At 41.9% G+C, this 123,816-nt stretch overlaps 1 protein-coding gene and 1 long non-coding RNA gene across 10 annotated transcripts; both read right to left on the reverse strand.

Annotated features, from left to right (window-relative positions):
• Positions 1–824: 824 nt before the first annotated feature.
• LOC118216006 lies at positions 825–2,306 on the reverse strand. The gene is made up of 3 exons (XR_004762949.1): positions 1,935–2,306; positions 1,417–1,477; positions 825–956 (listed from the first exon to the last, which is right to left on the reverse strand). It is a non-coding gene; the product is annotated as an uncharacterized LOC118216006 (long non-coding RNA).
• Positions 2,307–19,930: 17,624 nt separating this feature from the next.
• On the reverse strand, positions 19,931–105,460 carry LOC118216546 (fas-binding factor 1 homolog). Of its 9 annotated transcripts, XM_035397815.1 has the most exons (26): positions 105,257–105,459; positions 95,409–95,544; positions 93,941–94,015; positions 93,091–93,151; positions 87,858–87,908; positions 82,015–82,147; positions 76,140–76,272; positions 74,514–74,635; positions 67,334–67,430; positions 66,627–67,082; positions 65,234–65,305; positions 64,183–64,286; positions 56,070–56,119; positions 55,750–55,881; positions 54,809–54,909; positions 45,178–45,384; positions 40,028–40,135; positions 39,385–39,524; positions 38,912–39,030; positions 38,330–38,452; positions 35,744–35,929; positions 34,833–35,009; positions 33,420–33,557; positions 33,151–33,250; positions 24,374–24,495; positions 19,931–20,367 (listed from the first exon to the last, which is right to left on the reverse strand). In XM_035397815.1, exons 3-26 carry the CDS (start codon positions 93,997–93,999, stop codon positions 20,284–20,286), a joined length of 3,075 nt encoding a protein of 1,024 aa, XP_035253706.1. In that variant the 5' UTR covers positions 94,000–94,015; positions 95,409–95,544; positions 105,257–105,459; the 3' UTR covers positions 19,931–20,283. The 9 variants fall into 9 exon arrangements, with proteins under 9 accessions (XP_035253706.1, XP_035253709.1, XP_035253710.1 ...); XM_035397818.1 differs by lacking the exon at positions 95,409–95,544 and having other exon boundaries at positions 74,514–74,632; XM_035397819.1 differs by lacking the exon at positions 95,409–95,544 and having other exon boundaries at positions 65,240–65,305.
• Between the last annotated feature and the right edge of the window lie 18,356 nt (positions 105,461–123,816).

Raw genomic sequence — 123,816 nt, forward strand, 5'->3', positions numbered from 1 at the left:
TATTATGTAATATATATTAATATATTATAGATATATCGGTCGGACTCTAGTACATAATCTGCAGAAATGGGTGCTTTTACTGAAGTTTTCACTAAAGCCACTCTGTGATCCCAGATTATCTCCAGCTATGGCACACAATGTTCCTCGGTACACATGTCCATCAGGTTAGACTATACCATTTAAATCAAAGTAGCGGATTTACCACTTCAAAAGCATCCTGGTACAGTACCAGACCAAGAGATTCCTCCTACTTCTTAAACAATACATTTGCTGCCACATCGCTACCATCCCAGATGTCTTCCAAGACATCTCTTGATCTAGACAAAGACTGTATCTCTTGTTTGTAGCTATGTGTTTGCTGCTTGACCGACTGACACCGAAAGAGTGATCGAAGTGTATCTTTTAACGGAATGTATTGAGCAAAACATTCCTTCCCTGAATCATTCTTTCCAAGATAAAGTGGGACTGGCTCAACGTATCTAAACTGATTTTTAAAAACCGTTTTTTGTCTTTGATCAGTTTTCAAGGTACCAGTGTTGCATGCCCGAAACAAATCCTCGGATTTAAGAACCTCTATGACATTCTCTCTCTCACGGTCAGAGATATCCAATGATACCAGCTTTTCGTCCAACTTATGAAGTAAATGAGACTGACTGATATCATGCACTGCTTGAAAATCCTCAATAATAGACTGTATGACTGATGCTGGCAGTAAAAGTTTTGCCTGCAACTTTAAATAAAAGAAAGCCAAATTGTTCAAGAAAAGGGATTCATCTGCTCTCTCTGGCAGCACCGCTGCTTGGTCTCCCTCGTTATCATCACTTACGTTACGTCGTCAGTCAAATCCCCCTCCAACACTGAAACATCCTCAACTTGTTCATTGGTTGCCGTTAGTCTCGTCTCTGTTCCTACTGTTACATGGCCCAGAAGACTGGATACTGTACAAGACTTGTGTACTGTGGAAAAATTAGAAATAAAGGAAGAGACGACTGAAAACGTTCTCCCACACTGACGAAATGGACAAGAAACGGCCCTGCCCTCTCCGATATGAGATTTCAAATGAGAGTTTAAACTGGATAAATCATTGCATCTAACATTGCAAAATTCTACATGACAAGATACACACTCGATTGCAGTTACCTGTGCTCTCCTCTTATCTTTATGCTCTCGATATACATGACATTCCAACTGCGTCATGTTTCTGAACGAACGGGAGCAATCAAAAAAGGCGCATTTAAACAACGCGGTTGGAAGACTCGCATGTACTTTCATATGCCTAACAAACGCATACTTCGTTAAGCATTGGTGACCACAATACTGACATGTAAACATGCTTTCATACTAAGCTATCGCTGGCGAATGATTGGCCGTTATGATACTAACTAGTTTGATGAATTCGAAACGCACGTAGCCTACCTGCACAATCCGGCGACACTCTAGCCAGCTGCAACAAAAAATACTCGAAATACAGGGTTGCCTTGGAAAAGAACAAGAAAATTAATGTGAAATACAGATCAACGTATTCTGTTGGAAATCAAAAACGAACAAATTGTGATATAATTACTTTTAAATTCGCGTAGCCTATTAGGTGTGACACTCGAAACTTGGCATTGCTTTGTTAGCAAATTCCCTGCCGCCACTACTAACCAACGGCTTCCCAATATCCATTGCAATTTCCAGTTAATTATTGAAAATTCAAACGGTGTAATGCAGTTAAGAGCAAAACGCCCACAATGCTGTTCTGTCTTCAGCAATGTGCCGTATGTCAGTAAAACAGCAGGTTACTGTAGGAATTTCCCTGTAATTTCACATCAATTTCATGCCGTGTACCAGCAATGACAATATGAGTTTGCTTTTATATTTATTGATTTTTATAGATTTAATCAGCTAGAAGTGAAATGTTCTTCTGCGGGCGTTTGAGCATATTATCTTACCGTTGTCAAGCAAAACTCTGCTTCGTAGTTCTAATTGGACCGTCCTTATGCAGACACTCTGGTTTGTAGTTCTATTTGCACCGTTGTTAAGCAAAAATCTCTGGTCGTAAGTTCTATGAAAACAATGATTTTATCAAGAAAAAATAGTTCCTTCCCGTTTCATACCATGCAATTTGTTGTGTTCAATAATAGATGTTACAGGTTGAGTGTATTCTGACCACTAGAAGGCACTGTATTACTTTCCCGAGAGTAGTTGGAAGACTACCCTAGTAAGGATGTGACGTGGGGGGAAAGTGTGTTGACGAGGAGGGATTGGGTTAAGATGCATACAGTCCTGCTCTTGAGTAGCCTAAAGCTAATTCTGATGCTCCCTGCTTGCCAGAATAGCCTCCTGATTCTGCAACCCAACAACATAATTTAATAAAAACACCATATGTAAACCATATGACAGTAAAATTCATCTGCCTAGCTCTGTCACCCTTTTAAAACGGTGTGTTCGTAGACATAGCGTCTTTCTAAAACGGATTTTGAATCCAGCTAGCTTAATGAATAATGAGGCCTTTTAAATGCCTGGGGCGAATAAAAGGGGCGATTGGGCTCCACAGTGAACGAAGAAGCACCTGCGTGGGCACCGGAATGCGCTGCCGCAGTTCGTTAGGCGAATAGTGATCTCATAAATCTGAATTCCCGACACAGAAATAATTAACCAGTTCTTCTATAACGAAGGCTGTGGCATTGGATACAATTTAAACAAAATAATTGATCAAATACTAACCTGTAATCGGCAGCAGTTGTGTGCGTCACCCGTTTTAAATACAATTGATAACGCTATTAGCGATCTCATAAATCCAAATTCCCGAGACAGATATAATTAGCCAGTACATCTAAAACGAACTTGGTGCAATTGGAGACACTTTACAAGTGGCACACGTCCTCCAGATAGATCGCGTGGGCACCAGATTGCACTGCCACAGCCCTGTTCGGGACATGCAGTAGGCGTACATATCGCCAGTAAAGACACCTAGACTATTCCTGCAGAAATTGTGAAGTGTGGTTGCCGCCAACGCAAATTGGACTTTGTGCTGAACGGAGCGAACAGTTTCTGTAGTATAAGCAGAGACAGAGAATGATATACATGCTATAACATCAGGGCAACGAGTTTATTTGCAACACACATATTCAGAGCTAAATTTACCCTTCATCAATACTTGAGATCAGTGATTTACTCACGGTATGCTGTGACCAGTGACGGCGAATCTTAAAGCTAGCTGGCCAGTTCAGAGGGTCTTGGAAAAATCTTATATCTACACTGCGCGACCGCACCATTTTAAAAAGCAAGACAGGGCTAGGGAGATTAATTTGATTGATTTATGGTTTTACGTTAAGTTCAGCTCATTTTTACCATTCAAGTAAAAACATTTAAGTGGGCTGCAATTCAGTCTAATCTGTTATCTCTGAGACCAACTCATAGACAGAGTAGCCTATTACGTGTTAGCCGAGCCGAATTTCCAAGAACGAAAACGAGGCGAGAAATATGTGTTAAAATAGTTGCATTTCATTTTAAATACAGCTTCTGTGAATAAGTATCGGCTGGTAGCCAGTGGTAGTCAGCTAGCTTCTGTAGCAGCAAGGGGTGAATCAACAACATGCAAGTGGAGTTGTGTACTTTAGCAAACGCGTTGGGGTGAAAAAGCGTTGCTTTCCCTGCTACAACAGACTGAATGGTCTCATTAGAGCTGCATTAAGCAAAGTTGCCAGTGCGCTGGGATATTAAATGGTGTTACAAAATTAAATTCTATTCATTTTAAATACAGCTTCTGTGAATAAGTATCGGCTGGTAGCCAGTAGTACTAGCTTCTGTTGTAACCAGGTGTACATCAACAGACAAGCGGAGAAGTGTACTGTAGCGTTGGGGTGAGAAAATGTTGCTGTCACTGTTACAAAGAATGCGCAATGCATCTATAATGAGACAAACCTTCCGAATACAATGGGATATAGAACGGCATTACAAAAGTAAAATGTGACATATTATACATAGTTAGAAAGCTTATTCTATCACCTGTTGGATCGATGAAGTGTAGATCAAGCCAGTTTGTACTACAAAGTTACAGAACACTGAAAGCAACATGTGTGGTATTACAAGCTGACGTCTTTTTCTGGAGTAAGACCGGACCAGAAGCTGCTGCACACGTTTTGTTGATGGCGTTGTTGCACTTTTTAGTACAGTCTGGCTTGTTTGAGAATTTGTTTATTCAGTAGGTGAGAGCATAAGCTTTCTAACCAGGTATAACAGCACATCTACTTTTGGTTCTGGAATATCGTTTTTTTAGGTCAGCCGAAAGTGTTTTCGTCATCGCATTGAATACATTCACTCTGTTAGCGCTAGCATTCAAAGACGCTGGACCTGACGAAACGTCGTCAACGAATTTGCGTAATATCTTGTGAAATACTATTATTATTGAGGACGTCTGGGTATGCCTAAGCCATATGTTTTTTGATATACCTAGCTGACAGTGTTTTCATTTGTAATTTTTCATTTGGAATACCGTTTTATCGAGTTCACTTCCGCATTCAGCTATATCATTTCTGGTGATTAAGTTGCCAGGAAACCTCGTTTGAACAACACAATCCCTGCATGTACATCTTCGTCAAGGTCTTATCTAAATTGTGGTATAAAGCATTTGAGGTTTACGAATGTGTGTTTTCTGTAATTACGACAAAAGAGAGATATGCACCGCATCTGGATTCTACATTTCCTGTAGATGCTTCTTCTTCTTCTTCTTCTTCGGTGTTGTTTACCGGCAGCTTGCATCCTTGAAAGTTGCATTACTGCCATCTTTCGGAGTAAGTTAACTCCTACAACTTATTGCCTGTCACACTTTTATTAAAAGTCCCGTTCCCCGAAGGTAGTTGATAAAACATCTCCTCCCCTGCCCACTATCACCACACTCCAGTACATCCCTCAATCCTGCTCCTGTTATCCCCAATCTTCCCATCTCCTCCATCATATCCTTCCTTTCCGACCTATATTTATTGCAGTTAATGATAACGTGTTCTGAGGTTTCTGGTACCTGACAGATTTCATAAAGACCGGTTGGATATTTACCTATAAGATGAAGCGTGCTGCGTAAATTGCTGTGTCCTATTCTTAATCTTGATATTACAACCTCCTCTCTTCTGTTTCCTCCCCTCTTTCTTACACTGCCTACTCTATTTTGTATCAGATGTAAATGTCTCCCCCTTCTCTCCTGATCCCAGTGCTGCTGCCATTCTTTATTGATATTTCCCCACACAATGCCCTTTCCCTCTGACTTTGATAACTTGATATTGATTTCAACACTTCCCTTTTTGACTGCTTCTTTTGCCAACATATCTGCTCTCTCGTTTCCCGGGATATCTGAATGTGCTGGGACCCACATGAATGTAACATTTTTCCCTTGCCTAACCACTCTTGAATTGGCGAACAAGATTTCATACAGCAGATCCTGGTGATTTCTGGCTGTACCCGTCTTAATACTTGCAATGGCCGACACAGAATCACTACATATTACTATTTTGTTAACCCTACCCCGTTCAGCCCATTCTAATGCCATCAATATGGCAAACAATTCAACAGCATACACACTTAAACAATCCGATGTTCTCTTGCTAATTCCCACTTGGCAACTAGGCACAGCAACTGCAGCCCCTGTCGCATCTATCTGCGGATCCTTTGATCCATCTGTAAAAATCTGAACACTGCCTTTATACTTACAGTCCCTATGGTTATAATATTCACTAAGTCAGCATTCTTATTACTATGCTTAATCTTAAGTAATTCTAGATCTACCCCCACACTTTCTAATTCCCAGACAGGTCTAATAGGCCACACCACAGTTTCGCCAAATCTCATATACTCCCATATCTCTTGCCACTTGATCTCCTGCCCATCCAAAACTTGATTTTTCCATCCTGTCCTTCTTTCTGCAGTACCCTTTTTGTTGGATGACTATCTCCATGCCCCCTTAGATTAACCCAGTAGTTAGCCACCAGCTGCTTCCGACGCAACCACAGTGGCATTTCACCTGCTTCCACTTGGAGTGCACACACTGGGGAAGTTTTAACTGCTCCTAAACACACTCGTAAAGCCCAAGCTTGTATAACATCTAGGTCCGCCAGCACAGATTTTGCTGCTGATCCATATACGATACTTCCATAGTCTAATCTTGATCTAATTAAGGCTACATAAATATATTTCAGAGATGCTATATCAGCTCCCCACTCCAATCCTGCAAGACACCTCATGACATTTATCACTTTCTTACATCTACTAACAACGTATCTAATATGCTCCCTCCATGTTAACCTCATATCAAAATACACTCCCAAAAAACGAAAACTCACAACTTTCTCTAAATTATTTCCATACAATTTCAAATTGCATTCCCTGAGTTTCTTTCTTGTAAAGAGCATAGATTTTGTTTTTTCAACCGAAAATTTAACTCCCCACTTTGTTCCCCACTTTTCAACTTGATTGATTCCATCTTGCACTTTCTTCACTATGTGTTCAACATTTCTCCCTCTTTTCCACAAAGCCCCGTCATCTGCAAACAATGACTTCCCCATATCCATAGGGATATTCATAAATATGTCGTTTATCATGATGGAAAATAAAGTTGGACTTACTACACTTCCCTGAGGTGTCCCGTTTTCCACAACATATTTGGTTGATAAATCTGACCCTATCTTCACCTGAATAGTCCTTCCATCTAAAAAGTCCATAACCCAATTAAACATTTTCCCTCCGACTCCCATTACGTGCAGTTTGATTAGAAGTCCCTCTCTTCATAGCATATCATACGCTTTCTCAACATCAAAAAACATTGCAGCCACTGTCTCTTTATTTACTTTCACTTTCCTTATTTCATTCTCCAGACACAACATTGGATCCATAGTATTCCTTCCTCTCCTGAATCCACTTTGATAGGATGCCACCATACCTCCTTTTTCCAAAAAATGCATTAACCTCTCATTTATCATACAAATGTGAGATGTCAAGGCAATTGGTCTATAGTTTCCAGGCCTGCTGCCATCTTTTCCAGGTTTCCTTTTTGGAATAATTATCGCCTCCTTCCAGCTCCTTGGCATTCTCCCCTCTTCTCACACTTTATTATACAGAGACAACAATTTCCCCAGACTTCCTACACTCAGATGTTTTAACATGCTATAACATATCTCATCTTTACCCGGTGCTGTCTTTCCCGTTTTATCTAGTGCCCTTTTTAATTCTCCCATGCTGAAAGGTACATTTTGTCCATCATCATTACTATCCTTTCTGCATAAAGCCTCCATATTTTCAGACTTTGTTTTCTCTTTGCCTCTTCTTCCTTCTACTGATAAATTATTGGAGCTATGTACCCTAACAAACGTATTTGCCAACAACTCTTCCTTTTCCTTATTTGTTACTGCAGTCCCATCTCCATCGGTCAGAGCCGGATAACTCCACTCCCTCCTGTCCCCTCCCATCTTTTTTATCATCCCCCATACTTCTCCCACCTGAGTTGTGTTTCCAATTGTACTACAGTACTTTCTCCAATGGGTCCTTTTTGTCTGTCTTATTACCCTCCTTACTACTGCCTGGGCCTGCTTGTACTGAATCATATGTTGAAAATTATGAGTTCTTTTGACTAGTTTAAATGCCTTATTTCTATTTCTCACTGCTTCCTTACACTTATCATCCCACCATGGTAGCACTTTCTTCTTCATACTACCTTTACTTTTAGGAATGGATTCGAATGCAGTCATTATGCCCTGTTTTATTTTGCTGTCAAGTGACTCTATGTCCATTCTATCATTAACCTGACTTAAATATCTATCACTTCCTTCCAGAAATTTCTCCCAATCAGCTTTCCCAAGGATCCATTTCCCACCTGTGTTCTCTATGGTCAATGAGACAGCAATATTTATCTTACACCAGACTGGGTAATGATCACTCCCTATAGTACCTTCTTGGTACACTGTCCAATCACACACTGTTGCTATGTTGTTCGACACAAGTGTAAGATCAAGCACAGACTCTCTCCCCCCCCGAACATCTATTCTTGTACTACTGCCATCATTTAAACAGTTATTTTCATCTAACAACTCTTCTATCACCTGACCATTAGCATCTGTTCTGTCACTCCCCCATAATGTGTTATGTCCATTAAAATCACCACACCAAACCGTGCTACTACCATTCTGCCCTTCTATCTCTTCAAGCTTACTGAACTCTAGCCTTTTGCATGGATTATAGTAATTCACAATCACCAACTCTTTCCTTTCTGCCCACACTTTTACTACCACATACTCTTGCTCATTACCTATACCTATTACTCTGTAAGGGATACCTTGCTTTACAAAAGTGACACATCCTCCTCCTCCCCCCTCTGTCCTATCTCGTCTCACTGCCACATAACCATATAAAACAAAATCCAAGTTAGACTTTAACCAGGACTCTTGAATACACACAATGTCTGGTTTTTCTCTCCTACTAGCTACAAACTGCTTGAAATCTTGCCCATTAGCAACCAGGCTTCTCGCATTCCACTGAAGAATTAACATTATTAGTACAATCAACCCACACATGCAGTTTCTTGACTTGACTGTACACTGAGTTCATCCCTTACTTCTTCCCATTTTAAACCTATCATATCCAAGTGGTGTACTGCTGCTTTGACGATAACCTGAATCTTTTCTGTTTTAGATTTTATCTCAGCCGTTGCATTTATCACTCCTGCTATGAAAGTCACCAATTTCATCTTCTCTATCCATCCAGTCTTCTTATCTTGCTTTTCTTTTGCTACCGCTTGTTCTTTTCTACATCCTCCCTCCTTATTCTGTTTTTCCTGTCCTGCCATCTTAACTGCCTCAGCAAATGAGACTTTTTCCTTCCTCCTTATCTCCTGCACCTCCACCTCTCTTCTCAACACTTCACAACCCCAATAAGCCACACTATGATTCCCTCCACAGTTACAACATTTTGGTCTCACTCCCTCTCCACACTTCCCATACTCATGTTCCCCACCACATCTAGCACACCTTCTCTTCCCTTTGCACACCTTAGCCACATGCCCAAATTCCTGGCAGTTAAAACACCTCATTGGCTTTGGCATGAACTCTCTAACTCTGTATCTCACAAATCCAAAGTATAATTCCTTTGGGAGAACCTTTGTTTCAAACTCAATCAAAACGGTCTCAGTCTCTTCTTTCTCCACCCCCCTTGTCATTCTTTTAGCACTTTTAACTAACCTATTCCGCACCCTTAAGTTCTCTACCAGTTGCTTCATGCTAACTACAAGAGGTAATCCAGAAATTACCCCCTTGCACCCACCACCCCTCTGCTCCCCCACTCTTACTACTTTGGCTACTTTAGCTTTTCCAACACTACTCATTTTCTTTGCCTTCTCCATCTGACCTTCATTGTCACATCCTATAAGCAAATTTCCATCTCCCAAAACTCTTGCATACTTCACTTCTCCAATTTGTCCTCTAATAGTTTTAGTTAGCTTCAGCGGATCAACATTCTTTACTCCCCCCTCTCCCTCAAATCTCACCACTATATTTATCACTCGTGCCTTCGGGTCCTCCTCCTCCTCTCGCTCCCCTCACTATCCGTTCCACCTGAGCTAGCTCCGTCCTCTTTTCTCTCTCTTTTACTTCTACTTCCCTTCATGCCTCTATTCCCTCTCACCACCTGCCACTCACTCGCCCCCCTCTCACCTTCCTCCATGCTGTCACCATCCGTCTCCCTCCCCGCCATTTTGTCAAGGATTGTAAGAAGGAGCAGTGCAGGAATACCGTTCCGGACCTATGCAGACCGTCGGTCGATATTCCTACAAAAAGCTCTCCCCGACACCAAAACCAATTGCCACCACGTCCCGACGTCCGCAAAACAAAGTCAATATCGTTTAATCACTCAAAATAAAGCCAAACTACGTAAAAAAAAAAAACAAACAAAACAAAACCAGCATAACACAATTCACCCTTCCAGAGACAAGTTTTATTTTAAACTGTTGCCCGTCGACTCCGCATTAACGTTGACTTGCAGCTATCCAGCTAAAAGAAATCACTGGCGCTTTCCCTATTTTAAACCTTTTAAAGTATTTCTACACGGCTAACCCCGGCCGGAAATCCCAAGCCGGGATGTGCTCGTGCTTCTCTAAATCCTAATCCTTTCAGAAGTGTCCGCGCCTAACAGTCAAAAGAAAAAACAAAACAGAAGCCATAAACTGTTTGAACTTCACTCCACCAAAACACCACACCGCTCAACAGATCACAGCACCCGGATGTCGTCCCAGAATGCAATCTCCCGCTCATGCCACTCGCCCGAGCAGCCACAAACTGTTGGTAGCAGTTGTTAGCGTCCTGTAGATGCTAAGCCGACCAATGCTGTAACTTCACCGTTCGCATATGCATGACGTCACGTTCTCCATTCATCTCTACGGGAAAAAATTGGGCATAAAAAGTCATATTTCTCAAAAACCATGCAGCCATGCTGGCAAATAAAAGGGGCGATTGGGCTCCACAGTGAACGAAGAAGCACCTGCATTCGGTAGCAGGTGTGTGTGTCATCCCTTTTAAAAACAGTTGATTAGGCTATTAGCGATCTCATGAATCCAAGTTCCCGAGACAGAAATCATTAACCAGTCCTTCTAAAACAAACTTTCTGCAATTGGAGACAATTATGAAGTGGTATTATGAGAGTGCGAATGAGAAAAGCGAAGTGACCCTGTAAGAAACGATTGTGGATTATGGCTATCCTGTGTGAATTTGTACAGTCTGATGAGCGTGTACTGTAGGAGCCATTATGTTGGTGTATAGTAATTATAATAAGAACCCCAAAAAACTATTGTGGCATTTATTTATTCTGTTCTACATTTAAGTTATAAAGGAATTTATTATGCATTTGTTATTTATTGTTTAGTGTGCATTAATTATTTTATGAGTGTGTCCCTCTATAGGTGAAGGGGGAATAAATTATATTTAAGATGGTGTGATGACGCAGGCCGGCGGGAGTAGACGGGTGCGAGCGGAAACGGTCATTGACCGTGTTTGCACAAACCAAAGTGGACCTGTGGAAGCTGGAAAAGTTTAAATGGACTTTTATATTGTTTTTGTTTATTATTGCAGTTTATGTTCATTTCATTTGTAAATAAATTCAACAAGAGCAACAACAATAATACGTTTTTATTTCAATTGCAACATGCGTCAGACAACTGCACCCAACTCCCAGTGAAGTGGATAAAAGTGGGAAAACGTTTCTGGAACATAGGAAACAAAAGGACAGAAACTGAACCTATTTTTACCACTACGTGTACTGTTTAGCAGTTTTGGTTTGCTATATATGTAAAACAGTGGCTGTGACAAAGGGTGCGGTGGCGTATAAGTGTAAAACGTATCAGAGATGCATATGAAATATGGCCAGTGTATGTACTCACGGATTTGACGTCCATCCAACGTGCCTTGACTGACAAAAGAATCAGCAAGCCCGTAGAATTATAACTGTCTAGGTCGCAACTTATGTAGCCTGTGGAGATGCACTTTTAGTGTTTGTAAGGTTTATAAGGCATTTTGATAGGCTTAGGAATCCTCTTCGCTGTTTTGCTAAACTAGAACTGGAAAACATGATGGTGGAGAATAGGAGCAGATGCATATGTCCCAGCAGGCTTTGCAAATGAGAAAATAACAACAGTGTGAGAGAAATTAGGATGAAATTATAAAATACATACGTAGTAATTGTTTGTATGTGGCTAGATAGAGAACAGGGCGAGGTAACATGAATGTAGAAACGTGGCGTTTGCTGATAAGAAGGTTTTGTACAGTAGCCAAGTGAAGAAATGTAGTTAGTAGAATTGGCACAGCTGTGAACTGCTGTAACTTTTTGATAAATCATGAAATGCATATGGGTGGCCATGAGTGAGTTTTGGTAAAGCAAATATAAGCGTAAGAGAACGTTAGTGTAAAAGAGGACATTATCTGCCTGAGAACGAGGCGGGATTCAATCGTTCAACCGGAGGTTTACCAGTTTGTCACTTTGTTAGGGGAGCACCATGACATAGCTATGCAATGCGTGAAATATCATTAGCAAACCTGTCCGTGGTTTTAAAGAACATTACATTACAGGCATTTAGCAGACGCTCTTATCCAGAGCGACTTACACAACTTTCACATAGCATTTTACATTGTATCCATTTATACAGCTGGATATATACTGAAGCAATTCCGGTTAAGTACCTTGCTCAAGGGTACAACGGCAGTGTCCTTACCCGGGAATCAAACCTGCGACCTTTTGGTTACAAGCCCAGTTCCTTACCCACTGTGCTACACTCCGTCCGAACACATGCGAGTTAGCACAGAAGAGCTACCGTTGAATCCATATGGCTTTGCAATATTGTAGCCGGTTAACAAAAGTGCAGACGGTACGTCATAATGCAGTTCGGGGAACGGCTGGTAGATATGGTGCAAAAGCAGTAATTGAGAAGTAGTAGACAATTATAAGTGATGGTAAAAGTAGGCTAAAGAAACACGTTCCTACCTGGGCTTGAACCACCAACGCTGTGTTCTCAAACCTGTAACCTTACCCACTAGGCCACAGGCAGGCCAGCTGTTTGTACTGAAAATGTTTCAGAGTAAAAAGGTATGGGTATTTTACGTGTGTATGCAAGTTTTTCATTGGGTCGTGTAGGTGAAGGTTTGGCGGGTGTCGGTAAAATGTCCAGTGGGGAGACATGTTATTCGTGGGATAGGCAGCAGGAAAAATAAGAATGAGAAGATGAAGAAGAAGAAGAAAGAGAAGAAGAAGAAGGAGAAAATGCAAAATCCCCTTAGTTTTGGGCTTTATTGTGTGGACATGTGAAGGTGTTTATGAAATCTGTCTGTTGAAATGGGGTCAGAATGTACAGAATTTAATGTTTTTAAGGGCTGAGTGTCTGTGGCTGTTGTGGTTATTTCTGTGGGGAACCCTGAAAAGCGCCAAACTCTCGGTGCTGTATAGGTATGGGGCATGCCCCCGCCAAGGCGTAACTTGGCGGGATGGCATACCTGCCCTCCCAATACCTGTTTTCTGTTTTGTGATGGTCATAATTTAGAAGCAGAAACACATTTTGCTCAGAGGGGGTGTTTGCAACATGGCTTTTTATAATGTTGGTTTAAAAAAAACATGCTTTCCTGTTTAGCATTGCGGTATTGCAGTGTTGCTGAAACACTACATAATATCTTTTTTATTTGTAAAGCGATAAAGCTGGATTTCCATTTTTCAGAGAGGGTGTACACATTACTGTGTCCCAAGCATGGTGCCCTAAAATTGGGAGGATTGTGTATAAAAAGGGCTGTAATTCATACACTGTTCACCCGATATGGATGTAAATACCCTTTTTTATTACAAATCTCAAATTGTGGAGTACAGAGGCAAATCAATAAATGATGGGTCTTTGTCCCAAACATTATGGAGGGCACTGTATTCCTAATAATATTTAAATGTTTTTAATTTCATATCGTTTGTTCTCTGCAGGTTTCTGCCTCTGCTGCTGACGTTGAGAGGTCCTTAACTTTGCCTGACAGTCCTCGATTGATTGTTCTCGGTATGCATGTGTATGTTTAATTTAACTTTTCCTTGACAATGTGGCCACACCACAGGCCTTCCCTGTCCTCACTGCTATGCTATGTGTCAACCCCATCCCAACCTGTTCCCTCCCCTACAGAACTCGCTTTCGCAGGCGAGGCACCCCGCGACAACGGAACCTCTCCAACCTTCGCTATCCCTCACTGACCCCCCTGTGATGACGTCACGGTCGCAGGAGGGCTATGGAACTGCCAGTCTGCTACGCGGAAGGCTGACTTCATTTCAGCCTACGCGTCCCTCTTCTCTCTACATTTCGTTGCCCTCACTGAGACCTGGATCACACCAGGCAACACTGCAACCCCTACATCCCTCTCCTCCTCCTTCTCCTTCTCTCACGCCCTCCGCCTGTCTGGCCGTGGTGGGGGCACAGGTTTGCTGATCTCGCCCTCCCGGAAATTCTCTGTTCTCCCCCTTTCTCACCTCTCCATCTCTACTTTTGAATACCACTCTGTCTCAATCACCTATCCTGTTAACTTGTACATTGTTGTTATCTATCGCCCTCCAGGGCCCCTGGGAAGCTTCCTCAATGAGCTTGACACCCTGCTCAGCTCCTTCCCAGAGGATGGTGTAGAGGGGAGTCAAACTGAGACCCAGAAAAGGCTGGCATTTGAACGGGCCTGCAGGCTGGGACTCATCCTGTACTTCAAAGAACCCAGAGCCGTGTGATAAAACAATAAGTTACTCGGACTTCCTCGGGATGAGCAGGCCATTTGGCTCTCTGGAATGTTGTCATCTGGACACAACTAAGGGGAACTAGTCTCTTTGTTTATGGTTGTGGGGGTGTGTGTGTTGGGGCCATTATGGGTAAAAAGATCATCAGACCTCTGGCAAAATGATGGGGCAACTACGCTTGACAGTACCACAGTGCCCTTATGTGGGCCCCTCTATCATTACACTTTTTATTTATTTTCTGGATCTGGACTCTAAACCATCTGTTTATCATATTTACAAACCCCGGAAAACCTTACAAACCATGCACATGTTTTCATTATATTACTGTATTATGCCTTATGTAATAATAACATGGATTGCATGTAAAATGGTTCAACAAAAGGGTATTTTCATGACAATTGCACCATAATATTACATCCCCTGGACATGTTTGTTATGGACGTATTCAGGACAATTCAAGAAATTGACTGAAATATGTTTCATACCAAATAAAATTTAATAAAACATAGTTTAAATTGTATCCAATGCCACGGCGTTCGTTATAGAAGAACTGGTTAATTATTTCTGTGTCGGGAATTCAGATTTATGAGATTGCTATTCGGGCAGCGAACTGTGGTAGTGCATTCCGGTGCCCATGCGATCTATTCGGAGGACCTGTACCACTTGTAAAGTGTCTCCAATTGCAAAAAGTTTGTTTTAGATGGACTGGCTAATTATATCTGTTTCGAGAATTTGGATTTATGATATCGCTAATGGCGTAATCAACTGTATTTAAAACGGATGATGCACACACCTGCTCCCGATTACAGGTTTGTATTTGATCAATTGTTTTGTTTAAAGTGTATCCAATGCCACAGCGTTTCTTATAGAAGTAAATAATTTTTTTTTATAGGTTAATTATTTCTGGGTCGGGAATTCAGATTCATGAGATCGCTATTCGCGTTTGATGTAGTGTTGCACAGTACGCCGACACTTCAGCACTTTTTCGGTACTTAAAAAAAAAAGAAACAAACGGTTCGGTATTAGAATTTTCCTAAGTTCGGTAGTTTTGCGTCAAATGTAAAAGCCAGGGACATGTGTCTCCCGCATTACCGATTGAGAGGATGAAAAGTGTAATTTGTCAGATTCTTCGCTAGATGGCAGTAGCAACTAAGTTTGCCAAGTGAGGTGGCCTGCGCTTGTGCATTTTCGTTGTTGATACAGCGCAAGCTTAGACTCAGTTCACTTCAGTAGCAATAGCTGTTCTAATTTGTAAATATTTTATTATAGGAAGATGCTGTATTGTTATTGAAATATGCTGTTTTTAGATATATTTTAAAGCGAAAGACCTGTTTAAAGAATTTACTTTACAATTGTTTAATTTTTGAAATATATTTAATATAGTTTTCTATGGTTTAGTGTTGTAACACTATAGTCCTATGCTTATTGATATGTTGAACAGGCTTCAACATAAAGGTTGTTAATAAACCAGGTTTTTACAGTTTTTCTCAAATGTTTACACACTAAAACTGGAACTATGCACATGATGGTGAAAACGTGACGCTCATGTGTCAACAACAAAGACTATTTCCGCAAAACTCCAAGCACAATTCCTTTGTTTTCACTCAAATAGCAATTCTAAATCATGTATTTGCACAACTCTACACACAAAATCTCATTATTTAGCACAATTTTGATAATCAAGCCTTGTTTGTTCACATGGAAAACACTGGCCTTCAAATGCCAAACTTTAAGTACCAATTGGTCTCACTCATGCCACACCTGCTCAAACTCAATTGACTAAACTTTTCAATTATCTGTCAGAGCATAAAAGAGACCTCAGGTGACTTCTATTGTGTTGGAAAACAATGGAGCAACACGCAGCACGGCAAGGTAGAGATAGAGGAGAAGGAGGAGGAGGAGGAGGAAGAGGAAGAGGAAGAGGAGGTGTACGTGTATGAGGTGGATGAGGCGCTCTGAACGTTGCCTATCGGTTTTGTGAATCAACTGTTATAACCCATTAGTCAGAGCCGTATGCCAGTGACTTCATGTTGTCAGCAGTCAACCAATCATCTTTACGGCGTATGCGGGCACTGGTTACTAACTACGCGCTTTTAATTTCTTGAGGAGGTATGCGTCTTCAGCGCGGCCATGGTCTGCAACCGTCGCACATGCCGCACATTGCGCACAACCCCTACACAGACCCACTTTTACGTGTACTATGCAGAAGTGTAAAACAGCCTTTAGTGTTACGACATAGTAAAGGCCTTTACGCCTAGCGGCTAGGAGACATCCATGGCAATGCAGTAGATATGTTGGGTGAAGGTATATGATCATGAGTACAAAACCATTTAAAAATCACTCCATAGGGGGCGCACTTGTGCCAATGCTTGGACCCCTCCCAACGCCGCTTGCGGCTTTAATTTATATTAATTTAGTATAAGCTGAATGATATTATGATTTGGTTAAGATAGTACGGTGGCCCTGAGGGTCAACACACAATGACATTTCAGAATGCACGACAACATTTCACAAAACACAACGACATTTCATAAAATACAACGACATTTCACAAAACATCATTTCAGAAAACACAACCGCATTTCATAAAACACAACATTTCAGAAAACACAACGACATTTCAGATTACGGAAAAGGTGGGACAACACTTTTTGTTTGTGATTGGACAGAACCCAAGTCAACATATCATGACATTAAAATGTTCTGTGGAATCCTGAAAGCACACTTGAAGAATTAGGACTGAGGAGACAGGGCGGCTACTCTTCAACAAGTGACATCAGAAGGGCCATCTTATCAGAGCTGCGCAGACCTGGACAGATGTTTGGATACAGAACTACTATGTGGTTGACTTTAAAGCAGAAACATGGCCTCTGTGTTAGAAGGGAGACGGTAATGCAAATGCTTTGTGAACGGGACCCACGCGAAACCTTAGGGTGCCGACTGGTGACTACCAAGTGTCTCAGCTTCATAACAGCCCACTTGACATATCAGATGTGTATTTACAGCCTATTACCAAGTGCTCCTTAAATTTGATGAGTACCGAGTCCTGCTGGCTTTTGTGGCAGTACTAGTATTCCCCAGCCCGATGAGCAGTCCAGATAACCGCATATGACTTCATTAACTCCATGATTAAACTGTGCACTGGTTTTTAATACAGCCACAATTTAAAACCAAATCAAATCAAATTTTATTTGAATAGCGTATTTTACAGCGGTTGTCATAATACGCTTTATAGACAACCCTAGCCTAAACCTCCCACAGGAGCAAGACTAAGGCAACAGTGGCAAGGAAAAACTCCCTGTGGCAGATGGGAAGAAACTGGAAGGAACCAGGCTCAAGAGGGAAATCCATCTTCCTGTGGTCGGCTTAGGGTGCCGACTGGTGACTAATATGTCAGTCAATTTTACAGAGTTTATGATGGATAAAAGCACTATATAAATTCAGTCCATGATGTGGCTCAGATGACGTGGACACTGGAGTAATGTGCTCAAACTTCTTAGTTCTGGTCAAGATTGTGCACAATCCGGAAACTCTTAACTCTTTTAAGGGCAGTCAGATAGCAGGGCATTACAGTAATCTAGCCTAGATGTAACACAAGCATGGATCAATTTTTCTGCATCCCCAACTAAAAGGAAATTTCTGATTTTAGCTATGTTGCTTAACTGAAAGAAGGCAATTCTGTATGTTTTTTATATGCGTTTGAAAGGATAGATCAGCATCAATGGTGACACTATTAGGTGACCATATTAGGTTCAGCCAAACAACCATCACAGTTTAATTTAAGGTGAGAGTAGACATTTTCTCCCTTAATATTTTGGGACCTAAAACCAACATTTCAGTCTTATCCGAATTCAGGAGCAGAAAATTTGGAAGCATTCAAACCTTGATATCTACAATAAATGTGAAAGCGGCAGTGCTTCTTCAGGTTTCATTGAAAAATAAATCTGTGCGTCCACGTAACAGTGGAACTCTGCGCCATGTGCCCGGTTAATACTGCCAAGTGGTAGCATATATTGTGAGAAGAGTACTAATCGTTGTGGAATACCGTACTTAATTTTTGAGGAGCTGGGCTCTTCTTCTTTTAATAACCAACTGTTTCCTGTCAAGTAAGTATGATCCAAACCACGCGAGTGCCTGTCCATGAAGTCCAATACAGGCCTGGAGTTTTTCCAGTTGAATTCTATCATCATTTGTCTCAAAAGCTGCACAGGTGGAGGAGTACAAGAACCGACAAGGAGTTATGGTCGGCTGACTATTAGATTATTGGTAACTTTGATAAGTGCGGTTTCTTTGCTGCGGTGGTGTCTAAACCCTGATTGGAATATTTCAAGGATACCGTTAGAGCTAAGGCGTGTACTAAGTTGCTTAGCAACAGTTTTCTCCAATTATTTTGCCAGAAATGGAGGTTTTGATGAAGGTCTATAATTTTCCATTTTATCAGGTTCTAGGTTTGGTTTCTTCAATGGCTTCTTTCTTCTAGGTTTTTAGTGACTCTGATCCATATCCTGTAACTAGGGATATGTTAATGATTTTTAGTATGTGCTCACCTAGTAGTTCTTTAACCCAATTTGAAGGAATGGGATCGAGCAGACAGGTAGTCAGTTTTGAGGACATAACTAGTTTCGATAGCACATCCATGCTAATGGCCGTAAACAGTTCAGTGCTGCTGTCTGTAAATCTTCCTGTTGTAACCAGCTATTTATTTATATGAACAAGAATAGTGCATGATGGAGACAGTTTGGAGATCTGGTAGAGATCTAGAAGATCTCTGGTTCTCTGATCTCTGGTTAGAAAATAGCCTCAATCTTTTGACGAAAATGTGAATAAAATCATTGCTGCTAAGATTGGAAGGATAAGTTGAAAATTCTGATGATTGTTTTTAGTTAATTTTTCCACAATACTAAATAGAAATTTTGGCTTATATATGTGTTGAGAAAAAGGCAGATCTAGCAGAAGCAAGAGTTTGCTAAACTATAAACTGTAATCAGTTCTTAATTTTGAAACTGTGCCGGGGATGTAAGGATTTAGTAAAATTTTACTAAAATTAAAAAAAAAATTGTATTAACCAATTTTTAAGGTACAGTATTCTATGAATATGAGGACAGCCAAAATGCGGTTTCCCTGTTGACATACAAACACACACACCCTCACTTTCTCTCTCACACACATGCACACCCGCACTCTCACACGCACTCAAATTCACATACACACACCCGCACTCTCTCACACGCACGAACACATTCACACCCCAAATGGCTACCCCACAGTTCCTACTCTCTGTGCATCTAATCTCTTGTCTTTAAAGTTTCCAAGGGCCCAGAATGATAGGTTCCTGATGACTGTAATTGTTATTAATGAGACATTTGCAGTGCCTATTCTATGTTAATTACACTCTTTTTGGCAAGTTTATACCAGAGATATTTATGTGTATCATGAATATATTTTCCATATTCACATAAGCAAGACCAATAGTGAATGGCAACAAGCCAAACCTCTGCATTTTCAGATGGTGGCATGCAGAGAGGCAGAGATTTTGACAGGCTAACATAGCAAATATTAATATAAACCTCTCCTTACCTTCCAAGATAATTTAACATGCGTTCTAATAAGTTTCTAATAAAACCAGGCAGATAGATAATTTGGTATAGATATGGTTGTAGTTGCAGATATACTCTAAAATGACTAATTTTTCATCAAGTTATTTGATTTTATTATATTGTGTATTTTCAAGAAATAAACAGAATCTTCCTCATTCTTAGAATTCCATTCATTTTTTTAAACCAGGTAAAATATCAGTCTCGAATTTCATACTAGCGATACTTCCTTAAGGAATTGGAGTGAGCTAATTCAAGTTAGACTAACAAAGCTTCTGTTCAAATGAATAAAAAAAAGACTGCTTGGAAACACATATTTTGAAACATAGCTCAATTCCAGTCCAAAAGTGGAAACCCAGGAGCACCACTGCAGCCTGCCAGGCCACAGCTGGAACATGCAGCTGGAAGACTATGGAAAAGGTGCTTCAAGGTGCCTGTGGCATCAGGCAGTGTGGAGGGGAGAATTGTAAGGTTCCTTCTTCAGTGTTTCCAGAAAGAACTGCTCGTCCTGCAGAAAATCCCGGTCCTAAATGGGCCAGATAAGTAGGTGGTTAGTCAAATTTGACTGCAATGGGCATCTAAATTCCTTTATAAAAACCTGTTCCCAAGCATGACATATTCACTGCATGACTTGACTGTTCCCAAGAATCACATATTCACTGGACCACCTGTAGGATTTGTGTTTTGTATGAATTTTGCCATACTCACTGCTTGCATAATGATTTATAATTTGTACCTGCAGAATTGCACATACAGCCTTCAACAAGGAGGAGTGAACAATGGAACTGTCACATACAGTGAGTAGGGACTGATTTCATAGTGTGTTCTCTCATAAGAACATAAGAAAATATAATAATTAGAGTAGGTCATTCATTCAGTGCACCTATACTCACCATTTAACTACAAACTAGAGAGAATCTAAGCCTAGACTGAAAAACCCTTAGCATCTCTACTACATGACCTAGCAAGCTATGTGCGTAAAGAAATAAATCCCAAGAAGACTGTAGCCACGTTTCCATTAACTGGTTTGGAGCGAATGAACCAGGCTACGCAAAGCGCAGTTACGTCAGAAGTTGGCGGTATAGGCTACTGTGGCAAACAAGCCTTCCACAGGCCATGGAAGCGGCTTTCCAAGGGGCCCTCCAGCACAGAGACACAGGGAGATGATGTTCCAGCAGTCCACATTTATTTACAAGGGTTTGGCAAGATGTTACAGCCAAGTGAGCAGATCTAAAACACTGTCATGACAGAGAGGCTCCCTTGTGTAGGTGGGGATGGCAGATTTAACCTGTGCGCACTGATTACCTCACTACGCACAGGTGCAGCCACCCCTGTTCCCAGGTCCAATTAGCCTGGCCAATTATCTCATTAATAACCAATTATCCAACTAGCCAGGTCTAATTAGCTTGACCCAGGGCAGGTGTGGCTGCTTAAACCAGCCATCCCCACACCACAGCTACGTTACGCATGGCTGTAATAAACAGAGTAGAAGAAGAGGTTGCAAACCGGAAACAAAACAAGTCTACGAGTGAAAAAATTTAGCGAAAAAAGGAGAGAGGTCTTCAGGAATTACTTTCAGTTGGGCAAGTTGTAATTGTTCTTTCACATCAGCTAGTAGCCTATTTGCCATGTTTCATGCTGTCCGGAGACGAAGAGAAGGAAATGCAACGATTCTAATGCATGCAGCAAGGGCCATACAGAAACAGCGGATCAGTCATGTGACTTAAATGTTCGCTACGTCAAAAAAACTGTTTCCATTTCTCATTTTGCGCAAAAGGCACATAACTCTTGCTTTAGTATTCGTTTTATTTAATGCTAAGCATTCGTGCTAAGACATCATATTACGTACCAAAACATTCAAACGGATAAATTCGATTGCTGGATATTTTCTTCCGGATTTTCTTTGTTAGCCCGTTGTAATTGACTCAAAACGTTTGATACAGTTATGTGAGGTATGCGATAGTTCTGCGTAATTCACATTGGTGATAGCCTACAGTATAAGCAAATTGGATATCACCTTCCGCACTTTTTGTCAGGGTAAAATAACATGTTAATTCTAGTAACCCTTTAGCTTTTTCAGACTGCCGTAATTTTACTCTGCCATTCTTCAATTCCACAAAAAGACCAGGAAGACTATGGACTAATTTATGGTGCATGGTTCGCATCTGGAGGGCACACTTCGCTGCTCGGCTAGCAGTAACTTCGAAGGAAAGCAAACGGTGGCTGTACCACTGCTAATTTAAATTTTCACGCAAGTCCAAGTTTTCGTTCTATTCTTGTCATTTTGCGATTAGCCTATATGGAATTGACGATGAGAAAGTAATCAAACAGCAAATTGTTTACAACATGTGCATGTTTTCTGCTGTTGTTGCCAGTTATACATATAAATGTGAATGCATTCTCTCGCCTCGGATGTCAAGACATGAAAGTGAATGTTCGCATAAAAACATAATGAATGTGTTTGAGAGGATATATAAAACAGTTACAATCTGACTATTGGCCTGTTATATCCTATTTGTTGCATAACAACGGTCCAAGTTCAACTACCAACGACAGTTTTGCTTGACAACGGTAAAATAAGCCCAAACGGCTGCAGAAGAATATTTCAATTCCAGGTGATTAAATCGATAAAAATCAATAAATACAAAAGTAGCCATATACAGTCATTGTTGGTAGCCCGTTGTATATAAGTGGAATAAACCCCTCCGGACTGTCCAGGTTATTAGAAATAATGTAGGCTACTTCGGTGGTAGTATGGGGTTACAGAAGAAATCATATGACAGATGGACCGACGACAACGTCGCTTTTTCATACGTCAGTGGGCTAATTTGCCTAATCTTCGCGGGACTTTAGACCGCGGTGGAAACGCAGACAACCATGGGCTGAAGGAACATTTTAGTTCCTGGTAAAGTAGTTCCGGGTACTTTTGGTGGAAACGTGGCTTAAGATCTCCTTGTCGTGCTTTTGGGTTCAAACCTGCCAGTACTAGTGAACTTTACAGGCCTACCTTTAGAGTCACTGCCTTTTAGCCCTAGATACCATGGGAAAATTCATGCAACTCAGCCAAGACCTCAGAAAAGAATTATGGACCTCCAAGTCTGGTTCCTCCTTAGGAGCAATTTCCAAACAACTGAAGGTACCACGAGCATCTGTACAAACAACTGTATAAAATATAACAAGGCCACCCACCGCAGAGCGTGGCATATGCCCCCGACCGTAGGATCCTCTAGAGTTATTTTAAGCATTCAGAAAAGTTTTCAGTGTTAATATGTTTATTTTGGGTTCCAAACTGAATTTTTGCACTACAAATCGCAAAAACATTTTTAACAGCACACTCAAACCATGACGCATGCATTTTAATCAGATCACAAGCCCTCTAATGCCAGCCCCCCTATTTTACATGGGCAACACCTTGGAGGAGTAATATCATTTTTATATGGACTGTTGTTCTCCACCATGAGGGTGGTGATGCCCAACTTCAAACTGACATCGGAAACGGGGCTTGCAAGTTGATATGAGGTGAATCGTCCCCTCTCTTGGAGACGCATCAACAGTGTGTAATATCTTATTTTCACATCAAAATAACAAAGTAAACATATTCTGTAAAAATAGTGCATTGAAACCAGCCTTTGTTGTGGTCAAATCCAATTCACCACCAAAAAAATCTGCCTGATCAACAAAGGCGTTTTCATTTGCCGTCACCGATCGAAACCAGCCTTTGTGTGGTCAAGTCCAATTCACCACCAAAAAATCAGCCTGATCGACAAAGGCATTTTCTGTTAAATAAGCGGAAACCAAATTCAAGATGGCGGCCGTGGCAGCCATATTGAATGAGCGGTGGCGTCACCGTTCGAAACCAGCCTTTGTGTGGTCAAGTCCAATTCACCACCAAAAAGCCCGATCGACACAGGCATTTTTGAACGGAAACTGACGGACGACGGACGGACGAATGACGGACACACGACGGACGGACGGGGCGTCGACTTAATGCCCCTCCTGCCTCCTACGGAGGCCGGGGGCATAAAAAACATTGTTCCGGAAGGAGACACAAATTAACTCCCAGGGCTGAACAAACTTTAGTCCGAAAGGTTCAACTGAACCCCAAGACAACAACAAAAGAACTGGTGAAGGAGCCAGTGCATCAGAGGCATCAGGTACCAAAGTATCTACATCCACTATTAAGAGAATGCTACATCACCATGGCCTGAAAAGCTGTTGCGCAAGGAAGAAGTCCCTACTTCAAGACTGGCATAAAAAAGCCAGAATGAAGTTTGCAGGTGATCTCCTTTAGGAAAAGGGAGAGGCTTTTTATCTGAAGAACACCATCCCAAATGTGAAACATTTCCAACACTGACTGGAACACATCTGGACATGTGTCTAGACTTTCACCTAGCCGGTGCCACCACAAGAAAGGGCTCAAAACTGGAAAATGGTCAATAGCTCATCATCATATTATTATATATAAGTTTGGCTGTTATTTAAAAATCAGATGAGGGGGGTGGGGGGGGGGGTTAGAGAAAGCAACTAGTTACCTTCTGTGCAGTGCTCCTGATCACAGCAAGTCTGGCCTGCATCTCTGTGAGTCCTGAGCTGGGGGGAGGAGCTCTAATGGGGGGTGCCAGCTGCATGCCGCCAAACCCTGAAGCAAAGTCTGCTGGAAAAAAATGTTTTTTCTTTAAAGAAATTACCAGCCCTGTGATTCATGTGTAAATATATCAATGTTAACTGCTACTAGGTTTCTACAAAAAAAAAAAAAAACAATGGCTAAAATAGGTAGGTTATAGAGATGTATCCGAATCCGAATACTGTATTTGGGAAAGCATGAATAATGCGATGGAAACATATTTCTTCTACCCGAAGTTGCTCGTGATTATTCGGATTCAGAAAAAAAAAGTCAGCTCCATGTCGAGTTCTCATAGTTCTCATAGGGGGGGTGGGGGGGGGGGCGTTACGCATGGCTGCTAGCTGTATTTGGAAATCCGGCACACACACCAACAAACTCTGAGCCACTGTGCTGCAAAACGCTTAATAAACAAGATCTGTGTGTCAGCCATTATGTGTCTACAAATCGACTCATATTGTGGATGGCCACAAGATAAAAATGCCCATTCTGTTTGCAACATAGGACTTTGATTTCACTAACTATTCGTTTCATTTACTACACATTATTGAAAAGTGATCGCTGTATTCTGTAGTCGCCCCCACCGAGGCAGCGCACAGCAGGCAGTGGGCTGAGAGCTGACCATTCCTGGCTAACACTCAGGTGCGGAAGCTAGCGAGACAAAAGCCTGGTGTGGCAGCTGGATTTCTTTCAAACCCCCGCAACCTATACATCAAAATGAAGCTTAGAACCTGTAGTTTTAGCTTTTCCTCCATTTAAAAAAATCCAGTCGAAATATTTAACAAAACATTTAACTTTGTATTTCAGTCACTATTCATCTGTTTAAGATGTAACATGCTGTATGTATCAGCCATAGGTCTTGGCTATCAAATGCATACAAAATCCAGTCCAGATTTTCATGGTAGGCTGACAGTTGCCACCAAGGGAACATGAGGACATCAGATGGTTTGCAGTCTATCCAAACTTAGTTCAGTAGGGGGAAAAAATAAAAAAATAAAACAGGCAAAAAAAGTTCACGTATTCCTGTTATGTAATTACTGTTGTAAAGTAGTAATTCACGTTTCCCTAGCGAACTGCAGTAACGTTAACACATCAAGAAATGCGAATGCAGCATCATTGGAATTCAAGATTATTACCTTCAACTGAAGGACATTTTTCTATATATCTTTACTGTAAATAGTTTCTATTTCCAATGCAAAACAGAATCTTTCGATTTATGTATGTCCCCCCCAGTTAAAGGGGAGGTTCAGACAGTTCATAAAACTTAGTTTAGTTAAAAATAAAAATATTAAAAAAGAGAGAAATTAAATGGTACAGTATGAGGATGTGGAAATATATTTCATAATTATATGCCAATATTAAATCAATTTGATGCTTTGAAGGCACAACAATTGCATTGCCAATGAATATTAGGTTCGAAAATAAAGCATTTGCCCGATTTAACTTGACTTCCGATATAAACCACACCCACTTCCTTTTGTTGGTTGAACAGATACAGATAATGACATCTCTGCACACCCCTAGTAGGTTAAAAAGTTATTTTATTAAAAATTATTGTCACTTTATACAAGTTTTTTCAGTAAAAGGTACAAAGGTCAGGTTCTTCGTACTGGAGAATTATGCTGACCAAAGCCACAGTATGTTTCCCTGACTTGTTTTAATACTTTTTTGGATAACAATGGAGTTCTACGAATTCTGGTATATTGGCATTAGCTCAATGCACAATAATTGTTTGTAGAATAAATTCATTAAGAGTTGGACAGAAACATTATCAGCTGTCTTTTCACAGGATATGCTGATGATACTGAAAAAATGAAAATGACCAATGTTATCCTTCAAGCTAGATCACAATTTGGATAGCAACCAGCTATATCCAGCTTGGTGTCTGTAAATATTGAATAAGAAAGTTAATTTGAATAACCATTCATACTCATAAGCCTCTTTTGTGACTGCAATGCCCTCCATCATAGAGCGCAGACAAGCCCATTTACTCTCGCAAAGAGAGCCAGCCACTGCTTTTCAATCTGCAGTTCAGTAGCGTTGTGCAGTCTAGTGACTGATTACATGATCCTGATTACACATGATTACCAAAGTTGGCACAATAATACTGTGTTTGGCATATGATTGGCCCTGGCATCTGAAACCTCCCTCCACTCAGTTATGTGACAGTCTCAAAGCAGGTACAAGTACACATATTAAACCAGTGCTACATTTCGAATTAGGTAAAACACAGCACAGCATCCCCCAAGTTTATACTACTTGAAATAATTATCTTTCAAAAGAATTGGGCTGGCAGGTATGCCATCCCGCCAAGTTACGCCTTGGCGGGGGCATGCCCCATACCTATACAGCACCGAGAGTTTGGCACTTTTCAGGATTCTCCCCAGAAATAAGCCCTTAAAAACATTAAATTCTGTACATTCTGACCCCATTTCAACAGACAGATTTCATAAACATCTTTACATGTCCACACAATAAAGCCGCAAACTAAGGGGATTTTGCGTTTTCTCCTTCTTCTTCTTCTTCTTCTTCTCATTCTTATTTTTCCTGCCGCCTATCCCACTAATAACATGTCTCCCCATTGGACATTTTACCGACACCCGCCAAAACTTCACCTACAGGACCCAATGAAAAACTCGCATACACACGCAAAATACCCATACCTTTTTACTCTGAAACATTCTCAGTACAAACAGCTAGCCCGCCTGTGGCCTAGTGGGTAAGGTTACAGGTTTGGTAACACAGGGTTGGAAGTTCAAGCCCAGCTAAGAACGTGTTTCTTTAACCTGCTTTTACCCTCCCTAATAATTGTCTACTACTTCTCAATTATTGCTTTTGCACCATATCTACCAGCCGTTCCCCGAACGTATACACTGTATTATGACGTACCGTCTGCACGTTCAATTGTTAACCGGCTACAATATTGCAAAGCCATATGGATTCAACGGGAGCTCTTCTGTGCTAACTCGCCTGTGTTCTTCTTTAAAACCACGGACAGGTTTGCTAATGATATTTCACGCATTGCATAGCTATGTCATGGTGCTGCCCTAACAAAGTGACAGACTGGTAAACTTCTGGTTGAACGACTGAATCTCGCCTCGTCCTCAGGCAGATAATTTCCTCTTTTACACTAACGTTCTCTTATGCTTATATTTGCTTTACCAAAACTCACTCACGGCCACCCATATGCATTTCATAACGGCAAATGTATTCCTTTTATTAAAAAGTTACACCAGTTCACCACCCAATCAAAAACTCGCATACACAGGCAAAATACCCATACCTTCTTACTCTGAAACATTTTCAGTTTAAATAGCTAATCTGCTTGTGGCCTAGTGGGTAAGGTTACAGTCTTGGGAACACGGAGTCTTAGGTTCAAGCCCAGCTAGGGACACATTTCTTTAACCTGCTTTTACCCTCACTAATAATTGTCTACTACTTCTCAATTATTGCTTTTGCACCATATCTACCCGCCGTTCACCGAACGTATACACTGAATTATGACGTACCGTCTGCACATTCGGTTATTAACCGGCTACAATATTGAAAAGCCATATGGATTCAACGGGAGCTCTTCTGTGCATACTGGCCTGTGTTCTTTAAAACCACGGACAGGTTTGCTAATGATATTTCACCCATTGCATAGCTATGTCATGGTGCTGCACTAACAAAGTCACAGACTGAAGGATTGAATCCCGCCTCGCCCTCAGGCAGATAATTTCCTCTTTTACGCTAATGTTTTCTTACGCTTTTATATTTTCTTTACCAAAACTCACTCACGGCCACCCATATGCATTTCATGACGGCAAATGTATTCCTTTCATTAAAAACCGCTGTGCCATTTCTACTAACTATATTTCTTCACTTGGCTACTGTACAAAACCTTCTTATCAGCAAACGCCACGTTTCTACATTCATGTTACCTCGCCCTGTTCTATATCTAGCCACATACAAACAATTAGCCTACTACGTATGTACGTTCTGCAACTCCCCATTAAAACATATTTAAATCATGACTCACCAATAAGTATAATTACTAGTACTGAACATGAGAAAAGCACAACAGTGCAATAGATTTCACTCGTTACTTAACCCTCCACTTTAACAATTAACATTTAATACAGACTGTTATATATACCATTTGATAAGGAAACTAAGCTCACTCATGGTCACTTCATTTACTTTGCATTATAGTCTGTGATCATGTCAACCTTCACCTACATGCCCATTCTGCTAAAAACATATTGTTTCAACAACGCAATTTCATCATTTCGCCTAATTTATCTCACCACTGTTGTTATTTTCTCATCTGCAAAGCCTGCTGGGACATCGTCTGCTCCTATTCTCCACTATCAACTTTTCTGGTTCTAGCTTAACAAAACAGCAAAGAGGATTCCTACCTGCAGATAAGCCCATCAAAATGCCTTATAAACCTTACAAACACGAAAAGTGCATCTTCACGAAATAACAGACAACGGAGCAGGACAGAAGGGTACACAAGTTCTGACCTAGGCAGCTCTAATTCTACAGGCTTGCTGATTCTTTTGTCAATCAAGGCTCGTTGGATGCCCGTCAAATCCGTGAGTAGCCTACATACACTGCCCATATTTCACCTTTTCTGATGCGTTTACATTTACGTCACCGCACCCTTTGTCACAGCCACTGTTTTACATATATAGCAAACTGAAACTGCTAAACGGTACACGCTCATCAGACTGTACAAATTCACACAAGGATAGCCATAATCCACAACCGTTTCTTACAGGGTCACTTCACATTTCTCACTCTCGTAATAAAACTCTTTGCAAAAAGAAATGATATCTCATAAAAAACACGTTTACAACGTACAAAAATGCCAAGTTACTCAAAAGTATTGATATCAAAATGACGCCAAGTTACGGTACTACAAACAATATAGGCTATCTTGCCTCACCGAAATTACATAAGATGTATTTCAAAGCAAAGCTACCAAATATTTCCTCAATTCTTTCAAGTCACTTGGCCCTGTGTTTTGTAATCTTACCATTTTACAATGTCATGCAAACTTTGTGTCAGATCAAAGAGTCAAATATTTCGAATTGCCTCATGGAACACATAGAAATTCATGTAGAAAACTGCTGCTGAGTAACTACAGGAAGCATATTTCTCCAGAAAACATGTTTATGCTTGCTTCTGAACTGAATTTGAGTACATGTACAAGTTATTGTATATTTGCTACGTACAATAAATACTGCATGTAAAACACATATTGTACATACATACAGAGAACTTCTTTATCCACATGGGGACATTTCCCTGGCAGCATCTTGCATTCACATTCACGAACACACACTTATACCAAGAAACATTCTATCATTCACGCAACAGAAAGGCTGGGCAGCGAAATACATACATACCAATACAAATTGGACATATACACGCCTATTCAATCAATCTTGACTGTGAGAGAGCCATTCACACATATGTTTGGCCTGTCCATGTAGTGCATGCTTATACACACAGGGCCAAGTGACTTGAAATAACTGAGGAAATATTGGGTAGCTTTGCTTTGAAATACATCTTATGTAATTTCGGTGAGGCAAGACAGCCTATATAGTTTGTAGTACCGTAAATTGGCGTCATTTTGATATCAATACTTTTGAGTAACTTGGCGTTTTTGTACGTTGAAAACGTGTTTTTTATGAGATACATTTTTCCACTTTTACTGAAATAGTGATTTCCTTAATGGTTTATCACCATATAATTCAACTATTCCAAACAATTCCCAAGAATCTTTCATCGTAAAGCACCAAAGTTAACTTATGTCAATTATGAATCATAATACAAATCAGATTCATATAGCTAATATCCACCATGAAGCATGTTATTCATCCATACCTTCATCCATCATCTACACCTGCTTATACTGTAAAGGGTCGCAGGGGGTGCTGGAGCCTATCCCAGCGTGTATTGAGCAAGAGGCAGCAATACACCCTGGTAAAAGGGATAATAAAAGCAAATATTAAGAGAATGTGGTGATGAAGTGGAGATTATAAAATAAATCAGAAATGATGTTGATTAGCCCTTTTGTGCAAGCCCCCTAGTGGTCGACACGCCGGTGTGCCCACATTGCTCAACTCAGACATTCATTGCTCCTGCAACCAAACCAGTAGTCAGTATGCCTTATCAGGTATTGAAACAGAGGACAAAGAAGTACTGGCAAATTGCTTAAACTAAAGACAGATAAGGCAGCAGGCCCTGGTGGCATATACCCAAGAGTACTCTAAAGCCGGACACCCACCGCACACGTATCGACCGCGAGCGTGCGCATAACTGAAGCGTAGTTGAAGTACTGTTATTACAACGGCAGCGGGCGACGTCGTCTCCACCAGATGCGAACGCGTCGCGAACCGGCTGCGAAGCTCGCGCGACACAAGCGAACTGAAGCGTAGTTTTTCGTTTCTGTTCTATTTTTCCGGCTTGTCGCGCATCACGATGGCCTGTTTATACACAGAAATATGCTCTAAAATGCTAGGTATAAATGCTCTGATTTATATTTCATCCTTATATTACTGGGGGTGTGTCCCTAGTTCCCTCTTGCAGTAGTGGAGAACAAGATAAAGCCAGATAAACACCAGATATTTTATAAGCAGCTAAAAAATACACGCCTTTTCGTTTGTCTATTGTCCTGGCAGGAAAAAATTTTTAAACTGGAACCTGGGAAAAAGGCAAACTTAGGTTCGCTATCTTATTTTGCGGAGGGGGTGGGGTAAATTTGAAAATACACCACAGAAAGACGTAGCCTATTGAATGATGTAGAAGTGAATGCACCGAGCAGCGGTTTGTTAGCTCAAGTGTTGGAAGGTAGTTTTTAACCAACCATTGCTCAGCCTATTTGACTTTTCGGATGTCACCGTGCTTTCAAAAAGGGCCTGTTAATAAAAATCAGATAATCCACAGTGCTTTAAAAAATCAGATTTAGTGGTCTTGCCGATGAAAATGCACCTATTTTATAAATGAAGTTGTAAGCAAGCCTTTATTGCACTTGTACTTCAAAGCTTCCGGTGTTCATGACGTTGTGGTGTTCATATCCCTTCAAGTTTAAACTGTTACGCTATCTTTTTGATGATTAACTTATTTTTTTTTCCTAAATCTGATCATATAAATGTTTTGACGTGAATAACAAGACGAATCCCCAATGGTTGATTATGGATTATTTATTATTATTATTATTATTATTATCATTACATATTCTTCATAAAGTTGGCACGCTTGTTAACCAAGCAAATAAATTAATACAGTTTGAGATTGATTATTATGCAGGCTACGTTGCGATTTAAGCTTATGGTAATTATTGAAAGCGTTTACATGACGTATTTACATGAGTTAACGAAATAGGCCTATTACCAAATTAACAAACTGAAAAAGGTCTCTCACCAAGTATTCACTTACCCATAATCAACAGTCCTGAACAAACGTGAAATACACGATGTAATCCCACTGCAGACTGCGAAAGCTACTAGGAATATATAGCTTTTACCAAGCCTTTGCGCGACACAAACGGAACCAGTGTAGATATGCTACGCGCCGCGCCGCTTCGCCGTGCTGCTTACGCGATGCGTGCGGTGGGTGCCCGGCGTAAGAGTTAGGTGTGATCATTTTTAAACCACCGGCAGTTACTTTTTAGTTAGTCCTTAGACGCTGGAGAAATACCTGAGGACTGGAAGCGAGGTAATATAATACCAATATATAGGAAAGAAGACTGTACTGATCCAGGAAACTCATCACATGTAAAACACTGGAATCTATCATTAGAGACAAGTTGGAAGTATTTCTTGAAAACAGTAACATCCTAAGGGATAGCCAGTATGGTTTTTGCAAGGGAAGGTCAAGACAAACCTTCTGGCACTCTTTGAAGAAGCTACCATGTGTTTTGATTATAACAAGGCTTATGATATTATATACTTAGATTTCCAAAAGGCATTTGATAAGGTACCACATGAGAGACTTGTTAGTAAAATGAAGACGTAGGAATTAAGAGACGTATTTCAGAGTGGATACAGAACTGGCTACAGGGTAAGAACACAAAGAGTAGTAGTAGGGATATTATCTGAGCAGGGAACTGTTGGAAGTGGAGTGGTGCTGGGACCACTGCTCTTCCTCTTGTGTATTAATGTCCTTGACATTGAAAGTACATTAGTCCAATTTTCCTGTGGTTTGTCTGCACTCGGTGTTCTGTTGTAGTAGAAGGCTCTGGGTGTTAGCTCTCAGTAATCTGCCGAATCGTTTTTATCGATTCTATAAATGTTTAACTCTGGAAATGTTTCTGATCATTCAAGGAATTTAATGATTTTTGGTTCTCCATAGTTCTGATGTTTGACCACAAAAATATTGGAGTAGATAATGGAAACTTATGCATATGACCTTCTTCAGCTGATTTATCATGGCCTGTGGCTAAAGCTTTATAACTCCAGACTTGGAAAATGGCTTAAATAAAGCAACACATTTGCACTATTTACAATACTAACTCATTTTTTATTCATATTTTAGGAAGAAATGCCACAAAGTGCCACAAATAAAATTATCTTGGCAAAAAAGCAAAAATGAAATCTATCTCATAAGTTGCCTCCACCAACTTACCACTCCAGAATATAGGCACAGGGGTGGTTACCTAGGAAAAGTGGGACAGAAGGTAAGGGGTATATTTACCTGAGATAAAAGGGGTGGAAGATAGAGGGAGGGTTGTGGAGGGGATGCTCTGCCTTAGACCCTCCACCTCTCTGTGATGATCAGTTATTTTCATCTGCTCCTTGAGGGAAAGGGGACAAAATAACACAATATGTACTATGAGGTTGTCCACAATATGTACTATGAGGATGCCCTGATGCAGTGGGGACGTGTCCTCTGTAATGGTTTTTCTGTACTGTCCTGCAGTTTTCCAGGTTTAGTTGAATGTATGATCTGTCAGTCGCCTGTACCTGGTGCAAGTGCTGCTCCTGCAGTCGCAGACGCTCCATCTGAGCATGGATGGTGCCCAGCCGCACAGAGTGCTCAGACTCCACCCTCCTGGCCTCTTGCAGAGCTTGCTCCCCTTCCTCATACTTCTCTGAGGCCAGCTGAAACAGCAAACAGCAATATTCAATACACAGAACACAGCAAGGTGGGAATGGCATAGAATAAATGGGGGGAAATAGAAAACCGAAGTCCCTGTGCTATAGTTACAATAGAGCTGTGTCCCTGAGCTACAGTGATAATAGAGCTGTGTCCCTGTATCCCTGTGCTATCATGATAATAGAGTTTTGTGCCTGTGCTATAGTGATAATTGAGCTGTGTGCCTGTGCTATAGTGATAATTGAGCTGTGTACCTGTGCTATAGTGATAATGGAGATGTGTACCTGTGCTATAGTGATAATGGAGATGTGTACCTGTGCTATAGTGATAATTGAGCTGTGTACCTGTGCTATAGTGATAATGGAGATGTGTACCTGTGCTATAGTGATAATGGAGATGTGTACCTGTGCTATAGTGATAATTGAGCTGTGTACCTGTGCTATAGTGATAATGGAGATGTGTACCTGTGCTATAGTGATAATTGAGCTGTGTGCCTGTGCTATAGTGATAATTGAGCTGTGTGCCTGTGCTATAGTGATAATAGAGCTTTGTGCCTGTGCTATAGTGATAATTGAGCTGTGTACCTGTGCTATAGTGATAATAGAGCTTTGTGCCTGTGCTATAGTGATAATTGAGCTGTGTGCCTGTGCTATAGTGATAATAGAGCTTTGTGCCTGTGCTATAGTGATAATTGAGCTGTGTACCTGTGCTATAGTGATAATGGAGATGTGTACCTGTGCTATAGTGATAATGGAGATGTGTACCTGTGCTATAGTGATAATTGAGCTGTGTACCTGTGCTATAGTGATAATGGAGATGTGTACCTGTGCTATAGTGATAATGGAGATGTGTACCTGTGCTATAGTGATAATTGAGCTGTGTACCTGTGCTATAGTGATAATGGAGATGTGTACCTGTGCTATAGTGATAATTGAGCTGTGTGCCTGTGCTATAGTGATAATTTAGCTGTGTGCCTGTGCTATAGTGATAATAGAGCTTTGTGCATGTGCTATAGTAATAATAGAGCTGTGTCCCTGTGTGCCTGTGCTATAGTGATAATAGAGCGGTGTACCTGTGCTATAATGATAACAGAGTTGTGTACGTGTGTTCTACTGATAATGGAGCTATATCCCTGTGCCCTCGCTGTTTGTTTGGTTTCTCTAATGAAACAGCGTGAACCTCTTGTAGAATACCGGAAATGGATATGCATGAACCATCCACAGGAAGTAAATAAATGTGTTTTATTTGTGAGGTGCATCAGAGGAATGATGGGGCTCAACCTTGCTGAATCTCTCAAGCTCCAGAGCTCGAGTCTTCAGGCGCACTGCAGCCACGCCTAGCCGCTCCCTCTCCTGCTCCATCTCCTCTCTCTGCCTCTGCAGCACCTCCTTCTCCCGGGTCAAGGCTTCCTCGTGCTGCCTCAGCTCGCCCGCACGCAGCCGCAGATCCGCCTGCTCCTGTGCACCCATGGCATGATGGGGCATTTACACTGCATTGCACCTTTATGGGTCACGTGTGAGGGCACTGGCCCTGTACAGCCCCTTAAGGCTGTGTGGAACACTGACATCCTTTAAACTGAGTACTTACAGAGGGTAAACCCTAAGCACTGCACAGTGTAAAGAACATTAGCTACAATATCTTACATTTAAACTGTATTCCCTTTCCACTAGGCAGTTAAAGCACATATTTATTCATTTGTCCTGAAAGATACTCAAAGATCTTTTTTTTCATCCATTGGTCAGTCTAGCAAATCCCACAAATATCAAAATATCATATATATTTAAATTATTGATAACAAGGGGTTACTGATAATTATTGTTCTTTTTGTCCAGAAAATAAAGTCTCCAAATCTACCATCAAATGCCTCCTCCATGCCAATAGGCTTTTTGGAAGGGTTGCAAAAAAAAAGCCTCCATTGAGGGATATCAACATAGGTACAACATAGGAGCTTATTAATGAACATGATAATGGAGTTGGGTCCCTGTGCTATAGTGATAATGGAGTTGTGTCCCTGCGCTTTAGCGATAATGGAGATGTGTACCTGTGCTATAGTGATAATAGAGATGTGTACCTGTGTTATAGTAATAATAGAGCTGTGTACCAGTGCTATAGTGATAATGGAGCTGTGTACCTGTGCTGCAGCAATAATAGAGCTGCGTAAATGTACTGCAGTAATAATAGATCTGAGTACCTGTGCTATGGTGATGATGGAGCCCTCCCTGCTGGACTCCCTCTCCAGCACCCGCCTGCTCTCCCGCTCTGCCCACTCCTGCCTCAGCTTCTCCTGGGCGTGGAACTGTGCCCACTCCACCGCCAACTTCCTGCGCTCCTCTGAACAATGCTGCATCACTGACTGCTGTTCCTCTAACAAAGCACTCTGCACAAGCTCACACGCACGTACACACACACACGCACGTACACACCCACGCATGCACACACACACACACACACACCCACGCATGCACAAACACACGCACACCCACGCATGCATACACACACACACACACACGCACAAACACACGCACACCCACGCATGCATACACACACACCCACGCATGCACACACACCCACACACACATGCACACACACCCAGGCATGCACCCACACACACAGTGTCAGACACACATGCACAAACACGCACACAGCATCTCACACACACACACACAGTGTCAGACACACAATGCACAAACACACACAGCATCATATATACGTGCGCACGCACAGCACCAGACACACACACACAGACATCGAGTCACACACACACACACACACAGGGTCAGATGTCAGATTTATTTAACAACAATTTATTTCATAACACCCTAGAGAAACTAAAATCTAATCTGCGCACACACACACACGCACATACACAGTGTCAGACGCATGAGCGCCCACACACACACACACACACACACACACGCACACACACACACACACGCACACAGTGTCAGATGCATGTGCACCCACACACACACGTGCGCGCGTGCATACACAGTGTCAGATGCATGTACGCTTACACACACACACACACGGACACACACAGTGTCAGACGCATGTGTGCTTACACACACACACACACACACGCGCGCTTACACACACACACACACACATACACAGTGTCAGACGTATGTGCGCACACACACACGCACATACACAGTGTCAGACGCATGTGCGCACACACACATGCACACACAGTGTCAGACGCATGTGTACTTACACACACACACACGCATACAGTGTCAGATGCATGTGCGCTTAAACAAACACACACACGCACACACATAAGCCGCGTTTCCACCGCAGGAACTATACCCCGGAACTAGGAACCTTTTGAGGAACTCAGTGCGTTTCCACCGCAGGAACTAGGGTCTAAATTTAGTTCTGGGGGCTTTGTTTTACCCCCCAAAACGTTCCTGCTCGGGGGGTAGTACTTTCCGAAAGTACAGGAACCTTTTGGGTGGAGCTTGCAGCGCTGAACATTTCTGATTGGTCGAGTACTCGTAGCATTTGTGTTGTATTTATTTTCCGCCATTACCCGCCATGTTTGAAAATATGCAGCGGCAAACCAATTTATTTTCATAATAACTTCAAATCAAACTTGTATGTTATGCGGCGCAGTAGCCTACTTTTGGTTATAGCCTGTCAACGTCTTGGAATTATAACGTGTGCTCTTCTGTTCTTTTCTTGCTTTAGTATTCGTTTTATAAAATGCTAAGCATTCGTGCTGGGACAGCATATTACGTAGGCTACCAAAACATTCAAACGGATTAATTCGGTTGCTGAATATTTTCTTCCGGATTTTCTTTGTTAGCCCGTTGTAATTGACTCAAAATGTTTGATACAGTTATGTGAGGTATGCGGTAGTTCTGCATAATTAACATTGGTGATACAGTACAAGCAAACTGGAAATCACCTTCCGCACTTTTTATCCGGGTAAAATAACAGGTTAATTCTAGTAATCTTCCCTTTAGCTTTTTCAGACTGCCGTAATTTTACTCAATTTTACTGCCATTTTTCAATTCCACGAAAAGACCAGGAAGACTATGGACTCATTTATGGTGCATGGTTCGCATCTGGAGGGCACACTTCGCTGCTCGGCTAGCAGTAGCCTAACTTCGAAGGAAAGCAAACGGTGGCTGTACCACTACTAATTTACATTTTCACGCAAGTCCGAGTTTTCGTTCTATTCTTGTCATTTTGCGATTAGCCTATATGGAATTGACGACGAGAAAGTAATAAAACAGCAAATTGTTTACAACGTGTGCATGTTTTCTGCTGTTAATGAATGTGTTTGAGAGGATATATGAAAATCAATAAATACAAAAGTAACCATATATAGTCATTGTTGGTAACCCGTTGTATATAAGTGGAATAAACCCCTCCGGGCTGTCCCGGTTATTAGAAAATAATGTAGGCTACTTCGGTGGTAGTATGGGGTTACAGAAGAAATCATATGACAGATGGACCGACGACAACGTCAGTGTCATTTGCCTAATCTTCGCGGTACTTTAGACCCCGGTGGAAACGCAGACAACCATTGGCTGAAGGAACCTTTTAGTTCCTGGTAAAGTAGTTCCTGGGACTGAAAGTTCCGGGTAATTTTGGTGGAAACGCGGCTATAGTGTCAGATGTGTGCACACACACACACACGCACACACAGTGTCAGACGCATGTGCGCACACACACACACACACACACAGTATCAGATGTGTGCGCAGACACACATGCGCACACACAGTGTCAGATACTTAATACCCAGTTCAGAGTTGTTCACTCTAACCTTCGCCCTCTCCAGCTCCTCCCTCTCAATAGTGATGTGCTGGGTGAGGCTCCGCCTCTGTTCCTCCAGGGCTCTCTGGGCTGACTCCGCCTTGGCTTGGTCTGCTGTCGCTCTCCAACGCTCCTGCCGGACACAGTTTCCACGGTTACCACACTAGGGGGGCAATAGCAAAACCTGACTGAATCAGTTAAATGTATAACTGACTTATAAAAGGGCAGTCTACCCATTTCTGTATGAGGTTTCTGTTTATGGTGTTTGTGTAGCTTCCAGAGATTTGTTTCCTTCATCAATTAATTTTATATGCATTTCACTCTGCAAATGCGCGCACACACAGTACATACATGCACACCACACAAACACACAACCACACAAACACACTGCACCACACACACACACACACTGCACCACACATACGATCACACACACACTACAGACACACAAACACATACTACAGACACAAAACCCACATACACACACCCAGGCACATCTCACACACACAACCAGGCACACACACACACGCACACAGCCCACACACACACCACACACACACACACACACACACACAACTGCCCAGCCCCTCACCTTCTCCAGCTGTCTCTGCTGCTCAGTTAGCTGTGCCTCCATCTTTGTGATCACCTCCTTCAGGCGTAACCGCTCCTCCACCATCGCCCTTTCCTGCTGGCTCAGATGCTCCTGCAGGACTGTGGAAACAACAACATTCAGCTCACCATATCATCATCACCATCACCATACGACAGCATGCACCTGCAGTGCTGTACCACCATTAAAACAAGTACTTCTGAGCTGTTTGTTTATTTGTTTGACTGATCACAGCAGCACCTCTGAGTTGTTAGTTTGTTTGTTTGACTGATCATAGCAGTACCTCTAAGCTGTTAGTTTGTTTGACTGATCATAGCAGTACCTCTGAGCTGTTAGTTTGTTCGTTCGTTTGACTGATCACAGCAGTAACTCTGAGCTGTTTGTTTGTTAGTTTGACTGATCACAGCAGTACCTCTGAGTTGTCGGTTTGTTTGTATGACTGATCATAGCAGTACCTCTAAGCTGCTCTTTCCTCTGTAGTGCACCCTGCTCCAGGCCCTGGGCGCTGTGCTCCTGGGAGCTCTCCATGCGGGATGACAGATCACCGAGTCTGCGCGAGATGTGGTCCATCTGCTCCATCACCACGGTTACAGACCTATGGAAAAAAGCACATGAAAATGAGCTCCAATGGAAATTCATACTGTCACAAAACAAAAAAAAAGCTGTTTTGTTCAAAGAGTGAGGACTATGGTACCTGTTCTAAGATGTAGTACTGGTTTGATGTGCGTGTGTGTGTACTATGGTACCTGTTCTAAGATGTAGTGCTGGTTTGATGTGTGTGTGTGTAGTACAAGACCTGTTCTAAGATGTAGTGCTGGTTTGATGTGCGTGTACTATGGTACCTGGTCTAAGATGTAGTACTGGTTTGATGTGCGTGTGTGTGTACTATGGTACCTATTCTAAGATGTAGTACTGGTCTGATGTGCGTGTGTATAGTACAGTACCTGTTCTAAGATGTAGTACTGGTTTGATCTGCGTGTGTGTGTAGTACAAGACCTGTTCTAAGATGTAGTACTGGTTTGATGTGCGTGTGTGTAGTACAAGACCTGTTCTAAGATGTAGTGCTGGTTTGATGTGCGTGTGTGTGTAGTACAGGACCTGGTCTGAGATGTAGCGCTGGTCAAAGCATCTATCTCCTCATCCTTCAGCCTCTTCAGTCTCTGAACCTGCTCTTCGTGATCCCGCTTCATCTCTAATATGGATTTCCTGCAGGGTAGAACACATACATTTTATTTCAATCTTGGATTGCTGTCTGTGCTGGTGAATATGAGTAAGTGAATATGGTTCTATGTTTGCATTTGTGCATGACTGCTTATTTTTATGTTATTATTATTAGCCTTTATTTACCCAGGGGAACCCGTTGAGACCAAGGTCTTATTTGTGATGGTGCACTGGTTACAAACATTCATACAGTGATAAAAAACAATACAAATCATTAAAACAATACAATCATAAGAACAATACAATCATAAAAACAATGAAAATCGTAAAAAACAATACAATCAAAAACAATACAAGAACATTTTACATCAATACATTCAAGCTGATAAACATTATGGCAACATTATTTAAAAAATGCACAGGTCTCGACTCCAAATTCATTTATCGCATGTTTGAATTTACCTATTGAGACTAAGGGATCCAATTTGAAAATCTCTTGAAGTTAATTCCATTCTTTAGGAGCACAATAACTGAAAGCAGTTTTTCCTAGCTCAGTTTTGACTCGAGGGACCTCAGGAACTAACCAATCCTGAGACCTTGTCTGGTAATGACTACAACGCCACGTGATGAGGGATGTCAGGTAAATAGGTAGTTTTCGTAAGATTGCTTTGGAAACATACAGGAGCAAGTGCTGCGTTCTCCTAGCGGCACTTGCTCCTGTATGTTTACAATACAGATTACAATGATGCGTTTTAAAATGATCACCAGTAATAAAACGACGAGCTGAGTGATAAACAGCATCAAGCTGCTTCAAAGTGGTAGAGGCAGCATGCATATAGATAATGTCACCATAGTCAAGTATTGACAGGAAAGTAGACTGTACTAAAAGCTTCCTATTATCACGCGAAAAACATGATCTATTTCTATAAAAGTACCCAAGTTTTAGTTAGTTCGTCAACATGTATTTTGAAAGACAACTTTTCATCAATAAAAATCCCAAGGTACTTGTAGGAGGGCACTCTCTCCATTGCAGAACCATCCAAAGTGCAAACATTAGAGTCAATTTCCTTATGTGTGTCAATGTGTGTGAGTGCGTTTATGTGTATGTATACTGCACATGTGACTGAAAGCGTATAGGTATGTACTGGTATTACGTATGTATGTATGTGGAGGAAACATATATTTGTGCATAGAGAATGCAAACTGTTAGTGGAAAATTAATGTAGGCATTTTGTAAAATAACATCTGAAGAAAAACACTCACACTTACAAAGCACATCTTGAATGAAATGCATGAATTAAATAGTTTTGCTTAGAAAGACTGACAAACCCCCCTGCTCAGCTGCCCCATAAATTTCTCTCTGCCAGTAAATCTGATGAGCTTGCAACTTTTTTTATTAATAAAATGACCATCATTAGAGCGGCTATTTGTTCTTCCACATCAAATAGCACACCTGTAGCACTTACACCCCCTGCCAGGAAAGGTACCCCAGCTGAAATGTCTAATTTCAGTGAAATTGATAATGAAACACCATTAGAAATAGTCCAGCACCTTAAGCCATGCACCTGCGCATTAGACAGTATTCCCTCTAGAGTTTTCAAAGACAACCTCAGCTGCTTAGCCTCTCAACTACTACAAATAGTAAACTGCTCGCTCTTTCCTCCCTAAATCTTTGAAAACTGCAGTCGTAAAGCCTCTTATAAAAAAGAAAAATCTAGACCCTTTCCTATTAAACAACTATCGCCCTATTTCCAATCTCCCCTTCATTAGCAAGATCCTTGAGAAAATAGTTTTTAATCAACTTAACAACTTCTTAAATCTCTATGGCCTCTTTGATTCTTTTCAGTCAGGTTTTCGAATCAATCACAGAACAGAGACAGCCATTATCAAAGGCCTAAACGACACGCGCTTAAATATTGACTCAGGAAAAATATCAGTTCTTCTTCTGTTAGACCACACTGCAGCTTTTGATACCATTGATCATCAAATACTTTTTGACAGACTAGAGCATTGGGTCGGTCTCTCCGGCTCAACCCCCAAACGACTATAGCCCCATCAACTACCTGTATCTTTGCATTGAACAAAAGGTACACCTTTATGCAGATGACACAATTATTTATACTATAGCGCCATCTTTAAAAGTGGCAATGGATTCCCTACAGACTGCTTTTAATTTATTGCAGATGTCACTTGTTAATTTAAAATTGGTTGTAAATTCTAAAAAGACTAAATTTATGATTTTTTTCACATTCCCGTTCATCACCCACTGTACGGTTTTAACACTAGATGGCATGCAGCCAGAGAGGGTTACCTCTTACAAACATCTCGGCATCTGGATTGATGACAAGATGACCTTTGCCGTCCATATTGATAGCCTAAAAAAAACTTAGACCAAAGTTAGGTTTCTATTTTCGTTTTAAAAAAATGTTTTCCTTTTACTGGTAGAAAAAGATTAGTTCAAACTAAAGTACTTTTTTGTCAGTATTAGACTATGGTGATGACATTTATATGCATGCATCTTCATCTCTGTTGAAAAAACTGGATGTAGTCTGTCATGCTGCCCTGCGGTTTGTAACTTGTGCAAGTGTACATACACACTGTTGTAATTTATATAAATTGGTTCAATGGACTTCATTGTATTCAAGCAGAAAAACCCATATGTTAATTATTATTTTTAAAGCTTTACTGGGTAAACTACCACAGTACATATCCGGCTTACTGAAATATTACTCCAGTAGCCATAACACTAGCTCCTCAGAGAAAATTCTCCTCATGGTCCCAAGTACTTGAACAGAACTGGGTAAATCTGCCTTTTCCTTTCATGCCCCGCATGTCTGGAATGAGTTACAAGGCATACTTAATCTGAAATCCTTACCCTCTCTGGACATGTTTAAAAATATGTTAAAATCAGTTTTACGTTATTTTTACGTTATTTTATGTTATTGCTTCTAACAACAATTGCCTTTTAGTTCCTGATCGTTGTATGTTCTGTTCTGTTTTGTTTTTGATATGTTTATGAAACTTCTATTTTTCTGCTGCCATCTTGACCAGGACTCCCTGGCAGAAGAGATATTGTATCTCAATGGGACCTTTCTGGTTAAATAAAGGATAAATAAAAATAAATAAATAAAAACAAGTAAATAGTTGGATGCGCCACAACTTTCTACAGCTAAATAAAGACAAAACCGAGATTATTGTTTTCAGGAGCAAAGTAGCGAGACAAAAACTTGCTTCCTATCTTGATTCATGAGGCTTACAAACAAAAACACAAGTCAGAAACCTAGATGTACTAATTGACTCAGATCTCAACTTTGACAAGCACATTAAATCAATAAATAACCAAATCCGCCTTTTACCATCTCAAAAACATACCTAGAGTCAGAGGCCTTATGTCCAAAAAAGACCTAGAAACTCTCATTAATGCTTTTATTTCAAGTAGAATCGATTATTGCAATGCTCTCTTTACCGGTCTCTCCAAAAAGTCCATCAAATGGCTTCAACTTAACCAAAACGCGGCTGCCAGGCTTTTAACTAGGTCAAACAGAAATGAACATATCACCCCAATCCTCAGGCCCCTACACTGGCTTCCGGCTTGTCAAAGAAAAGTGCTGCTACTCGTTTACAAATCACTAAATGACTAAAGGACCAAAATACATTTCTGAAATGCTTCAACATTATGAACCAACCAGAACACTTAGATCTGTAGGGTCTGGCCTAAACTTAGAAATGCCTCCACTGTTCTGTCTTTCAAAGCCGGATTGAAAAATCTGCTCTTCTCAAGGGCCTTTGACTGAGCTCCACTATAACTGTATTGCACTTTATTTTTAATTTTCTGCCCTCTTGATCTTATTTTGTTTTTCATTCTACGTGTGTTATTTTACATGTGTTATTTTATTTCTACCCTATTTTATCATTGCACTATTTTTAATCTATTTATACTATCTAATTGCTTTCTATCTTGCACTATTTTTAATCTACTTATACTGTTGAATTATTTTTATTGTCTTGTTGACCACTGTTTATTGATGTAAAGCACTGAACTGCATTCAATTGTATGAATTGTGCTATATAAATAAACTTGACTTGACTTGACTTAATCTTTTCTGCTAACTCCACAAATTTGTCCTGCAGAACCTCAAACCTACCTTTACCTATGTCATTGATTTCTATGTGAACCATGACCGCTGGATCCCTCACGACTCTGGCCACGTGCTTGTCTGCACACTCCAGGAGATCTACCTGGGCACCAGATTCCTTTTCGTGCTAACTTTTTCTTCTTTGCCATATTTCTGGCTACCTGTGGTTTAACTACCCCAGTCAATTTAACTACCCTCCACCTCCCTCCAACCCCCACCTCCCTAATGACTGGACATACTTCCAACAAGCCAAAGGAGGCAATAAACAAATAAAAAAGAATGAGTTACCGATACCAGTGGCATGAATAATCCATACTCCGAAGTGAAATTGTCACCTGGTAAATGTTTGTCTAACAGAGACTGAGCTACACTTGTGTGATGGACAGTTCTAAGACATAATGGGTTCCTTGTCACCTTGTGGCAGACACATAACACTACAGTGCGACAAACAAACAAACTGATGAAGATCGATAAATAGTCCCCCCCCAATCCCCGATTTCATTATGAACGTGCGTATCACTTGCCGAAGAGAAGGCTGAAGATTAAAAGCACTCAAAAAACAAACTGAAGATGGTTGCAGTACAGGACTAGCACAGGTTCACCAGGGAAGATCCAGACCAAGCAACTGGTAACATTTATGGTTCACAGACTTCAGGCAATCATTGAAAGCAAAGGATTTGATACCAAGTACTAAATATGGTTACTTTATTCATGATCATTTTAATTTGTCCAATTACATCTGATCTCCTAAAATGGGGGAACTATGTATAAGAGGCTCTGTAATTCCTACACGGATCACCCAATATAGACGACAGTCTGAACTTTAACCTCACATTAACTTTTACATTTCAAATCTAGTGCGCTGGAGTACAGAGCCAAAATAAATTGTACCATGGTCCAAAATACGTACGGACTGCACTGTATAAATGAGTGAATGCAATAGATGAGTACCTCTGCAGCTCCTGCAGGCGTTTGACCTCCGCATCTCTATCCTGCTGGATCTGGGTGAGGCGGCGCTGGTACTGGGCCTGTAGCTCCACCCGCTCCTGCTCCATCTGCCGCGTGACAGTGGCCAGGCGCTCCATGAGCTCCTCATTCTCCTGCTGCCTCCTTGCTTCCCGCTCTGCCAGTGCATCCTCCAGTAGCTTCACACTAGCCCTGAGAGGAGCATACTGGTCAAACACTGGCCCTGAGAGGAGCATACTGGTCAAACACTGGCCCTGAGAGGAAAATACTGGTCAAACACTGGCCCTGAGAGGAACATACTGGTCAAACACTGGCCCCAAAGGGAACATACTGGTAAAACACTGGCCCTGAGTGCTATATACAGGTCAGAAACACTGGCACTGAGGGGTATATGCAGGTCAGAAACACTGGCCCTGAGGGCTATATGCAGGTCAGAAACACTGGCCCTGAGGGCAAAATGCAGGTCAGAAACACTGGCCCTGAGGGCTATATACAGGTCTGAAACACTGGCCCTGAGGGCTATATACAGGTCAGAAACACTGGCCCTGAGGGCTATATACAGGTCTGAAACACTGGCCCTGAGGGCTTATATACAGGTCTGAAACACTGGCCCTGAGGGCTATATGCAGGTAAGGAACACTGGCTCTAAGGACTATATGCAGGTCAGAAACCCTGGCCCTGAGGGCTATATACAGGTCTGAAACACTGGCCCTGAGGGCTATATACAGGTCTGAAACACTGGCCCTGAGGGCTATATACAGGTCAGAAACACTGGCCCTGAGGGCTATATACAGGTCTGAAACACTGGCCCTGAGGGCTATATACAGGTCAGAAATACTGGCCCTGAGGGCTATATACAGGTCTGAAACACTGGCCCTGAGGGCTATATGCAGGTCTGAAACACTGGCCCTGAGGGCTATATACAGGTAAGGAACACTGGCTCTACGGGCTACATACAGGTCTGAAACACTGGCCCTGAGGGCTATATACAGGTCAGAAACACTGGCCCTGAGGGCTATATACAGGTCTGAAACACTGGCCCTGAGGGCTATATACAGGTCAGAAATACTGGCCCTGAGGGCTATATACAGGTCTGAAACACTGGCCCTGAGGGCTATATGCAGGTCTGAAACACTGGCCCTGAGGGCTATATACAGATAAGGAACACTGGCTCTACGGGCTATATACAGGTCTGAAACACTGGCCCTGAGTGCTATATACAGATAAGGAACACTGGCTCTAAGGGCTATATACAGGTCAGAAACACTGGCTCTGAGGGCTATATACAGGTAAGGAACACTGGCTCTACGGGCTATATACAGGTCTGAAACACTGGCCCTGAGTGCTATATACAGATAAGGAACACTGGCTCTAAGGGCTATATACAGGTAAGGAACACTGGCTCTAAGGGCTATATACAGGTCTGAAACACTGGCCCTGAGTGCTATATACAGATAAGGAACACTGGCTCTAAGGGCTATATACAGGTCAGAAACACTGGCTCTGAGGGCTATATACAGGTCTGAAACACTGGCCCTGAGGGCTATATACAGGTAAGGAACACTGGCTCTAAGGGATATATACAGGTCTGAAACACTGGCCCTGAGGGCTATATACAGGTAAGGAACACTGGCTCTGAGGGCTATATACAGGTCTGAAACACTGGCCCTGAGGGCTATATACAGGTAAGGAACACTGGCTCTAAGGGCTATATACAGGTCAGAAACACTGGCTCTGAGGGCTATATACAGGTCTGAAACACTGGCCCTGAGGGCTATATACAGATAAGGAACACTGGCTCTAAGGGCTATATACAGGTCAGAAACACTGGCTCTGAGGGCTATATACAGGTCTGAAACACTGGCCCTGAGGGCTATATACAGGTAAGGAACACTGGCTCTGAGGGCTATATACAGGTCTGAAACACTGGCCCTGAGTGCTATATACAGATAAGGAACACTGGCTCTAAGGGCTATATATCAGTAACACTAGCCACACGAGGCAATCCAGATCCATTGGGTGCCTGTAACCACTCGTAAAATTTAAAATCTTGGTGAAGGAGATGGCCCCTTCAAATCTGCAGATAAATGATCAGAACGCACACACCTCCCAGACCCCTCCATTATATCTTGGTCACGGCTACAGTCTGTTCTGTCTGCTCAGTGCTGGAATGAGTTTCCTACAGTAATAAGAACAGCAGAGATGGCCATCTTCCGACGCAGTCTGACTTAATTTAACAAGTAAATTTTTCTTCTTCATGTCACAAAGAATACAAGTACTATATTCACATTGTAGTATATTGCAAACAATTTACATAAGAAAAGTGTTTTAACTCAGCGGTCCCCAACCCCCGGGCCACGGACCGGTCATTTGGTACCGGGCCGCACAAGAAAGAATAAATAACTTACATTATTTCCGTTTTATTTATTATCTGAGTCTGAATGATGTTTTATTTTGAAAAATGACCGGATTCTCTCTTACATCTCGGTCACGTGATACGTTAACGCTAAAATTTAACCCACAAGCAAGCAAAATGAGTAAAAAACAGACGTCTTTGGAAAGTTTCTTTGCGAAGGGGAAAAGGCCCAGTGAGGAGACAGAAGAAGAGCCTACGACTTCCAAGAAAAAGAAAGCTGCATTTAACAGACAATACCAGGAGTCCTACTTAAAATATGGATTTATCGCGACAAAATTACGGAGTAGACTGGACATAAGCAACACACTTCGGGTGTCATTGTCTTCCATTACCCCTAGATGGGACCGTCTCGTTGAAGAGAAACAAGCTCAGGGCTCCCATTGATTTAGCGTTATAGTGAGTTAAAATTTTCATGCACTTTATATTCGTTTTTGTGGTGTATCTGTATCTTATTTTTAAGGCATGTTTAAACGTTACCATAGCGACCAAATAAAGTTGCATACGAGTACACAGTGGATTCACGTTTATTATTATATTTACAATATACCACAGTTTTTATGCCGGTCGTATCATTTTATTTTGTTGTATTTATCCGCCACACCTTAAAGGCCGGTCCGTGAAAATATTGTCTGACATTAAACCGGTCCTTGGTGCTAAAAAGGTTGGGGACCGCTGTTTTAACTGATCAAATTAAAGACTGCCTTTGAATCAATAGGCTCCTAATTGGAGAAAGCATGGACACATGGGCACTAAACTAACCATTTGTAGATAATGAAGAATTAAAAAGACAAACCAAATGACAACAAGCCAAACCTCCAAAGTGTGAATACATTTCAAGAAAAAAACTTACCCAGCCTTAGCTCAGAGATTGTGGACATGTAACATTTCTACACTGCAATGCTGTGGAACCACACTACGTTCATAGTCCAGCATTGGCCTCTTGGAGTTGGTGTCCTTCATTCTGTGTAGCCGTTGGAGGGGATATCTTTTATATATATATATATATATATATATATATATATATATAAAGATATGCGCAGATGTTTAATAGCATACATTTGCATGTTTTTGTCTCATAACTTTCATCTTCTGAGTGATATTCATTTTTTTTATATTGCCTGAAACAAAAGTAAACATTCTGCAAACCAATCAGGAAAAATAAATAATTTTTTTTTAAATAGCCAGATTAATTGATTATATATTGTTTGCTACCCTAGTTTGTACAATCAAAAATCACAAGAAGGGAGCTTACGACATTACTATTCATTCTGTACTACAGGCCTACTATTTATAATATTTCTGTGTTGTTACCTTTCTATAATGTTGTTCTCAGATTATGATGGGGGCATATTTCTACACATATTTATACTCTCTACATTTGTATTTTTACTAACGTTAGCTAGGTAGATTCAGCCCAACTTGCCCCGTATTTATTTTTTTGTTAAACAAGTGTTAAGAGAAGCTGGAAATATAAAAACTACCAACAAACAATAAAAATAATCAAACCATAAATAAAAAAACAACAAACAGTAAAGACGGGGGGAGGGGGTCACGTGACCCAGACCAAAATGGCAGCTTAGCGAGGAGGCTCCAAACAACCGTGCACGATTTAATTAAAGATCCCTAATATATACTGCTAACTTTTTAAATAGAACCTCGACGTTGATATGTCAAAAACTCCTGCAACCAAGCAGTGTGATATTTTCACTTGTGGACGTAAGACTAGTCCTAAATCAACTCCGCCAGATCCATCGAGTGACACAGAAGCTAACCACATGGCTAATACAGCTGAAGTTCTAAGAAAGCTGAAATCGCTCCGGGAAGACTTCGGAATAAAAGTTGGATAATGTCGACACCCGTCTGACTGGCATGGCAAACTCAATGGCTGCGTTGGAATGCAAAGTGACGGACATAAAACGAGATGTGTCCTCCAATGCAACGCGTATTGAAGAAGCTGAACGCTGCATACACGAAGCAGAAAAAACACTTGAAAAAACAGATGCCGCAATAATCTCGGCCACCAAGCAAATCGCTTACCTTGAATCCAAAACAGACGACCTGGAGAACCGGGGCAGGAGAAAGAACCTTCGGATCTTTGTTATACGAGAGGGGGCCGAGGGCAAACAATCACTTTTCGACTTCGTCAATGACAAGTTACCATGATGGCTGGGGCTGAATCCTAATGATAGATCATTCACCCTGGAGCAGGTTCATCGTACGCTGGCGTCGGGGAAGCCCAACCAGAATAGAGCGGTCCTCATTCGCTTCTTAAATTTCCAGGAGAAGGAGTTTGTCTATCGTGAATCAAGGCGGCGAGACATCACACACGAAGGGGTCAAAATATAATTTGCGCAGGATCTTTCGGCAGAAACTGTTTGGATCCGACAGGGATTTAACCGGGTCACGAAAATGTTTGTTGACACCAACGCCTTCCACGGATTCCAAACAGAACCCCTGCAGGCTTAGAGTGCTACACAGCGGCAGGATCCACCTTTTCTCAACGCCGCAGAAAGCTGAAAAGTTCTACAAAAGCATCCCAAAGTCGATGTCCACTGGTATGTGATCCGTAGATTTAAAACAACGCGCTTCTGAGAGTAGGCTACACTTTTTTTTAAATACGCCTATTGAAATATAATTTTGTTCAGCGCGTAGACCTATCAGGGTTGATTTTATTTGCATATTTAGCAGTTGATGTTTATTAGACCAGTGGATATTGTTTTAACATAGTCAAATCGTATTGTCTTATATTTCAAAAGGAAAAAAATTACTATACTAAGTTGAAAGTGTATGGTTGACAGGCACTGAATGTTTGCTTAAGACAAAGTTTTAAAAAATGATACCATGTTATTATACAGTCAATATCTGGGAATAAATATTGAATAAATATACAACCTTCCCATTGGTTTTACGCGTAGAGATGTCCGTTTTGAGACTGAGTGGTCATATATTGTCTTCCGTTTGTGAAATACACACGCATTTGTAATGCCTGGGTACATTCCAAAATAGCTGTGCATAATACCACACCTGTTGTTTACGGCGTTGTCACCCTTTTTAGTACAGTCTGTCTTGATTGACAATACATTTATTCAGTAGGTGAGAGTATAAGCTTTCTAACGATGTATAGCATGTCTGATTTTGCTTTTGGAGTAGCGTTTTATAGGTCAGCATAACCGAAAATTTTCTTATCATCGCATTCATGTACGCATTCACTCTGAGGTAATGGAACTGGAATGGAGTGTATATCAGGAAATAGAGACTATATTACTAGCGTGTCCAAGCCTATAAAAAGATTGGATCAGGCCGGCTCTAACTGAGTCGCGAGACATTTCACACTAAACCAGACCTGCCAACCTTAGGAAAATATTCTGAGTAACACAATAGTTAGTGTAACGCTTAGTTCACGTTTTCGCACCACTTCGCTTTGCACGCACACACAGGCCTTTCTTCATAATCCTAGTTTTGACTGTTAAAGTGATCAGGCAAAATTGTATAATTTGACCTGATTCTAAAATATCACTTGCACTGCACTGGGCTATATTATGATATACTTTCAAGTCAAAAGTTTGAGTACACCTGCTTAAAACAATTTTTTCATGATTAATATTTCATTATATGATGTGTGTGCTTATACAAACTGATAACCATAATGAATTGCATTCACTTATTTAATAAAAATGGAAATTATTTTGTATATTGTAACATGTTTTCATTTTCAAGTATTTACAGAAACTTATGTTGTAATGAAAAAAAAAAGCTTACCTTGCGATGTAAAGCACTGTCAATTATGAATAAAACCAAGTTTCTAAAGTTCATGATTTCCATTTTTATTTAATAAATAATTGAATCAGCTTATATAGGCACACATCATATAGGCCTAATGAAAAAAATAGTATTCAATTGAAAAATTATCTAGGAATGTAGGCTTTTGTAGCTAGAGGTTTAGTCAAATTATTACCTGAAGCTCCTTGGTGGCTAATGTCAAAATCATAATGGCACAATGTGCAAAATGCATGGTGCGAAAGTTTTGAGAGGTGGAGGCACGGCCATTGCTCCTGATATTTTGCGAAGAACGTCTGGGCGGCATGGAATTTTTAGTAGGTCTGCTCTCTCTCTCTCTCCTTGTTAGATAGATAGATAGATAGATAGAAACTTTATTGATCCCGTAGGGAAGTTCCCTTAGGGAAATTCAGGTTTCCAGTGAGTACAGCACCATAAGTTAAAAAGTTAACAAGTTAAACATCACACATCAAACATAGAGATAGTAACGATGTACATAAAATAAATAAAGAAAAGAAATAAAGAATAAAGTAGCAGCGGTTATATAAAATAGCAGCGGTTGTTCCAGTTTAATTAAATAGGTAGTAAACAATAAATAATGAGACTGTTCAGTGTGATGATGATGATGTTCAGGTGATCAGGCCTAACTCTACTTCCTCAGACCTCAGACCTAACCTATCCTCCCCCACCCCCTCCTCTCCCTTCCAACTTTGGAGTTGTACAGTCTGATGGCACGGGGAACAAAGGAATTTTTCAGTCTGTTCGTGTTGATCCTCGGGAGCAGCAGCCTGTCGCTGAACATACTTCTCTGGTTGCTGATGACAGTGTGCAGGGGATGGCTGGTATTGTCCAGAATTGCCAGCAGTTTTTCTAGTGTCCTCTTTTCCGCCACTGTCACCAGGGAGTCCAGCTTCACGCCAACCACAGAGCCGGCCCGCCTGATCAGCTTGTCCAGCCTGGAGGAGTCCCTCTTTGATGTGCTGCCCCCCCAGCACACTACAGCATAGAACAGGACGCTGGCTATTACCGACTGGTAAAACATCCACAGGACTTTCCTGCAGATGTTAAACGATCGCAGCCTCCTCAGGAAGTACAGTCTGCTTTGGCCCTTCTTATAGAGATTGTCAGTGTTGTTGGACCAGTCCAACTTGTCATCCAGCACCAGCCCTAGGTACCTGTAGCTGCCCACAGCCTCAACTTCAACCCCCTCAATTTGGACTGGTTGGGGGCGTGGTCTGGACTTTCCAAAGTCTATGACCAGTTCTTTTGTTTTTGAGGTGTTGAGCTGCAGGTAATTAGTGTGGCACCAGATGACAAAGTCCCTCACCAGACTCCTATACTCCTCCTCCCGTTCCCCCCAATACACCCCATGATGGCCGTGTCATCAGCAAACTTCTGAATGTGACACAACTCAGAGTTATAGCTGAAGTCCGAAGTGTATAGGGTGAAGAGTAGAGGAGCCAGCACAGTCCCTTGGGGTGCTCCTGTGCTGCTGACCACAGTGTCAGATGTGATGTCCTTCAACCTGACATACTGTGACCGGTCTGTGAGGTAGTTGGTAATCCATGACACCAAGCGGGGGTCCACTCGTATCCTAGCCAGTTTGTCTTGAAGCAAAAGGGGCTGGATGGTATTGAAGGCACTCGAGAAGTCCAGAAACAAAATCCTGACCGTGCCACTTCCCTTGTCCAGATGCGAGTGGGCCCGATGCAGGAGGTAGAGGATAGCATCCTCCACCCCAACTTCTGTCCGGTATGCAAACTGTAGCGGGTCTTGAGCATGCTGCACCTGAGGCCTGAGGAGGTTGAGGAGGAGCCTCTCCAGTGTCTTCATGATGTGTGATGTGAGTGCCACCGGTCTGTAGTCATTCATCTCACTTGGCCGGTTCTTTTTCGGAACCGGAACGATGCAGGATGTCTTCCACAGGGTGGGCACTCTCCCTAGTTGTAAACTGAGGTTGAAGACGTACTGTAGAGGCTCCCCCAGTTCAGCGGCGCAGGTCTTTAACAGCCTGGGACACACCTTGTCCGGGCCAGCTGCTTTCCTGGGGCGAACCTTCCTCAGTTCACTCCTGACCTGGTCCGCAGTGATGCAGGGAGGGGGATGGGAGGGGGGCAGGGAAGAGGGGTCAGCTCTGGAGTTGGTTAGAGGGGGGTGGGGGATGGGTGGAGGGGACCGGTCGAACCGGTTGAAAAAATTGTTGAGCTCGTTCGCCTTCTCCACTGTCCCCCCCTCTACACTGCTCACTGTTAGTATCCTCATCATCCGACGTCATGATTATTTTCTAACTGCAAGGCTGGTCGGGTGACTGGCTGCAATAATAGGAATTATTTACTACGTTAACAGTCTATAGTCAAACACCTTTGCAATGGTCACTTTGTTCCAACAGAGCGTGCGCGATTCAAAGTTTGAACAGTGAGTCTCCGTAGCATTTGAGTTACTGCAGCTAAATGAGTCAGTTATTCACACGTCTCATAACGAGGCTAAATCGTATGCGAGCTACTACTACGGCTAACTATATACACAAATTTATCTCATTAGGATATACCCCTTGAAATGTATCATCTCGTAAAGTTACCGAACACGTTTTACCGTTTTATATGTTAACATTACGGTCACATTTTTGTGCTTGATTATTACTCCCCACTTCCCTTTTTACCTCAGCAATGCAGCGTTACGCCTCGGTGGATAATAAAGTACCGCTGCATATCAGGGGATGTTGAGTGGGTAGAGGAGGGGTTACAGAACCACAAGCACAAGGTCGTAGCATCTGGTTCAATCCGAGGGATGTAGTTTAAATACCGAATACATGTACGGTATTGTTTTGTATTAATTGGCTGTTTTCCGTAATTAAATTACAAATATATATATATATATATATATATATTTTTTTTTTTTTTGCGTAGTTTCAGCTGGCATTTCGTACCTGCGTATTTTGACCAAGAATTGCGTGGTTGGTACACAGGTCTGCTAAACAAGCAATGGTGATGGGGGCATGCTCCAGTCAAGCTAAAACTGTTTTCTCTCCAATAAGGAAAATTTGTCTGCAACAGAAAAATTACAGCTAATATCGTCCGGTGTTCGGTAAGTATAGAAAATCTTTCCAATAAAAGTACAAGCAATTCCTGCCCCAAAACTACATTTGTAATCATTAAAAAAATTCTGCTATTTTATCCACTAAAAGGCATTTCACTTTTCCTTTAACTACAATTTATTTTCCTGAAGTACATGAGTCTCTCTCAGTCTTGTATTCTTGTGTGTTCTCCGCACATTTTCCCTATAGAGTGCATCTTAAGGACAGGAAATTGCTGAAAAGCACCTTTTAAACCAAGGACAAAGGGTTTCATGTTCTTATTAAAACACCAGTGCATATGCTGCTTTGAAACTTGGCATATGATAAGGTGAATAACCCAGTTGCCATACCTGTGCTTGCTCTCTAGGAGCTCCATGTCCTGTGTGTGCCGGCGCTGGAGAGTCTGCAGGACAGCTTCAGCCTGATCCCGCTCCAGCTGCAGGCTGTGCATCTGCAGGAAGGAGCAAAAGAAAACAGCTTGCCTTACAGTAACTGTGCTGTGGCTCTGCCTTACAATAACTGTGCTGTGGCTCTGCCTTACAGTAAGTATGCCGTGGCTCTCCCTTACAGTAACTGTGCTGTGGCTCGGCCTCACAGTAAGTGTGCTGTGGCTCTCCCTTACAGTAACTGTGCTGTGGCTCTCCCTTACAATAACTGTGCTGGGGCTCTGCCTTACAGTAACTGTGCTGTGGCTCTGCCTTACAGTAACTGTGCTGTGGCTCTCCATTACAGTAACTGTGCTGTGGCTCTCCCTTACAGTACGTATGCTGTGGCTCTCCCTTACAGTAACTGTGCTGTGGCTCTCCCTTACAGTAACTGTGCTGTCGCTCTGCATTACAGTAAGTATGCTGTGGCTCTCCCTTACAGTAACTGTGCTGTGGCTGTCTGTGGCTCTCCCTTACAGTAACTGCGCTGTGGCTGTCTGTGGCTCTCCCTCACAATAACTGCGCTGTGGCTGTCTGCGGCTCTCTGTTACAGTAACTGTGCTGTGGCTCTGCCTTACAGTAACTGTACTGTGGCTCTCCATTACAGGAACTGTGCTGTGGCTCTCCCTTACAGTAACTGTGCTGTGGCTCTCCCTTACAGTAACTGTGCTGTCGCTCTGCATTACAGTAAGTATGCTGTGGCTCTCCCTTACAGTAACTGTGCTGTGGCTGTCTGTGGCTCTCCCTTACAGTAACTGTGCTGTGGCTCTCCCTTACAGTAAGTGCGCTGTGGCTCTTGTTACAGTACATGCGCTTGCTGTGGCCATCTATTAGAGTAAGTGTGCTGAGCGTAATCCTTACAGTACCTGTGTTTCCAGCTGGATGAGGTGAGCTTGAGAGGCCAGTTCTCCAGACCTGTGCTGAATGCCCCCTCTTTGAGCCCACAGAGTGCCCCTCTCCACAGCATAGTCTGTGCCACTGAGACCTGGCTGTGTCAGCTGTACACAATCACACAGAAAATCTTCAACTTCAACAACTGAAAGCACATACAGTACACCAATCCATGTGCACTTACTAGCAAACATGTCTGAGATACCAAATGAACAGTTATGTGGCAAGCATATCACACGAGGGTTAAGGAAATCACAACCTGTCATTAGTTAGTCATGCAGGTATGCGTGCATACCTGAGATTGGACAGCAGTTGAAATATTCTCCATGTATGTCTGTTGTGGAACTAAAAATCAAGAACATTATGAACATTGTAGACCAGCATGCATTTCATACATTGTGCATTTGAGTTCACAAACAGTAAACTCAAGTGTAATTTTACAGTGAATGTGCTGAAAAAGCAGATTTATAAGATAAATAGTTAAACATCCGCCTCTACATAAAAGTACCTACACTGCATGGAGTCGGGCAGCATATCTGGAATACCACTGCTGGGCTGCTTATGCCATAGTGGGACAAGACAGGAAGTTGAGGTCACTCTGACCGGCCAATCCCAGAGCTCTCAAAGTATCTGAAGATGGCTGCTTTGGAGGGAAGCTAACAGAAGCACCTTATGCTAGAGGGAGAGAGACTCTGCGACCTGAGCAGCAGCGGTCTGTGGGGACTGAATTCATTAACTGGCATAGTTTTGAACAGAAGATGAGAGGCTGGCAGAGTGGGAGTGTCTGATGAAGGCAATACGCAGGTTGGCAGATCTATGCCATGTGTTCGCAACAGTCAATGCTAGTGTGTGAGTTAGTTAAAAAAGACACAGCTCCGGCGCTCAGGGGGAACACAAAATACTGACAGACCTGTGGACAGCAGCTGCAAGCTTTTGGTAGACATTATGAGTTGTGTTTGGGGAAGACACCCGGTTCTGTACAGGTTCTTTAGCTTTAAATTGAGCAGGTGTATCTAGTGCTCTGATTACCTACAGACTAGATAGTATCTAACACTGTATCAAGCGTGGTCTTACAAACCCCCAGAGTTTCTGCCTCTACTACCTGACCTGGTAGGCTGTTCGACACATTGACTACACTCTCCATGAAAAAAATTCTTCCTAATGTCTGTATGCAATTTACCTTTTGCTAATTTCCATTTATGTTCCCTTACTCTACAAACAGAACTCAACCTGAAGAATCTCTTGTAGTTCACTTTGTTAACCCCCTTTATGAATTTAAAAGCCTCAATTAAACCACCTATTACTAATTTGCAGAGGTTAAGAATCTTAAGTCTTTCCTCATGGCTTTTATATTTCATACCAGGAATCAATTTGGTTGCCCTTCTTTGAATCTTTTACAGAGCCTCTATATCTTTTTTGTAGTACGGCCCCCAGAATTGCACGCAATACTCCAAATGTGGTCTAACAAATGTGAGAACTTTCTTGGATTTTATAATCAATATTTTTGGCTATATATACCATTTTTTGATTTGATCCGGATGGCCTTTTTAACTGCTAAAGCACAGTAACTAAAACCTGAAAGGCTTTGATCAACCATTACTCCCAAGTCTTTTTCTAATTGAGCACATTCCATTTTTGTTCCTTCCATGAAGTAATCCTGCCTAATGTTTTATTTCCCACATGCAGAACCTTACATTTGGCTATACTGAATTTAATTTGCCAGGTTTCTTCCCACTTCTGGATTTTGTTCAAATCTTCTTGGATTACTTTTGTAGATTTCAAACCATTATCTGGGCCTCCCAGCTTTGTATCCTCTGTGAATTTGACTAATGTACTTTCTACGTCAAGGTAATTGATATAAATGAGGAAGAGCAGTGGTCCCAGCACTGATCCTTGTGGGACTCCACATCCTACAGTTCCCTGCTCAGATAATATCCCTCCTATGATCACTCTTTGTGTTCTACCCTGTAGCCAGTTATGAATCCACTTTGAAATACCTCCTGTAATTCTTCACTCCAAACAATCTCTCATATGGTGCCTTATCAAATGCTTTTAGGAAATTTAAGTATATAGCAGCATAAGCCTTTTTATAATCAAAACACTTGGTAGCTTCTGAAAAGAGTACCAGAAGGTACCATGCTGGCTATCCCTTAGGATGTTATTATTTCCAAGAAACACTCGTAATTTGTCTCCCCAGTCTTATATATTGATATTATATTATGTTGCTTCCAGTCCTTAGGTATTTCTGCAGTTACTAAAGACTAAAAATACCTGCCAGTGGTTAAAAGATGATCTCACCTAACTTTTTGAGTACCACTGGGTATATGCTAGTTCATGCAATTTATCCAGTACTTCTTCTCAATATCTTCCAAGACATTCTGAGTACTGAACATGCCTTCCAGTCTATTATTAACCTCTTTTCTAGTAAAACTCTCAACAAAATAACTATATTTAAGGCATCAGCAATGTTACATCCCCAGCCCCTGCTGGTCTGGGTAATAATAATAATAATAATAATAATAATAATAATAATAATACATTTATTTAATATAGCGCTTTTCATGAACTCAAAGATGCTTTACAATAAGTGGTACAAGTGGGTAGTGCAGGTGGAGGTATTTGCCTGATTGTCAATGCGTCTATAGCATCTGGACACATACCACAGACTCTTAAACTTGCATCAAACCCCTTCTTAAGAAGCCAAACTTGGATTTGAATGACCTGTCTAACTACAGGCCTATCTCAAATCTCCTGTTCCTTTCTAAAATACTAGAAAAGGCCATGTCAAAATAACTTGATTAATTTTTGCACTCCAATCATATATTATATAGTTTTTCAATCTGGTTTTAGACCCTCTCACAGCACTGAAACAGCCCTGGTCAAAGTACTCAATGACCTACTCCTCGCTACCGACAATGGCTGCATCTCTGTACTTGTGCTTTTAGACTTAAGTCCAGCATTTGACACAGTTGATCACCTCATCCTTCTGGATAGGCTTGAAAATCTTGTAGGCCTCCGTGGACAGGCACTCTCTTGGTTCAGATCTTACCTATCAGACCAATATCAATTTGTGCATTTTAATAATGATTCCTCTTATACATCCAGGGTTAGATATGGAGTACCACAAGGATCTGTGCTTGGGCCTTTGCTCTTCTCTCTTTACATGCTCCCCCTGGGACAAGTTATTCACAAACATGGCATTAATTTCCACTGCTATGCAGATGACACCCAGTTGTATCTATCAGTTAAACTTGATGAAGTTGTCCAGCTGTCAAAGATCAAAGCCTGCTAAACTCCGATAAGACCGAGATAATGGCCCAAGTCCATCAGATGCAAACTATCTGACTATATGTTTAACATTGATGGAATCTCCATTACTTCAAGTGCTGTAATCAAAGATCTTGGTTTTACCTTTGATCCAGATCTTGCATTTGATATACATATTAAAAACATCTCTAGGGGTGCCTTTTATCACTTGAGAAATATCTCAAAAATTCAGAAAATACTGTGATGAATACTTACATGATGCAGAAATGCTAGTTCATGCTTTTGTTACTTCAAGATTAGATTACTGCAATGCTCTTTTGTCTGGATGTGCAAATTCCTCTCTGAATGGGCTCCAGCTAATTCAAAATGCAGCAGCTCCTATTCTCACTAGAACAAGGAGATTCGAACACATCAGCCCAGTGCTAGCATCGTTCACTGGCTGCCAATTAAATTCCGAATAGACTATAAGATACTACTTCTTACTTTTAAAGCCTTACATGGGCTTGCCCCTTTGTACTTAAATGATTTACTTCTTCCTTATATTCCCTCACGAATGCTCCGTTCACAGGGTGCAGGCCTCCTTGTTATTCCTAGAATAGCTAAAAATACCATAGGTGGTAGAGCCTTCTCCTAACGTGCTCCCCTCCTGTGGAACAAGTTGCCTGCCCATGTTCGGGGCACAGACACTATCACCCTATTTAAAGCTAGGCTCAAAACATATCTTTTTAGTCTCTCCTATATTTGAGGGGCAGGAGTGGGTGGCGGGCATAGCTATAGAGTCTCTGGTGGACTGAGCGGTTAGTGCTGTCACTGGAGCATCATTGGTAGTGCTGTGTTAAGCTGAACCGGTCATGGTTGGTGATGACTGTCTCAAGCCTGCCCTCATGGCTGCGCTGGCCCCTGCCTCTGTTTCCCTTAGCTATGCTGCTATAGCCTTATTCTGCCGGGGTTTTCCTTATTGCACGCAGGCACCTCTGTCTCTTCTGCTCTGCTTGCTAATATACCCTTTGAACCCCCTAAAATGTTTTTGTTTTGTTTCTCGTTTTCCTCGGCTCTGGGCACCTGCCCGGAGCTCTAGCCCAAGCTTGCTGAGCACCCCCCCCGGCCCGGAGCTCCAGTCCTAGACCAGCTAGACAGCTGGGCACCCCTGCCTCCTGCCACTATTGACTTTCCATAACAAACCAGTGCCTGCCTGCGGCAGATGGGTTCCCCCTCTGAGTCCGGTTCTGCTCAAGGTTTCTTCCTGCTATCAGTCAGGGAGTTTTTCCTTGCCACTGTTGCCCTAGGCCTACTCTTTGGGAGCTGGTTCTATGTAAAGCTTCTTTGTGACAAAGTTCCTTTGTTAAAAGCGCTATACAAATAAAATTGATTGATTGATTGATTGCCTAATTGCTTGATTGCCTCCACCTGCCTGTGAGCCAACATAAGTCCAGCAGTATGAGGCAGGGGAGATCTTCTTTGGGGTTTGTTTTGTGTGGTTTGTGTTTGGTAGGTTTTTGTGAAGACTCTTTTATTTTGTGAACTTTGTGAGTTTTTGTTTGTTTTAGATTAATTAGTCTGAGTTTGTGTTTTTAGATCAGTTTTTGTCTTGTTTTTGGTGCTTTGGACTCTGTTGTTGCGGCCCTGCGAGCTGGCCGTAACAAGCAATGTCTTCAGTCTTATAAATCAATGCTTCTTCTTCATTCCTGGTGCACTTGACATACTCCTTCACATTCCTTTTACATTACATTACATTTATTTGGCAGACGCTTTTATCCAAAGCGACGTACAAAAAGTGCATTTCATGGTCATAGACAACTACTAAACACAGGTTCAGTAAGATACAATACTTATTTTGTACAGCCATTTCTAGCCAAGAACACAGTTTAGTTCACACAGTGAACACTATTCAGACCTAACCTCTGCAAAGCCAACTAGGCAGAAGAATAAGCTACAGTATTAGGACAAATACAAATTACCAGAAAAGTGCTGGGATAGGGCAACATGTAACAAGTGTCATGAAAAAGGGGGGTATTGAAAGTACTGAAAGAAATGTTTATGATTACTATGATTACTTTTTGCACCTTCACAATTTGCCTTTCAAAGAGCCTCGCTTCCCGTAGTTCTTTTTAACCTTTGCATGCATATTACGATATTCAGCCTCATTACTCTAAGTGCTGTCGTTTTTATATATCTTATACGGTTAATTTTTTTCTCAAACTCTCTCGTATGGCTTAGTTCACCCACTGGGGAGACTGCTTCTTCAACTTACTTTTCCTTATCTTTGAAATAAATTTACAATGTGCCTCAAGAATAACCAATTTGAACCTGCCCCACTTTTCATTCACAATCCAAAATTTAACATTCTGGCTGTAGGGGAGACCTTGCTAGTTTGTCAAAATATACAGTGCCTTCAGAAAATATTCAGACCCCTTCACTTTTTCCACACTTTTTACGTTATAGCCTTATTCTAAAATTATTAAGATTATTCTCATCAATCTACACACAATACCCTATAATGACAAAGCAAAAACAGGTTTTTAGAAATTTTAGTGAATTTGTGAAAATTTATTAAAAATAAAAAACTGAAATAACACATTTAGATAAGACCCTTTACACACTAAATTGAGCTCAGGTGCATCCTGTTCTCATTGATCATACTTGAAGTGTTTCAACAACTTGATTGGAGTCCACCTGCGGTAAATTCAATTGATTGGACAAGATTTTGAAAGGCATACACCTGTCTATATAAGGTCCCTCAGTTGACAGTGCATGACAGAGCAAAAACCAAGCCATGAAGTCAAAGGAATTGTCCGTAGACCTCCGAGACAGGATTGTGATGAGGTACAGATCTGGGAAAGGGTACAGAAACGTTTCTGCAGCATTGAAGGTCCTGAAGAACACAGTGGCCTTCATTCTTAAATGGAAGAAGTTTGGACTCTTCCTAGAGCTGACCACGTGGCCAAACTGAGCAATCAAGGGAAAAGGGCCTTGGTCAGGGAGGTGACCAAGAACGCAATGGCCACTCTAACAGAGCTCCAGAGTTCCTCTGCGGAGATGGAAGAAACTTCCAGAAGGACAATCATCTCTGCAGCACTTCACCAATCAGGCCTTTGTGGTAGAGTGGCTAGGTGGAAGCCACTCCTCAGTAAAACGCACATGGCAGCCCGCTTGGAGTTTGTCAAAAGGCACCTAAAGAACTCTCAGACCATGAAAAACAAGATTCTCTGGTCTGATGAAACCAAGATTTAACTCTTTGGCCACAATGCCAAGCGTCACATCTGGAGGAAACCAGGCACCGCCCATCACCTGGCCAATACCATACCTATGGTGAAGCATGATGTTTTTCAACAGTGTAGGAGCCATTAATTTATGTTGGTTTATAATAAGAACCCCAAAAAGGTATTATGAAGTTTATTTATTCTGTTCTACACTTTAAATTATTATGGAATTTAACCCTCATATAATTATATATTCAATAAATAATATATTAATTTCATTTGTTATTTTCATTGTTTAGTGTGCATTCATTATTGCATGAGTGTGTCCCTCTATAGGAGAAGGGGGAATAAATTATATTTTAGATGGTGCAGTGACGCGGGTCAGGAGGAGTAGACGGGTGCGAGCGGAACCAGTCATTGACCGTATTTTGCACAACCAAACTGGACCTGTGGAATCTGGGAAACTTTGAATGGACTTTAACTTTACGTTTATTATGGCAGTTTTATGTTTATTTATTTTGTAAATAAATACAAGAAGAAGAACAACAATAATGCATTTTTATTTTCATTACAACACGCCTCAGACAATTGCACCCAATGAAGTGGATAAAAGTTGGTCAAGTTTAATGGAACATAGGAAACAAAAGGACAGAAACTTAACCTGTTTTTACCACTACAAACAGCATAGGATGTTTTTCAGAAGCAGGAATGGGAGACTAGTCAGGATTGAGGGAAAGATGAATGGAGCACAGTACAGAGAGATCCTTGATGAAAACCTGCACCAGAGAGCTCAGGACCTCAGACTGGGGCGAGGATTCACCTTCCAACAGGACAACAACCCTAAGCACACAGCCAAGACAACGTGGGAGTGGCTTCGGTACAAGTCTGTGAATGTCCTTGTGTGGGCCAGCCAGAGCCTGGACTTGAACCCGATCAAATATCTCTGGAGAGACCTGACAATAGCTGTGCAGCAATGCTCCCCATCCAACCTGACAGAGCTTGAGAGGATCTGCAGAGAAGAATGAGAGAAATACCCGAAATACAGGTGTGCCAAGCTTGTAGTGTCATAACCAAGAAGACTCGAGGCTGTAATCGCTGTCAAAGGTGCCTCAACAAAGTACTGAGTAAAGGGTCTGAATACTTATGTAAATGTGATATTTCAGTTTTTATTTTTAATAAATTCACGAACATCTCTAAAAACCTGTTTTCGCTTTGTCACTATGGGATATTGTGTGTAGATTGATGAGAATAATATTAAAAATGAATTTAATCTGTTTTATGAGAAGGCTGTAATGTAACAAAATGTGGGAAAAGTGAAGAGGTCTGAATACTTTCCGAAGGCACTGTATCAAAACCAACTGCAAAACGATCACTAGTCCCAAGTGGCTCGATTACCTCTATGTTGCGAATTCTGTCAGGATCATTACATAGCACTAATGGGCAAGGATTGGTCAGATCTGGCATCCACATGAAGGGGTTAAAATAAGTTGTCAGTCTAGCAGCATGACTTTTCTACTGAGGGTGAAATCAGGGGTGTTAACTATTTCAATTAAGTTCAGACTGTGCCAAAAAGCAGCCGATACAATTAACCTAAGTCCGGATACAGTACCATACTGTACATTAGACATTTCCATTCCATTTCCAAAAGAATTAGTAGTACCGAATGTATTATTCAAAGTACTGTAAATATTGCATTTCAGTTAACGCTGCTTAACAAACCAGCATAGCATTGTCCTCTATTGCATTAATATAACATGCCAATAATTTATTAATACATTTTCTTGGTCTATTCAGTTGCACTCAGCTCCAATTCTAAGACTGTTTTAGAAGTATAAAATCGGGACAAATTGTATTCTTAAAAGTGATTTGCACTGTATTTACAAAAGAATTTCAATGATGGCAAAAAAATAAATAAATAAAATAATGACTTAATATGCTTACGTGGAAATGACATTGCAGGTGTGGGCTGGTCCTCTTTCAATGGGTCTGAATGATGAGGAGGTTTGGCCATCCCACGCTGCTTCTCTCGGGGCAACGGGGATGCTCTGGCAGAGCAAAAGAAAAAGAGCTTCAGTGATCCTGGGTCCTTAATCTGCTTGGTCAGAACCCCTAAACCTGCCCTCTCAGGTTAACTATCACACATGTAAGGAAAAATGCTCTACCTGTTTCAGTGTTCTAGGATGGTCACTGTTATGGTTCCCTGACCTTGTGCCCTAGTGGCTGCTTGTGGTGTTGCAACATTTGTTTTGATTGTCTTCCTAATAGGAAATTGGTGTCACCTGGAAGGGGTCCTACTTAAGGGGCCCTCTGGCTGATGCTCTCTCTCTCTCTCCATTCAGAGGACAACCTGCAGTCTGGCTACACTGCACATTTATTTTCTTTTGTAGCATTCTGTAATTTAAAATATTTTTGAATTGTGACTATCTTGTGTGATCTTGTTTATGTTGCGACTGGCCAGGGGCTGATCATAACAGTCACGTAATACAATCAAACCTAATATAATCAACGTAACTCAATTATCAAGAGGGGGTTTGACACAAAGCCTCATGGAGACAGCACCACCAGGGTGGGGCCAAAGTGATTAATGGGTTGATAAGCATACTTTGGTGACAATGACCATCCACACCACATACATCTGTAACAATGTCCATTTTTTTTTACCAGCCACCCACTCAGGTACAGGAACCTGCAGTTTAATTCAGGTGTGTACCCACACAAAACTATTTTGTAATTGACCTGATCTGCTTGTACCCGGTATGTTTCATACTGTAAATAGATACTATATTCTGCTTTGTTATTAAATTGCTATTAATCTATACTTTGGAACGAGTCTTACGTACAAGAAGGAAAAACTTCCCACACACAACAGCCACTAGTCATGCTAATAAAAACATTTTAAATACCATTATGTATTACAGACTGCATATTAATATATCAACATATACTGTATGTAGCTCTTATAAACGTCATAAATATTTTTAAATATCGTAACTCATACTGGGGCTCCTTGCTTGAAGCTGGGTGGTCCTCTGATTTTCTTCTTGAGGCAGGTGGGTTATGTTTACTGTAAACAAACATTAGGATAAGCTAGTCACCATTATTTGGTTGGGTATACAGCACCGCTGAAATTATTAACTAAGTAGAGTTAACTAACTACCAAATGTTACCATTTTAGGAGTAAATTCCGACATCCTACATCATACATACATGTTCAAAACTATAGTTTGATGAATAATGGTTTTGTTGCCAGGAAGCAAATTTAGTTTTACAGTTTCATTCCTCAGAAGGCAATAAGTAAAAAAAATTTTGTTTATTTTACAGAAGAGACGTGGACAGTTTACCCTCCTTAAGCATTTTTAACTGTATTCAGACATTGAGAAAGCAGAGAGGGTTACAGATAGAGATGGGATCACAGAACAGAGGCGGTTACAGATAGAGATGGGATCACAGTACAGAGAGGGTTACAGATAGAAATGGGATCACCGTACAGAGAGGGTTACAGATAGAGATGGGATCACAGTACAGAGAGGGTTAGAGATGGAGATGGGCTCACAGTATAGAGAGGGTTACAGATAGAGATGGGATCACAGCACAGAGAGGGTTACAGATAGAGATGGGATCACAGTACAGAGAGGGTTATAGATAGAGATGGGATCACAGTACAGAGAGGGTTACAGATAGAGATGGGCTCACAGTATAGAGAGGGTTACAGATAGAGATGGGCTCACAGTACAGAGAGGGTTACAGATAGAGATGGGATCACAGTACAGAGAGCGTTACAGATAGAGATGGGATCACAGTACAGAGAGGGTTATAGATAGAGATGGGATCACAGTACAGAGAGGGTTACAGATAGAGATGGGATCACAGTACAGAGAGGGTTACAGATAGAGATGGGATCACAGTACAGAGAGGGTTACAGATAAGAGATGGGATCACAGTACAGAGAGGGTTACAGATAGAGATGGGATCACAGTGCAGAGAGGGTTAAAGATAGAGATGGGATCACAGTGCAGAGAGGGTTACAGATAGAGATGGGATCACAGTACAGACAGGGTTACAGATAGAGATGGGATCGCAGTACAGAGTACCACAGAAGGGAACTGAACCCCCAGCCACAGAAGGATTTGTGTAGGGATTCAGCTGCCCTGTGGCCTACTCCCCAGGTTCCATTTGAAAATGAAATGAGAAAGTTGACATGATCATATGATCTCATAAGAGGGTCATCCTTGCTGCCTGACCAAGCCCTCAAAGATGAAATGTTGCAGGAGAAAATCTACAACCTGTCAGAGACACATTCCCATGGTACCCACTGCTTTCATGGGCTCATATTTTTTGATGACCATCAGGACTGTTCAATAAGAAAAATGTCTCCCCAGGAGTACCTGGCAGAAGAGTCTAAGTGCGCTTCCTCTCCACACCCCAGCAGTTCTGGCTGCACTGCTTGCTTCTCCTCGGGCTTCGGTGCCGCTCTGCTTCTTTTCCGAGTCAGAGCCCCTGCTAGCCAATCATCTTCTCCTGCCTGGGCAGGGCCTGCTGGACCTGCTGCTGAATGGAGAGTTTTAGGACTGGCAGGGATCTCAGGCGGCTTTGCGCCAGTCAGAGTAGAGGAGCCAGAGGACAGGCGCTTGCTTCCTGCCGAGCAGCCAGGCGAAGAGGGGCGGCACTTTGGGCTGTCCATTGCTGGCAAGAGCTCTTCCTTCTTCACCTCTGGGTCTTCCTGCTTCAGCCCCAGCCAATCAGCTGCAGACCTACTGGGGCGCGCTGCAGTGGGCGGAGCTGCGGGGGCAGACATCCCTTTCTTTTCTGGAGATGGGCTGCTAATATCCTCAGCTGACAACCTGAAAAGGAGGAAGAGGATGCTAAAGCAAAGTGTCCGGTGGAGTGAAAGTGAAGAAGGAATGTACCTAATTTGAAATCTTGACTGTCCATTTTGGTTAGAAATCAATGAAAGATGAATTACACAACAAAATAAAATAGAAAGCTTCATGGTAAATGACAATGTTCACAAACAATAAAACAAAAAAGCGATGTGAGAGCTGAGCAGTGGATTGCCAGTCACACACAGGACACCCCTTCTTTCTCATCTTACCTAACAGGCTGCCGGCGAGACTGCCTGCCTTCCAGGGAGGAGGCCAGTGTGGGTTGGTACGAGCCAAACATCAAGTCATCTTCTGCAGCAACTGGGTCTGAGTAGAGAGGACAATCGAAAAATGTATTTCTGGAAATTAACAGAAGTATTGTGATTAAAATACCAGTTTAGCCTTAAATTAACGTACTGTGAACAGCGATTGTACATATATGGAATATTAATGTGATATATTCGCTGTTTTTGTGGCCTTTTAGCTCGCACTTTCCCAAAATTCCATCAATGATAAGATCGGGACTCCGACGGCACCGAAAACCGATAGATTTCACTGAACATTCGACTGTTTACATGGGGTTCTGAACCAGTGACATCATAATAACTCTTACTGGTTGATTTTACACAGTCATTTATGGCAGTTGGTTCTCTCAGAATTCTGGCTGATAGCCAGGTCAGTATTTTCACTGGACACTTGATACATCCTGCTTAATAACTTCAAAGAATGGTTTAAATGGATTTTGAAAGTAGACACTTCATGCTACAATCATGGTAACGGAAATGAGTGTGCTGTGAAGTTTAGGTAGCAAATAACAAGGCTGAATCCTTCTGACGTAATTTACATAGCGACTGTATGCTCAGATCGCCTAGTTTCACTCACTATGGCCAAGCGGAATCGATAAGGTTTCAGAAAATATATAACTTTTAAAGATTTAATTCAATCTTCTACTGGGACCTTTTCAGTTTATTGAGGGTGTGACAGAAAATTTCGGTGACGCTGACTATAATCAAATGTTTTTCACACTTACCGTTCGATTGACCAAGTACCATTCAAAATATATTTTTAAGGGGTAGTAGTGTCAGATTGTGCTAGCTACTTCACATTAACCTTGTACGGTGATCAATAAAGGCTAACAGCACAGTACCACTTAATTCTATTCACTTCTATCACCACTGTAATGAACTAAAAAAGGCAACAAACGACCCTTTCTGTGAGAAATGTATTGTCAAGCTCACGCGCATACACTGCTGGCGATATTCTAAAGCTCCGTTTTGCCCTCCCTATTCTGAGTGCAAAAACCCCAAAATAATCATATATCAATAATCATGTCATCATCAATGTAATGTAATCATAACCACCATATTTCAGGAATAAAAGCCATTTCAAGCTGATTACAGCTGTAACTATGGAATCCAGAGAAGCTAATACCATTTTGACCATAATTACTTAAAATCTCATAATTAGTTGGTATAACATAAATGCTTTGGCGTGTAGAAGTACAATAGCAGTAGAATTAGCCATATAGTGCTTATACAGACATTTGTATAGGCAAGAAAGTACATTATATGTACATTATATGTACATATAAATCCACCCATGTAGTGATAATGGGCCATATTTACTAAGAATTTGTGGGGCTGCTATAGACACTAATGAGACAAATAGCATTGATCCCATATTTACGGTACCATGCTAGAAAAACAAGGGAAATGCAGCATCCCTAAAATTAGCATGTTTGGGTTAATGCGTATGAAGTTTAGGGCCTTCTGTCGTTTGACTGCAAGAAGAGAGAAGAGGATATGTGTGCATATCGCCCACAAGTGGTGATTTATCCTGGCTGATGGCCGCTGCAGCAAAGGGGGCGTTACCTTCTCCCCGGCACAGGTTCAGTGTGGCCATTTATAAGAGAAGATATTGTCAGCTTTGTAGAGTAGAGCAGAGTCACCATAAATGCAAATGTTTTTGGATTTAATCTTTTATTCAGTATATTAAAAAAACCAACTTAAAAAGCCAAACACGTTGATTAGTAAAATTAATTTCTTTAGTAAATATTAACCCGTTTAGACCTAAGGCACCCTCTAAAAAAACATTCTAAAACCTAAGGCATTGTTGTAAACAACCTCCTAAAACCTGAGGGTTTTCAGAAAACCTTGACAGAATTGTCAACGTTCACTAAAACCTTTATTTCCCTGCCTCTGTAGCAGATAGAGACATGAAATAAAAACCATTTGAGAGCTTAAACCTTTGGCTTTAGTTGGAAATTATTGCCTTTTCCCTAATGTTCATTAACATTTTTTTAAATCAATAAAACTGAAAATGTTGACAAATGTCCTTGTTGTTTCCAGCCATATTTTCAATAAAACAAACAAACTGGCAGTGGTAGTACAATAACTATATCACAGTTTGTTCACACTTTTGTAACAGAAACGGGCTCACTGTTGTGTTCACTGTTAACTTCGGGCACACTGCATTTTCTGTCTGTAGTGTCAGTACTTGGATGATTCCATTCTTCACAACCAGAGGGCGTACGCTTTTAAAAAATACTCCACGCTCTCGCTGCATTGATGTATAATCGCCTTCCCAACGTGTATTTGCGAATCACAATGAATTTCATCGATCATGTGTCTTTAAAATGATGACAGTATCTAAAACGCGCTCAGGTCGCATCCGGCTCTGAAGGGAGAAGCATGCAATGTCGCACCCGGTCTTAAACGGATATACACGCAAATGTCGCACCCGGTCTTAAACGGATATACACGCAAATGTCGCACCCGGTCTTAAACGGATATACACGCAAATGTTGCATCCAGTCTTAAACGGATATACACGCAAATGTTGCATCCGGTCTTAAACGGATATACACGCAAATGTTGCATCCGGTCTTAAACAGATATACACGCAAATGTTGCATCCGGTCTTAAACGGATATACACGCAAATGTTGCATCCAGTCTTAATGGGTTAAACAACATTTTGGGTTCCAACCCTTTCATTTTCTCTTTTGATTGAATTCTGTAAACATACAACAGCAAAAAAGCACATTGTTTGTTATAGTAACTCAAAAGAGGGCATAACTGTAACAGTTGTTACATTTATACAGACAGGGACATCATTTTTTTGGTACCAAGCATCCAACTGCCACTAAAATACACTTCAAAAATAATAAAAATTTTTCAAGGACTAACTATTAATAACTATTTCAATGATACTTCAATTGATTTATTGCAAATAAAAAGAAAGCCTTATTTCCCGCAAAAAATGCCATTGCTCCGTACCTTCAGGAGGTGCTAGAGGACGGAACTACACATGTACCAGCCTGAAATTGCCACAGAACCGCATTGTACATAAGGTCATTTACCGTGTTACATTAATGAACAATTCAATGTATGGCGACTCTCCCTGCGATTGCAAAATGAGACAATCTTTTAAAATCTTTTTAAAACACATAACTACTTCATCTTTAGGATGCCTGTTAGAGAAGTTAAGAGATGATGGCTCCAGGGATGGTTGGCTATTGGGTACGGAATTAAACGACTTGAAATATTAAAACTGTGTTCTGAAGTTTTCACAAATGACACGTGTTAACATTTAAAGGTGACAATACTTGCGCCTATCCACTACATCCACGGATCCTGACACCTGTCCAAAACCCGAATTCACCTGAGATAGAGCAGTACGAAAATGATACTTTCCTGCCATGCACAAGACGCATTATAAATACCAGTATTGCATTTAAATGAACTCGCTGCGGCTGTGCTCATCTACATAACGTCTTAGTAAATGATACTTTCCTGCCATGCACAAGACACATTATAAATACCAGTATTGCATTTAAATGAACTCGCTGCGGCTGTGCTCATCTACATAACGTCTTAGTAAATGCACAGCTAAATTGAAAACATCGATGCAGAATTTTGTGGCACTGACTTATGACGTACTAAATATGGCCCAATATGTCAAAAGAATGTGCCAGACAGAAGGACCATGTTTCAGAATGGCTAATATTTTATCTGCCCCAGAGGGACAGATTCTTCACCCCTTGCTCTTCTTTTTGTACATGCTTCCCCTTGAATTGTCTTAGTAAGGTGATGGGCCACCACAAGCCACCAGAACAACTTGCATGCGCCTTGGCATAGATTCTACATGTCTCTGGAACTCTGGAGGTACTGTAGGGATGGAACACAGTTCTTCCAAAAGATATGCCCTCATTTGGTAGGATTCACATTTTCATGCTCATCAAACCATTCAGTGACCCCTCGTTCCCTGCGGATGGGGGCATTGTCATCCTGGAAGAGACCACTCCCAACAGGATTGAAATGTTTCATCATAGGATAAAGGTCATCACTCACAATAACTTTGTATAGATTTGCAGTGACCCTGCCCTCTAAGGGGAAAGGTGGACTCAAACCATGCCAGGAAAATGCCCCCCACAGCATAACAGAGCCACCGAACCCCCACACTGCAGGGGTCAAACATTCAGGCCCGTACCGTTCACTTGGTGTATGCAACACATGCACTCACCCACTTGAAGAGAATATGGTGAAGGATGACCATATCACTTTTTTCCACATCTCTGTAGACCAGTGCCTATGGTTTTTGCACCACTGAGCTCTTAAATGTGCATTCGTCTTTGTAATGAGGAGTTTATGCACTGCAACTCCGCTATCTCTCCAATCCCTCTCTAAGTAGTTGCTGACGGGCTGTTCTTGCTGACACAGCCAATTTATTCCTCCGTACTTTTGTAGGTATAAAAATAAATGCAGGAACGTCTTCCTTTTTGAAATAAGTAGTCTGTTCCCCAAGTACAGATGAACAAAAAAACAAAAAATGAGAAAGAATGTCAATACTTATACCCTGTCCCTCAAAGGAAACACAGAGCCAAATGGCCATTGCCTCGAATGATTACACATCTCAGGACAAAAAGGGGGGAGGGGGTTGATCAGACAAGCTGGGGGGCGGGGGGGGGGGGACAAGGTGTGGGAGAATTGCACTGAGGTAGGGGGTAGACGTACTCAACTCATATCAAAGTTACTGCATATAAAAGAGAGATAATTTGACTGAATTAGGTGGTAGACAAGGTTATCTGCAATTGGCCCACTACAAGGTGAGACACCACAGGGGGGCAAACTACTTGACTCCCATGTTTGATCACCTTTGTCCTATGATAAAACATTTCTATCCTGATGGGAGTGGTCTCTTCCAGGATGCCAATTCCCTCATCCACAGGGCACAAGAGGATTTCTTTTGTAAGAATGGTGTTCCATCCCTCCAGCAGAGTCGAAGAGACTTGTACAATCTATGCCATGGCGCATAACAGTCGCGGACCAACACCTTACTAAGACACCTGAACCACAAACTACACCAGAACCACACACTACAACTGAACTACAAACTACAGCTGAACCACACATTTCAGCTGGACCACACATTACACCTGTACTACAAACTACAACTGAACCACACACTACAGCTGGACCACACACACCGCCTGAACTACAAACTACAACTGAACCACAAACTACAACTGAACCACACACTACAGCTGAACCACACACACCGCCTGAACTACAAACTACAACTGAACCACAAACTACAGCTGGACCACACACTACACCTGAACTACATACTACAGCTGAACCACACACTACACATACATACATATAAGTATGGCAATATGAATGTAATAGACACACTCCAATTTAGATTTATTAAAACGTTTTTTTTTTCTCCCTCAGACGCAGAGTGATACTGAATTGTGCAAAGGAATTAGACGTCATACGTGGTATGGTTAATATACCACGGCTATGAACCAATCAGATTGCTTGAATTGAGCTACCCGTTTTATAATGCTTAATTATTACGTCTGATAAACGCCAACGGGCAACTGTGTTTATAAAGTGCAGCTCAGAAAAGATAACTGCGTCGCACGTGAACATGCATTCATACACGCATGCACGAAATTAAACTTGCGCTTTCCAGCAGCAACCTCTGTGGGGTCCAGTCCAGACAATATATGGGCGTGATAGCACTCCTCATAGGCACACATAATTTTAAAACAAGACAATGATTATCTAGTCTCTCAGTCAAGGTTTAGTTACAACTCTGGACTAATGCAAGATGGAAAGCAATGGATTGACATTGACTACTGATTAAATATTTGTATTCTTAGACTGACAGACAGAGCAAACTGTTTTAAAGGAGGGAGGACTGTAGTGGGAGCACTGGGGTGTCAGGTGGGACTGTGTGGCAATGGAAAATGGTTTACATGGCTCATGGGTCAGGTAGGAGGACCCCTTAGCAGAATTTTGCTTAGGGCCCCAGGGAGGTCAGGACCGGCTCTGGCTGAACCACAAACTACAGCTGAACCACATACTATACCTGAACTACAAACTACAGCTGAACCACACACTACGGCTGAACTACAAACTATAGTGGAACCACACACTAGAGCTGAACTACAAACTACACCTGAACCACACACTACAGCTGAACCACACACACCACCTGAACTACAAACTACACCTGAACCACACACTACATCTGAACCACACACACTGCCTGAACCACACATTACAGCTGAACCACACACACTGCCTGAACTGCAAACTACAGCTGAACCACACATTACACATGAACAATCAACTACAGCTGACCCACACATTACAGCTGAGTCACACACTATACCTGAATCGCATACTACAGCTGAACCACGCACCTCCTGAATCGCACACTACACCCGAACTACATACTTCAACTGAGCCACACACTACAGCTATGCCATACATTACACCAGAACCACACACCTCCTGAATCACACTACACATGAACCACACACTACAGCTGAACCACACACTACAACTTAACTACAAACTACAGCTGAACCACACACTACAGCTGAACTACAAACTACAGCTAAACTACACCTGAACCACACACTACATCTGAACCACACACACTGCCTGAACCACACATTACAGCTGAATCACACACACTGCCTGAACTACAAACTACAGCTGAACCACACATTACACATGAACAATCAACTACAGCTGACCCACACATTACAGCTGAGTCACACACTATACCTGAATCGCATACTACAGCTGAACCACGCACCTCCTGAATCGCACACTACACCCGAACTACATACTTCAACTGAGCCACACACTACAGCTATGCCATACACTACACCAGAACCACACACCTCCTGAATCACACACTACACATGAACCACACACTACAGCTGAACCACACACCTGAAACACACACTACAGTTGAACCACACACTACACCTGAAACACACACTACAGCTAAACCACACACTTATACCTGAAACACACACTACAGCTGAACCACACGCTACACCAGAACCTCACACACACCTGAAAAACACACACAACTCCAGTACCTTTAGTGAGGGGGTTCTTCTCTGGCAGGTGGTTCTCCCGGGTGGGTGGCCGCTCAGGACGGGGAGTCTTCCCTGGGAACAGGATCTCATCCAGCCTACTCTGCGCTTTCTGTGCAGGGCTGCTACATGAGAGTGTGGGACACGCACAAATTAATTAAGAACATGTTTATTTTCTGAATCCAGCGGTTCCAACAGTCAATGCCCTTATTAAAATGTTCAGCACTGTGAATACTGAACACAAGTGATATTGCGTGCAAGAACCCCTTACTTAACCTACATGTAAAATATATATTATGTAATTAATAATTTTGTTTAAAATGAGAATTATCAATTAAATTGCCAAATTTATTAATAGGTACGTCAACAGTGGACTGGTGGAATCAACAACAAGTCAAAACAAGCTCTATATCATGTTTTAAGATTAAATAACTACAAAGCAGTCAATTAGATTAATTAATTGAAATCATACATTCTATATTGAATCCAGGCTCACTACGTCTAAATTACAAAAGAGAAGGCATTATACAAAACACTGAACAATTAATTTGGAAATACCAGGAGAGAGAGAGATGGATAAGGCAGACCTTGCCAAAGTGTTAGACACTTCCAGTTTAAGCGCCACAGGATGAAAAGAAACCAGCTAAAAACACACAACCAAGGAACCACCACCAAAATAAAAAGAGAGAAACTCTTCTTCTCCAAGGCTCCGAAACCAACCGCAACACAACACAACTTTTTCCTGTGGCCATCTAAACTACCTTACCCAGCATGGCTTGGGGACGTTTGCCCTGATTGGGTGGTGCCGAGTTAAGGTTTCGGAGAGAAGGGGGGTCAGACTCATTTATGACAAGGACTGGCCTACCTAAAGATTGCATTCAAACTTAAATGGAAATGTTTGGCATGTAGCCATGCAGGGTCTCTCACTCCTGGTATGGTGTCCTGTGTCTTCTGGTTTGTCTCTTCTGAGACAAACTCTGCAGGAGGTGAGACCTATTGATCGCCTGCCTAGATTAGGGAATCAGTGGATTTTAAATTGCCCCAATCACATTTGCTTTGATGCTTGTGACAGGGAGGCCAGGCCACATTCTTAGAAACAATATAATATTGTATCAAATTCACGGTTTCCCTCTCTAAGGCCCTAATCTAAGCACTACATATCTTACAAGAGAGAACAGCCAATTTGGAGGGGGAGAAAATTAGTGCTGACGTGGGTGAAGAGCAGATTTGGAGAAAAGTAGTGCTGATGTGGGTGAAGAGTAGAATTAGAGCGGGAGAAAAGTAGTACAGATGTGGATGAAGAGCAGATTTAGAGCAGGAGAAAAGTAGTACAGATGAGGGTGAAGAGCAGATTTAGAGCAGGAGAAAAGTAGTGCTGATCTGGGTGAAGAACAGATCTGGAGAAAAGTAGTGCAGATGTGGGTAAAGAGCAGATTTGGAGCGGATGAAAAGTAGTGCTGATGTGGGTGAAGAGCAGATTTGGAGCAGGAGAAAAGTAGTACAGATGTGGGTGAAGAGCAGATTTGGAGTGGGAGAAAAGTAGTGCTGATGTGGGTGAAGAGCAGATTCACTTTCAGCACTGAAAGAAACGATAAGTAATCTGCCTAAATAAGGAAGTAGAGCCTCTACCTCTCTCTCTGTCCTGAAGATGTTCCTCCCTTCTTCTTAGGACTCTCTCCAAAGCCCAGAGTGTCCATTAGATCATCCTCTTCATCATCGAATGTCAGTTCATCTCGCTTTGGGGTTTGTACAGGGGGCACTGCTGAAGAATTATATCTACTCAAGCACACATTGAACCCACTCACAAACATTGACTGAACCCACTCACAAACATTAAACCCACTCAAAAACATTGAACCCACTCACAAACATTAAACCCACTCACAAACATTAAAACCACTTACGAACATTAAACCCACTCACACACATAAAACCCACTGAACAATAGAAAACCCACTAACAAACATTAAACCCATGCAATCAAACATTACACCCACTCAAAAACATTAAACCCAATCACACACACAAAACCCACTCACACACATTAAACCCACTCAACAACATTATCCCAAATCACACATATTAAACCCTTTCATACACATTAAATCTACTCAACAACATGAAACTCACTCAGACATTAAAGGTCCAGGAAACTGAAATCTGTGAATATTTGCTGACATGTCGTTTTGATTTTTTTCATTCATAAATGGCCAAGAAATATTTTTAAATTATTCTAGAAACATAAAATAAAAATAAAAACCATAAAAGCCTGTGCAGAAATTGGTTAACTTTCCCCCTTGAATAAACACCAGGTTTTCAGTGGGCGGGGTCGGCTGGGTTGGCTGGGTGTTAGGTACGTAACAAAACCCTTAAGTCCAGTGAAATTCTTTTTATGTGTAGCCTAATAGTTAAATGGCGCACTTGCCACTTTTGTGTGGGTGAGGCACGCCAAGTTGAAAATACCGATGCATTGCGCCTTTTCTGGATGCGGAGAAAGCAATACACTTTTTTTCCTCACAGAAATGAAGTGGCCTACAAGAAATACGTTTTATATCCAGGGGCACTGCAATATTACAATAATCTGTACAGTTAGTATTTGCAGTGCCCATTTTCACCTGGAACTTGTCGCAGAACGTGGTGGATCGGTAAAGTAGGCCTACCAATAGCCTGCGACAATTAAATAGCTTTCAACCTTAGACATGTGGAATCAAAGACTTTCTTTATTCGGGTATAATGTCTGGCATTTGAGACCGCTATAGAGTATAATGTTAGTGTGTACAGTAGCTCAGTGTTACAATGCTATTGCACAACTTGAATGTTCTTCAAGTTATCTACACAATGGTAAAGCCAAGTTTATGTTGCTTCTTTTGATTTTTACGGCAATGGACTGCTCTACCCGGCTCTAACCTAGCTATGGATGAGGAATGCCTATGACGTGTCTCACGAATATGAATGTTAATGAGTGCAGGACACACAGCCAATCTGTCCTTGTCTGCTGAACAGGTCACAATAATCCAATAGTGTTTCTTACAATTTAATGGTTATAATTGGGTTAAAAACTTGAAATAAATATTAAGAAGACAATCAATGATCACTTCTGGGGAATATAACCACAATGTGTATCCAGTTTCCTGGACTTTTAAGCCCACTCAACAACATTATAACTCAACTGTAAAACCATGACTTTTTCAGTATACATGCTGAAAATGTAGCACACGAGTGTCTCAGACTTTACAAAGGCTGTTTTACAACAAAAATGTATTTTTCCATGCCTAAGTCTAAACCGAATGCTCAGTATTTGGAAGCCTTACACAAAATCACTAGTTTGAGTGAATATTTCTGAGGAGAACCGTGAAAACTGCTTTGAATCCACAACAGAGGGCATGGTCAATGAAGAACATGATCCCATTCTATATCAATGAGCAGGTAAATACAGTCTCAAAATATTTGTATTAATTATTCAGCACTCTTATAAATATAGCTTACCTCTGAGAAAATGTAGTTAGCTGTCTATGTCTGTGGTTATGACCTCTGTCGTAAGTTTGTATGTACATTGTCTCAGGGCGTGCGTTTCATCTTTCCGGTTCATAATCTAATTGGTCGTTTCCAATTACCCGGCTTTAAAAAGCCGCCGTTTGCCACCTACCAGTGGAGACTAGCTCTTCGAACCCCTGGTTCATGTGTAATGTATAGTGAATGCTTTGTTTGACCCTGTCTTTGTTTGACTCCGATTCCTGTCCAGCCCTTCTGGTTTGTTTGCCGATTAGCCTAAATGTTGTGTATGACCATTGACTCGTTTCCTTCGGCTACGATTCATGCCTTAGCCCTTCTAGTTTGTTTGCCTGCGATTTTGTGTTTCTGACCATTCCCTCTCGTATTGGATTCTGATTCTCGCCTAGCCCCTCTGCTTTGTTTGCTGATTGGATTTCATGTTCTCGAACTCGACTCATGTTTTGCCCTCTGCTCGCTGTATAGTGCTCTAGTAGTCTGGTTAGCATTCCCAAGTTTGTTATTTTGTTTGTTATTTTTCCTTTATTATTTTTGAAGCTACCGTGGGTGGAGATTTAATGCTCTGTTGGGGGTAAACTATTCAGGCTTTTAGTTTCCGACTATCCGCTAACTGTCCGAAGTTCAGTGTTCAAAGCCTGCCCGTGCCCGGTACCCTTCAAAGACTAGCCAGCATTCAGCTAGATTTGGATAGGCGGATACGGCCCGGGGTTACTGGTAGGTTTTCTGTACGTTTCCCTACCCGTCTCCCTTATCATTCACCCTGTTACGGTCTGACCCTAGTCCAGGTCATAACAGTGGTATTGACTGCAAGTGTCACAAAGTTGTATCTACAACAGACTCATTTTACACATTCACCAACAGCAGCTTTTAACCACCTATAGAAGGTTTGTAACTTGTAGCTAGCCAAAAAATGTTTCCACTGTCAGCTAGACTATACTGTTGCATACAGTGTCGAAAATAAATGTTGAAGGAAGTTGTACATAGCAACCGTTTCTAAGCAGGGATTGGTGGACTGCAGTGTGCATCATTCATTTGCTAAAGGTCAATCGACTGGCTTCAGGTAGAATACCAACCAAGGAAAAGGGAGAGGAGGAACAAACTGCACCAACGAATGTAGTTGAAAGAGGAAGCTAAACCCCCCCCAATATAACAAATAATAGCCTAAATTATGACAAATCACCCAAAGGCACTTAGCTTAGCTCCCAACAAATAATAGCATAAATTATGACAAATCACCCAAAGGCACTTAGCTTAGCTCCCAACACGCCCTGCACCACTTAACTCCCAACACACCCTGCACCACTTAACACCCAACACGCCCTGCACCACTTAACTCCCAACACGCCCAGCACCACTTAACACCCAACACGCCCTGCCCCACGCCCTCCGACACTTAACTCCCGACACGCCCTGCGCCACTTAGCTCCCAACACGCCCCGCACCACTTAACACCCAACACGCCCTGCCCCACGCCCCGCGCCACTTAACTCCCAACACGCCCTGCACCACGTAACTCCCAGCACGCCCTGCGCCACGCCCTCCGCCACTTAATTCCCGACACGCCTTGCGCAACTTAACTCCCGACACGCTGTCGGCCACTTAACTCCCAACATGCCCTGCGACACTTAACTCCCAACACACCCTGCGCCACTTAACTCCCAACACGCCCTGCGCCATGCCCTGCACCGCTTAACTCCCAACACGCCCTGCGTCACGCCCTGTGCCACTTAACTCCCAACACACCCTGCGCCACTTAACTCCCAACACGCCCTGCGCCATGCCCTACACCAGTTAACTCCAACCATGCCCTGCGCCACGCCATGCGCCACTTAACTCCCAACACGCCCTGTGCCACGCCCTGCACGGCTTAACTCCCAACACGCCCTGCGTCACGCCCTGTGCCACTTAACTCCCAACACGCCCTGCACCATGCCCTGCGCCAATTAACTCCCAACACTCCCTGCACCACGCCCTGCGCCAGTTAACTCCCAACACGCCCTGTGCCACTTAACTCCCAACACGCCTTGTGCCACACCTTGTGCCACGCCCTGCGCCACTTAACTCCCAACACGCCCAGCGCCGCGCCCAGCGCCGCGCCCTGCGCCACTTAACTCCGAACAAGCCCTGCGCCACTTAACTCCCAACACGCCCTGCACCACTTAACTCCCGACACACCCTGCACCACTTAACTCCCGACACACCCTGCACCACTTAACTCCCGACACACCCTGCGCCATGCCCTGCGCCACTTAACTCCCAACATGCTTCTCACCACTGATATTGTCCTTCTAATTAATGTTTCACCATTCATTTTTCGATTAGTTATTTCATTATGTTAATATTTTACGCTGTCTTGTTGTTTTCAAATGCAGGAAGTAGACTCAGGCAGTTTAGTGTCGAACTTCAGGACGCATATCATTGCGCAACTTCTGACGTGAGCATACCTGCAGACAATAACATTAGGTTGGTCGTAGAAATAGTGTTGTACTACTACTAGCTAGCAAAACAGAAAAAGGTTGAGGACGAAATAAATGGATGGTGGCAACCTTATAACAACAGCCAGCAAGCTGTCTAACTGTTACCGTAGACATCCTACATATCACAGACAGACGTTATAGCGTTAGCCAGCCCGCTTAGTAGGCTACCTACCTCGAGCGGCTCGACCAACGATGGGAAAACGGTGGGTACAGCTCCAGGCTTCAGACGGTCGCCTTGATAGTCGGTGGCTTCAAGTGGTCGCTACATTTTAGTCCTCGTTTGCGAACTTCTTCGGCTGTTATATTGGGGTGTCTGATTACATCCAGCCATGTTTGGCACAAATTTACATCGTGTGGAAAACGATGAAAATGTGCTTTCAAGGCAAGTTTAACGGGGACATTATAACAACTGGGTAGGCCTACAATGCACCTCATTATTACACGGATATCGCATCAAACAAAAGAACGTTCGTTAGTTCAATTTCAAAGCTAAGTTAACGGAATGTTTTGCTTCGCCTCTTCTTGATTTTGCCGTGAGACGAAATTGAAGAAAAAAACGGAAACTGTAGTACTATGTGGACTTGCGCTAAAAAAATAGGTCTTTCTTTCTAATGTTAGACATTTAAAATGAAATAACTAATCGAAAAATGAAGGGTGACACATTCATTAGAAGGACAATATCAGTCATGAGAAGCAGAAGTGTTATAAAGTGCAATTCCCCTTTATGTTGAAGCCTGTTCAACATACTAATAAGCGCAGGCTTATTAGAACACTAAACAATAGAAAAATATATTAAATATATTTTAAAAATTAAACAATTGTAAACTAAAGAATCTTTAAACAGGTCTTTCAATTTAAAATAGATCTAAAAACACCATACTTTAATAACATCTTCCTTTCAGACAAATTACACCTTTCATCCTCTCAATCAGTAATCCGGGAGACACATGTCCCTGGCTTTTAAATTTGACCTAAAAGTAAAAAATTAGAAAAGTAGAAAATTCTAATACTGAACCGTTTCTTTAAGTACCGAAAAAGTACCGGTTCAACACTACTTGACAACCACTGCAGATGTGGGCAGGGTCTATAACAGCGTTATGAAATGACGTACTATAGTTAACATGATGAGCTACCTACATCTAGCTGAGCAAGTCATCAGCTAAAAAGGTAAACTGTTAGGTGTGGAGTAGAAAAGTGGAAAATAAATTAAGCTCTTCAGAAAATTAGTGGGGCATATTTTAAGCCGAAGGTTGACTGATGGTAAATAGCTAGCCTACATTCAAGTTAGTTAGGAAGCAGGGTAAAACTATTTTCGGTTAGTTTTAGCTGGCTATGCAAGCTGTAACTTAACTTGTTAAGCAAATTAATTATGGAACATCAAGTAGGCAAAGCAATTCAGACAAACTTAATGACAGCCTAGTAGCTATGTAGGCTATGAAATATAGGGAAAAAATGCACATACAGAGGTACCAGCATATGCTTTCGAGAAATTTCAAGAAATAAATGTTTGGAAGTACCTGTTTCTGGGGATGTAGGCTTTTGTTCTGTTTTTAAATCTCCATCTCCAGTGCTCGTAGCCCCTGTTGGAGCTACTGTGCTGTTCATTGCCTTCTTGGAACCAAAGAGGTCAGCATCCATGTCATCTGTATCCTGCTCAGGAACAAAAGGGCAGAGTCATCAGCTCCCACATTGCTAAGAGTACAGCATGTGACCAAAAAAATGGAAAGCCCAGTGTAAAGTCACTTGAATACAGTGCTTCCCATACATTTGACTTCATTTGGCAGCCCACCCAAATAGATTTTCTCCTACCCCAAATTTTTTGTTTGTGAGCAGCCGCCCACTGAGCGCTGACCCTCCCATGAACAGTTTCTAGTTTATCACAATGCAAATGCAGTTTAAAATGAAAGCACAAAAGTTAGGTTTTCAAGAGAATAATCAGTAGCTCTCGGATTATTATTTTGTCTACAAAATGGGTCAAAACATGATATCAAGTCCATCTAGGAGATTGTTTTTGCTTTTGATAGCTTAAATGTCACATCTGTTTATGGTACTCCCTGGACCACTGTGGACAGCAGAACATTTTGTTTTAAATTCAGTATTCTTGTTCACTTCTGTTGACTGAAGACTACGTTACATTCAATGCAAATTAATAACAAGTTCAGACTAAAGATTTGTAAGGAGCTGCAACTAGCGTCTCCTGACAAACGAATGGTTCGCAACATTATAAAACTGACCCATTCACATCAAAGCGAGGATGAGTCATTGCTGATGGTTACCATAGCAAAGATTCTATCCACTCCCTCAGTGGCAGGCCGTGTATTTTACACCTAGGCCTTCAGTGCCATCCTCCCGCAACTAAACCGCCTTTGAATAACCTCACCATGACACTAGGCCTATAGGCTAATGTCATTTGACGGAAGAACTCCATATTCACAGTGACAGTAACCTTTATCGAGTGAAATAAAGTGATTTAACACGAGGCTCAACACCTATGAGACTTACAATACACTATTTGCAGAGACATGAATACATCGTGACTGAAACCATCAAGGATGTACCCAGAGACTGTAAAAAAATATGGACAAAGATACTGTGATGTCACAAACTCGAGGCTAGCTGACTGTCTGCCGTTATGTTTCAAAATATATTATCAAATGTTTACGGAGCTTAATTTCCATTCGTGACTGTACTGTGTCATGTAATCACATTATATGTATGACATTAATAATAAAATTATGTTCAGTTATCTTCAATTTATGTTTCTCAGCAAAACGAATATGCTAGCATTGCCAGTGAGCTAGGTAGGCTACCCGTAGTTAGCTCACGCATTAGCAATATGAACCACAGGGGAAGAACATCGACTACACTGATGGTCAATCAATCAGAGATGTGTACTGGTGATTTTTGACTAGGCTGATTTTCATACAACTGTCTGGTAGACCTGCTGTTAACCGAGCAAGTTATCACCGTAGGTTTTCGCCACAGTCAGTTATGAGCCAGTAACTGCTACTCCATCGCCGTATTCAGTATTCACTTGCTGGGTGACGCTAGCTGACTGATTGTTCGTCAAACAAATAACAATTAACACTGTCAGCGGCGATGAACAAATCTACCAAGTATTTTAATAACTGATCTGCAGGCGTGTAAATATGACAACGCACTTTGTAGAGCAAGTTTTACACCTGTTGCATAAGGACAAAAATAATGTACATTGAATTTCTAATTATCATTATTTTCTTGTTAGTCAAATGGCTTGGTAGCCGGAGTTGTGAACTGTTTTAGCATAGGCAACTGGACTACCAAATATAGCAAATAGGCATTAGCTGATTATGCTTTCTGCCAACTAATTATTTGGTTAAGTAGGCTAAAGGAAATAGTGAAAATGACTTGGTTACCGAAAAAACTTCAGAGGAGGATTATTTTGTGGTCGTCTAGTGCAGCTGTAAATAGCACACGCCATAATGAAATCACTACAAAATGCGATGCCTGCATTTTCTTACTTCGCACAGGTGGACCGTGGACGATGAGTCGGAGCCGCAATGTCAAGGCCAAGAGGCGCCACCTCCCACCCCAGTGACCATAGACTTTAGCCCCTACTGTAGCTTAGTCCTTTGCAGTAATCAGGAAGTGACGCAAACGGTACCTCATTGGTCCACAACAAATATTATAACAGTGCCCAAATGACACAATAAATCATGAAATCGACCCATGGACAGTCATAAGACGAATAAAATACACCTATTATGACTATTTGTTCTTGTGAGAAAAAATTATTGACTTTGTATTTTGACCGGATTTGTACCGTAGACTTACATGGAAACCAGATATGAAAACACCTATACTGGAGCCAACCGCTGTGGCGCTAGTGAACAACCATGAACAACAAGACCAAGAAATGAGCTTCAAAAATGAAGTCTGGTTTTGGCCGCTTGGAAGTACCACTATTAGGCAGTATGACAGGATGCTGCATCACAAATAAACATTGCATACCAAGAAACAAGTGGTGTGAAAAACTTTCATTTAAACTAATAATGATTATTATTATTATTATTATTATTATTATTAATAATTACATTTATATAGCACTTTTCCAGATGCTCAAAGTGCTTTACAGTGAAGGGGAACTCACCTCACCCACTACCAATGTGTAGCACCCACCTGGGTGATGCACGGCAGCCATTTTGCGCCAGAACGCTCACCACACATTAGCGAAGGTGGAGAGGGAGAGAACATTTATTTAGCCAATTAAATCTGGGGATGATTTTTTTTTTTTTTTAGTGGCAAGTTTTTTTTGCGAGAGCCAGATCTGGGCTTTGGCCAGGACCCCGGGGAACCCCCGACTCTTAGCGATAAGTGTCATGGGATCTTTAATGACCACAGAGAGTCAGGACCTCGGTTTAACGTCTCATCCGAAAGACGGCATCTCCTACAGCACAGTGTCCCCGTCACTGCACTGGGGCATTGGGGTTTTATTTGTACCAGAGGGAAGATTGCCCCCTGCTGGCCCACGAACACCACTTCCAGCAGCAACTCAGTATTCCCTGGTGGTCTCCCATCCAAGTACTAACCAAGCCCACACCTGCTTAGCTTCAGCCATTTGGCAGGAGCAGAGTGCATGGAGGTATGGCTGCTGACTGATCTGAAACTGTTTTAATTAATTTTCAGTGATTAACAAGCATGCAAACGATCTGACTAATCAATTGGAAAGTGACACACAGCTTCTTCGCTTTGTGTTAGGGAGGTTAAATGATAAATGCGATTTAGAAAAATCAGTTTTAATCACTAAGCAGTGGTGGAAACTTCCCCTGATTTTCCTTGAGTATCAATACAATTAATCCACACGGTAGATAACAGACTGGTGAATCTTGTTTGTTAAGTGTAGACTACTTGGTGATTAAAACAAATTTTTAACGGATAAATTTAATTTAATTTAATCCCCCTAACACGGTATGAAGACGCTGAGTGTTAGGCTATTTGCCACTTGATTAGTCCGATCATTGGCACGCTTGATAATAAAGGAAAATTAATGAAAACAGGTAGAGATCAATGATTAGTTTAAAGGAAAGTTTTGCGCCCCACCAATTTTCAGCTCACCGTTCGCTGGTAAGTTGCAAGGAGTCCAACTGCCTTTAATTTCGTTTCGTTTTCGTTTTACTCCCGGTTTCGCAGTTTTCCCTAGCCATGTTGCAGCAGCATGTTTTGCCACTCAGTCCGACTGAGGGGTTCGTATTCCGGTGGGAAAGTGACGTCAGCGCATACCATCTAACTGGCCCTTCGACCACACCACACGAAAATGCTGACGTAGGCGGCTAGGCAACCTAAGTGGAAGGCCAGCTAGAAGGCCAAAGTGTCAAAGAATACGCCCAACATGGCAAACTCGAAATATGATTGGTTAAAGAATATGACAATCAACAACATCGTCTCTATTTGCTTCAACAGCAGAGGGGATTCACTCAAAATTCTGAAGGCCTCAGGGTAGATTTTTTCACCCAGAGACAGCACAGGTGGAAAATCTGATTGGATAAAAGCTCAAATTTATATGAGCTGCACTGGAAGCAGCGAAACTGAGGGGGAGAGTAGCAATGAAAGATGTTAATAGACTGATGGGAACGAACTTTGTAAAATACATATAGCATTAATGAAAATATATTAAATTCTAAAAATGTAATTTTCTGATTCTGACAATCTCTAGGCCAGCAGAGAAGGCCTTGCTGGCCCTAACGGCCCACCACTGCACTCCCTTGTTCACAGTTACTTCCCTGTTGGTTACAATTCTCATTTGGGAAACATCAAAAATAGCTTTCTGTAGCAGCAGTACTGCTAATAAAAGCAAGGCTTAGTGAGAGCCGAACGGCCAGTCCTTGGAGGCAGGACTGGATGCTTCAGCACCTGGGACATAACACAGGGCCTAAATTTAGCATTGTTTCTTAATTTCACCCATCTTTTCCCTGAGTAGTATGCACACAAATGAGCTGGTGTCACCACTGATCTGGAACAAGACTACTCGTAGCGCGCTCTTTGGTTAACCCCTTCACACAAGCCCCCTAGTGGCCTGCACACCTCCGTGCCCAGATTGCTCAGCTCAAACAATCATTGCTCTTGCAACAATCGATGAGTGGAACAAACAAACTCTGTTTTCTAGCTTTATTAGCAGAAAATACACTATATGCTAAATACGTCATTTTCTAAGTACCACCATCGTTCCACAGGTTATCCATTTAACAAGCACCATGTCCCTACAGTCTCTTCTGCAACTACACCACCACAACACAATGAACAATAGTGTCCATCTGGGAGTTCATAAAAATATTTCACCATCAAAAATTAATATCGTCACACAGTAGCAACTAGGTAAAGCCAACAATAGCCCAAAGATATGCCAATACAGGTCAAAAATGCTGCTCACTGAGAAGCAAAATAAACAAGAGGAATTTCTGTAGAATTTTGTGGCAAGATGTCCCATTCAAAATTCAGTGGTTTATTTTCTTGAACGATCCGTTTGATAAATAGACATGTAAACGGAAAGCAGGGGTAAGTATTTCCAACGGCCATGTGCAAATCCCCCTTGCATTTTACACCATTTTAAGTTCTTTCTGATTTGATTACTCTTATCATGTAGAGGACACTACACACTTTCCAACGGTATATGGAATGTGTCATTTGAATTTTATTACAGTGTTAGAGCCCCACATATCTGTCTGAGTGGTTGCTTTAGCAAAGCATTGTGCATTCAACCACTACATTACACAATAATATACAAGCACTCATTGAGACATAATTAACATAAAATAACATAACGATGAGAACAGGCCATACAGTCCAACAATGCTCGCTTTTTTTCTGACTAAATTAGTCTCCCTCTCCCATCGAAGCTCTCCGTGCTCTGTGGTTCACCCTTGGTGACTGGCCCCCCACATCGTTGCTTGCAGCTATATTTTGTATTGGGTTAGTTCCTATGTGGGGTCTTCTGGCATGATTGCACTGCTGTCCTGGATACATTAAAGACTTTACATCGCATTAACAATTACATTATTTCATTCAATTTTGCCCAAGATAGTGATCCATTATATTATTTTCTCCACTGCCTTGTTTTCCCAGAATGAAATGTGTGGATTTTCATTGTTGTAGACAAGTAATATAATTATCAAACTTAAGAAAAAGACTTTCATACACTCATACCATCATCACACACTATCGGCATTCACTACTTTAGAAAATATGAATAAATTACATTAGATTTCATGTGACAGTAATACTGTAGGTTTTAGCTATAACTGAGGGTGTGTTCTAACTTGACTTATTTTTGGTGTCACCTTTAATATTAATGTGTAATCATTTCAAAGAAACAAAGTGCCCTCACCTTCATACTCTCTAGCAATGCCATAGGATCAGCCTCAGAAACATCAGACCCCTGCAAGAAAAAACAACCCAAACCCAGTGTCAGCAAAGTGAGGATTAAGTAAAATGTTTAATTTTCCAAATACAGTCTCTGCATACCAAACACAAGTGCATCAATAGTTAAAACCCCTTACTTATCCAACATGCAAAATGTATTTATTTGATTTAATTTGGTAATTATTATAAAAGATATCAATTCACAGTTACATCACCAAACTCATTCATAGGTAAAGCAAACTGTAGGATCAACCTTTACCAAAATGTACAACTCAAAACCAGATTAAAATTAAAACTTTAAGTTACAACAAATATTCATATCTAATCTAAAACAGGGGTTCAACTACCTTAATAAAAATAACAAATGTTACAGGCATGGCCAGGTTACAGACACACAAGGGAATGAAAGAAAATAACCAAACCACAGCATTTTGGTCATGAAGTAATCCAAGGTGTGCCAAGACTGAAATTCAAAAACCAAATGACAGCAGGATATTCCAAAAGACCAGAGATGAAATGTAGAACGCCAGACCTAGATGCAAGACTCAGATGACCACTCCCAACTAACAGCTGGTGAATGGTGAATTTAGAGGTTCCTGGCACCAGGGGAACAAGTCACATTACCACAGCCCCAACCCAGTTATAATAACCAAAATCCCATTACAGTGGAACCCATTTATTGAGATATAACAGGATCACAACATGTCTCCTGTAGTTGAAGGTTCTAAATCTCTTAATCCACAGATGTGACCTCTGTGAGATTAAAACGTGTGTGGGTCTGCCTTTGCAGAGGCGGAGATTAAAGCCCAGATCAGTAAATATTAATCATTTTATTTGATGCTGATGACAACTGAGGTGAAACGAAAAAAGATGCTATGACTTCAATTCGAGCATCACCATCTTTATATAAAAAAGGCCATTCAGATAAATCGCAGTCACATGGCTTCTTAATCCCGGTCTCTACTGATGTTTAAGCCGTCTTTACACTGCCGAGCCGGGTTAAAAGGCTGTAGTAGACCCGGGGTAGAATCTGACCCTGCTTACACTCAGTTTTAAAATGCGTCTTGGGCGATCGGATCACAAGTGGACAGCACTAAATACAAGTGTAAACGACCACCAAGACGCATTGTGATCTGATCACTCAAAGCACTTGGCGAGGTGGTCTGGGATGCATTTGACCACATATCTTTTGCAGTGTAAATGCTAATGCATCCTGATGCGTCCCCGACAAGGACGTAACAGGAAAATACATCATCATTGCAATTTTTAATCTTGTCCTGCGCTCTTTTGCAAGTCGCAAATGACTTTGTCCTTTCAATCTCAACAGTTGGAATAGCCCATACATGTATATTATATAGGTCTTGAAACATTTTTGTTTGCTTAGCTAGCCTGTGCGAAACAAATCTGGTGCTTGTAAAGGTACATGGTAAATGGACTGCATTTATATAGCGCTTTTATCCAAAGTGCTTTACAATTGATGCCTGTCATTCACCCATAAACACACACACTCAGACACCAATGGTGAAAGGCTGCCATGCAAGGTACCAATCAGCTTGTTGGGAGCAATTAGGGGTTAGGTGTCTTGCTCAGGAACACTTTGACACACCCAGGGCGGGGTAGTGTGTTGTTTCATATTGCAATGTACCATATGAATGATATATTGTTGTTCGGCCCTTGCAGAAGCTTGTGTGCATGTATTATTCATCCTGAATAGAGATTCAAATTGTTTTCCCATGGTCTGTGAATTTATTTTAAAACTGCATGCTGACATTAACAAACAAACATGTTTAAAGTTTACAAGTTACATTTTCTTGTTATATTAAAGCACCAAAACAAACAGAACAATGTCTATTTTTTATGCATTTTAAGTGTGTTCTGTTACATCAAAATGTCAACAGCAAGAAAGGGGGGGGGGGGGGGGTGCGTGGAAAAACCGAGCAAACATGTTCCCGATCTGGTTAAATGTTTCTTGCTGCTGTGACCACATCTCTCTGCTCATGGAGAGCATGAGATTCCGATTGTGCTGCTCCTGCTCAGATTCCCACTGTCCTTGCTGCTGCAGTAGCACCTCCTCCCTGGCAAAAAATTTCTCATCAGCTTCCCTCAACTGTTCGGCCAGTGCACTGCTCATCATTTTGACGGACTGTTTGCTTGGTGGTGGCCTGCTTTCATGCCCTTTTCCTTGGTGGACTATCCCCTAAAAACACAGTAAAATTCAAGAATAAAAATCAACATTTTGGGAATCTAGTTTCAAAACAACTAAACCAACCAGTGAGCGCAACACTAGACTGCGATTGAACTTCACAAAGACCAACTCGATAGCCTAATGATTCTGACGTGCGTGTACAAATGGGCAGTAGGCCTGCTTTGCAGCCTAGACTTAAGACTACTACCCTATACTGTGGTGATGAGGTTTTGTTTTGTTAATGTGTTGAAAGTCTCATCCAATGAACTGACATAACCGCTTGGTCTACCTCGGTCATCTGGCGCAAGCCAAGGGCACATGTGCTTAGTGTTGTGCCAAGAGGAGAGCGCAAAGCATTTCACCTCACATTCCTTTGAAAATCTACCTGTCAGTGTGGAAATAACAGTGAAGTGAAACCTATGATCAGCATAGTCGGGATAGTATTATACATTATCATTGTGGTAGCCTAAATTTATAGAGAATGAAATATAGGTCTACTAAGCTAAAAGCATTTGTCCTTGTAGGCTTTTATCTCACCTCCCGCTGCTGACTGGGCATCAGAGGGAACTCGGTGTAAGCCTAACAGCTGTGTGTCCTCCTCATCCTTGTCTTCATCATTGCCTTCCTCTTCATTGTGGTCGTCATCATTTTCCTCCATCCCAGAATTGTCGGTAATGGCGTGCGTTAGGCTTCCAAATCCTGCTAGACCTCCAATGTTGTTTACTGGACTTGAACAGGCTCTGTGCCCCCAGATGGCGTCACACAGGTTGTATAGTGGGAATATTTTTCTACCCATTCTGCTGGTATTTTTGTGGTCTTCAACCTCCCCAGACCTCCCCAGACACTTCCACATCACTCTCCTGCTCACTACCCTCCACTGGCTGCCTGTTATAGCTCACATCAAATTTAAAACATTGGTCCTACCATACCAGGCAGTCAAGGGATCAGCCCCAGCATACCTCCATAAGATATTCAAACCCTACATGCCAGCCAGATCCCTCCATTCTGCTACCTCAGGACGCCTGGCACCTCCCCCTCTTTGCACCTGCGCTTCCAGAACACGTCTCCTGTCTGTTCTGGCCCCACGATGGTGGAATGACCTCCCCGTGGAGGTCAGAACAGCTGAGACACTGACCCATTTCAAGCGACGACTGAAGACTCATCTCTTCAGGCTGCACCTCTCCCCATCCCTCCCTACCTCCCTGTAATCTCTTAAATGACTGTAAGCTTAGGGTTTTAACTAGGTAGCGGTTTCGTAGGTGACTTAGTTAATGCACCTGTCTTAACTATTGCTTGTATTTTTCCATAGACTGTGTTGTTGCTGTTCTCGTTTGTGTTAGTGTTAATCAGTTTAACCTTTATGGTCCAAGTTGAACTATGCGGTTGTTCCCTGCACTTGGACCGGTACTTCTCTCTAGGGTTTTCGTCATACTTGTTCCTGGTTATGGTTATACACTGCCAAATGCCTGTAATGCAATGTAATGGTCCCAGACTTTTAAATGGGTTTTCTTTAAAGCTTCATGTTTCGTAATTACCTGGTTTTTATTCTTTTGAAAGCCCTTGGTATGGAGACGATCAGCAATAGCTTGGTACACATTTAAGTCTCTCACTGGCTTGTCAATTTGCTTTTTTATTTCGTTTTTGTTTCTAATTATCAACAGCTCCCTCACCTCGCTGTCCCCCCAGTTGTTGCCCCTCTCGCTGCTGGCCATCGAAGCCTATTAAATTAACAATTTTATTAGCAAGCTACCTCCAATTTGTTATGGTTCTCCATCACTTGAATTAATGCCAAGTGACTGTTTTGCCAGTTTTCTGCTGACAGCCCAACTTCCAGGCGCTGTTATGGAACGCTTGAGTGGCGCGCGAGATGGTTACCATGGCACTTGCTCCGGCTATTCTCCGGCTCTACTTTACACAGAACAAACATCGGGTCAGCTCTGGCTTTTCTCCTATGTGGTGAGGTGGGTCAGACCCTGCTTATTTTAATCCACCTTTTCTCCGGCTTGACATCTTTACACAGAAATCAGACCCCGGCTCTGCTCCACCTATTCTCCGGGGTTAATGCTCTGTGTAAAGACGGCTTTAGTTTCACTTCTAGTGTCAGCCTTCTTAGCTATACTGTCGACCAATTACAGTGAATTTAAAAAATTGATTACCCACAATTCAGTGAAATATTGGATTGTTACCAATTTTGTTTTCTTGAGAATGCCAGCAAAAGCTGGGAGAAAACAGAAAAACCTTTAGTGTAAAAGACAAAATGAATGCAATTGATCAGCTAAAACAGTATGTAATGAATGTAGTTGGCTTATGATTTAGACATAACAGAGTCCACCTCTGAGGTTGTAAAAAAGAACTGAAACTTATTTGACTGCCTTCAATAGAAGAGGCCAGTTTACAATAGAACAGGTGAGGGTGACTGGGCACAGAGCTGTTCCAGCAATTTGTGTAAGCATGATCCAAACAAATACGGACAGGACGTTTCTGTGGCAGTTGAAACATTGGACACAGTGATTTTAATGACCCTGCTATAACACGATCCCGCTTTTAACAATATGGCAATTTATGGATCCCGACTCTCGTGTTACTAACAGGCTTCCACTACATAGCAGCCCCAGCCCAGTTATAATAGCTTAAATCCCTGTTCTAACAGCCCCTGCTCAAATATGACAACCTAATGGCTCAAGTCAACCTGGCTTGGCTTTACAATGCCTAAAACCATGTTTAAACAACCTAAAGCTTAGTTATAACAGCTCAAACCGATATAACAGTCATAACCCACATAAGAGCTCAGACTGAGTTATAAAAGTCTAAATCTACATTTAACAGCCACAGTGCTTTTATAACAGCCTAATCCAAGCTAAAAAAACCTTTAGTGTAAACCAAGCCAAAATCCTGTTAAAACATAACCTCACTTACAACTGCACAAACCCAACGTATATTGCCCAGAACAAAGTAGGCCCCAACACAGTTTTAACAGTCTGAACCCAGTTACAACATCCCAATTTCAACAAACCTCTTCCTCTTTGTCAGCCTCTTGTGCCAGCTTGCTGAAGAAGTTATCATCCAATAAAGACCTGGTAAAATATACAGCACAATATGTGTAACTCTAAAATGCGGTTACAGAATATTTTGAGCAGTTGATTTTATGCATGTTATGACTAAGATATGGTTAGTAAAGAACCTAGCCACCAACCACACCCAGATTCAAATCACTCAACTCCACCCACCCTCCACCCCTTCCACCCGACCCAGCCTCCACCCCTTCCTTTCCGTCCACCCGACCCAGCCTCCACCCCTTCCATCCCCTCAACCCCACCCAGGCTTCATCCCTTCCATTCCGTCCAGCCGACCCCGCCTCCACTCCTTCCATCCCCTCAACCCCACCCAGCCTCCACCCCTTCCATCCCCTCAACCTCACCCAGCCACCACCCCTTCCATTCTGTCCACCCGACCCAGCCTCCACTCCTTCCATCCCCTCAACCCCATCCAGCCTCCACCCCTTCCATCCCATCAACTCCACCCACCCTCCACTCCTTCCATCCCCTCAACCCCATCCAGCCTCCACCCCTTCCATCCCATCAACTCAACCCACCCTCCACCCCTTCCATCCCCTCAACCCCACCCAGCCTCCTCCTCTTCCATTCCTTCCACCCGACCCACCCTCCACCCCTTCCATCCCCTCAACCTCACCCAGCCTCCACCCCTTCTATTCCCTCAACCCCACCCAGCCTCCACTCCTTCCATCCCCTCAACCCCACCCAGCTTTCACCCCTTCCATCCCCTAAACCACATCCAGCCTCCACCTTTCCATCATTTAGACCCCACCCTGCCTACACCCTTCCTACACAGCAGTCATTGCTCACCTTTTTCCGCTGCGAGACAGCATGTCTGTCCTCCTGTCTGAGACACGAGTAGAAAGCATGTTTTTCACGCTCACCCTGCCAAAAACAAAACAAAAAAACAGTCATGTCATGACACCAAAATAGACAGTATGATACAACTTTCCATTGTCTGTTAGGACACGGATACATACAACACTCTTCTCTGTCAATGTGCCAAGCAGGCCCGAGATCCTCCCTGCGAGTCAAATGAGTTCTAATTGCAAATACATCTTTCCGAAATAAAAATGCAGGCTATTTACATTGGAGTCTTACACCTTAATGACATACAGAATGCAATTTCATCTTAAAATATTACATTACATTCATTTGGCAGACGCTTTTATCCAAAGCGACGTACAAAAAAGTACATAATATGCCTTGTGTTGACCTGCTCTTCTGCCTCCTCTTAGGTTGCTGCAATTTGCCCTAGTGGCATACAGAAAGAGTAGAAAACTCTGAGCTGCCTATAGACATTTACTTTCAGTTCAATCTGGCACTTTCCTTTGCAGCTACACAAGAGCACACAGACAAACACAACCTCACAAGAACAGAGACAAACACAGCCTCACAGGAGCACAGAGACAAACACAGCCTCACAAGAGCAGCAACAAACACAGCCTCACAAGAGCACAGGGACAAACACAGCCTCACAAGAACAGAGACAAACACAGCCTCACAAGAGCACAGAGACAAACACAGACTCACAACAGCATAAAGACAAACACAGCCTGACAAGAGCACAGAGACAAACACAGCTACACAAGAACAGAGACAAACACAGCCTCACAAGAGCACAGAGACAAACACAGCCTCACAACAGCATAAAGACAAACACAGCCTGACAAGAGCACAGAGACAAACACAGCTACACAAGAGCAGAGACAAACACAGCCTCACAACAGCATAAAGACAAACACAGCCTGACAAGAGCACAGAGACAAACACAGCTACACAAGAGCAGAGACAAACACAGCCTCACAAAAGCAGAGACAAACACAGCTACACAAGAGCAGAGACAAACACAGCCTCACAAGAGCACATAGACAAACACAGCCTAACAAGAGCACAGATACAAGCACAGCCACTGCTGTCCAAAACTCATTTAGGCAGCAGGCAGGTGCCATACGGAAATTCTATGCGAATTTGAAATCAAAATAAGGAAGAAATTTGACGCATTTGTGTGACAAATTCTTTCTGTGAAATATTCAATCAAAGTGTCTGATTTGGGCTCTCTGGTGCCCTTTTAAGACCCCAAGTTCTTCAAGATGGTGCGGCGGATGGCTGCCTCGGTGTGTTAGTGTGCATTGTTTTGCCTTGTTTTGTTTGTAAATTCAGTGTTTTGCGATAGCATCCGGAACTCTTTCACCAGAGAAACTCCTGTGGATTTATTTCCCAACTTTCTCATCCCATCTGCGGAATTTCTGGTCATTTTGGTCAAAGGTATGCTCACCCTTGTTCATGCAGTGAAATGCCGGAGGAGAGGTGCGCTCGTGCGTCTCCGCAGACATGGTCTACGCACTCCGTTACCAGGAATATTTCTCTCTAACGTGCGATCACTGTGCAATAAACTGGACGAACTTCAGCTACTGGTGGAGAAAAACAGAGACTTTTCTTCATCTTCCGTTTTGTGCTTCACGGAAACTTGGCTGTGTGGATCGATACCGGACTCTGCGCTGCAGCTGGCAGGCTTTCAGCTATTCAGAGCAGATCGCGACACAGAGCGCTCCGGCAAAATGAAAGGTGGAGGTATTTGTTTTTATACTAACAGTGGCTGGTGTAAAGATGTTACAGTGATTATGCAGCACTGTTCTCCTGTTCTGGAAACTTTTTTCATTAACTGTAAACCCTTCTACTCCCCCCGCGAGTTCGCTTCATTCATTCTGGTCGGTGTTTACATTCCACCGCAAGCCCTCGTACAGGAGGCACAGCGTATGCTCGCCGACCAGATACTGTGTGTGGAGCAGACAAACCTGGACTCTTTCGTTATTGTCTCGGCGACTTTAACAAAGGGAATCTCAGCCACGAACTGCCTAAATACCTCCAGCTGATTAAATGCCCGACCAGAGAGGAGAACACTTTAGATCACTGTTACACTACAATCAACCGTGCCTATCACACCATCCCCCGCGCTGCACTGGGACACTCTGACCACGTCATAGTCCACCTGATTCCTGCATACAGGCAGAAATTAAAAATCTGCAAACCTGTTGTGAGGACATCTAAGAAGAGGACCAGTGAAGCTATGGAGGGTCTTCGCGCGGGCTTGCACTGTACTGACAGGGATGTTTTCAGGATGCTACCAACAGTCTGGATGAGTACACAGAGGCTGTGACATCATACATCAGCTTCTGTGAGGACAGCTGTGTACCATCACGCACCAGGGTTAGTTACAACAACGACAAACCCTGGTTTACAGCTAAACTCAGAGAGCTAAGGCTGGCAAAGGAGGAAGCATTTAGGAGTGGGGACAAGGACCGGTTTAAAGAGTCTAAATACAGGTTTAGCAAGGCGGTGAGAGATGCTAAACAACTGTACTCTGAGAAACTCCGACAGTAGTTCTCAGAAAACAACTCAGCCTCTGTCTGGAAGGGCCTCAGACAGATCACCAACTACAAACGGAAAGCCCCCCACTCCACTAATGACTTGCACCAGGCCAACGACGTGAATGAGTTCTACTGTCGATTTGAAAGACAATGGGACAGTCCTGACACCATCCCCCGTGACCCCATTCACCAGCTCCAGACCACCAGCTCCTCCTCCCCCATCTCAGCAGGGGCCTGGGCCTCTCCACAATCACCCACCTCAGAGGCCCCCTCCCCCTCCCCTATCACAATGATGACTCTCTCCCTCCAGGAGAGGGACGTTAATAAGCTGCGTTTCCACCAAAAGTACCCGGAACTTTTAGTCCCAGGACCTACTTTTCAAGGAACTAAAGCCGCGTTTCCACCAAAATTACCCGGAACTTTCAGTCCCAGGAACGACTTTACCAGGAACTAAAAGGTTCCTTCAGCCAATGGTTGTCTGCGTTTCCACCGGGGTCTAAAGTACCGCGAAGATTAGGCAAATTAGCCCACTGACGTTGTCGTCGGTCCATCTGTCATATGATTTCTTCTGTAACCCCATACTACCACCGAAGTAGCCTACATTATTTTCTAATAACCGGGACAGCCCGGAGGGGGTTATTCCACTTATATACAACGGGTTACCAACAATGACTATATATGGTTACTTTTGTATTTATTGATTTTCATATATATCCTCTCAAACACATTCATTAACAGCAGAAAACATGCACACGTTGTAAACAATTTGCTGTTTTATTACTTTCTCGTCGTCAATTCCATATAGGCTAATCGCAAAATGACAAGAATAGAACGAAAACTCGGACTTGCGTGAAAATGTAAATTAGTAGTGGTACAGCCACCGTTTGTTTTCCTTCGAAGTTACTGCTAGCCGAGCAGCGAAGTGTGCCCTCCAGATGCGAACCATGCACCATAAATGAGTCCATAGTCTTCCTGGTCTTTTCGTGGAATTGAAAAATGGCAGTAAAATTGAGTAAAATTACGGCAGTCTGAAAAAGCTAAAGGGAAGATTACTAGAATTAACCTGTTATTTTACCCGGATAAAAAGTGCGGAAGGTGATTTCCAGTTTGCTTGTACTGTATCACCAATGTTAATTATGCAGAACTACCGCATAAATCACATAACTGTATCACACGTTTTGAGTCAATTACAACGGGCTAACAAAGAAAATCCGGAAGAAAACATTCAGCAACCGAATGAATCCGTTTGAATGTTTTGGTAGCCTACGTAATATGCTGTCCCAGCACGAATGCTTAGCATTTTATAAAACGAATACTAAAGCAAGAAAAGAACAGAGGAGCACACGTTATAATTCCAAGACGTTGACAGGCTATAACCAAAAGTAGGCTACTGCGCCGCATAACATACAAGTTTGATTTGAAGTTATTATGAAAATAAATTGGTTTGCCGCTGCATATTTTCAAACATGGCGGGTAATGGCGGAAAATAAATACAACACAAATGCTACGAGTACTCGACCAATCAGAAATGTTCAGCGCTGCAAGCTCCACCCAAAAGGTTCCTGTACTTTCGGAAAGTACTACCCCCGAGCAGGAACGTTTTGGGGGGTAAAACAAAGCCCCCAGAACTAAATTTAGACCCTAGTTCCTGCGGTGGAAACGCACTGAGTTCCTCAAAAGGTTCCTAGTTCCGGGGTATAGTTCCTGCGGTGGAAACGCGGCTTAAAAGGCTCCTTCAGCCCATGGTTGTCTGCGTTTCCACCGCGGTCTAAAGTCCCACGAAGATTAGGCAAATTAGCCCACTGACGTATGAAAAAGCGACGTTGTCGTCGGTCCATCTGTCCTATGATTTCTTCTGTAACCCCATACGACCACCGAAGTAGCCTACATTATTTTCTAATAACCAGGACAGCCCAGAGGGGTTTATTACACTTATACAACGGGCTACCAACAATGACTGTATATGGTTACTTTTGTATTTATTGATTTTTATCGATTTAATCACCTGGAATTGAAATATTCTTCTGCAGCCGTTTGGGCTTATTTTACCATTGTCAAGTAAAACTGTCGTTGGTAGTTGAACTTGGACCGTTGTTATGCAACAAATATGATATAACAGGCCAATAGTCAGATTGTAACTGTTTTATATATCCTCTCAAACACATTCATTATGTTTTTATGCGAACATTCACTTTCATGTCTTGACATCCGAAGCGACCGAATGCATTCACATTTATATGTATAACTGGCAACAACAGCAGAAAACATGCACACGTTGTAAACAATTTGCTGTTTGATTACTTTCTCATCGTCAATTCCATATCGCAAATCGCAAAATGACAAGAATAGAACGAAAACTCGGACTTGCGTGAAAATTTAAATTAGTAGTGGTACAGCCACCGTTTGCTTTCCTTCGAAGTTACTGCTAGCCGAGCAGCGAAGTGTGCCCTCCAGATGCGAACCATGCACCATAAATTAGTCCATAGTCTTCCTGGTCTTTTTGTGGAATTGAAGAATGGCAGAGTAAAATTACGGCAGTCTGAAAAAGCTAGCGGGACGATTACTAGAATTAACCTGTTATTTTACCCTGACAAGATGTGCGGAAGGTGATTTCCAGTTTGCTTTTACTGTATCACCAATGTAAATTACACAGAACTACCGCATACCTCACATAACTGTATCAAACGTTTTGAGTCTATTACAACGGGCTAACAAAGAAAATCCGGAAGAAAATATTCAGCAACCGAATTAATCTGTTTGAATGTTTTGGTACGTAATATGCTGTCCCAGCACGAATGCTTTTTATAAAAAAAATTTATAAAACGAATACTAAAGCAAGAAAAGAACAGAAGAGCACACGTTATAATTCCAAGACGTTGGCAGGCTATAACCAAAACTAGGCTACTGCGCCGCATAACATACAAGTTTGATTTGAAGTTATTATGAAAATAAATTGGTTTGCGGCTGCATATTTTTAAACATGGCGCTTGAAAATAAACACAAAAAAATGCTGCGAGTACTCGACTAATCAGAAATGTTCAGCGCTGCAAGCACCACCCAAAAGGTTCCTGTACCTTCGGAAAGTACTACCCCCCGAGCAGGAACTTTTTGGGGGGTAAAATAAAGCCCCCGGAACTAGACCCTAGTTCCTGCGGTGGAAATGCACTGAGTTCCTCAAAAGGTTCCTAGTTCCAGGGTAAACTTCCTGCGGTGGAAACGCGGCTATAGACTATTCAAGAGACAGAACCCCCGCAAAGCAGCTGGACCAGACTCTGTCTCTCCCTCCACCATGAAGCACTGTGCCAATCAGCTGTCTCCGGTGTTCACAGACATTTTTAACACCTCACTGGAGACATGCCACGTACCAGCCTGCTTCAAGACCTCTACCATTATCCCCGTCCCCAAAAAAACAAGGACCACAGGACTCAATGACTACAGACCCGTCGCCCTGACCTCTGTGGTAATGAAGTCTTTTGAGCGCCTTGTCCTGTCTCACCATAAAACCATCACGGACCCACTACTGGACCCCCTGCAGTTTGCATACAGAGCCAACAGGTCTGTGGACGATGCTGTAAACATGGCCCTCCACTTCATCCTCCAGCACCTGAACACTGCAGGAACCTACGCCAGGAACCTGTTTGTGGACTTCAGCTCCGCCTTCAATACCATCATCCCGGCTCTACTACAGGACAAGCTCTCCCAGCTGCACGTGCCTGACTGCACCTGCAGGTGGACCACCGACTTCCTGTCTGACAGGAAGCAGCACGTGAAGCTGGGGAAAAATGTCTCTGACTCCCAGATCATCAGCACCGGCTCCCCTCAAGGCTACGTCCTTTCCCCTCTACTCTTCTCCCTGTATGCAAACAGCTGCACCTCCAGTCATCAGTCAGTCAAGCTCCTGAAGTTTGCAGACGACACCACTCTCATTGGACTCATATCTGGTGGGGATGAGTTTGCCTACACGAGAGAGATTGAACATCTGGTGTCCTGGTGCAGCCAAAACAATCTGGAGCTCAATGCCCTAAAGACAGTGGAGATGGTTGTGGACTTCAGAAGGAATGCAGCCCCACCCTGTGTGACTCCCCAGTCGACACTGTGGAGTCCTTCCGCTTCCTGGGCACCATCATCACCCCGGACCTCAAGTGGGAGCTGAACATCAGCTCCCTCACCAAGAAGGTTCAGCACAGGATGTACTTCCTGCGGCAGCTGAAGAAGTTCAACCTGGTAAATGGACTGCATTTATATAGCGCTTTTATCCAAAGCGCTTTACAATTGATGCCTCTCATTCGCCAGAGCAGTTAGGGGTTAGGTGTCTTGCTCAAGGACACTTCGACACGCCCAGGGCGGGGTTTGAACCAGCAACCCTCCGACTGCCAAACAATTGGTCTTACCTCCTGAGCTACGTCGCCCCAACCTGCCAATGACAATGATGGTGCACTTCTACACTGCCATCATTGAGTCCATCCTCACCTCCTCCATCACCACCTGGTACGCTGCTGCCACTGCCAAGGACAAGGGCAGACTGCAGCGTATCATTTGCGCTGCTGAGAGGGTGACTGGCAGCAAACTGCCATCCCTCCAGGACCTGCACACCTCCAGGGCCCTGAGGTGGGCAGAAAAGATTGTGGCCGACCCCTCCCACCCTGGACACAAACTCTTTCAAACACTCCCCTCCGACAGGAGGCTGCGGTCCATCAGGACCAAAACCTCACGACAAGAACAGTTTTTTCCCGACTGCAGCTGGCCTCATCAACAAGGCCCGGGACCCCCACTGACACTGTCTGTTATCCTGACCCCCACGGACACCAAACAGACAGCACCTGTAGTTATAACACTTTATCCCCTTGCACTATTGTTTATTGTTTACTGTTTACCGTTTGCACTATGTTTATGTTATGTTTATGGGCGACATAGCTCAGGAGGTAAGACCGATTGTCTGGCAGTCGGAGGGTTGCTGGTTCAAACCCCGCCCTGGGCATGTCGAAATGTCCTTGAGCAAGACACCTAACCCCTAACTGCTCTGGCGAATGAGAGGCATCAATTGTAAAGCGCTTTGGATAAAAGCGCTATATAAATGCAGTCCATTTACCATTTAACATGTTTATTTTATTTTATTTATCTTATTTTATGTTCACTGTTATGCACCACCTGACAAAAACAAATTCCTCGTATGTGTAAACCCACTTGGCAATAAAACCTGATTCTGATTCTGATTCTGATTTAAATCATACATATCGACAGCTTCTTGGTACTGTTATAATCATAAGATCGGCTAAATTATATGGGTACTAACAATGACATTATTTTTATTGTAAATATGACCATCTCAAAAGTAACATTTCTGAATTTGCTTATGTTTTGAAACTGTATTAAACACAAAGTGGGGTATTTGAGCTGCAGCTTGTTTTATGCGGAGAGGGGTTGTATCAGATAACGAAACTACAAACTATTCTAAGTGAAACAAACATTCTTAATGCAAAATGATGAAACAGTTGTGGCTATGATAGGCAGTTATAGCCTAGTTATAGGGCCACATGTGCCCCCAAGTGGAAAACATTAGCACACAAATGCATTCCAATTTGAGGATTGGCTCCTAAATTATTTTTCCAGTCAGTACACATCAATTTTCCAGAGCAAATGCACCTAAAATGGGAACACTGTAGAGCCCTGCATAGTCCCAGTTGAATTCACCTGAATGGGTGATGCATTTTCTTTTTCAACCTAGAGGTTGTAGTCATTTTAATTAAAAAGCCTTTATTTCTGTTCCAAAACCAATTAGTGTCACCCCAATGTATATTTTAGTTGCATACTGGGATCAGTCAATATTTTCAGAAAAGACTCAGTATAAACAAATATTTGAGGAACTTTTTTGTGTAATAATTTTTTGTGTAATTTCACCCACAGTATTTCACCCACAGACAGGAAGGAAGGAAGCAGCGAGCAGGACAAACCCCTCACAAATCAAAATTTGTAACTTTAAATTGTGCACCCATTAACAAGTAACATTAGTTTACATTCCTTTTTGTGCTAAAATATGCACTAGATAAAGGGGCTTAAAGGGATGTTTCACTTGGGTATAAGAAGTCATTCTGAGGAGTTAACCAATTGTGTTTGCATCATGTGACTACTAACAACATCAGCTGTCCCTGTTGACTGTTAACAGCAGTGCCGTTTCTCCCAGTCGTCCGGCTCCCAGTTCACTCCCATTCATTTTTGCGACCTTGCCTACCACTGCAAGACTGCCTACCCCTAGCACCTCCCCCTCTTCGCACCTGCACTTCCAGAACACGTCTCCTGTCTGTTCTGATCCCACGATGGTGGAATGAACTCCCTGTGGAGGTCAGAACAGCTGAGTGTGAGAACAATTTAAAACGACGACTGAAGACCCACCTCTTCAGGCTGCACCTCTCTCCATCCCTCCCTTCCCCCCTGTAAATGACTAAAATTAGGGTTGTAACTAGGCAGCTGTTTCATAGGTTACTTAGTTGATGCGCCTGTCTTAACGACTACTTGTATTTTTATTTTTCCATAGATTGCGTTGTTGCCGTTCTCGTTGTTAGTGTTAATCAGTTTAACCATCAGGGTCCAAGTTGAACTATGCGGTTGTTCCCTGTACTTGGACCGGTACTTCTCTCTAGGGGTTTCGTCATACTTGTTCCTGGTTATGGTTATACACTTTGTTGTACGTCGCTCTGGATAAGAGCGTCTGCCAAATGCCTGTAATGTAATGTAATGTAAGACATACATGAAACTGGACCAATCAGATCGCCCACTGAAGGCATGCATGAAGCTGGACCACTGAGATCACTCACTGGAAGACATAGCTACATGAAGCTGGACCACTGAGATCAATCACTGAAAGACATACATGAAGCTGGACCACTGAGATCTCACACTGCAAGACATACATAATGGAAGCCACGCATGTATGGCAGGCCCTTTTAACATTTAATAGCTTCGCTTGACTAACCATAATTACATTTTAGATACTACAAATACATTTTGACCAGTCACATTTAGCCTACAACGTGACTAATCAGAATGATAATTCAAGATATATGCAATCATAAACTGAGAAGAACGATAATTAGAGATATCTGTAATTCCGTTTTGACTAGTCAAATTGATATTTTCAGATATCTGAATTTGAATTATTCCTAGTCAAATCTGCTGTGCCTGACGTGACTCTGATGCAAGCCTTCGCAATGGATAAAAGTCTTTATGCTTACTGGTCCAGGTTGATCTGACATGGCAGTCGCTGCGTTAGTAAGAATTAGGACCGTCTTACAACAATGATAACATGTTTGATATCTACTACTGCATTTTGACTAGTGAGAACGATAACTAAAAATATCTATAACTGTATTCCGACTATTCAGAATGATAATTGAAGATATCTCCATAATAAGCTTGGCCTCCTTTCAAGAAATGCATAACCTCTTTGTAGATATCTTAAAAGGACTTGTGACAAGTAATAACTCAAATTCAAGATATCTACAATTGTATTTTGGCTGAAAATTTGTATTTTCTTCAGCCAAGGTGTATGTAAACTTTTGGCCTCAACTGAATACGGTCACACTATTAAATGCTAAAAGGATCTGCCACAGGCATGAACTCTACAGTGACATTAGCAACATACAAAAAGTACATAAACCACACAAAAACTGAATAAATCTCATGTCCTTACAAAACTGGACAACTTTGCTTAAACAAATTATGACAGGCTGAATAAAAAAAAGTTATAGGGATACATTTACAACCTGGTACATTGTTGCTACTGTCCAACAACTGTTAACAGCGGGGTGAAGTGAGTTAAACGTCACAACTGGTAAACTCTGGGTATCATATAGATTTTGTGCCGAGTTCAAATGCCACCTCCCGGAGTTAAACTCCGACTTCACGAGTTGACGAGGACCGGCCGAACACACCAGTAGTTAGGTTTTTTTAATACGTGCGCCCTTGTGATTATGTAATGAATCGAGCTCAAGGGTACATCGCTTAGGTAAAATAACTTTTTTCCGGATCTTACTTTTCTAGTAGACAATAAAACTCATAAAATAATACAACTCCGATAAAAAAAACATTTAAAAAATAAAATAAACTAAATAAACCTGGGACCATTTAACGCTAGCACTCTCTTTTATCGACCCATTACACTCCACAAAATTACTTGTTATACCAAAGTGAAAAATCCCTTTAACGTTAGCTAGTTTCAATGTTCAGCGATATGCCCAGCTACGGTTCGAGATAGAGCTATATAGCTAGTGTTGGTCAATTCCTTCGACAGTCTCAATTTACTCGCAAAACAAATAATGCTATTACCAGCCTCTTAGAGTTAGATATCTGCAACACACAATTCGCTGAACACAACTAAGTTTACAAGAACTAGGTGAACTGCTAGCTTTTCTGTAACTTAGTCTAACTAATATATAGCAAGACTAGTTGGCTAGCTAACGTGAGCAGTTTCTTTGGAATAGTCTTACAGATACATGTCACTTAAACAATTAATTCGCTTACCATACATTTTGATTGGATCTATAGCCAAAATAATCTTACTTCCAGAGCTATCTAGCTAGCTGGCTGATTTGAATAAATCACGTTAGAGCATAATTTTTTCACCATTGGAAGCAGACAAGATTGTGCAAAAAATCCGTACTGTACAATTATTAGCTAGCTACCATCTTACAAACTTCACGAAATAGCCTGTCCACTTCATCCCGTTAATTATATAATGTGAATATATATCAACATTTACCCATCCAGTTTAATTCATTGTTCTCCAAATGGTTTCAATGAAAAATAGTCCAGGTAAATTCAGTGAGAAGCCCACACAACCGTTAAGCGCCCGACCAGGGGCTAGCACCGTGAAGCTGTTGCTGACAACAATTGGAGACTTCCGGTTGTGGTATTTCAAAACAAAAGCTTGGTAAATGCTTCGTCGTTTTTCTTCTTGTAACAAATACAGTTGGATATAATTAGGGGTCCAAGCAGCGAAGCTGGTGGAACCCTATTGTATCTGTTAGGATTATTATTAGGGGTCCAAGCAGCGAAGCTGCTGGAACCCTAATGTATTTGTTAGGATTATTAGGGGTTCAAGCTAGGGGTGTGCAGAGACATCATTATCATTATCATTATCTGTATATGTATCTGTATCTGTTCAACCAACAAAATGATCTGTATCTGTATCTGTATTCGGATAGAAGACAGGAAGTGGGCGTGGTTTATACTGGAAGGCGCGTTAAATCAGGCAAATGTTGTATTTTCTAACTTAATATTCATTGGCAATGCAATGGCATACAATTAATTATGAAATATATTTCCGCATCCTCATGCTGTACTTTTCATGTCTCTCTCTCTTTTTAGTTTTAACCAAATTAAGTTTTATGAACTGATCTGAAATCAGATTCCGAGTACTCGACCAATCAGAAATGTTCAGCGCTGCAAGCTCCACCCAAAAGGTTCCTGTACTTTCGGAAAGTACTACCCCCCGAGCAGGAACTTTTTGGGGGGTAAAATAAAGCCCCAGGAACTAAATTTAGACCCTAGTTCCTGCGGTGGAAACGCACTGAGTTCCTCAAAAGGTTCCTAGTTCCGGGGTAAAGTTCCTGCGGTGGAAACGCGGCTATAACTTCAAATCAAACTTGTAGAGCCGCGTTTCCACCGCAGGAACTTTACCCCGGAACTAGGAACCTTTTGAGGAACTCAGTGCGTTTCCACCGCAGGAACTAGGGTCTAAATTTAGTTCCGGGGGCTTTATTTTACCTCCCAAAAAGTTCCTGCTCGGGGGGTAGTACTTTCCGAAAGTACAGGAACCTTTTGGGTGGAGCTTGCAGCGCTGAACATTTCTGATTGGTCGAGTACTCGCAGCATTTTTTTGTGTTTATTTTCAGCCGCCGTGTTTAAAAATATGCAGCCGCAAACCAATTTATTTTCATAATAACTTCAAATCAAGCTTGTATGTTATGCGGCGCAGTAGCCTAGTTTTGGTTATAGCCTGCCAACATCTTGGAATTATAACGTGTGCTCTTCTGTTCTTTTCTTGCTTTAGTATTCGTTTTCTAAATTTCTTTTTAAATAAAAAGCATTCGTGCTGGGACAGCATATTACGTACCAAAACATTTGGTTTAAAACGGATTAATTCGGTTGCTGAATATTTTCTTCCGGATTTTCTTTGTTAGCCTGTTGTGATTGACTCAAAACGTTTGATACAGTTATGTGAGGTATGCGGTAGTTTTGCATAATTCACATTGGTGATACAGTAAAAGCAAACTGGAAATCACCTTCCGCACTTTTTGTCAGGGTAAAATAACAGGTTAATTCTAGTAATCATCTCTTTAGCTTTTTCAGACTGCCGTAATTTTACTCTGCCATTCTTCAATTCCACAAAAAGACCAGGAAGACTAATTTATGGTGCATGGTTCGCATCTGGAGGGCACACTTCGCTGCTCGGCTAGCAGTAACTTCGAAGGAAAGCAAACGGTGGCTGTACCACTGCTAATTTAAATTTTCACGCAAGTCCGAGTTTTTGTTCTATTCTTGTCATTTTGCGATTAGCCTATATGGAATTGACGATGAGAAAGTAATCAAACAGCAAATTGTTTACAACGTGTGCATGTTTTCTGCTGTTGTTGCCAGTTATATTGGAAATGTGAATGCATTCTGTCGCTTCGGATGTCAAGACATGAAAGTGAATGTTCGCATAAAAACATAATGAATGTGTTTGAGAGGATATATAAAACAGTTACAATCTGACTATTGGCCTGTTATATCCTATTTGTTGCATAACAGTCCAAGTTCAACTACCAATGACAATTTTGCTTGACAGTGGTAAAATATGCCCAAACGGATGCAGAAGAATATTTAAATTCCAGGTGATTAAATTGATAAAAATCGATAAAAACAAAAGTAACCATATATAGTCATTGTTGGTATATTGTTGTATATAAGTGGAATAAACCCCTCCGGGCTGTCCCGGTTATTAGAAAATAATGTAGGCTATTTCAGTGGTAGTATGGGGTTACAGAAGAAATCATAGGACAGATGGACTAACGACAACGTCGCTTTTTCATACGTCAGTGGGCTAATTTGCCTAATCTTTGTGGGACTTTAGACCGCGGTGGAAACGCAGACAACCATGGGCTGAAGGAACCTTTTAGTTCCTTGAAAAGTAGTTCTTGGGACTAAAAGTTCCGGGTACTTCTGGTGGAAACGCGGCTCATGTTACATCTTAAACGGATGAAGACTGACTGAAATACAAAGTAAAATGTCTGGTTTTTTTCAATATTTCGACTGGGTTTTTTAAATGGAGAAAATTAACACGTAGCCTACAGCTAAAAACTACAGGTTCTAAGCTTGATTTTGATGTATAGGTTGCGGGGGTTTGAAAGAAATCCAGCTGCCACACCAGGCTTGTGTCTCGCTAGCTCCCCACACCTCCTGCTCAATGCGAGACTTTCCCTGAGTGATAGCCGGGAACGATCAGCTCTCAGCCCGCTGCCTGCTGTGAACTGACTCGGTGGGGGCAACTACAGAATATAGCGATCACTTTTCAATAATGTGTAGTAAATGAAACGACTAGTTCGTGAAATCAAAATCCTGTTGCAAACTGAATGGGAATTTTTATCTAGTGGCCATCCACAATGATATGAATCGATTTGAAGAAACATAATGGCTGATGCATGGAACTTATTTATTAAACGTTTTGCAGCGCAGTGGCTCAAAGTTTGCTGGTGTGTGTATCTGGTGTGAATCCAAATAATGACGAGCAACTTCGGGTAGAAGACATATCTGTTTCCATCGCATTATTCGTGCTTTCCCAAATACAGTATTCGGATTCGGATACATCCCTAGTCCAAGCTGCGAAACTGGTGGAACCCTGTTGTATCTGTTAAGATTATTAAGGGTCCAAGCAGCAAAGCTGGTGGAACCCTATTGTATCTGTTAGGATTATTAGGGGTCCAAGCAGTGAAGCTGGTGGAACCCTATTGTATCTGTTAGGATTATTATTATTATTATTATTATTATTATTATTATTATTATTATTATTATTAGGGGTCCAACCAGCGAAGCTGGTGGAACCATATTGTATCTGTTAGGATTATTATTAGGGGTCCAAGCAGCGAAGCTGGTGGAACCCTATTGAATCTGTTAGGATTATTAGAGGTCAAAGCAGCGAAGCTTAATTTGAAGACCGTATTGGGTGAGTTTGTTTAGTCTTTGAATCTATCATTATGCTGAGAAATAGCTAAACCATTTTATTGATAGGTTCTGAGTTTCTGTGCAAACGCGTGAAAACACGCTGGTATAATGAAACAATGACGGTAATACATATATAGTCCACTTCATTCCGTTGCTACCATAACATAACAGACTATCTTGTGTCTACAGCTGCAGTTTCTCACTGCAATTACTAATATTGAATATAAACAAAAGACGCAATTTATGCTGTACTCTGCCAATGTCTAAATAAATAATACGGTACTCTGAGCATAGGAAGCAGTTAGCATGGATGGCGAGTTGATATTTTGTTATTTGTTACTAAAAGTTTGTTAGTAAAAGCTTTTTGAGAGGATGAATCATTACTTTTCTTTGGCATGGATCCATTTGAAGACAATATCGGGTGAGTTCGTTTAGTCTTTCAATCCGTCATTATGCTGAGAGAAATCGTATTCTCAATTTAATCTCTAAATTGACTGTAAGCTTAGGGTCGTAACTAGGTAGTTGTTTCGTAGGTGACTTAGTCTTAACTCGTCTTAACTATTGCTTGTATTTTAGCATAGACTGCGTCGTTGCTGTTCTTGTTTGTGTTAGTGTTAATCAGTTTAACCTACAGGGTCCAAGTTGAACTATGCGGTTGTTCCCTACACTTGGAGCGGTACTTCTCTCTAGGGTTTTTGACACACTTGTTCCTTGTTCATGATTATACACTTTGTTGTACATTGCTCTGGATAAGAGCGTCTGCCAAATGCCTGTAATGTAATGTAATGTAATATTCCGTAGCAACAAGATAAACCCGACATTAGCCCTAACATATGCCAATAGAGCAGTGAAAACCCTGCTCACTGAATAACGAAATAAACGAGACAAAGTTTTTTAAAATTATACCATGTCATTCTACAGTCAATATTTGGGACTAAACATTGAATAAATATACAATCTTACCATTGGTTTTACGCGTAGAGATGTCCCTTTTGTGACTGAATGCGCATATATTGTCTTGGACAATCCGTTTGTGAAATAGACGCGCATTTGAGATTCCTGGGTCAGTTACCTTCAAAAATAGCTGTGAGTAATACCACACCTGTTGCTTACAGCCTTGTCGCCCTTTTTAGTACAATTAGTCTTAATTTAACAATTCATTTATTCAGTAGGTGTGAGTATAAGCTTTCTAACGATGTATAACATGTCTGATTTTGCATTTGGAATAGCGTTTTATAGGTCAGCGTAACCGAAAATTTTCTCATCTTCCAATGTCTAAATAAATAAAACGGTAGGCTGCTCTGCACACAGCACGCAGGTCGCGAGTTGATATTTCGTCTTTTGTTCCGTTTTTTCTCAATGTTGTATTTAATATTTGAAATGTGTATTTATGTGTTATTATTCTATCTGTCTCTGAGGCGCTCTGAAATGTGCACTCTCAGTTCACTATCAACTCATTTGCATATCTGATTGCTGCAAAAACTAAAAATTGTTATCCAATGAAAGGGGGTGTAAATTTAATCTGCAGGCCAATATCTTTAAGATTTTACAGTCATTTCTATGAAATCACGTTCCCAGCAATTGTTGCTGGTGTTTTAGTGTAGCCCAGGCATGCATTGCTATACACTATCAGCTCAGTACTGGCTCATTTGCATATCTGATTACAGAAAAAAAAGAGGTTACCAAATGAAAGGGGCTATATATTTAATCTACAGACCCATAAAAATGTTAGTTTTTGCAGTAATCAGGAATGAAAATGAGCTGGTACTAGGACAGTGTCTAGCAATGCATGCCCAGGCAACACTAAAATACCAGCAACAATTGTTGCTTTCATGCAATATACTGAAATAGAAGTAGATATCAGATGGGTGGAGCTGAAATAAACATGAATGGAAAGTGGGAGGACAAATTCAGGTTTACTCCTGTACTGTAGCATTGATGAGAAGTGAGAGGTAAACTGGAGATGATAATTAAAAAAGTGCTGTACATTGCTGAATGCAAATACATAATACATAACATAACCTACATATTAAAAGGTTATTTTAGCTATCATACATCATCATCATTTTTAAAATATAAAATACTAAGTTAAATTGCAGGTTTTATTTAAACCAGCCAAATAGCAGGCTTGTAGCTTAGCGACTGTGTACAAACTGTATCGGAAATGTATTTAAATAAAGGTAAGTCTCTATGAAAGCGCAGAAAATGGTTACTGCGATGTTCTTCTTCGGGATTATTGAACACTATTAATGTTAGTTTGGAGCTTTTATTTTGGTAGAATAAGGGAGAAAGACCGAAAGTTATGTACTAAGGAATCAAACTTCTGGTGGAGTTTCCCTACATTTGCAAATAAAAGCACATTTTAGTAATTTAAAAACAGCATCTGATGAAAAACATATTTTCAACACACAAAAATGCCAAGTTACTCACATATAGCCTATAAAGAATTTTCTGTAAGTCATTCATTCAAACTGGCAAAATCTAGGCCTGCCATTAAAAGTATTGATATCAAAGTTACAAGACACAATACTGACTATCTTACCTCACACAGATTAAACAAGCCATATTTCAAAGCAATGCTACCCAATGTTTCCAAAATTAAAGATATTTAATAGCCATATTTAACAGTGCAGATTTGCATCAGTCAAACAGGCTTCAAAAACATACACACTAGATGCACAATATAGACAAGCTTTGCAGACACACACACCTGGAGACCCAGCAACGCCAGACGCACACACTCCTCATTGAAAAAGGAAACATCTTGTTCAGCTTTGATTATTAATTCTGATTACAATGTGTCCTATAAAGTGTTGTTCTTTCTTTCTATGTCATGTGCTCTCTTACATTTGTGGATTGTTGCCCTTCAACATTAACTAGTTTTCTTCGAAAAACGGACAAATCTTGCTCTAGGAACATATCCTGCCAGATTAATATGTAAGTCAAGGCAAAATTTCCAATTCACTAATTGTAACAATTGGAGGAACTTCACTCTTCCTTTCTCACTTAGTGTGCTATGTTATTAAAAAGACATGTGACCTTTTATCAATGAGTAAAATTCCTTTATTGAACGCAATGCAAACGTCTCCTTTCCACACACTGCAATTCCTCACTTGGCGTGAATTCACACCTAACCCAACATTCATTTAAACCGAAGCTACTCCAAAGCACACCTTATAACAACAATACCTGGAACATTCTTAACAATTTAATTACTATCACATTTGAAATTTCCTGTGATCACTGTCTGAATCTAGTTTCTCCACCTAGGATACTGGGACGGTGGGCAGAGCAAATTCTTTAAGAGGCAGAGGCTACATTGTTTTCACATTCCCTTTCTGTTTGGCTGGACTGTTCCACAGACACCAGTGTCTGCAGGTCAGCAGGTGGTGTAAAAGTAGTGTAGGGCTGCTGTACCAAATATCCACAGAGAGTTCAGCCCTTCCCCAGATAAAGACCCAGCATTGTCATCATCACCTGATATACTTTAGTAATATTTGTGCAATTAATACTTGATTTTATGCATTTTTCTGAAAAAAGGCAAGCACATTTGGATTCAAACCATTTTTGATTAGGGACTTTTCATATTTTCATTAAAACATGACAGGGTTGTAAAAATAGAAGGCGAGAAATTGAAAATAAAAGGGACTTGGCATTTAAATTTTGAAATTGTCAGAAAGTGCATGCATTAAATTGAAAACGAAAAACATGCATGTTTTTTGCATGTTTAATTTTGTTTAGCTCACTTTTTTCTCTTATACTGAAATTTTATAGGTGACAGTGTAGCACAGTGGGTAAGGAACTAGGCTTGTGACCAAAAGGTCATAGGTTCAATTCCTGGGTAGGACACTGTTGTAACTGTCAGGAGTTGCACACGCTAGCTCCTGCCACCCAACAGTAACCAGGTTTCTCTTTTCCCATAGGAACCCACCCACCACAAGGAAACCAGGACGAGGTAAGTAAAAGGCAAATTCTTTATTTCATTATACAATTAGTACAAGTAGGGTACACCACAATCTCGCACTAACCCCTGCCCTTACTGCGCCCCCATCCCACCCCCCCCCCCCCCACCCCACCCCACCCCACCCCATCCCTACACCCTGCTACCCGCCGATGGCCCCCCTTCCCTCTCACGGAGTCCCAGCACAGGTAAGAGCACACTCCCCTCGCACAGCCCACACACACATAGGCCACTGCAGGATTTCCCCTCACACGTGTTCACTCCACACACCAATTAGTGTTCCCCAATCTGGCTCCCCTGCACACGGTCCCGCTCCGGGAAGGGGGACTTCACTCAGTTGTCTAGGGGGAAAATTACCAATGCAAAACAAGGGGTTCTCACACACACTCCACACCTCTCACTCCCACACACATACACCACAAACACACAGTAAATAACAAAAGAAAGAAAGATGGGATGTAGTCTGGCCCACGCCTCTATGCCTCTCCTACATTCCAAAAAATAAAAACCAAACCACAATGAAAACACGCTGCCTCCCGCTCCTTCTGGGCTGCCTCCCAGGACACTATGCTGCATGCTGTACTCCTACCTGGTCTCAGAGACCACCATGTGAGGATCTCGCTGCACCCCGCACTGCTCAGGAGGGAGCAGGCATTGGTTCCAGTCCTGGTCCGCTTTGGGCTATGTCCCGGATTGCACCGCCGTACCCCGCACTCTGGCCCGGTCCCGAATGTTGGTACTGCCAAGCTGGAGACTTGCTGCGTTCACCACCCTCGTCAGGGCCAACGCAACATCGCCCCTCACAGGACCAGTGCGGTGTCTCTCCTCGTAGGGCCGGTGCAGTGTCTCTCACAGGGTCAGTACCCGGGCCGGCCTGTGGCATAAATGCTCTATGTGGTTGTTTAGGGCCACACGATCCGATGTTTATGTAAGGTAAATAATGTTGTTACCTTATGCATCCCCTATCGCGGAACTAGCGGCCTAAATTTAAAATGTAATGGCAACAGAACATTTCAGAATAATGTAATCGCACAGGACAAAGAAAGCAAAAATAAAGGTGAAATAGGTTTCCTTGTGAAAGGATTTTACTAATAAAGGTGAAAAACCAAAGCTAAAATCCTCTCACAAAGAAACCCATTCATTCATCCGGCATTTCTCTTCCGTTCTACCTCTTAACTCCCCTCTTTATAACCACACAAACCACTAATTACATAAGGGAATCAGCTGCGCCGCTCTCCCCGCCAGTGCAGCCTGCAATCAGCCCATTACCCCGGTGTGCATTCCACATGCGGATCCCAATTAACTAATTCCCCCGTGATACCAGCACAGCGAAACCAGCTGCTTGTCAGGCTCACCTCCTGACATACCCTTGAGCAAGGTACTTAACCTGAATTGCTTCAGTATATGTAAATGTATACAATGTAATAAAATAAATAAATGCTATGTAAAAAAAGTTGGTCACCCTGGATAAGAGCGTCTGCTAAATGCCTGTAATGTAATTTTATGGCCATTTTGTGTAACTGCCTTACATGAAATAAATTTTTCCTAAATTTATTCTATATATTGCTCTGTATTTTAACCACTAATATTATCAGTGGAACCGGTGTGGGGATATGCATAGTGGAAACATTCACAAATGTAATAACATGATTGAACATGATTGAGCTGCTTCATTGTTCAGTTTTGCCATGATCACAGTGTGACATACCTTCATTTCAAAACATTGGACCTCGGTCACAAAACATGCGTATGATCATACACTGTGTGTGCCATTCATCATTTTTTTCTTATCTCTTTTCATTCATGGCTGTTTCCTTATGCTAATCACATAAACAGGATTGCACAGAATTTACAGTCAGCATTCATCACCTCATACACCTGGGATATGTACAAAAACAAAGGTCTGCACTTCTGTCATGAATCTCACCTTGGTTTTTCATAGGAACATTTTTAAGAGAAAAAGTAAGAATAATTTAAGAAAAGTTTTGTGAATGAGGCCCAGTGTTTTAACAATGTTCACACTGCGCACTGCAGCCCAGAATACTGGCAAGCTAAGACTTTGAGCATATACTGTACACACAGTTTGCGTACTTCTGTATGAAGTAGTTTAAGCAATTTTCGATGAAACCATCCAAAATTTGTGAGTAACTGTGACAAGTGAGTGCCACCCCTCCTGGTTAAAAACACACTCACGGGAGACAACCGTTTTCGTAATTAGCACTGCCGTGCTATTTTATTCAAACTCTCGTCTTTTCCAGACAATTCTTAAACTCAACACGGTTTCGTAGCCGTCTTGTCATCGACGTTCCTTCTCTTCTCCGGCTTCCGGTCTCGCTTTTAAAAACCCCAGGCTCACTGTTGAAAGCAATCAGAGGCAATCAGCGCAATTAACCAATTGACAATTATCGGCGCTGATTACCTCCAGCTGACAGTTGTGACGAAGGATCCAAGAGCCGCTCCTCTCACACTCTCTCTCTCTGCAGCCAACGCTCAAATCACGCCCACCCCACCACAGTAACCATGGCATTATATTTGGAAAGAGATATTAACGCGTCATCTGCATTAATAGTTAACCCTTTAGACAACGGCGACTGCTGAGCTGAAAATTGGTGGGGTGCAAAACTTTCCTTTAAACTAATCATTGATCTCAACCTGTTTTCATTCATTTTCCTTTATTATCAAGCGTGCCAACGATCGGACTAATCAAATGGCAAGTAGCCTAACACACAGTGTCTTCTTATTGTGTTAGGTAGATTAAATCATAAATTAAATTTATCTGTTTAAATCTGTTTTAATCACCAAGTAATCTACACTTAATAAACAAGATACACCAGTCTTTTATCTACCTTGTTACCTTTCAGAATAACCAGCAAAAACGAAACCTGCACTTTAAGATTGTTTACAATCTACACATTGCAGATATTTGCCATGAACACGAGTCAGAAGTTGTGGCTAGCCTACTAGCTATGATTTCTTGTTCTTATAGCTTTAAATATTACAGTCATGTGTAGACTAGCCAGATACTTCTAAAACAATATCAACTGACTTCGTTATTACTTTAACTGGCAGAAATATTAGAAACCACATAAGCACTTTTGGAATTTCACAGAATACCACATTTTTATGGAAAGCCATTAATTTATTTCCAAAACAAAATTGTTAGTCACAAAAAGGCAAAATGGAACACTGGCAGCGTGGTATCCAAGGAGTTGTTGCAAAGTGACTCCTCTCTCTAGGACATCACAGCGCTGCTCATAAATAGTTTCCATCAGGATCCAGGAGCACATAAAGTATCCGGAAGGAGTCGCACATGAAGGATCTGGGAGGAGTCGCACATAAAGGATCTGGGAGGTGTCACACATAAAGGATCCAGGAGGACTCGCACATAAAGGATCCAGGAGGAGTCACACATAAAGGATCCAGGAGGAGTCACACATAAAGGATCCAGGAGGAGTCACACATAAAGGATCTGGGAGGTGTCACACATAAAGGATCCAGGAGGAGTCACACATAAAGGATCCAGGAGGAGTCACACATAAAGGCTCCAGGAGGACTCGCACATAAAGGATCCAGGAGGAGTCACACATAAAGGATCCAGGAGGAGTCACACATAAAGGATCCAGGAGGAGTCACACATAAAGAATCCAGGAGGAGTCACACATAAAGGCTCCAGGAGGACTCGCACATAAAGGATCCAGGAGGAGTCACACATAAAGGATCCAGGAGGAGTCACACATAAAGGATCTAGGAGGAGTCACACATAAAGGCTCCAGGAGGAGTCGCATACAAGGATCCAGGAGGAGTCGCACATAAAAAATCCAGGAGGAGTCACACATAAAGGCTCCAGGAGGAGTCGCATACAAGGATCCGGGAGGAGTCGCACATAAAAGCTGTCTCTGTGTCACAACGCAGCTCTTCCTGAGCCCTCCCAGAGCCACAATATAGAGCCCGATTTCACGAAGCTGACGATGCTGTTCTGATAGACATGCACGCAATGAACATAACCTCGAGAGAGAGAAGGAAGGGAACCAACACCGGACTACAACATGAAACACCAGAACACCACAGCCAAGCAAATATCTGCGGCAAAGGCACGAGCGACCTCACAGCAAAACAAATGCCACAGCAATACAATGGGGGGCTCCACACAAGCACTGTCGTAAGAGTGGCCTATATTGAGGCTTACTGTGACTGAATTTAACTTACAGATTATGTTTCACAGGGTTAATATGTACACCCTCCGTTTGGACACTGCACACTGAACAGCCAATTCTGACACAAAATTACTCACTAGGCCACAGCCAAAGCAATCAGGTACTTAAAAAACACAGGCATCTTAATACAGCGTCGCAAAAAACATAAATTGGAAGTACAGATTTACAAAATATTATTGGAATAAAACAGTCTTTCCTTAGAAGTCAGATACAGGTTTCCCTTGCTCCAGATCATGCTGGATGAGATCTATTAGCTTAACTGGTACTCATTACAATATCGAGCCCCACACATAGCACAAACTATTGTGCAAACACGGCGCTGCAAACATTTACCGAAATACTAGTAAAAATAAAACAATTGCATCTCAATCTGCCCAAGTTCACAAACATAATCTAGACTAAACTACCAAATGAGCAGGGTGTTACTAATGTGAGCAATTACGGTGGCCTCCCCAGATCATGACTAACTGCAGAAATGATTTCTACATAATAATTTGCTTAAGCTAGTCTTCAGTGTTCTTTCCGAGCTCAGCGCACCTTCGAATGCTGAACTTAGGAGAACAATCGAAACCATTTGAAAAATTAACCACTTGTACCAGCCCCTGGCAAGTCGCAACATAAAGCATGGAATACCACATGTTTATAAAATACATGAATTTATTTCCAAAAATAAATAGTTATTGTGACAAAAAGGCAAAACATAACAAGGGCAGCGTGGAACCCAGAACTCTTTCTGCCACAGAGTGAATCATCTCTCTTGGACAACATGAGGCTCCTCAATAAAAGACGAACAATGGACCCAAACACCACTTGGGGCAACAATAAGAGGCCTGGGGTCATAACAATGAGTCAGAATGGCAGATGATGCTTCCCATAATGCTCGGCCAGACAGCATATTGCCAGCGATGTTCACGCCAGATTAAAACGGGGAACAGCCAAACCAAGAGACAGGGTTTCTTTCTCAACGGTTGAATAGTTCTGTCGCTTTATATTGAGAAAGGAAATTCACCAGTAAAACAACACCAGCTCCCATGTCATTGGCATAAACAAAAAGTTTATGTGGTTTTGAGAGGGCGATGGAGAGTGGCAGCTGACGAATGCGTTTCCAGTGGTTTCTGGGGTTTCCTGCCACACCAGCAGCGAGTCTGCAGCAGCTCGGTACATATGAGCCAGCAGCAACCAGCTGACAGAAAACCCAGCAGTCACAGAAGCTCGCCAGCTGCCACTAAAAGATCTGGCAGTAAAACCCGGAAGTCACTGGAGTCGCCAGCCGCCACAATTACAATGTTTCATTTCAATCACGAAAATCACAAAATGATGTTGTTGGGTGACCAACATAACCATGTTGTTAACCATTACAGGCATTTACAACCACTGAAAACATATAGCAATATGATTAGGCTGTTGCAATTGATTTGAGTGAATAAATGCCTTTCATGTTGTGATTGCACAAACATGGCAACGGTATAGTAGGTATAGCCTAATGTTAATTATTTTATAATGTTTACTATGTTGCCTACTTCTTTTACAATAGGAGGAGGAAATAATTTCAAGCTTTTACACGTGTGAAACTGTTGAATTGTTGAATTAACTCAGTATGTGATTGAAAATATTCTCTGATAATCCTCCTCCTATTATAGACGCTATAGGAAACATAACTCGCAGCAGCAAGCTGGGAGAAAAACCCAGTCGCTGGAGCTTCTGAACTCTTTCTTATTTTTTGGTGCTAGAATACGATCAATGGTCTGAACCTTTACATGTACAGGCAAGACCTTTTTGTGGCCAATGACTTTTCCAAGGTATGTCAGCCAATTGTCCATGTCCATATCACTGTACGGACATCCTCTCTGCTATTAGACAGAACATCCCATTTGTGGCTATGGATAACTGTTACATAATGAGTATTGTACCTTCTCAGACTTGTCTTTTGTAGTGATCCCAATGACCTTCGGTGTGCACTTATCTGTTGCTTTGGATTAAAGCGTCTGCCAAATAAATGTAATGTAATGGGAACACGCCGTAGCCTTTACCGGTGACATTAAATGCGTGTTCCATCAGGCTGCTTCCTGAAAACCAACAATTCATGTCCCGAAACCTTACTCGAACTCCCAGTGGGGTGGTATAAGGTAAAGGTTTGGCTGTCCTAGCCAAAATTCCAGGATTGGGGTGATAAAGATCAGGCTGCAAACACAGCTGAAAAGACAATTGCCCTGCAATCTGGAGATTGCCGTGGGACTGTTTCACAACCTTTTACCCCACCAACGCTTGTGTGCAGGAACCCAAATAAAGGATTATCGGAATGGTGTCTGTTCATGTCGTAAAATCAACCACAGGCACCGTTGGGTCAGACAGGAAACTGGTTGACCATTACCCACATTAAGGACTGTTGAAAGCGTTATATGTATATGCATGTAAATTACTGGGAATGATGTGATAAATGTGGTGGACTGTGAATAACATAATTTGTAATGAGAGGAATACTGTATATGCAGACAGGCACACTGAGCTGTTATAAGTTGGTATAGGGAGGTTTATCTCAGGTATGTATTGCCTACGTAAGTGTTTGGATTATAGAAAGACCACCACCTTGGGCCTCCATAGAAAAGTATCTTAGAGACAGATAAAAGCATAAGGTCACGTTCCATCGTCCAAAGTATCTTATAACTGTCACTAGATTTTTAACGGTTCCCGTGTCCCTGGAGGAGAGTAGTAGGGAGGGAGTGTCTCGTTGGTGGGGAGGGTGTTCCAGTCCAGACCTTATTAGGGCATACAAAGGGAAGTGTGCAATGTGGAAGGCTTGCTCAGGATTGCATTTAAGGGAAGTCTGAAAAAACATTCAAGGAGAATCTGCTTAACAGTTCTCCTGTTACCACCATTGAAGGTGAATCTGTTTGTCAATCGAATTACCTCACTTAATTCCCTTCAAGAGCCTGGCGCATTGCGAGAGGCATGCTGCCAATTTCATAGTCTACCACAATGGAAAAGAAGGATAATAAAACACTAACAAGATGTTTCTCAGAAGACATTCTTTTTGGGGAGGTGCAGAGTTTTGCTGTCATGTTTTTTAAATTTTTTATTGCATACATATACAAGCATATAGACAAGGTAAAAACCTGGTTTCCACATCACACATGATTAGGAACTAGCCAGCAAATGGCGTAAAGCCTGCAGAAAGCCTTCTTTACTCTTTCCTGTTGACCTGTCTACATAGACAAAATAAGTATATTTAAAATGTGACGAAACCACAACTCATTCAATCACCCATACATACCATTTTCGGCATTAAACAAAATTACCTTCCTAATTGATTGCTGGTTTAAACATTCATGCACAATATATTCTTTAGAACCAACAGTGTTTTGTTATGGCAAGCTCTCTTAACATTTAATAGCCTTGCTTGACTGTCCATAATTCCATTTTACATATCTAAAAATGCATTTTGACTAGTCATAATTACAATGTCAGAATGATAATTCAAGTTATCTGAAGATTGAAAGAAAATGGATATCCGCACACTGGATTACAGCTACCAATACTTTATTGACTAAAAAAGCAAAGCAACATTTCAATACAACAGGGTCTTCGTAAATGGTAAATGGACTGCATTTATATAGCGCTTTTATCCAAAGCGCTTTACAATTGATGCCTCTCATTCGCCAGAGCAGTTAGGGGTTAGGTGTCTTGCTCAAGGACACTTTGATATGCCCAGGGCAGGGTTTGAACCGGCAACCCTCCGACTGCCAGACAATCGGTCTTACCTCCTGAGCTATGTCGCCCCTTCGTCAGGCAAATGACTCACATGACAGGTAAAAAGGGTATATATAGGCAGTAAGCCAATGACATCACATCGACATCACTGTCAGCCAATTAAGTAGGCCATAGCACATTGGCCATTCGATAATATGGTTAAAAAAAAAATTAGTGCAATACCTACAAACATTTAATAATACCACAATAGAAAAATATATAGAGATACATAATATAAAAAGTATCAAACGGCATACCAACAAAGTAACAAGTAAAACATTTTTTTACATATCATATAAGAATAATAGTTTAAAATTTTTTTTTTTTTTTACCATATTATCGAATGGCCAATGTGCTATGGCCTACTGGCTGACAGTGATATCGGTGTGATGTCATTGGCTTACTGCCTAAATATACTAGAGCCCGACCGATATATCGGTGTGGCCGATATATCGGCCATTATTTTTTTTTTTTGACGACATCGGGATCGGCAGTTATGCAGCCGATGTGTCCCGATTTTTAAATGAGTATAATAAATAAAAAAACCATAGATTATTTATCTGTACTTGTCTGTTCGAACGTTGTAATTGCTATTTACTACAATTATCCAGTAGAGGGAGCTCTAATACAAGTGTGAACTGCAGCAGGTGACGCGCTACTTCTCTAATAAGACGTTTGTCACTCGTGCCTCATCCAATATTCTCCACTGCAAGACTTGTCTGCACAGATTCGATTGCCGCAATAAAGGTATGTATATTTAGTGAAAGTTTTTCATTAAATGTGTTTATACGACCACTATGTTTATCAATCCTCATTATCAAGTGAGCAAGCTAGCTAACATATTTGGTTCACTTTAGCAAGCTAGCTGGCTAGCAAGCCTTTATGAAGTGGCCGTGAGCACATAAGCATTACATTACATTACATTCATTTGGCAGACGCTTTTATCCAAAGCGACGTACAAAAAGTGCATTTCATGGTCATAGACAACTGCTAAACACGGGTTCAGTAAGGTACAATACTTATTTTGTACCGCTATTTCTAGCCGAGAACACAGTGAACACTATTCTGGCCTAACCTCTGAAAAGCCAACTAGGCAGAAGAATAAGCTACAGTATTAGGACAAATACAAATTAGCAAGAAGTGTTGGGAAGGGGCAACATGTAACAAGTGACATTAAAAGGGGTTTTTTTTTTTTAAAGAGTGAAATATACAGCGTGGTGGTGGTTAGTCTAGGTATAGTCTGAAGAGATGAGTCTTCAGGCCACGGCGGAAGATGGGTAGTGAGGGGGAGGTTCGGAGAGGGACGGGGAGTTCGTTCCACCACTGGGGAGCTAGGGTGGAGAAGCTCTGTGATCCCTTTGGGCGGGTGGGAGGGGTTATAAGGCGCCCTGCTGCCGCAGAGCAGAGTGGTCGAGCAGGCACATAGAATCGAGTCATGTCCTGCAAGTAGATGGGGGCTGTCCTGTTGGCAGCAGTGTAGGCAAGGGTCAGGGCTTTGAACCGAATCCTGGCGGCGACCGGTAGCCAGTGAAGTGATCGCAGCAGAGGAGTGACGTGGGAGAATTTGGGGAGGTTGTAGATGAGTCGGGCAGCGGCATTCTGAATCATCTGTAGTGGCTGTATGGCACAAGCTGGCAGGTTTGCAAGGAGAGAGTTGCAGTAATCAAGGCAAGAGGTCACCGTAGCCTGGACGAGCAGCTGAGTGGAGTGCGTCGTCAGGTATGGTTGAATCCTTCTGATGTTGTACAGAAGGAATCTGCAGGACCTTGATGTTGCCTTGATGTGCTCCTTGAGGTCCAGTTGGTCATCCAGGACCACCCCCAAGCTCTTGGCAGAGTGAGAGGCAGTCACTGTGGTGCCATCAACCGTGATTGAGAGTTCACGAAGCAAGGAGGTCTTGCACGGGAAGAAGAGCAGCTCAGTTTTGTTGAGGTTGAGCTTCAGATGGTGGCTGGCCATCCAGGTGGAGATGTCAGCCAGGCAGGAAGAGATCTTATCATTGACCTGTGTGGCCGAGGGGGGGAAAGAAAAGAAGAGTTGTGTGTCATCTGCATAACAATGATAGGAGAAGCCATGTGAATTGATAACTGAACCAAGAGATCTGGTGTATAAGGAGAACAGCAGAGGACCCAGTACAGATCCCTGCGGTACTCCCGTAACAAGTGGATGAGAAGCAGGGGCAGACCCCTTCCAGATGACCTGGTAGGTCCTATCTGAAAGATAGGAAGCGAACCAAGACAGGGCAGTCCTGGCAATTCCCATCCCAGCCAAGGTGGTGAGGAGTATTTTATGGTTGACCGTGTCAAAAGCTGCAGACAGGTCAAGGAGGATCAGGACAGAGGAGAGGCGTGAGGCTCTTGCAGTGGCAAGTGCCTCCGTCACAGCTAGGAGCGCAGTCTCTGTTGAGTGCCCGGATCGGAAACCAGACTGGTGAGGGTCTAGCAGGTTGTTCTGATGGAGAAAAGAGGTTAGTTGTTTAAGAACTGCTCGTTCAAGGGTTTTGGACAGAAAGGGTAGAAGCGATATGGGTCGATAATTTGTTACATCGGAGGGCTCTCTGAACCTCCCCCTCACTACCCATCTTCCGCCGTGGCCTGAAGACTCATCTCTTCAGACTATACCTAGACTAACCACCACCACGCTGTATATTTCACTCTTTTATAATAATAATTTTAAAAAAAACCTTTTTCCTGTCACTTGTTACATGTTGCCCCATCCCTGCACTTCTTGGTAATTTGTATTTGTCCTAATACTGTAGCTTATTCTTCTGCCTAGTTGGCTTTGCAGATCTTAGGCCAGAATAGTGTTCATTGTTCTCAGCTAGAAATAGCTGTACAAAATAAGTATTGTACCTTACTGAACCCGTGTTCAGCAGTTGTCTACGACCATGAAATGCACTTTTTTTCTTGTACGTCGCTTTGGATAAAAGCGTCTGCCAAATGAATGTAATGTAATGTAATGTGGGTTTTTTGAGAAGTGGGGTAACACGAGCCATCTTAAAATCAGAGGGAACATGACCAGAGGAGAGAGAGGAATTAACAATGGAGGACAGATAGGGAAGGAGTTCGCTGGAAATGGATTGGAGAACTTTAGATGGGATGGGGTCAAGTGGACAGGTGGATAAGCAGCGTAGGATCTACATTTCCAGAGGACTGTATTCGCTGTATTCTCAAATAAATAACCAGCCAAAATAAA

Source organism: Anguilla anguilla, chromosome 17, assembly GCF_013347855.1.
Source record: "Anguilla anguilla isolate fAngAng1 chromosome 17, fAngAng1.pri, whole genome shotgun sequence".
Classification (NCBI taxonomy): Eukaryota; Metazoa; Chordata; class Actinopteri; order Anguilliformes; family Anguillidae; genus Anguilla; species Anguilla anguilla.

Excerpts from the sequence above, each read along its gene's own strand:
- LOC118216546 (XM_035397814.1), bottom strand. The coding sequence starts at position 93,999 with ATGCTTTCTACTCGTGTCTCAGACAGGAGGACAGACATGCTGTCTCGC. Across the intron at positions 55,882-56,069 it reads CAACTGCTGTCCAATCTCAG|CTGACACAGCCAGGTCTCAG; the intron begins GTATGCACGCAT and ends GATTGTGTACAG. Across the intron at positions 33,558-34,832 it reads AGCTTGAGAGATTCAGCAAG|CTGGCCTCAGAGAAGTATGA; the intron begins GTTGAGCCCCAT and ends TTGCTGTTTCAG.